The sequence below is a fragment of the Rhinoraja longicauda genome, chromosome 24, assembly GCF_053455715.1.
Source record: "Rhinoraja longicauda isolate Sanriku21f chromosome 24, sRhiLon1.1, whole genome shotgun sequence".
NCBI lineage: Eukaryota > Metazoa > Chordata > Chondrichthyes > Rajiformes > Arhynchobatidae > Rhinoraja > Rhinoraja longicauda.
Genome location: NC_135976.1, coordinates 20,670,009 through 20,807,647, shown reverse-complemented (window position 1 = coordinate 20,807,647; position 137,639 = coordinate 20,670,009). Strand labels below are relative to the sequence as shown.

At 46.1% G+C, this 137,639-nt stretch overlaps 9 protein-coding genes across 9 annotated transcripts in view; 5 read left to right on the top strand and 4 right to left on the bottom strand.

The window, feature by feature from the left end:
- Positions 1-974: 974 nt before the first annotated feature.
- pea15 (proliferation and apoptosis adaptor protein 15) lies at positions 975-23,136 on the bottom strand. Its single transcript, XM_078420764.1, has 4 exons — positions 22,989-23,136; positions 8,781-8,970; positions 2,661-2,816; positions 975-2,081 (listed from the first exon to the last, which is right to left on the bottom strand). Exons 2-4 carry the CDS (start codon positions 8,965-8,967, stop codon positions 2,017-2,019), a joined length of 408 nt encoding a protein of 135 aa, XP_078276890.1. The 5' UTR covers positions 8,968-8,970; positions 22,989-23,136; the 3' UTR covers positions 975-2,016.
- Positions 23,137-36,125: 12,989 nt separating this feature from the next.
- Positions 36,126-38,308, top strand: LOC144605218 (putative G-protein coupled receptor 139). The gene is made up of 2 exons (XM_078420317.1): positions 36,126-36,207; positions 37,380-38,308. The coding sequence occupies exons 1-2, from the start codon at positions 36,126-36,128 to the stop codon at positions 38,306-38,308; spliced, it is 1,011 nt and encodes a 336-aa protein (XP_078276443.1).
- A 9,928-nt stretch (positions 38,309-48,236) lies between these two features.
- LOC144605217 (putative G-protein coupled receptor 139) lies at positions 48,237-53,290 on the bottom strand. Its single transcript, XM_078420316.1, has 2 exons — positions 53,089-53,290; positions 48,237-49,138 (listed from the first exon to the last, which is right to left on the bottom strand). Exons 1-2 carry the CDS (start codon positions 53,288-53,290, stop codon positions 48,237-48,239), a joined length of 1,104 nt encoding a protein of 367 aa, XP_078276442.1.
- Positions 53,291-57,032: 3,742 nt separating this feature from the next.
- Positions 57,033-62,223, bottom strand: LOC144605216 (putative G-protein coupled receptor 139). Its single transcript, XM_078420315.1, has 2 exons — positions 62,022-62,223; positions 57,033-57,934 (listed from the first exon to the last, which is right to left on the bottom strand). Exons 1-2 carry the CDS (start codon positions 62,221-62,223, stop codon positions 57,033-57,035), a joined length of 1,104 nt encoding a protein of 367 aa, XP_078276441.1.
- Positions 62,224-74,997: 12,774 nt separating this feature from the next.
- Positions 74,998-80,110, bottom strand: LOC144605215 (putative G-protein coupled receptor 139). The gene is made up of 2 exons (XM_078420314.1): positions 79,909-80,110; positions 74,998-75,899 (listed from the first exon to the last, which is right to left on the bottom strand). The coding sequence occupies exons 1-2, from the start codon at positions 80,108-80,110 to the stop codon at positions 74,998-75,000; spliced, it is 1,104 nt and encodes a 367-aa protein (XP_078276440.1).
- A 10,659-nt stretch (positions 80,111-90,769) lies between these two features.
- LOC144605214 (putative G-protein coupled receptor 139) lies at positions 90,770-99,009 on the top strand. The gene is made up of 5 exons (XM_078420313.1): positions 90,770-91,031; positions 92,564-93,467; positions 96,204-96,235; positions 98,131-98,251; positions 98,856-99,009. The coding sequence occupies exons 1-5, from the start codon at positions 90,770-90,772 to the stop codon at positions 99,007-99,009; spliced, it is 1,473 nt and encodes a 490-aa protein (XP_078276439.1).
- A 337-nt stretch (positions 99,010-99,346) lies between these two features.
- Positions 99,347-104,331, top strand: LOC144605213 (putative G-protein coupled receptor 139). Its single transcript, XM_078420312.1, has 2 exons — positions 99,347-99,485; positions 103,424-104,331. Exons 1-2 carry the CDS (start codon positions 99,347-99,349, stop codon positions 104,329-104,331), a joined length of 1,047 nt encoding a protein of 348 aa, XP_078276438.1.
- Positions 104,332-117,789: 13,458 nt separating this feature from the next.
- Positions 117,790-121,639, top strand: LOC144605212 (uncharacterized). The gene is made up of 2 exons (XM_078420310.1): positions 117,790-118,054; positions 120,741-121,639. Exons 1-2 carry the CDS (start codon positions 117,790-117,792, stop codon positions 121,637-121,639), a joined length of 1,164 nt encoding a protein of 387 aa, XP_078276436.1.
- Positions 121,640-133,538: 11,899 nt separating this feature from the next.
- The window catches only part of LOC144605211 (putative G-protein coupled receptor 139), a 4,491-nt gene continuing 390 nt past the window's right edge, over positions 133,539-137,639 (top strand). Inside the window, exons 1-2 of the mRNA XM_078420309.1 lie at positions 133,539-133,791; positions 137,131-137,639. The exon at positions 137,131-137,639 is cut by the window's right edge and continues 390 nt beyond it. Of these exons, the coding sequence (XP_078276435.1) occupies positions 133,539-133,791; positions 137,131-137,639 (762 nt within the window). The remainder of the gene's footprint in view (positions 133,792-137,130) is intronic.

Genomic DNA, 137,639 nt, shown 5'->3' with positions numbered 1-137,639 from the left:
ATCCATTTTAAATCTTTCCACTCTCTCCTCAAATCTGGATCTTCTAGTTTTTAAATGACCTACCTTGTGGAAAAGACTGGCTATTTTCCTTCTCAATGTTCCTCATGATTTAAAATACCTTGTAAATTCACACCTCAGCCTCCTAAACTGCAGGGAATAAATACTCAAGCTTATTCAGCCTTGCCTTATAAGTCTAACCCTCCAGATCTTATAAGGTTTTTTTCTGCATCCTTTCCATTTCAATGACATCCTTCAACTGTATGTCCTACTAAAATGCAGCACATCACATTTATGTGAATTAAACTCCCTCTGGCATTCCTTAGTCTCCTGACCCAGTTGATCAAGAGCCTGTTGTAATTTTAGGTAACCTCCACCATACCGCCAATTTTAGTGTCACATGAAAACTTATTAACTATGCCCCGAACATTCTTATCCAAATTATTAATATAAATAATGAGCAACAGTGGACCAGAGGTCACCATCCTCAAATCTGAGTAACACCCCTTCATTACCACCCTCTGTGTCTTACTTTCAAGCCAATTCTCTATCCAATTAAAGACACAGTGCTGGAGTAACTCAGCGGACCAGGCAGCATCCCTGGAGAACATGGATAGGTGACGTTGCCAGTCGGGACCCTGCTGATATCTGACCCGAAACATCACCGATACATGTTCTCGGAGGCTGCCTGACCTTTTGAGTTACTCCAACACTTTGTGTGTTTTTTTTGTAAACCAGCACCGGCAGTTCCTTGTTTCTACTTTCTATCCCATTGGTTAGCACCAGACAAGTCTACCATACAGGACCTTGGCAAAGGCCTTGGTAAAATCCAGGTGGACAACATCTACTGTTGGTCACCTAAAAAAACTCAATCAAAATTTTCAGACATCCTGACCCCTCATTTCCCCATCAACATTCCGGTCTGTCACTTCACCCATCGACTCTGCCTCCTGCCTAAAGTCAGAGTCAAAGCCATATCTCGGTGCACGACGTGTTTAATGACACACTCCATTAATGTTTCAGCGATTCGTACACAGATGGCTGGTAAAGGCTGTTAATCGGCGGGTTAGCGGGAACGTGGTGCCGGGACCCTGCCCATCCCCACCCCGTCCTTCCAGCCTGGGCCCAGGACAGCCTACACTATGGCTGTCTTGCCTCTTTTGCCCTCGGGGAAGGGGCACAAGGGAAGGCATGAGGTCGTGGTTAAGGCTTTCCAGATTCATTGCCAAGTGGATGTAGGTTGGTGTAATGCTAGTGTGCTGTCTCACCTCCCTACCCACTTACTACTCAGGAGGCATTGACCAGCAAAGATTGCGGACTCTCCACCACCTCCTGCCAACCGGCAACCATTTTACTTCCCGTGCCCCATTGATCCCTAAAAGGCCTTTGCTTACTTTTAGATAGCGCACCAAATGTTTTGGACATCTACCCTAGCCCAGGTAAGCGGGGGGACCATCCTCCCCAGGGTCCTGACCTGCCCTCATCTCTCCTCTGGGTCCACTTCCCAAAGGAGACCAGACCTGAGCCCATGTCCACCCCCTTACCCGCTCGGTAACGGCCCTTAGTTTGGCTTTGAGCTTCCCGTGGCATGACCCCCGACCTCCGTCGGCCGGGCTGGTGGGGAAGGAGGGGGTTAGGGTGCTGCCTGGGGATGGGGTATAAGTAGACAGTGAGGTGTGGTTGAACCCCACATTGTGTCTCAGAATTTGCATAGAGTTCAGGAGGAGATGGACAGGGTTGGGAGGGGTAGTGAGGTTGTTGCAACCCTCCCCCCCCCCCCCCACTGAGGAGGCAGGGCACCAGGCTTCAGACGTACGGAAAGATCCCGGTAACACGACACAACATATCACGGTGTATGGTGGTGGGTGGGGGTTTTGCAAAAGTTACAGGTTAAATGTTACTGGGGGGGGTTTTGTTACAAACACTATCACTGGGCGCGGATTCTCTCCCCTCCCCACTGTCTCGCGCACACGCTCTCACTCCCCATTCGCTTGCTCCAGGGCCACTTCCAGCCAGGCCTCAGGCCTTCTTGGGTGGCAGCTTCAGTTTGATGATCTCATCTTCTGAAGGCTGCCGGAGAATGTCTGTAGGAGGGAACAGAAGAATTTGTCTCACCCCTGGTCCATGGATTGCAGAGGACGCCTCCCCTCCCTCTCAATCCCTGGAAAGTATTCCGCTCTGCTACATTCCATCCCAAACTGGACCCCAATTCCTTCCCTTCCCACCCAAGCCCCGGAGAACCCTCCTCTCCCTCCCAAACACTCGGGCCCAATTTATTCACCTTGCTCCCAAACCATGTGGCACCCTGCTCATCTCCATCCCTCTCCCTGGAACCCACATCCACCCCACATATCAATGGGGACCCCCTGCCCTCCCAATGACTAGGGTCCTCTTATCCCTAATTCCCAAAAACCAAGGAGATACCTACCAAGCACCTCAAATCTTCGGGGGCCCTCCCACTCTCCAAACACAAAAGCTTCCAACGTTACCATTGGGACTCCACACTGTCTGTACCCTGGGCCTAGGGTTGAACCCTGAACGTGCAGGACAACAGATTCCAGGGTGGGAGGAGGGTGTTGGTCGACTCGCAGAGATGGGACCAACCTACTGAAAAGGGTTGGGTTTTCCTAGATCATTATCTCCCCTCCACATTAGATTCTCACCTTTGTACTTGACAGCGCTGGGGATTCGGGTAAACTTGGAGTCCACTTCTTCGTCCTCTGAGATGTTCAGCACCTTGGTCCTGTAGTCGATCACCATGGTCAGGAGGTCTGGCCGCCTGGACATCTCAAATATGTGTTCGATGTATGAGAGGTTGTCTGCCATGCAAGCAGAAGCCTGTTACATCAATGTGTAGGTAAAGAGGGGGGGGGGGGTTGCTGAGAGGAGGGGGAAGCTGAAGATGAACCAAAGTGAAGTTGGAAGATGGGTCAACAAGGTTTTGGGAATGGTGGGATGTTGAGTTCAATGGAAACGTATCGGTATTGATAAGGTGCAGGGATGGTGAAAAGTCCCAGTAGTCTGGACCATGGTTGGAGGTTCCAAATCTTCAATCCTATATGGGTCTAAATATCTGCATTGGATTAACCAGTTGAACAGGGCCTGCTCCCGAGCAGCTGGCGCAGAGGATGGTGGGGTGGGGGTGATTAAATGGTGGCCTCGCCCTGTCCATAAAACTTAATGCAGAGCTTACATATAATTATTTTGTTGTTATTGGAAATTAGGTCAATGAGTTTTGTTTCAACTGTAATGCCAAGTAAGTGAAAACAAAAGGTTTTTCACTATATCTTGGTACATATAAGAATAATAAACCAAAACCATTAGTTAGGGACTGGGAAAAATCTCAGGCTTCTAAGCCCAGTCATGCCCACAGGCCTGTGTGAGTTGACCATGGAGTTGTGCCAATAACCAATGGAGAAATCAGGGAAGATGGTTGAGGGTTGTGAGGTGGTTCTGACTTTGGCTGGGGATAGGGGCAAATTGGGAGTATGATATCAAACCTATTACAGAAATGTGGCAGCTCAATATTGCAGGTTGTACACTGTTCCAAAACAACAGGCCAGAAGGGAATGAGCTGGGGTGGTGGTGTTAATCGAGGAAGGTATCACATCAGGACTGAGTTGCGATTGTGAAGGCTGTGGATAGTGATGTCGAATCAATTTGGTTGAGATCATGAATAGCAGGGGCGGGAAGCCATTAGTGGTGGTCTGAGTGGTGCAAGAATTTTTATTGTACTTGTACATCACCCTACTTGTGGATATGATGGTGAATTTGATTTGACTCAATTGGAATGGGCATAAATGGAAAAATATTAGGGGCGTGTTTGAACGTGACTGAAATTATCATGGGAGACTTTCATCTATGTATTGATTTAACAAACCAAAGTGGCAAGTAGAATAATTAGTGGAGTGCATTACGGTTTGCTTTTCAGATCGATTCAATGTGGAACTCACTAGGGGAGGGCTATTTCAGATTTGACTTTCTGTAAGGAGGGATTAATCTTGTGGTTAAAAATCCACTTGGCGGTAGTGACCACAACATATTAGAATTCTAAATGCAATTTGAAGATGAACACCATGGGACTATAACCAGCGTCTTTAATTTAAATAAAGACAATTATAAAGTCATGAGGGAAGTGTTGGGCTCAGGTGGACTGGGTAAACAAGCTTAGAGACAGCTCTGTGGAGGAACAACGACAGATCTTCAAGCAGCTGGTCCAAAATGCTCTGCAAGAACTTATCCCAGTCAAAAAGTGGGATTCCGTGATAACGAGGCACAATCCGCAGTTGGCAGAAATGTTGAATAATGTCTTGTCATCTGTCTGCACTGCAGAGGACGTTGCTAATATCTCAGATATCAGATGGACTAATTGACTATGGTATAAGGTACAAAAGTCCCAATAATGGGATAAAGTATTGGACAAACTCAGGCGGCTAAAGGTAGACGAGTTGGCAGAACCTAGTTGGCTTCATATTTGAAGTTGAGAAAGTAGTTGCATAAATAGTGGACCCATCAGATGAAAGTTTTCATCACTTGCTAAACTCCAGATGGCTGTCAGAAGATTGGGAAGCAGCCAATGTGAAAGGCAAAAGGCAGGGAACTTAACATCTATTATTGCTGTTGTCAATAATCAAAGTGGAAATAATCAATTTGGAAATCTGAATATAACGAAAACTGGCCAACATGGTTTTATAAAAGATACATATTGTATGACCAATGTGGTCCAATTCTTTCATGATGTGATAGGGAGAGTTGATAGAGGAGAACCTGCATCCCTGCATATTTATTTGCCGATTTTAAAGCCTCACAACGGCCGTGACTGTATCTGCTTCTATCATCACCTCTGCACTTCCCAGGCACCCACCACTATGTGTTATAAAACTGCCCTGCACATCTTTAAACATCCAATCTCTGACCTTGAAGCGATGGCCTTTTGTCTGTCGCATTTCTACTCTGGGAAGAATGTTCTGACTGTCGACCTGATCCATGCCTCTCGTAATTTTATAAATTTCCCACAATCTCTGATGCTCCAGAGTAAAAAAAAATCCAAGTTTCTCCAACCTCTACTCATATCCAATATGCCCTTAAGCCTTCATATCCTTCCTGTAATAGGGTGACAGAACTGTACACAAGATACCTGATGATCTGGCCCCCATCTGCCATGGCAGAGAGTTCCAGAGATTCACCACCCTCTGCAAGACAACATGTTTACACACCTCACTTCTACAGCCCATTATCTTGTAAGAAGTTTATTGTTCTCTATTCAGTACATATGACAATTAAACACTATACACTCTTGAATGCTCTCCTTGTTCTTGATTCTGCACCTGTAGAAACATCCCCACATCTACCCTTTCAAGCCCCCTTAGGCACTTATATTTTTCCTAACAAAAACTAACCAAACTTGCGCAAAAAAATCATACATTCTCAGCTTCTATACATTCATTAGTGTCATAGTTGCACGTATCTTTAAACAAAACACCCTTACCACTCATGTGGTTCCCTGGGGTGATATCTCTTCCCTTGTTTGAGGGGTGTCCTCACTGGATTCAGCCCCTCAATGTTCAGCAGTGGAAATACCCTAGACTGTGGTCCTCCCCCACTGAGCCTTGGCATTGGCTGCACCAAGTTTCAGTGCATCCCTCAGCACATACCCCAGCCAGTCAGCAACATTCCCTGTCGGACCTCGCTGTGCTGAGAGGTCAGCAAGTTTCCTGCTGATCAAAGAGCTTTTTTTCACCAAGTTGATGATCTTCCAGCAGCATTTGATGTCCTTCTCCAAATGTGTCCCTGGGAACAGCCCGTAAATCAGAGAATCCTCTGATACAGATCTGCTTGGGATGAACTGTGACAAAGACACACTTGCATCATTCTTTGGACCCTCTTTGCAAATCTACGCTCTGCGAAGAGGTGGGCAATTGTTTCCTCTCCATTTGTCGTAGGACTCTGGCGGTACGTGAAGAATCTGACTGGGAAGGCCTCTCACCACCAGCCAAGTGAGGTTTTCGAGCTTAGGAGCTTGTTTGTTTGGAATAAGGTCACCCCTCATTCTTGTAAATTCCAAGGAATACAAACCCGAACTGTCCTGCCTCTCAATATAGGACAACCCTCTCACCCCAGGGGCTAATCTGGTAAATGTCATTTTTTGTTGCCTCCAATATCAATATATCTTTGTTTTAGGTAAGGGGACCAACACTATGCATATATTCAGCTGTGGCCTTACCTTAAATGCAATAAACCCCCATTTTTCTTAAACTCCAATTTCTTTGCAATGAAGAACAAAATGCTGTTTATCTTCTTAAATGCCTTTAGTATCTTATCAAGGTGTATAGAATCATGAGAGGGATAGATGAGGTGAATGTACAGAATCTTTTAAACAGGGTAGGGAAATCAAGAACCAGAGATCACATGTTTATGGTGCGAGGGGAAAGATTGAATAGGAACTCGAGAGGAAAAATGTTTCATTCAGAGCAGGTTGGGTATATGTGATGAGCTGCAAAAGGAGGTAGTTGAGGTAAGTACTATTACAGTATTTAAAAGACACTTGGATAGATACATGGATAGGAAAGGTTCAGAGGGATATGGGCCAAATGGGACTAGTTTAGATGGGGCGTTTTGGCAGGCATGGATGAGTTGGGCTGAAGGGCCTGTTTCTGCGCTGTCTGACTCTGCTTGTTGAACTTGCCTGCATTTGCACTCCTCTGAACTTCAGGCACTTCTGTCTCTCTCTATTTAGACAAATAATGCACTTTTTGTTTCCTCTTACCAAAGTGCACAACATTACACTTCCCCCCTATTAAAGCACATTTGGCAGAATTTCACCCAATCACCAAATCAAAATCTCACAGAGGAATAACAACATCCTCAGTAACAACTTGGCCTTCCGCAAACTTTTGTATCATCAGCAAATTCGGAACGCTTACTTCCTCCAGGTCATTATTGTAAACTAGTGAACAATTGTGAACTGATCCTTGCAGTATTCCACCAGTTAACTCCTTCCAACCTGAAAAGGACTCATTTATCCCAATCTTCATTATCCATGACAGCCAGTTTTTAATCCATTTACTTCTATTTTTTTTTTAGTTTAGTTTAGAGATACAGTTTGGAAACAGGCCCTTCGGTCCACTGAGTTTGAGCCGATCAGCATTGCCCGCACGCTTACACTATCCTGCACACACTAGTGACAATTTACAATTATAGCAGGCCAATTAACCTACAAACCTGTACCTCTTTGGAATGTGGGAGGAAACCGGAGATCCCGGAGAAAACCCCACACAGGTCATGGGGAGAACATATAAACTCCATACAGACAAGATTGAATCGTGGTTTCTGACGCTGTAAGGCAGCAACTCTACTGCTTCGCCACCATGCTGCCCCATTTTAACACGCATCCTCCAACACCATAGGGTTTTAATTTATGCACCAACCTTCTTTGTGACATCTTCCCAACTGCCTTTTTGAAAACTAAATATGCATCATCTACATGTAGAGCAAGCAGGGAAAGAACTCAAACAGGGAATTGGAAGAGCCAGAAGGTGCCATGAAATGTCATTGGCAACTTGGATTCAAAAAAATCCCGAGGCTTTTATACATACATTATAAACAAAAGGGTAACTAGGGAGAAGATAGGATCACTCAAGGATAAAGGAGGGAATTCATTCTTGGAGTCAGAGGATGTAGGCGAGGTACTAAATTAGTACTTTTCATCTGTATTCACAAAGGAGGTAATGGAGAAAACTGAGATCAATGTGGGATATACCAATATACAGTGCATTTTCAGATAAAAAAAGGAAGTGGTGTTGACACTCTTGAGCATTAAGGAGGTTAAATCCTCAGGGCCTGATGGGATCCATCTCATGTTACTGAGAGATGCAAGAGAGGAACCTTGATGAAAGCATAGATATGGAATACAGGCAGAACCTTTTTTTCCCATGGGTGGAAATGTCAAATACTAGAGGGCATAGCATTCAGCTCAGAGACTGAAAAATGAAAGATGTGTGGGTCAAATTCTTTTTTACACATAATTGGTGGGTGCATGGAACACTGCCAGGAGAGGGAGTGGAAGCAGATACTGTATTGGCATTCAACAGGCTTTTCAATAGGCACATGGATGTGCATGGAATGGAGAAATATGGATTATGAGGCGATTATATTTAATTTGGCATTATATTCACACACATTGTGAGCTGATAGGTCAGTTTCAGTGTTGCACAGTTCGATGCTCCATAGTTAAAATGGAGGTCGATAAATATTTCATGGACAGAGGAGCAGAGGGGAATGGGGAACAGGTACAGTTGAGGCCAACTTACATCAACCATGGTCATGTTGAATGGCAAGGCAGAAACAAGGAACTGCAGATGCTAGTTTGCCAAGGAAAGACAAATTGCTGGAAGGGTCTTGACTCAAAATGTCACCTATCCATGTTCTCCAGGGATGCTGCCTGACCCGCTGTGGTATTCCACCAATTTGTGCCTTTTAATGGCAAGACTGGTCTGAGTGGATCGATTGGTCTAACAGACTGGAGGAACTGGGGGTTGGGGAAGATGTTGAGGCACAAGAGATAGTGTGGCATCAGTGAGAGGTGGGGACGAGGCTCCAGTGGGGAAATAAAAGGTCCAGGATAGGATCGCAGTCCTTGCCGCCTGGTTTAGCCAATGTACCGTGATGGTCTGGCGGAAGGGCTTTGTGCAAGGATTTGACGTGGGGAGGGTTGGAGGTTAATGGGGAAGGGGTGACATTGGTGAGGTATGGGGGAATGGGGCAGATCTGGGCAAGGCTCCTACCTTTGGAGAGCTTGTCGTGTTTCTCGAGGAAGCTGAACCACTCATTGCAGCCAGTCAGCTCCTCATTCTTGTCACTCGGGATGTCTTCCTTGCAGGCCAGCTTCAGCTGGGCCAGATCCTCCGACGTGATGTTGGCCGAGATCTCCTCCAGCAGTGTGGCAAACTGACCTGGGATGGTGTCAGTCATGGTCTGTAAATGGAGTGATAGGAGGAGGGAGGGATGGAGAGAGAGAGAGAGCATTAGAGAGGCAGGGAGAGAGAGGGGAGACCTAGGGAGTCAGACAATGGAGAGGGTAGACCAGTTTTGGGGTGATAGACTGGAGAGGGAAGGAGAAAGAGGGGAAGACTCAGGGGAGGGTAGACCTGAGGTGGGAGGGGAAGAGGGAGGTTGAGACTAGGAAGGAGAGAAAGAAAGAAATGCTAGACAAGGATAGAATAGAAGGGGGGAGTTAGAGAGATGGAGTGGGTTAAAGGAGGGTCGAGAAAGGGGGTAGGATGTGAGGAATATTATGGATGAAGGAGAGAAACAGAGAGGGATGAAAGAGAAATAGGAGGTGGGTGTAGTCTAGAGAGGAGGAGAGTGGGGAAGTGATGTTTTCAGTTGCAGAAGGAGGATTGGAGGAATATGGGAGAGGGATGGATGAGCAGGTTGGAGTGTTGGGGAAGTTGGGCAAGGAGGTCGAGTAGAATTGAATGAAGTAGGGAGAGCTGTGGAGAAGAGAGGGTGAAGCGAGAGGGTGAAGCACCCTCCACTCCCATTCAACATTCCTCCCCCTCCATTCCCCTACTCCACCTAATCCCATTCATCCTACCATCCTCCACCCTCCACTCTCACCTCCACCCCGTTCAACCTACTTCCCCCTCTATTCCCCTCCTCCTCCAAACAATCCCACTCCCACCTCATTACTCCATGCCTATTCTCCCCTCCCACATCCCTCTCCTCCTTTCTCCCCAATTCATCCTCCACCCACCCCTCCTTTCCTCCATCAAAGGCTGTAATAGCCCTGTTCCCACAGACCATTCCCCCACTCTCCGTCCCCAGCGCTCTCCACCCAGATGAGATGATCCCATCACTCCCCCACCCCCACAATACCAACCAATGATCCCACATCCAGCCTCCTGTTGCCTTGACAACAAGGCTTTCCTGTGGTGCTTGGGGACAGGTTGCTACAGTAACCATTTGGAGTCAGCCGATCTGGCCAACTGCATTCCAAGCCCGAGCACCTGACCGAATTTCTGAAAAGAAGTGATAGGAAAGAATGGATGTGTGGGTGGGAGGAGAGGGAAGCTGGAAAGCCAACCCATGAGAGGTACAGGCCAGTGGCAGAATGGATTTCTGGCCAAGAATGCAACCAAGCAGGGAGAGTATAGAGACTGGTTCCAGAGAGGTCTGGGGCCCTATTTCAGAGGGGAGAGGCATGGGGCCAGTTCCCAGAGAGAGAGGCTGGGTCCCAGGCCCTGTACTAGTCGAAGGGTAACCAAGCAGGGAAAGTACATGGACTGGTTACAAAGAGGTAGCTGGTCTGGGGCTCAGTTCAGATATGGGGAAGGTCTGGGGCTCTGTCCCAGAGAGGGAGATGCTTCAGGCTTGTGGCCCCATCCCAGAGTGGGGTGGCAAGGCCAGAGAATGGAGAGGCCTGGTGTCTGGTCGCAGAGAGAGGGGCCAGGAGCCATGTCCCAGGGAGCAGCCTGGGGCCCAGACCAAGAGAGAGAGAGGCCTGGGGTCCAGCCCTAATGACGGTAGCTGTGAGTGTGGAGGAGGGGTGTATTCGCTAAAGGGAGGCTGAAGCCAACCCGAGGTCTATATCCGTGCATTGGGAAGGACAAGGATTCCTCTCACCACTGAGTTCTCAGCCAGAATGGGTTAACCAGACTGGACCCTGGCGGAGCCTGCAGCAGATTCGCAGAGCTTGTTCACATTCTGAGAGTGTCCTGTCCCACAGCAAAACACCACTTACATTCAACCACGCTTGAAAGAAGCCTCTTGAACAGGCAAGCTTGACTGACAGCAGCACAGAGAGCAGTTCCAGCCTGTAACGTACTCCTGGCGATCTGTTATTCTTTGTACCAACCTCTGAACTCCTCCGTTAAATTCCAAATCCTAACTCCCCAGGATTGGTAAATCTATATATATAAACCCCTGAACCTCTCAATTAGATTTATGCCTGCGACAGGCTCATGGGGATCTTTTATTCTTTACATAAACAGCCAACCTGCTGCATCAGATCACAGCCTGTAATTCACTTCCAGGGATCTGTTATTCCTATGTATCAAACCCTTAATCCCAACATTAGAACCCAAGTTTAGGTTACATTAGGTTTCCTCCTACATTCCAAAGACGTACAGGGTTGTGGCTTAATTGGCTTACGTAAAATTGCGTAGGATAGTGCTAGTGTCTGGGGTGTTCGCTGGTCGGCGTGGACACAGTGGGCCAAAGGGGCTGTTTCCGGGCTGTAACTCTAAAGTCTGAAGCCCACACAGAGAGCTTGGGCCGAATGGAGTCACAGAGAATCTGTGCCAAATGAGTCACAGAGAGATACGGCATGGAAACAACCTTTCAGTCGAAAGGTCTAGAGTCCAAAGATCCCATCTGTAACTTTCCCAGATCTCCGAATTACAATTCCTATAGATAGGAATTGTAATTCAGAGATCTGGGAGAATCTATATATATATATAAACCCCCGAAACTCTCGAATAGATCGCAGCATGTAACACATTCCCGGGGATCTGTCGTCATGTCTGTTATCACTGTCCCAGGCCCGTTTCGCACCCATTCCACTTTCCTCCCCCCCCCCCCCCCCCCCCCCCCCCCTCAAGCTACGTTGCAGTCTGTTACTTGGCCGAGCTTTGCCAGCTGGTGCAGTGATTTCCGGCTGGATTTCAGCCGTTTCACCCATTGGATGTCGGAGAGCTGGCTGCAAATGAGATAATCCCGTGGCCATTGTTCGGGTTGTTTGGATGTCGGGCTGGAAGGATGGGGGTTGGGCGTGGGATGGTGAAAGGAGGAGGAGGGGGAGAAGAGGGAAGTGGTGCGTCGGAAGAGCAGTCGCTGGTCCCGTGGTTGGCGAGGAGACCAAGAGTTCCTGCTGAGACCACAGACAATGAGATCATTCAGCAGATCCGGGCCTGAGTCAGTGACAGGCTCAGCACACCAATCCCTCTCAGTCAAGTCACCCCTGCACCTGACTATTCCTCCACCCCCACTCCACCATTCGCCCTCTCTTGTTCCCCCCCTCTCTCCTCCTTCCATCCTCCCCTTTCTCCTTTTCTCTTCCCTTCATTCACCTCTCCTCTCTCACCACTTACTCCCCGTCCCCTTCGGTCTCTTTCTCCCTCTATCTCTCTCTCTCGCTCCTTCTGTCTCTGCCTCTCCCATCTCTACCGCCTCCTTTCTGTCACTCTCTCTCCTGTTTCCAAGTGCCTCTCTCTGTCCCTCTCTGTCTCTCCCCTCTCTGCCTCCCTCTCTCTGCCTCTCTCTCTCCCGCCCCCTCTCTCTCCCCCTCCCCATCTCTGTCTCTCTCCCTGTCCCTCTTTCTCTCTCTGTTTCTCTGTCTCAGTCTGTCTCTAGCTCTCTGTCGCTCTCTCTCTCTCTCTCTCCCTCTCTGTCTGTCTTTGCTGTAATTGTTTTTGCTGTACAGTCTGGGCTGGGGATGTGCCAGGAGAGGAAGTTCTCCGGATGGCGAAAGGAAGTGGATGGAACGTTCTGGAACTGCAAAGCCATTAAACAGTTGAACAAAGCCTGCACATTCAGAAATAAAGAAAAGGACATAAAATGGGAGTTAGTGCTTAGGATGGGGAGAATAGGTGGATAACAAGCAAGTGGGATACTGAGGTGAGCAGAGTGAGAAATGGGGCGAGAAAGATAAAGACTGCAAGAAAGTGGTGAGGGAGAGAGGGGTGAAAGTGAGGGAATGAGAGATATTGGGGTCAGAGACAGATTGGTTGGAGAGATAAAAAAGAGTGGATAGAAAGAGATGGGGAGTGAGAGGGAAAGGGGAGAGATAGAGAGAGACAGGGAGATAATGGGGAGGGAGAGAAGGAGAGATGGGGAAGAGAAGGGGAAAGGAGAGACAGGGAGGGAGAGGGGATGGAAAGAGACAAGGGGAGTGAAACAGAGAGATGTGGGAGAGGGAGACAGGTCGTAGACGGGGAAGGGTAAGAGAGACAAGAGAAAGATGAAAGGGAGAGACAAGGGTAGAATGAGATGGGGAGAGAAAGAGGCAGGGTGTAGAGAGAGTGAGAAGATTGGGAGTGAGACTGCAGGTTGAGAGACATTCAGGGGTTTAAGAGAGACATGGTGTGAGAGAGAATGAGATAGAGAAAGGGGCATGTGACAGAGAAAGAGATGGGGAGAGAGAATAGAGGAAGACGGTGACAGAGAGAAAGACATGGGGAGAGAGAGATGCATACGGGGGAGAGGGCGACAGGGTTGGGAGTCAGAGGGGGAGAGAGACGGGGTGAGGGAGAGAGATGGGACAGAAAGAGACAGGGAGGAATCGAGAGATGGGGAGGCAGAGATATGAGGGAAGACAGATGGGAAGAGAAAGAGGCAGGAGGGAGAGATATGGATGTGATGCAGGGAAAGATGGGTGGGAGAGAGCCCTGGGTTGAGAGCAGGGGGTGGGGAAATAGATGGGCAGAGAGAGTGGGGGGGGGGGGGGGGGGTAAGAGACAGGGGGGTGAGAAACGGGGAGGAGAGATGGGAGGATAGAGATGGGGTGGGAGGGAGAAATGGGCGAGATGCAGGAATGACAAGGGAGGGAGACAGGTAGACATGGTGAGAGCGATGGAGAGAGAGAAAGAGAGACTGGGTGGAGAGAGCGTCGGGGGTGAAAGACACAGGACAGTGCAAGAGACCCAGGCATGAGAAAGGGAGAGATGGGAATGGGAGTGATAAAAACAGGGTGAAAAGAGATGGAGGGGAGTGACAGAGAAAGAGAAGGGGAGAGAGACACTGAGGGAGAAAGAGAAAGAGAGGGGAGAATGCGATGGGGTGGGGAGCAGAAAGAGGGTGGAGGGAGAGAGGTTAGTTGGGTGTCATGGAGGGGAATGACTGGGTGAGAAGCGGAAGCAGTCAAACTGGAAGGGAGTTGGGGAGAGTATGTAAGAGAGTGAATGGGATGTGTGTGTTGTTGCTTTGGAAAGAGGGTATGGAGGAGAAGAGGGTGTGGGTGAGAGGGAGTATGTGGAGAAGAGGTTGTAAAGGAGATGGCTTGGAGAGATGGAGGGGGGTGGGAGCAAGAGTGGTGGAAGAAGATGGTGGGAGTGGTGTGGTGGGTTGGGGAGATGGGGAGGGAGAGGGTGTGAGGAAGAAGTAGTGTGGGTGTGTGAGTGAGAAGGGACAGGGGAGTAGAGATAGTTGGGAGAGTGGGTAGGTGAGAGAGGGGATAGTGTGCTCCAGTGTGAAGAGGAAGGCATGGGAAGGAAAGGGATGTGCAAGAGAGGATGGGTAGAGATGAGGAGGGAGTCTGGGCGGGAGAATTGGGAGAGGAGATGAGCTGAGATTTGGGAGAGAATCTCGAGGGAGAGAGAGGGGTGGTTTGGGTGGCTGCAAGAGTGGAGAGGTGTGAGGGTCTAGAGGTGCAAATGTAGGGGTGATAGGAGAAAGGGGTGAGAGAGAGGGGAGAGCAAGGACGTGGGAAAGAAAGTCTTGAATGGGCAATTGTAGAGAGGGGCGTGGGAGAGCAGGGAGAAAAATGTGGGATAGAAGGGAGTGTGGGGATGTGGTGTAGCAGAAAGGGGTTGTGTTTTAGAAGGATTGAGAAGAGATGGGGAGAGAAAAAGAGAGACTGGGTTGAGAGGGAGTCAGGGGTCTTGGACAGGACATTGCAAGGGACACGGGCATGAGAAAGGGAGAGATGGCATGGAAGTGATAAATACGGGGTGAGAGAGAAGGGTGCATGGGAAGGAAGTGGGTGAGGAAGATGGGACAGTATGAATAAGGGCAGGGAGAGAGGGGAAGGAGAGAGGAGATTGGTTGAAAAGAGGAGAGAGGGTGTGGTGGGTTAGGGTTAGGGGAACTTGTGAGCAAAGGTTGAGAACATTGAAAGTGGAAGGGAGCTGGGAAAAATGTGTAAGAGAGTGAAAGGCTGAAGAGTGAGGGTGTAAGGGAGTGGGATAGAAGGTGTTGTGGGATAGAAAGTGGAAGAAAGGGGCTAGGGAAGAGGGTGGTGGTTGAGGAGAGTGAGAAGGGGATGTGAGAGAGAGAGGCCTGGATGGTGTGGAAGAGAAACAGTATGGAAGATAAGGGCGTGTGAGAGGCAAAGGGGCCTCGGAGGAGAGCGGGTGTGGGATGAGCAGGTTTGGGAGGTGTTTTGGGAGAGAGGGGGTTTGAGGAGGCGGGGGCTTTTGAGAGAAGGGGTTGGAAGGGTCTGGGAGATGGGGTGAGAGAGATGGGGCTGGAGATAGGGGGGGAAGAGGGGAGAGAGAAAGGGATGGGAAACCGATAGGACTGGGGTGGAAGAGAAGGGTGTACAGGATAGACAGTGTGTGAGAGAGGGAATGTGTGGGAGAGAAGTAGTTTGGAAGAGTTGTGGCAGAGAAGAGGTGTTGAGAAAGGGTGTGGGGGAGATGGGTTGTGAGGGAGTGAAAGGAATATGGGAGGAAGGGGGCAGGGAGAGAATGGGCAGGAAGATAAAGTAGAGTTGGGAGAGAGAATAGGTAGGGTTAGAGAGAGTGGTGAACAGGCATGGAATGGGAAATGTGTTGAGAGCATTGAAAGTGGCAGTTGCAAGAGAGCGTAAGAAATTGAAAGGGGTGGGAGAATAGGGACTGGGAGAGAAGGTGGCAGGAGAGAGTGTGGTTGTAGAATGGGTGTAGGTGAGGAGGGTGCTGAGAGAGGGGGTTTGGATGGGAAAGTGGATTGGGTGGGAAGGCGGCTTGGGGGTGAAGGGGTTTTTGAGGGAAATGTTCTGGGAGAGTAGTGTGTGAGGACAAAGTGACTGAGCGATGGAAGGGTTGAAGCGAGGGGATTGAGAATGGTGTTGGGAGAGAGGGTTAAGAGAAGGGGTGCAGAGGGACATGGGTGAGGGGGCATGGGAGAGTGGCGAGGGATGAGCTGTGGAGAATTGGGAGTGCGGGGGTAGTTGGCAGAGCATGGGTATTCGAGAGTGTATGGGTAGTTGGGAGAGGGGATAGTTGGGGTGGAGATCAGGTGGAGTGGAAATGAGTGGGAGGGCAGTGCAGGGAGATTGGAGTGTGGGAGAGAGGGGGCAGGTAATTGCGAAGGTGATAATTGGGAGAGGGTGTGGGGAGGAGTTGGAGAAAAGGGATGAGAGCATTGAGTGTGAGAAGGAGCTGTGGAGAGTATGCAAGAGTGTGAAAGGGATGGGAGAATATGGGGTTGAGAGACAGGGGAATTGTGGAAAAAGGATGAGGTGGTGGATGAGAGGGCTATGGTGGAGGGGGAAAGATGTGGGAATGAAGGGATGAAAGCATTGACAGGGAAAGAGGGTCAAGGTGAGGGGGTCCGGAGATTGGGAGTGGGGGTTTGGAGAAGGGGTTGACAGAGGGGTTGGGAGCCAGAATTTGGAGTGGGGATTAGGAGTGGGAGTTTTGGAGAGGGTTAGCAGAAGGAGGAGAGCAGGGGTTTGGATCAGAGGGGAGAGGTGGAGTGATTGGGACAGGTAGTTGGGGAGCAGGATTAATGGTGGGGTAGTTGGGAGAAAGGTGATATTTTGGAGAAGGGAATATTTGGGAGAGGGGCGTGGGTGTGGAATGGTTTGGGTGAGGTGGTGGGAGTTGGAGTGAAGAGAGTGGGAGAGGGAGGTGTGGGAGGGAAGGTGGGAGAGGGGTGCGGGAGGGAGAATGAGTGAATGTGGGAAGGATCCCACATGGGAGAGAGGTGTGGGAGGATGGGACAGAGAGGGATTGGGATGGGGTGGGAGGGAGGGAGACGGAAGAGCAAATTGTGGGGGGGTGAGGGATGTGTGTGAGAGAGGGTAGGGAATTGTAGGGGGGAGTGGGAGAGAGTGGGTAGGGAATGTTAGAGTGGCAGAGTGAGGGTGAAGGAGGTTGGGAGGAAGTGTGTGGGGAGCAAAACGGGGCAGTGAGGGCAAGTGGGGGTGGGAGAGAAGGGAGAGGGGATGTGAAAGGGGATGAAGAGAGGCGGATGTGTGAGAGAGAGGGAAAAGGGGGTGGGGTGGGGATGTGTGAGATAGAGGGGTGTGCAAGAGAAGGGTTTGGGTGAGGCCAGGTAGAAGTGTGGAGACAGAAGGGTTAGGAGAGTGAGAAATGGGAGAGAGGGGAGTGGAAGGGACAGTGGGGAATGGTAGACAGGAGATGGGGAAGGGGAGGTAGATAGGGGAGGAAGAGGAGGACGAGAGACGGGAGGGTGTATATTGATGGGGTCAGTGGGAAGGGAGGAAGGGAGGAGAGGATAGGGAAGGGCAGGGGGTAGGGAGGGAGGGAGGGGAGATATGTGAGATTGGGGTAGGAGTAGACGGGGTGAGAGAGAGAAAGATAAGATGGGAAATGGTTTGAGGGGAGTGGGCAAGAAGGGATGGTAGAGAGGGATGAGGGACAGAGAGAGGAGAGAGAGGGAGAGAATGAGGGGGAGAGGTAGTAAAGAGAGAGGGGGTGGGAGAGAACATTTTGGGAGAAGTGAGAGGGGGTTGGGGAGAGCGGGTGTAAGATAGAAGGGGTGTAGGAGAGATGGTATGGGGAGAGGGAAATGGGAGGAAGGGGAGGGGTGGGGAAGAAAGAGGGTGCAGAATGGTAGAGGGGAGAGAAGAGAGGGATGGGAGAGAGGGGAGCAGGGAAAGAGCATGCAGAATGGCAGATGGGTGGAAGAGAAAGGGAAGGATGGCAAGGAGAGGAGATGGGGAGTGGGAGAGGGGAAAGGAAGAAATGCAGGAAGGTTTAGAGAGAAGGAGGATGTAGCAACGGTGAGGGGTTACAGACATAGGGAGTTGTAGAGGGGCATAAGGATGGGATTGGGGGTTATCGAGATAGAATGGTTAAATGGGCTGGAGAGACAAGGTTTCCAGCAGAGATGCCTGGCACCCTGGTGAGCTCAACATCTCACTTTTCACAGGCTTATCTGAGTCATTTTTGACTTAGGAAAACACCAAGCTGTGGTTCACACTTAAGAGAGCGAAGAGAGGTAGAGAACGGGAGAGGGTGGGGAGGGAGGAGGAGAGAAAGGAGATGGAGTGAGAACGGGACTGAGTGAGGGAGAGCTGCGGAGTGAGAGGAGGTAGTACGTGGAGAGGGGAGAGTGGATCCAAGAGAGGGGTGTGTGAGAGAGATGTGGAAGAGGGCGTGTGGGAAATATGGAGTAGGTAAGGGTGTGGGAGGGAGTGCGAATGGTAGTGTGTGAGGTATGTGGGAGTGAGGTGTGTGAGAGCAAGGGTAGGCGAGCAAGGAGTGGGATAGAGAGTGGGAAAGAGAAAGTGTGAGGAATGGTGAAGGTGAGTGGAAGAGAGTGGCGAGGGACAGGGAGAGGATGGAGTGAGGGGGTCAGAGGGAGGGAGAGAATGGCGAGGAAGAGCAGGTAGTGAGGGAGAGAGGGGCGAAGGGTGGGAGAGGTGGGCGAGGGACTGGGAAAATGGTAATATAGGGGTTTGGGTAGGCGCGTGAGAGAGGGGAATGGAAGAGAGGGGTGGGAGAAAGGGTAGTGGGGGAAATATGGTGCAGAATGGTAAATGACAGTGGGAGAGAGAGGAAGAGGGAGAGGTAGAGACAGTAAGGGAGAGAAATAGGATGTAGTCAGCGGGGGACAGTGAGGGAAGGCATGGAGAGTGTGAGAGTGTTGAGAGGGGAGAGTGGGTGTGAGTCAGGAGGTGTGAGAGATGGGTGTGAGAGACAGCAGGCATATGGGAAAGAGTGTGGGAGTGGATGGGAGTACGAGGGATGGAAGAGTGAGAGTTTGGTGCGTGAGATCGAGTTGTGTAAGAGGAGGGAGCAGGGGCAGGGGAGTGAGAAATTGAGTGGAGACAGGTACAGTGTGTGGTACAGAAGGGATGGGGCAGGGAGGGGATGGGGATGGAGGGAATGAGCGAGAGAGGGAAGTGGAGAATTGGGGGCAGAAGAGATGGGAGGGAGAGATGGGAAAGAAAGGAGTTAGGTGTTGGGAGGGGGAAAAGAGAGTAGATACAGAGGAATTGTAGAGGGTGTATGAGAGGGGGAGCTGGACAAAGGGTTCTCTGGATGCTTTTAAGAGAGAGCTAGATCGAGCTCTTAAAGATAGCGGAGTCAGGGGGTATGGGGAGAAGGCAGGAACGGGGTACTGATTGTGAATGAACACATTGAATGGCGGTGCTGGCTCGAAGGACGAATGGCCTACTGCACCTATTGTCTATTGTGTGGGAAAGAGGGTGTGGGAGGAAATGGGTAGGGGTGCGTAAGGTGGAAGAACGAGGGAGGGAGCACAAGATGTGTCAGAGGAGGGACTGGGAGAAGGGAGATTGGGAGAAAGTGGGGAAAGGTTAGAGGGGTGGTGCAGAAAGGAGAGGGGGAAGGAGAGAAGGAATGGGATGGAGAGTGAATGGCACAGTGGGGACAGTGGGGAGAGCATGGGAGGGGCTGATGGAGAGGTTGTGATGGAGGGAATGGTAGGGGGATGGGATCGAGGTATTGGGAAAGAGCAGGGACAGTAGGTCAGGAGGAGCGGTAGAGACAGAGAGGGATGGTTGGAATGCGGGTTGGGAGAGAGGAGTTTGGGGAGAGAGCGTTCAGGGAGGGGGGTTCAGGCAAAGGAGATTTGGAAGAGGAAGGGAGAGGCAGTCGGAAGAGAGGGGGTCAGGAGAGAGCATTGGGGGAGAGGTGTTTGGGGAGAGGTGTTTGGGATGGGAGAGAGAGAGGGGTTTCGTGAGAAGGCCATGAGATGGATGGAGTTTGAGAGAGTAGAGGCCAGGAGAGAGAGGGTAGTGGGCGAAAGGAGAATGGGAGAGATGGTGTATTTTTGAGAGACGATGCGGTGGTGCGGTAACAAATGGGAAATAGAAGATGAGCATTGAAATTGGGAGGGAGCTGGGAAGTTGTGTAGGAGAGTTAAAAATGTAATGACATGGTTTGACAGACGTGAAAATAGATGAAGGGCAATCCATGGACATGGATCCGAGGACTCCCCATAGTGAACTCTGCTCCTAACACAGATTGGTCCCTGGTCCTGATGACCAGGGTACAAGTTAACACTGTGGGGTGTGAAAGCAGGCCCAAGAGAGGGAAGTAGGTTTACTGAGGGCAATTTAGAGCTCAGGATGCAGGGAACTGCTGGCACAGTTGACAGCTGCAGAGAAATGCAGGGTGGTTTGCAGCGAGAAAGAAGATGTAGGAATGGTGGAGGGTTACAGGGTTAGGGGGGGGGGTCTATAGGGGGGAAGAAGGAGGGGGTTGTTATTGGGATAGAGGGGGGTTGTTATTAGGATAGAAAGGTTGTACGGGCTGGAGTGGCTTTCATGGATAGGGAGAGCTTTCATTTCTAAATGTTGGGGAGCGGGTGGGGGGTGGGAAGGATGGGTGGGAAAGAAAAAGGGTGCAGAATGGTAAAGGGAAGTGGGAGGGAAGGGAGAGAGGGTGGGAGAGAGGGAAGTGGGAGAAAGAGGGTGCTTATTGGTAGAGAGGAGTGGAAGAGAGGATAGAGAGAGTGGAAGGGAGAGCGGGCGAGGAGATGGGGAGAGGGGAAGGGAAGAAATGCAGGAGGGTTTACGGAAAGAAAGAGGATGCAGAAACTAGGGGGCTACAGATAGTGAGGGGTTTAAGGACAGGGTGACAGAAGGAAGAGATGGTTGTAGAGATAGAAAGGTTATATGGGCTGGAGAGGTTTACATGGACAGGGAGAACTGTCAGTTCTGAAGGTTGGGGGGGGGGGGTGGGGTATACTGTAGATGCAGGGAGGAATTCAGTTGGAGAGGGTGTGGTGTATTACTCTGGAGATATCAAGTAACCATGTGAGGTGCCCATGGGCGCAGATTCCACCAGGGATGCCTGGCACTCCGGTGAGCTCAACATCTCACTTTGCACAAGGTTATCTGAGTCATCCATGACATGAAAACATATAGCCTTGGCTCAAGCGCATAGGGCGAGGATGGGAATGGGAGAGGGTGGGGGGAGAGGAGAGGAAGAGAAAGGGGATGGAGTAACAGGGGACAGTGAGGGAGAGCATGGGGAACAAGAGGGGTTAGTACGGTGGCAAGGGGCCGAGTAGGTGCAAGAGGGGGGTGTGAGCGAGGGATGGGAGATAGGTGCTGGAGAGGAAGTGTGAAAGACACATGGAGTGTGTACAATGGTGTGGGAGGGAGTGGGTGGGAGCTTGAGGGATAGCGTGCATGGCGTGTGTGATCAATGGATGGGAGAGCAAGACAAAGGGTAGAATGGGAAAGAAAGGGTGGGGAAGTGGTGTGGGAGTGGAGGGCTGGGGAGAGAGTGGTGAGGGACAGAGAAGGGATGGAGTGAGGGGGTCAAAGGGGGGGGGAGAATGGGAGAGAGGAAGGTACTGAGGGAGATGGGCAAGGGAGTGGGAATGGTGAGAGAGGGAGAGCTGTCAGTTTAGAAGGCTGGGGAGTACACTGGGGCCTACTATATATGCAGGGAGGAGTTCATAGCTGGAGTGCAGTATTACACCGGGAGTGGAGATATCAAGAAACCATGTGTGGTGCCCAAAGACGCGGACTATCACTGGACTCTGCCTTTCAATCAAAAGAGCTGTGGATTGTTGGATGACATTACAGAGGACGGGAAGAACTTGGAGGGCTGGTGGTGGTGGGGGTTTAAAAGATGGGGAAGGTGTTGGGAACTGGAGGGCGTAATATTTTTGGAGAGGATGGAGGGGGCTGGAGAGATGAGGAAGGGTGTTAGGGCCTGAGACGAATATCAAGACACAAATGTCCCTATATGGATGGGAGGCAAGGAATTTTAAAGTCATTCTCTCGCTCTTCTCTTGTCCCCTCTTCCTTATTTCTGGAAGTGCGATGGAAGGACGGGTCCAGCTCATAAGGACCAGTTGTGGCTGCGATCATTCCTGGCGCTCGCGGAACAGAGAGATGGCCGTTCGACAGGAGGGGTATGTGGACACAACAGGTTAATCACTAGCAGTGAGATTGGGAGAGTGGATGGGGGGTGATGACAGAGATTACAGTGGCGGAGTGATAGACAGGGGAAGTGACCGGGTAACAAAGACGATGAGAAAGAGGGGAAGTGAGAGCGAGGGTTGAGGACAGAGCAACAGAAAGAGAAAGGTAGGACGAAGCAGGAAGGATGTCGGAGAGAGACAGACAACTGGGAGGTGATGAAATCGTGTCGCTCTTGCACAGAAGGACTGTGACTTTAAGAGTCTGCTGTAAACAAGTGTGAGCGGAGCGGCTGCGAAGGGTTGTGGGTGTGCGCAGGTACAGACAGCCGGCGTCTCATTACTGCCCAGCCCATCTCACACACACACACGCACTGCCTCACTGACTGAACGGTGCAGGCGCGTCAGATTGCAGGCACACGCACCTACTAACACACTGATTCTCACACAGACACATACTCAGACACTTGTGGTCTCTCTCTCTCTCTCTCTCTCTCTCTCTCTCTCTCTCTCTCTCTCTCTTTCCACTCACTCAGCCAGTCACTCACCCCACAGAGCAGCGCACACTCGCACGTACACACATTCAGACATTCTCATACAGACCCACACAAATAACGGCGCACACAATCAATCTGCAACGCTCTGGTTTGCCATCGTGTGAGAAATCAGTTCTTCTGCCTGTGTGGCTGTGTGTCTGTGCATTTATGCGTGCAGAGAGAGAGAAAGGCACGCCGTGATTTGTCAGTCGCTGACGCTCCGAAAGCTTTCTGTCTCGGGCCCAGGACCTTCTTCACCCGTCCCACGTCCTCCGCCCCAGGACACCGCCAGCTCACTCCCGCGTCAGCTTGTGCAGCGGAAAGGAATTTCATTCAAGGAAGCAGCCAGCTCCCTGCAGCACGCTGTATTGCACGGCCGAGTTATTTCCTCTGCCGTGAGGGAGATGGAGAGAAGGGTGGCGGGGGGCATCGCCCTTCGATGAGGGAGATATCGGGACAAGGGGAGACAACGGGAGATAAGGAGAGAAAGGGGTGGGGTAGAAGGAGGAAGGGACGGAGAAGGAGATATTGAGATTGTAGGGAGAGAGAGACAATCAGAAAGAGATGGGGCGGGGGGGGGGGGGGGGGGAGAGGGGCGGCGATGACAGAGATAAAGAATGCACACTGGAGATTGGAAAGACGAGATACGGCGCTCTCTCCTACCGGCAGCTGGTTCGATGATTCTGCAGACAGACGAATTCTGGGGCCGGAGTCAGGCACCTCCCGCTCTCCGATGGAAGCTGCTCGTTTCCTATTGCCCCAGAAGCAAGGATTCGAGAGAAGAGCAGCGGGCGAGAGGGCGGGGAAGAGGATGTAGCAGCCCACTCATTGGGCGCAGGCAGGCTGTGGCCAGCGTGGAGCAGCGCTGTAACAGGCTGCCGGCCTGGCAGGGTGACGTCAGGATGATAGGAAGGAGGTGGGGGTGCGGGCAGAAAGAGGGAGAGAGAAAGGGAAAGAGAGAGAGCTAGAGGGACCAAAGGAGGTAGGGAAGGAAGAAAGGGAGTGAAAGGGACGGACAGAAGAGACAGAGAGAGAGAGAGAGACAGGGGGAATGGGGGAGAGGGAGAGGAAGAGAGAGATGAAGTAATACAGAAGGAAGGAAGGTAAGAGAAATAAAAAAGATGGAAGACAGAGCAAGAGGAAGGGGAGGGATAGGATTGAGAGGAACAGCAAAAATGGATAGAAAAGGGGATTGAGAGATGGGTTGGGCAGAGAGGAAGGGTGGGGTTGGATGAGTGGGAGAGTGAAGCGATGAGAGAGGGAGTGAGCGAGGAGAGATAGTGAGGGATGGAAAGGGAAGGGAGGGAGAGGCTGGGAGTGAAGGGGTATGGGGAAGAAGGGACGATGTGAGCTACTGGGGTACAGAGTGGTAAGATGGGTGAGAGAACAGAGTAAAGGAAATGGCAGCGAGGGGCGGGGGGCGGAATGAGAGGAATGCAGGGATGGAGAGAGAGGAGAATTAGAGGAAATGAGGGACAGGGTAGGGCGAGCGAGCGAGGGAACGAAAAAGATAGAGCGAGAAAGAAAGGGGTCAAGGATAGAGATAGGGATAGGAAAGAACAGGGGGGATGGCGAGAGAAGATGGGAGTAAGAGAAAAACGGGGTAGAAAAAATAGGGGTTTTGATGGGGCGAATGAGGGGGATGTTTAGTGAGTGAAAGGAAAATAACAGCGGAAATAGAGATGGGATGGACAGGGCGAAAGGCCAGAGATCTGCCGGATACGAGTTTTCACAACGGCTCAATCCGGGGACACACGCGTGTCCCGGGGAGCCTCGCGTGCCCGATCTGCGCGCCCAAAAACCGCGCCGCCGACGACCGGAGCGACGACCGAACACCGGGACGTGCCCCGGCAGGCCCAACCCGCCCCACCGGCCTTCCAGCGGACTGCGGAGAAGCCGGGCGTCGAGGCCTGTCTGGGCCGAAGGAGCCTCGGCGGTGGCGGCGATGGGAGTCTCAGCGGTGGCGGCAGCGGGTGCCTCGGCGACAGCGGGGGACTCGGCGGCGGCGCGATCCTCGGCGGCAACGTGGGCCTCGGCGACAATGGGAGCCTCGGTGGTGGTGGGGCCTCGCGGTCGATGAGCGTGAGGGGGGAGGGAAATATATTAGGGACCGGGCGTGGGGGGACCGCTGTGAGGGACGGTGGGATAACAAAGGGGGACTCGGTGTGTGTGTGTGGGGGGGGAGGGTTCTAGTTTAGAGTCCTCTGCCCAGGGGATACGTTTGTGTTTGTTTGTTTGTTTGTTTGTTAATTTGTTCCGGTGAAGGCAGCCAGCCAACAGTCGCTTGTCTTTTTTTTGTTGTTTTCCCTTTTAATTTCAAGTTTTTGTGTACCTTGTATGTTGTGACTGTCAGCAGACCAATTTCCCTTGGGGGATGAATAAAGTTTTATCGTGTCGTATCAAATCGTATCGTAATGAAGTAACCATCTGTGCCGGCACAGGATTTGTGAAATTACCGGTGTTCAAGGATGGAACCGGACAGCCCATGAAAAATTATATTAATTTCAGATCTGAACTCAACGGGAAAGATCACGTGAACATGTTAAGGGGCACGTGCGACTGATGTCTCAGGAATAGAACATAGGATATAGAACAGTACAGTACAGGAACAGGCCCTTCGTCCCACAACGTCTGTGCCAAACATGATGCATTTAAACTAATTCCTGCCTGCACGTGATCCATATCCTTATGTTCCAACATATCCATGTATTCATTAGACGTTCCTGGTATATTTGGCTCTACGCCAATCCTGGGCAGCGCATTCCAGGCACCCACCCCTCTGAAAAAAAAACTTTCCCAGTGCATCTCCTTTCAACTTTGAAAGGCTCCAACTGTGTACCCTAACAATGCCTCATAATTTTATACAGTTCCACCGGACCATCTCCTAGCATCCGACATTCCAGTGCAAACAATCCAAGTTCGTTTAACCTCTCCTTTGAATCAAAAGGACAAAGAGCATGGTTCCCTTGCATCTTAATCTTCAGGATCACCCTACCATGAGGTCTTTATCAAAAGCCTTATCAAAACCCACGTAGACAGTATCCACTTTCCCACCCTTATTGGTCACATCCACCGCCTACTCAAAAAGAACTCAAACAAGTCTGCCCTGCCGCGGAGAAGCCTAATTAACAAGTACTGTTCGAAATGTTAATATATTTCACAACAGGTGATTCACGGGGTGTGTATCCCAGTCTTGCAATGTGATTTTTTTTCTCACAAGCTAACATATAGAACTGGAGAGAATAAATGGGGGACGTTTCGGGTCGAGACCCTTCTTCAGACTGAAGAACTGAAGAAGGGTCTCGACCCGAAACATAATCCATTCCCTCTCTCCAGTGATGCTGCCTGTCCCGTTGAGTTACACCAGCATCGTGTCTATCGTCGTTTTGAACCAGCATCTGCAGTTCCTTCCTATACATGTAGAATTGGACTCGATGTCAGTGTGCCATTGATAGCTTGGGTATGAAGTTGGCTGCATATTAGAAAATACAGGGTCACCCAGCGGAGGAAGGTTCCGCGGGATCCGTTTTGGAGGACCGTTGTCTTTTTTAAAAATCCATGTAAATAATCTGGACCAGGAGGTGCAAACCACAATTTCTCTTTTCTTTGTGAAAGACAAGGAAGTTGATGTTATTTTGTACTGCGAACTAGACTGTGATAAACTTCAGCAGGATTTTAACAGGCTAGTGATGCAAGTACTGACAAACGGCAGGTGGAGTTATATTGTGGCGCGGAATATGGGGTGACAGATTTTGGACGGAGGCAATGCAGAATAGAGGCTACTGTTCAAAAATGATCGAAGCGTAATAGAACTTCATTTAGGCTAATCCCATTTTCCCAGCATTTGGCCCATTACCTTCCATACCTTGCCTATTCAATTTCTTAACTGTTGAAAAATCATTCTTAGCTGTTGTAAGAGTACTTGCATTTACCATTCCTTTGGTAGTGCGTTCTGGATTCCAACCATCCTCTGCGTGAAAACAAAATCTTCCTTAGATCCCCTCCAAGCCTATTCATTTTAATCCCTGCTTCTGGTTTTAGATGTGGCCGATGCTGTAGGAGCAAAAACTACATAGCTATGTCTCTTATAATTTTGTTACCCTCAATCTGCACCTCCTCCGCCTCCTCTGCTCAAAGGAAAGCAAACGCAGACTATCCATTCCCTTGTCACGCCAACAATTTTCCATACCAGGCAACAGGCCGGTGTACCTGCTCTGCACCCTCTCCATTGCAACCTCGTGCTCCCTACAGTATGGTGACTAGAACTGCACGCAGTACTCCAGCTGTGACCAAACAAGAATACTAATCCCCCTTCCCTAAGTACTATCCAATGAAGGGAATTATCCTGCGTGGCTTTCTCATCACTCGCTGTACGTACTGCCACCTTCTGGGATGTTTGGACTTGTACAGCTGAATTCCTGAATGCTTGCCGTCATTGTCATCCTAATTTACCAGTTGATAATGTTTTATAGCCTCTTCGTTATTAACAACATCAACAATTTTCTCGTCATCTGCAAATTTAGTAATATCTCCTACATTCATAAGTAAATAATTAACGTATGTAACAGACGTTAAGAATCTGGCACCTGTTTCCTGTCTACACTGCTGGTCACGTTTCCATTCATAACACCATTACCCTGTCTGCCATTGCCAATCGAATTTTGCATCTAATTTGCCAATTTGCTTTAGATCCTCAATCAGATTAGTCAGACGGGATTTCCCACTAGCAAATCCAAGAAGACGAGGCACTGCATTTCCACGAATAGTTTAGTCTTGATCGTCGGAAATATTTCCCCCCAACAACATCTTATCATTGATGTTGGACTTGGCCTATAATTACCAGCCGTGTCACTTCTGGTCTTCTTGAATAAAACTACTGATTTGGTTTCCTCCTGTCAACAGACACTTTACGCGTGGAAAGTAGCGAATTAAATATCGTTGCCTGGGCTCCATCATTCTCTTCCCTTGCCTCATATGCCAGCCTGGCGTCACGTCAGATCCAACACACCGACCAGACTTCTCACCATTGACACCCTACCTCGGATAAACAGTCACCACAATATCAGACGCCATACCACGGTCATTTCTTTTTCTCCCTGTTCCCGCCCGCAGAAGATACAAAAGCTTATATTGTTCCATTGTTCGCACATTTTTTTGACATGTACTCCCATTCCCACATTCAAGCACACGGCACTGGAAATAATCCTGAGATTACAACACCAGAGGTTTCGTTTTGTAATTTGATGCTTAACTCCTGTAGATCAACCGTATTTATCTCTGTCAATATGACCTTCACCACATATCTTTTGCATGATACACATCCCCCCATGTAATCCAGTCCGGGATTTGAGTAGGACTGCAGCTACTGATAACAGCCTGCTCGTCTCTTAGTTTAGTAGTCTGTAAATTAATAGGAGGAATATATTGTTCATTCTGCGTGGGTTTTAATAAATGCTTTATGGTTCACCTAATACTTTGTAATGGATTGATTACAAAACATGGTGTCAGAAGCGGTGGACCACTTCTCTACTTGATTTGCCTGAATTTATTTTAGTTTGTGTTTTTGTACTATTTTCCTGCCATGGCTGGTGCCTTTCATAAACCTGGCCCGTCAGCGTTTGATGGGAACCTCGCTGAACGTTGGCGCATCTTTGAAGTAGAATAAGGAGTGTTCATCCACGTGGCTCACCATGGTACACCCGCTAATGTACAAGCTTCCATTATCCTCAACTTGGCGGGCACAGAAGCCACACTACGGGCACAGGATTTCCACTACGCACCAGCTGAGCTTGATGGCGCAGGTATCGTTGTGACCCCTGCCGAATCTATCCGAGACCCAGTGTGTCTCCTTAGAAAGTTCCAACAGCTATGCCAGCTGCGAACCAACTTGGTCATGGAGCACTACAGATTATTTTCACAGAACCAGAATGAAGACGAACCAGTCGAATCCTGCGCCAGTTCCCTGAAGAACATCGCTGGCAGATGCCAATTCGGTGATTTACGCGACAACCTCATCCATAGCAGTCTCGTGAACGGCATCCTGAATGACAAGGTGAGGGATGAGTTACTCCAGGACGAGGAGCTCACTCTACTTAAAGCCGAGCATGCCTGTCGGGTTGCCGAGCTAATCGACACCCTCTAGGACCCGGACCCCACTCCGCATACAGTACCAATACGTTTTACAGATTTCCGCGCCAGCCACCGGCGGCACTAGTAAAAGCTACTACCAAAATCATCAATAACTGCACCAATTGTGGTGGCTCACATACAGGGATCCGTGAAATGTGCCCCGCTTTCGGGAAAATCTGACACTATTGTAAAAGAAAAAAACTCTTTATTCGTTGATGCTGCTCTGGGAGAATAAAGTCGAGACAAAACAATCTCTCCACGTCCTTCAGCCCACATTTTCCCCACGAGGCCCCAGAGGAAATTCCTGCACCTGCAGAAGCAGAATTGCTTCTGCACTAGGCTGGCAGTCTCAACATACATTCCTTGTCAGATCCGTTATGCAAACACAAGGACCCTATAACGCTGCAGATCAACAATGCCAAGATTATTGCAAAAATCGACACAGGGGCTCGCTGTAATGTTTTGTCCTTATCGGATTTCCAGAGAGTTCGAAAATCCAAGGTTGTTAGAAAAACAAGGGCCAAGCTACGCCCATCAGCAGCAGCAGCAATCAGCAGCAGCAGCAATCAGCGGCAGCAGCAATCAGCGGCAGCAGCAATCAGCGGCAGCAGCAATCAGCGGCAGCAGCAATCAGCGGCAGCCGCAATCAGCGGCAGCCGCAATCAGCGGCAGCCGCAATCAGCAGCAGCCGCAATCAGCAGCAGCCGCAATCAGCAGCAGCCGCAATCAGCAGCAGCCGCAATCAGCAGCAGCCGCAATCAGCAGCAGCCGCAATCAGCAGCAGCAGCAATCAGCAGCAGCAGCAATCAGCAGCAGCAGCAATCAGCAGCAGCAGCAATCAGCAGCAGCAGCAATCAGCAGCAGCAGCAATCAGCAGCTTGGGAAGTATTGTGTGGAGATAGTAAGGAGTAAGACCTGTGTGATCTCCCGGACAAGTTTCGATCGCCTAGCTTGGGATTGGAGAGGAATTTCCCGAATTTAAAAAAAAAAAATCCAAATTGGCCTGGGTTTTTTATCCAGTTTTTCGCCTCTCCCAGGAGATCACTCAGTTATTTTGATTGGGCGGTTGGAGCGGGTGGAGCAGCGGCCGGGCGGTAGGTTTAGTAACCGAGCACGGGGCTTTGTTTGAAGAGTGCCAGGGCAGTTTATTGTTCTGGGTGTCGGATGTGGGGAATCTGGGAGTCTGATAGTCTTCCAGACATCCACATCTACGCCAGGTGCGATGAGATGGGGCTCCTAAGGGACCGTATTAGGAACCTGGAGCGGCAGATTGATGACCTACGTCTGGTTAGGGAGAGTGAGGAGGTTATAGAGAGGAGTTATAAAGAGGTGGTCACTCCAAGACCACGGGAGGTAGACAAGTGGGTCACGGTTAGGGGGGGCAAGGAGCAGAGGCAGGGACGAGAGAGTACCCCAGTGGATGTACCCCTTGGCAATAAATACTCCTGTTTAGGTGTTGTTGGTGAGTATAGCCTACCTGGGGGCAGCGACGGCGCCCGGGCCTCTGGCACGGAGTCCGGCCCTGTTGCTCAGAAGGGTAGGTAAAGGAAGAGGAGAGCGATAGTGATAGGGGACTCTATAGTGAGGGGGTCAGATAGGCGATTCTGTGGACGCAGTCGGGAGACCCGGATGGTGGTTTGCCTCCCTGGTGCCGGTGTCCAGGATGTGTCTGAGCGTGTCCAGGATATCCTGAAAGGGGAGGGAGAGGAGCCAGAGGTCGTGGTACTTATAGGTACCAACAATATAGGTAGGATAAGGGAAGAGGTCCTGAAAGGAGAATTTAGGGGGCTAGGAAAAGAGTTTAAAAAAGGACTAGGTAGAGGATTGAAGTGTAGGACATCTAAGGTTGTAATCTCTGGATTACTCCCTGTACCACGAGCTAGTGAGTATAGAAATAGGAGGATAGAGCAGTTTAATGTGTGGCTCAGGAGTTGGAGCAGGGGGGAGGGATTCGTTTTTCTGGATAATTGGGCCTGTTTCTGGGAAAGGTGGGAACTGTATAGGCCGGACGGTCTCCACCTTAACCAGAGGGGGACCAATATCCTGGCGGGGTGGTTTGCTAGCACTGTTGGGGAGGGTTTAAACTAATTTGGCAGGGGGTTGGGATACAGCATGGAGCTAGTATAGGGGGTGAGGAGAAGGAAAATATAGAGGAAAAAACTGGTCAGATTGGGAGGCAGAACAAGAATGCCCCAGCACAATGGGGGTAGGGCAAGTCTGAACGGCATTTATTTTAATGCAAGGAGTATTGGAAGCAAGGGGGATGAATTGAAGGTGTTACTGAACACATGGGAGTACGACATTGTTGCCATTACGGAAACATGGTTGAAGGAAGGGCAGGACTGGCAGCTCAATATTCCAGGATATAGAATCTTCAGGAGAGACAGAGAGCAGGGAAAAAAAGGGGAGGGGGTGTTGCAGTATTAATCAAAGCATCTATTTCTGCTGTAAGAAGGGATGACATATTAGCGGTTCCTCAAATGAGGCTATTTGGGTGGAATTGAGAAATAGAAAAGAGGCATGCACCTTACTGGGTGTATACTACAGACCCCCAAACAGTCAGAGGGAAATAGAAGAACATATTTGTAGGTAAATCTCGGGGGTGTGTGAAAACAACAGGGTAGTAATAGTAGGGGATTTCAACTTCCCGAATATTGATTGGGATAGCCAAAGTGTCAAGGGCCCTGAGGGTGCAGAGTTCCTAAGGGTCATCCAGGAGGGCTTTTTGAGCCAATATGTTGAAAGTCCAACAAGGGAGGGGCGGTATTGGACCTAATCTTGGGAAATGAGGCCGGACAGGTGGCTGAAGTGTCAGTGGCAGAGCATTTTGGTGACAGTGATCACAATTCAGTGATATTTAAGGTGGTAATGGAAAAGGATAAAGAGGGACCAGAGGAAAGAGGAAAATTTCTAAATTGGGGCAAGGCTGATAAGGCAGAAGTTGGTCCTGGTGGACTGGGATCAGCTTCTCGTGGGGAGGACCGCATCAGAACAGTGGGAGTCATTCAAAGGAATAATTAAAAAAGTACAGAGGAAGCATGTTCCCCTAAAGTTTAAGGGTGGGACAAACAAGTCCAAAGAACCTTGGATGTCGAACGATATAGTAGGATTGATTCGAAAAAAAGGGGGACTTTTGGAAGGCATAAAGTACTTAAGGCACAGACATCATTAGAGGAATACAGAAGGTGTAGGGCTGTTCTTAAAAAAGAAATTAGGAGAGCAAAAAGGGACCATGAGATAGCACTAGCGGGAAAAATAAAAGAAAATCCCAAAGTGTTCTATAAGTATATCAAGGGTAAGAGGATAACGAGGGAAAGAGTGGGGCCCATCAGGGACCATAGTGGAAAGCTGTGTGTGGAGCCAGAGGATGTAGGAGATGTTTTAAATGATTTTTTTGCATCTGTTTTTACGAGGGAGGAGGGCGATGCGGACTTTTACGAGGGAGGAGGGCGATGCGGTGATGCGGAAATGGAGCAGGAGGGTTGTGATGTTCTTGAGCATATTGCTATTGACAGGGAGGCGGTGCTGGAGGCTCTGGCAGGCTTAAAAGTGGATAAGTCTCCGGGCCCTGACGAGATGTATCCCAGGATGCTGAGGGAGGCAAGGGAGGAGATTGCGGGGGCTCTGACACAAATTTTCAGAGCCTCTCTTGCAACAGGGGATGTACCGGAGGACTGGAGGATAGCTAATGTGGTGCCATTATTTAAAAAGGGCAGTAGGGATAAACCTGGGAACTACAGGTCGGTGAGTCTGACATCGGTGGTGGGGAACCTGCTAGAAAAGATTCTGAGGGACAGAATCTGTCTTCACTTGGAGGATCGAGGGTTAATTAAGGATAGTCAACATGGCTTTGTTAAGGGAAGGTCGTGTCTGACTAACTTGATTGAATTTTTTGAAGGGGTGACCAAGGAGGTAGATGGGGGTAGTGCAGTGGATGTGGTATACATGGATTTCAGTAAGGCTTTTGACAAGGTCCCACACAGGAGACTAGTCAAGAAGGTAAGAGCCCATGGGATCCAGGGCACCTTGGCAAAATGGATAAAAAACTGGCTTAGTGACAGAAGGCAGAGGGTGATGGTAGAAGGGTGCTTCTGTGACTGGAGGCCGGTGTCCAGTGGGGTGCCGCAGGGATCGGTGTTGGGTCCCTTACTGTTTGTAATCTACATAAATGATCTGGATGTCAACGTACAGGGCATGATCAGCAAGTTTGCAGATGACACAAAGGTAGGGGGGGGGGGGTGAATAGCGAGGAAGGGATCTGCAAGCTGCAGGAAGATATAGACGAGATGGTCAGATGGGCGGAGCAGTGGCAGATGGAATTTAATCCTGAAAAGTGCGAGGTGATGCACTTTGGCAGAAATAACTTGGAGAGGGAGTACACCATGAATGGAAGGACCCTAGGGAAGACAGGGGTACAGAGGGACCTTGGAGTACAGGTACACAAGTCCTTGAAGGCAGCAGGACAGATGGACAGGGTGTCCAAAAGGCATGTGGGTTACTGGCCTTCATTAGCCGGGGCATCGAATATAAAAGTAGGGGGGTAATGATGGAATTGTACAGAACACTGGTGAGGCCACAGCTGGAGTATTGTGTACAGAGGCATTTGGATGGGCACTTGAAATGCTACAACATTCAGGGCTACGGTCCAAATGCGGGAAAATGGGATTAAAATTAGACTGTGTTTGGTAACGGGCGGCGCGGACACGATGGGCCGAGGGGCCTCTTTCTGTGCTGTAGGACTCTATGACTCTATGACTCTATGAGATCAACCACGTCGCTATTTGGAAGCTAGGGATTCGCCGACAGAGTTTGCGGCCCGCTGTAAAGCAGGTATCAGAGGCAGCAGAGCAAGGCTAATTGAGAAAAATTCTGAGCTAAGAAAAAAAACGGATGATTTACAGCAACCGTGACCTATTCTGATACCAGCAGAAGCACGTCCATATGTTCCGTTTGAGAGTGGATGTTTGCGGATTTGTACTACATATTTGAGAAGATTTTTTGTAATTCTCAGACATCATGCCTTTATGAAATATTTTATGGGTCGCGGTATATATTGTTGTACGGTTGCTCTGATGGCCCTGAGACATTTAGCATTGTCTTGTTTTATGATAATGACATGTAGGATTGTTTTAATGCGTTCCTTGTGCTTATTTGAATTGAAAATATTGAATTACGTTGAAGGTATTCTGCAGACTTTCGGTGCTTTGTAATTTTGAGATTTTTAGTTGGTTCGACCGGATTGCGCTTGGAGGGGCTGTGAGACATTTGATGTGATTATTGGGTCCAAGATTTTCTTATGGAGATGTGCCATTTTTTAGGTGTTTTATGGGTTTGATATATGATATGAGGTTGAGAAGATTTATCGAGGCACCTGTAGATTGTGACATTCTTGTTCGGGACAGACTGGTCTGTGGCATCCTTGATGACAAGGTGCGTGATGAACAACTACGTGATGCTGACCTCACCCTAGAGGTGGCTGAGTATCGTTGTCGAGTTGCTGAGCTAACTGCCTCACACACTAAATCCTTGGGGCCGGGACCCCACTCTGCGTTTGATGTGAATGTTGCCGGCACATATTACCGTGCTCAACGCCCACTTTCTGAAGTGCCCGGCAGATCCTGTGCCGGTCACATCAACAACTGTAGTAACTGTGGGGGCTCACACGCTGGGATTCGGGAGCAGTGCCCTGTATTTGGGAAAGTCTGTAATTACTGCAAACGCAGAAACCATTTTGTCCGCTGCTGTCGTTCGCGTGGGAACAGAGTCGGGACAAAACAGTCGGTACATCTGCTACAGCCAGAGCCGTCCCACGCAGCACCTGCACCACTCCCTGTGTTTAATGAGCATGACCTAGCTGCTATCGACGGACTGAATATCAATATACATTCCTTATCAGACCCATCTGCAAAACATCTCGAATCCCACTTCTGACACCACGTTGTGTATTCATGCCAATACACAAGTGTTGCAACTCATAGTTTTATTTGTACTTGAGCGGAGGTAACAATAAGTGCTATCGTCTTCACAGTCTGGTCGCGGTCTGCCTGGAAGGCAGGGACCGGCAGCGTACATAGTCAAGGTGGGAGTGAAGATCCGAACTGGATCGTGTGTGGAATGTGCAGCATGCATAGTGAATGTGATGCTATATATATATAGTGAAGGTGAACTAGCATGCACAATCTACATCCTTCCTCTCAAAATCCTACATCCTTTCCAGCACCGAAATAGTTTAATTATTTTGGACTCTTTTATAGGCCATCGTTGGTTGAAACCGATACCCAGATTGGTTTAAACTAATTCAATCGTTTGATATGCTGTCCAGCAGAGAGCATCGTTTCTCTGGCTCGATAAAGCAACGGTTGATTGTACAGGAAGGAACTGCATATGCTGGTTTAAACTGAAGATAAACACAAAATGCTGGAGTAACTGAGAAGGACAGGCAGCATCTCCGTAGAGAAGGAATGGGTGACATTTCGGGTCAAGACCAGACTAGTCAGAGGAAAGGAAAACGTGAGATATAGACAGTGACGTAGAGAGATATAGAACAAATGAATGAAAGTTATGCAAAAAAGTTAAGAAAATAAAGGAAATAGGCTTCATTGAAATCGGTGTTATATTTTTTTAAGTTATTCACATTTTAAAGTTTAAATCCATCTCCTAGGGGGGGAAGGAGGGAGGGAGGGGGAGGAGGGAGTGGGAGGAAGGTGGATAAGGGGTATTGAGGGAGATGGTGTGGGGGGAGGGGAAGGGAGGAGGGGACTGGGGAGGGGAGGGGAGGGCGAGGGGGATGGAGGTTTGGGGAGGAGGAGGAGAGGGGGAAGGCGGGGGGGAGGAGGGAGGGAGGGCGAGGAGGGAGGGGAGGGGAGGGGAGGAGGGAGGGGGAGTGGAATGGGGGAGGAGGGGGAGAGGGGAGGGAGGGGGATGGGGGGGAGGGAGGGGAGGGGAGGAGGGGAGGGGGGGAGGAGAGTGTGCTGCACCCTTGCAGGAGAGGTTTGGGCCCAACTGGTCCACTTGGTCTAGTAGGTAATAAAATGGGTGTGTTGTTGAGTTTGTCGGCATCAGGACCTCGCTAGCGTATTGTTGGCGAGAATCTCACACCATTCAACCAGCTGATGAATTCGAACCTTGCCACCCATCACAGGGTGTTGTCTTGATGGTTGGACATCAAAATATTCCGATAGTTCATGCTGTACTGTTTTATTCATAACAATTTGTCATTTAAGAAAATACAACTAACTATTTTGTAAAATAAATTAATACTGTGTTGATCTATGCTCCTTGGCTGATTTTTCCACCCATAAGACTTCATGTCAAACTTAAATAACAGATGGAAGAAAATGTTGCGAGAGGGAACGGGATGTGGTGTGGCTGAGTGTTGTTCTCCGACACCCTGGATTCAGCCGAACCGCCATCACATTTGCGGACTATTCCCTATCCCCATTATTACATTGTCACGTCATAAAATGGTTGACTCGACTTGTTTGTGCATTGAGTGTAATTAACGCCAGCCTCCATGGACTATAATGTTGTCACCAGATTTGCTCTAAATAAGGGCTCCTTTGAACGTGTTATCCCAGTTTCAGTGAGAGCAGCGCCTCATTGAGCTCCGCGGTTTCACAGAGGGGGAGCAGAGGGAGAAATCCGAAAGGGGTACTGTGTATTGCTGCAGGAATGGAGCGGAATTCGCAAACAGTAGAGTACAATGTTACAGAAATAGATCGGGATCTGGTATCAAAGGGATGGTACGGTACCGGTACAATTAGCAATTTTGGAACTGGAAAGTGGGATGTAAGAAGAACGGTCAGAAACATCTTCTGGATGTCCCAGCATATATTTGCAGATTACAATGGCCTGACATTAAACCTGCGCATCGCTTATGCACTCGCGACCATTAAACTAATTTACTACCCTATCCTTGCTATTGTTGCTGTTCCGGGTAGGTTTATGTCCAACTACTAATTCTGTGTATCGTGTTTAATTGCATTTTTGTTTGTTATTTATCCTCGCCTCCCCTCCATGTTGTTGTTTCTGGCATGTTTTTAATTCAAAGAGCCTTCGGAGATATATTAATTCTCTCCCCACTGCTATGGATGCCGTGGTGCGACTCGGTATTGAGAGTTTAGTACTGTAAATTATAAACTTTGCATTATGTCTGCTTGATTTCTATGTAAGTATTGGTAAATTGGTAGATTTTCGTCAATCCAGAAAACTGATTCTCTCCATCGCCTCCATCTTCTCCTGGAACACATCTGAGCGCGTAAATTAGACGGCTTCATCTCTGACCCTTAGACGAGCCCCAATCCGCATTCTAACTGTTATTTATCATTACCACTGCCACTGATACAATTTCCCCATGCATCGAGACGATAGTCTATTTCTTCGTAATCACTCAACCTGTCCAAACTCTCAACCACAAGGCTACATAAACAGGAGATCCCACTCGAATCTGCTTCCGTTTCTAGATATGAATTAACTATCGTTAATGTATTACACTGGTGTATACTGAGCTGTATAGCGGGAAAATACAAACCTCGTTAACATTTGTACAATTTTGAATCCTGAATTAACACGTGCCTTCACATGCCCCTTTCTCCTGCCTTTCTAAGCAATCCAGGAGATGTTTTTTTATCTCCTTGTACCGGACCAGGTAAAAAAAAAATGCTGTGATCAGTGACATTAACGATATATTAACTGCTTCTCGCGTGTTACTTGCTCCAATATTTAACAATATTTTTCATTCGCCTAATGATTTTTTTGAATGGTATTCACCGTCTCCAGCCGATCGACTGCCTGCTAGCTACACTAATTATTGTGTATCTCTCCATACAGGAACGTGTTTTCAAACTTTATTTCTTCCTGCAGTTAATCTGCCTATTTTCTTCCAAATCTCGTATGTAATTATCCGTTTCTTTCACTTCCTGACAGTGAATATAGTGACGATTGTGATCCTGTCCCGGGGAAAGTGTGGTCTTTCCAAAGGTATCAGTCGCTACCTGGTGGGCATGGCAGCGTCCGATCTACTGGTGGTTCTCTTCGATCTGATACTGAGGCAGATTCCGATTGCATATCGGGATTATTTCATGTTCCTGCGCTCCATCCGCATCTGTAATATCCACGCTATCGTTCTTCACACAGCTACTGATTGCTCTGTCTGGTTCACCGTCACGTTTACCTTTGATCGATTTGTGGCCATTTGTTGCCAGAAGCTGAAAACTAAATATTGCACCGAGAGAACGGCGGCTGTGGTTCTCGGGACAGTGAGTGTATTGAGCTCTTTAAAGAACATTACATGGTATTTTATGCTCACCGCCGAATATTCACTCGCCTATGCCCGCTGGTTTTGCATGCCAAGAGTCCAACTTGTGGAATCACAGGTTTGGGGAGCGATCGAACTCCTACATTACATCCTTACCCCGGTGATCCCATTTATACTAGTTCTGTCACTTAATGCTTTAACCATCAGGCATGTTTTAGTGGCCAGCAGAGCCCGCAAGAGACTCCGGGACACCAGCAGCCGGGAGAATCCCAGCGACCCAGAGATGGAGAGTCGCAGGAAATCCCTCATATTATTGCTTGTCATTTCAGGCAATTTCATCCTGTTGTGGGCGCTGTTTACAGTGTTCTATCTATGGAACCGACTGCGGGTGTTGAATTCTGTGCCTACGTTTCCTCCTAGGTCGATGCAAGAACTTTGTTTCATGCTGCAGCTCCTGAGCTGCTGCACAAACACTGCCCTTTACGCTGTGACCCAGACTATGTTTAGGGAACAACTGAAGGATGTGATCAGATATCCTTTTACCTTACTTAGAAAATGCACCAAGTGCTCAGAGAAACCGCAAAATCGCAGTTACTGACCCACCTGATCCACTTCCCTCTCATCAATTCCATAAATAGTGTGGTTCTGCCTCTCTGTGATCCATTCCCGTGCGAATCAGCCGGGTTTACTGACTCAGTTCACTCTCTCTAGCCACCTCCGTTTCCTTACGTCCTCGCCAACATTTTACGGCACCATCCCCACCGGGTAATCTGATAGTATCAGTAATTTTCTTTTGGATTAGGATGCTTGCCGTTACCTGGTCATTTTAGTTTTAGCCGTGGAAACTCCTCACGTATTTAAGAATGTATCGATCAATATCAATACGAATTTGAATACTCCCAAAGTAACGTTAACGGTCCTACAGAATCAATCTGTAGATTAGTTTTCCGACATTCCACTGTGTTAGTGTTTTTGCGAGGCTGGGTTAATTTGGATCAAAATAAAGCACTTTTGTAAATCTGGCCGACTGGACGGTTTCTTTAGTCTTCACTTCGTTACTTTTATTCCCTGGCGGTTTTTCACGTTGTAATTCTGTGACTTATCCGTTGTTTGTCATGTCGCGGTTGGACATCCTGCAACACTAACTCAACGGGTCAGGCAGCGTCTGTGGATGGAATGGATAGGCGATGTTTTGGTAGTGTCCCGTTTTCAGGTAGTGCTTCAGAAGGGTCCCGACCCCTAATGTCTTCTGTCGATTTCCTCCACAGATGTTGCCTGGCCCGCTGAGTTACTCCAGCACTTTGTGTTTTGCTCAAAATTCCTCCCGTCTTCGGTTTCTCGTCTCTCCGTTAAGTAAGACTTTTCCCTCAATTCCTTTCAATGCCGTTCTGATCAATATATCGCACATAAACCGATATATTCCTCACAGCTGCAGTGTTTCCTCATAATTTCCTCGAGTTTACCCCTTGATGCAGCTGCAACGCTAATCCATTGGGTTTGGCATTTCAGTCTCCCTTTCAGCATTTCTGTGGTCAAGTTTAACCCTCTCGGACTGACTCTGAAAGTGACTGTAATTCACGATGTGAATTTCACCGATTCCTTCCGATTTCAGGGCCCAGAAGCACTATTCATTTTTTGTGGCATCTGCTGTTGTGATGGATATTCACTATCTATGCCCCAAAAGCTTATTGCGGACTTGCTGTTCAGGCACAAAAGGCCTTTTGCTGACCTCAGTTTTCAAGCTCCGCCGTCGAAGCTGATAGCACAACAGCAGAGCCGAACTAGATCCAGAAGCGTATTGTTAATTCAGATACGTTTTCGACAAGTAAATTTTGCCCATCACCGTAATATTATCAAGAAAAACAGCTGGCTCATGACGTCCTTCTGCCTATGACGCTCTTGGTCTAGGAAATGATAAATGGGAACCTCGGGGGGTCCTGGGTCTTCGTATCAAGATTTTGATAAAGCCCACTTTGAGTTCGTTGGGTCAATCACTTGGCATTGTCACTGTAGATGCAAATCAGCACATACAGATTTCAATGACTAGAAAAAAACAATATAAATATGAGAACATCAAGTATGTTTTAGGGGTTATAGAGAGAAAAAACAAATGCGTTCTTCTAAAGTCCAATGATAATGTAAAGCAAACAAGATGGAATTGTTCCTGTAGCTACTCTAATCAAAATATCCAAAAAGAAGAATAGAATAAAGGCACACGTAGTCTTGCCTTTCCAAATGTCAAGGCGCGTATTTTTGTTCATATCCCACCCCGCCGTTTTGATTACTGCGGCTGGACATGAGTATCCCCTTTATTGGGCGCAGTTGCATCTTTTCTAGCTTTAGTTCCACCCACAAATCCAACAGAGGGCACGTGCAAACATTATTCAAGGCGATGAACTAGATGCACCCACAAGGAAAATTACAATTATAGGCAACATGGAAATGATGTAGAATGTTCAATTTGTAATGTGCCCATTCAGGTACACGAAATTAAACAGACGAATGCCGCAACTATAAAATCGCCAGAGGACATTCCCGCTGATAGTACGAAATAAGCACTTCTAATAGAAGTATCTGGTGCCTTCTGCTGGATTCGCCGGGATATTAAACCGTGAAATCATACAACTGCACCCAATGAACGAGACATACATCTTGAGGTTAATTTAGGTTTATTATTTTCACCGACCGTGGGGCAGCGAAACGCTTTGTTTTGCATGCTATCCAAACAGATCGGGCATATCCTACATAGACACAATCAGTTCAAACTCAAGTACAATACTGAGAGCAAATGGGGAGGATGCAGAATACAGTTATTAGCATTGGAGCCATTGTAGCGCATCAGTTCACTGGACAAAGTCAAATATCCTCAATGAGGTAGAGGTGAATCGAACAGTACCCTATCTTATTGGTGTGTGTGGTGGGCTCGGCGATATCCACAACTATCTGCAATTTAGTGCGGCATTGGGCAGAACTGTTTCCAAACGAAGCTGCGATGTAAACCCCAATATACTTTCTTGTGTGCACCTGTAAAAGTTTGTACGAGCCGGTGGAGATGTTCTAAATTTTCTCAGTCTCTTCACGACGTAGAGTCGTCGGTGTGCCTTCTTGCCTATCGCATCAATGGGGTTGGTCCTGGACAGATCATTGACAAGGAGCTTGAAGGTCTTAAGCATGTTCGCAGACGCAAGATATCTAGCAAAAGTCAGACTACCATCAGAATAAAACGACAATTGCAAAATAAAATATAAAATGTTTTATTAAAATGATATGATCACCTAAAACGCAGTGGGATGGTTGATATTGATGCAACTAAATTAGGATGCAACATATTCGCTCGTCAGAACCAGCGGTATATTCCTGAACATGGAGGAAATTAACCCTTTATAAAAAACGTAGATATTCTATATAAACAAGGAGTTTCTGCGAAAAGCCTTCTCGATTGCTCTCTTTAAAGAACGATCTTGAAAGTCAGCGAGGTTTTATGCTTGACGTGAAAGCCTGAAGGACGTCAGCTCATTAGTCAGGACACCACGAGGCCGAAAACTGTAGAACTATGTTTAATAAAGGTTAGCACAGTGGAAACAGTTCTGATCTGTATTTACTATCAGTACGTCAGAAATATAGTGGAAGGGAATCTCCACATCTGGTCTACCTTCGAGTTTTTAATGAATCTACATGAGTACAGGAGTTACACACCCCGCAACACACTGCATGCCAGTTAGCTACGGCAATAATTAGCGGATGAACAAATGTAAATAGGTAGTATAAGTTACTCCAGTACTCTAGTATAAGTTGCTCCAGATGTCAGCTTATTTACCTCGGCGAGACCAAACGCAGGCTCGGCGATCGCTTCGCCCAACACCTGCGTTTGGTCCGCGTTGACCAATCTGATCTCCCGGTGGCCGAGCACTTCAACTCCCCCTCCCATTCCCAGTCTGACCTTTCTGTCATGGGCCTCCTCCAGTGCCATAGTGAGGCCCACCGGAAATTGGAGGAACAGCACCTCATATTTCGTCTGGGCAGCTTGCAGCCCAGTGGTATGAACATTGACTTCTCTAACTTTAGATAGTTCCTCTGTCCCTCTCTTCCCCTCCCCTTCCCAGATCTCCCTCTATCTTCCTGTCTCCAGCTATATCCTTCCTTTGTCCCGCCCCCCTGACATCAGTCTGAAGAAGGGTCTCGACCCGAAACGTCGCCCATTCCTTCTCTCCCGAGATGCTGCCTGACCTGCTGAGTTACTCCAGCATTTTGTGAATAAATGTAAATAGGTATTCGTCGTGGACCTTGCCACGGTAATAGAGGCCAGGGTTATGAAGTAACTAAGCAACAGAAACAAAATAACGACACTACCACTAAAATAGCATCTACCTACCCCTTTGTCGTAAGTGGGCTAACAGATATGAACCCGGAATTCTTGCTGATTGCAAGATTGACCACGTCCATTTAAAGATTCACTCGGAAGGCATTGTGGCAGAAATGAACATAGAGATCTGGGAAGGCAAGAAATCTTTTGCAAAAATAATCAATGCCAACATAATAAAACTGAAAGAATCAAGCGCAGATGTTGAAGGAAAGCTAATAGAGGGGTCTCTTGAAATGGATCCTTTTGACTTGAAAAAAATACATAGACTGCTAATTAGTTGAATGGTCCAAGTCATGGAAATGTGACATTGACATCATTAGGTTATATAACTATGAGAATTTGTTTTTAACGAAGGCACCCCCACTTTAAACAGAATTTTTCTTACACTTCCCCATAGAAACATAGAAACATAGAAAATAGGTGCAGGAGTAGGCCATTCGGCCCTTCGAGCCTGCACCGCCATTCAATATGATCATGGCTGATCATCCAGCTCAGTAACCTGTATCTGCCTTCTCTCCATACCCCTTGATCCCTTTAGCCACAAGGGCCACATCTAACTCCCTCTTAAATATAGCCAATGAACTGGCCTTAACTGCCTTCTGTGGCAGTGAATTCCACAGACTCACCACTCTCTGTGTGAAGAAATGTTTCCTCATCTCGGTCCCAAAAGACTTCCCCCTTATCCTTAAGCTGTGACCCCTGGTTCTGGACTTCCCCAACATCGGGAACATTCTTCCCGCATCTAGCCTCTCCAACCTCTTAAGAATTTTACATGTTTCTATAAGATCCCCCCTCAGTCTTCTAAATTCCAGCGAGTATAAGCCTAGTCTATCCAGTCTTTCTTCACATGAAATCCTGCCATCCCAGGGATCAATCTGGTGAACCTTCTCTGTACTCCCTCTAAGGCTAGAATGTCTTTCCTCAGATTAGGAGACCAAAACTGTACACAATACTCCAGATGCGGTCTCACCAAGGCCCTGTACAACTGCAGCAGAACCTCCCTGTTCCTATACTCAAATCCTCTTGCTATGAATGCTAACATACCATTCGCTTTCTTCACTGCCTGCTGCACCTGCACGCTTGCTTTCAATGACTGGTGCACCATGACACCCAGGTCACGTTGCATCTCCCCTTTTCCTAATTGGCCACCATTCAGGTAATACTCTGCTTTCCTGTTCTTGCCGCCAAAGTGGATAACCTCACATTTATCCACATTATATTGCATCTGCCATGCATTTGCCCACTCATTTAATCTATCCAAGTCACTCTGCAGCCTCCTAGCATCCTCCTCGCAGCTAACACTGCCACCCAGCTTCGTGTCATCCGCAAACTTAGAGATATTGCATTCAATTCCCTCGTCCAAATCATATGATATATATGGTAAATAACTGGGGTCCCAGCACTGAGCCTTTCGGTACCCCACTAGTCACTGCCTGCCATTCCGAAAAGGACCTGTTTATTCCTACTCTTTGCTTCCTGTCCGCCAACCAATTCTCTATCCACCTCAACACTGAACCCCCAATACCGTGTGCTTTAAGTTTGTACCCCAACCTCCTATGTAGGATCTTGTCGAAGGCCTTCTGAAAGTCCAGATATAACACATCGACTGGTTCTCCCTTATCCACTCTACTAGTTACATCCTCGAAAAATTCTATAAGATTCGTCAGGCATGATTTGCCTTTCATAAATCCATGCTGACTTTGTCCGATGATTTCACCACTTTCCAAATATGATGCTATCACATCTTTAATAACTGACTCTAGCATTTTCCCCACTACCGATGTTAGGCTAACTGGTCTATAATTCCCCGTTTTCTCTCTCCCTCCCTTTTTAAAAAGTGGGGTTGTATTAGCTACCCTCCAATCCTCAGGAACTACTCCAGAATCTAAAGAGCTTTGAAAAATTATCACTAATGCATCCACTATTTCCGAGGCTAATTCCTTAAGCACTTTGGGATGCAGCCTATCTGGCCCTGGGGATTTATCGGCCTTTAATCCATTCAATTTACCTAACACCACTTCCCGACTAACCTGGATTTCCCTCAGTTCCTCCATCTCGTTAGACCCCCGGTCCCCTGCTATTTCCGGCAGATTGTTTATGTCTTCCCTAGTGAAGACAGAACCAAGTAGTTGTTCAATTGGTGTGCCATCTCCTTGTTCCCAATGATCAATTCACCTGTTTCCGACTGCAAGGGACCTACATTTGTCTTAACTAGTCTTTTTCTCTTCACATATCTATAAAAGCTTTTGCAGTCAGTTTTTATGTTCCCTGCCAGTTTTCTCTCATAATCTATTTTCCCTTTCCTAATTAAGCCCTTTGTCCTCCTCTGCTGGACTCTGAATTTCTCCCAGTCCTCTGGTATGATACTTTTTCTGGCTAATTTATATGCTTCATCTTTTGTTTTAATACTATCCTTGATTTCCATTGTTAGCCAAGGATGCACTACCTTTCCTGGTTTGTTCTTTTGCCAAACTGGGAAAACAATTGTTGTAGTTCATCCATGCAATCTTTAAATACCTTCCATTGCATGTCCACCGTCAACCCTTTAAGTATAAATTGCCAGTCTATCTTGGACAATTCACGTCTCATACCCTCAAAGTTACCTTTCTTTAAGTTCAGAACACTTGTTTCTGAATTGACTTTGTCACTCTCCATCCTAGTGAAGAACTCCACCATATTATGGTCGCTTTTGCCCAAGGGGCCTCGCACAACAAGACTGCAAACTAACCCTTCCTCATTACTCAATACCCAGTCTAGAATGGCCTGCTCTCTCGTTGGTTCCTCGACATGTTGGTTTAGAAAACCATCTCGCAAACATTCCAAGAAATCCTCTTCCTCAGCACCCCTGCCAATTTGGTTCACCCAATCTATATGTAGATTGAAGTCACCCATTATAACTGCTGTACCTTTAGTGCACGCATTTATAATTTCCTGTTTGATGCCATTCGGGTCACCGAGTACATGTCCATATTTACAAGTTGTTATGTATTTCAATTATTTTTTACAGTGAAAATTATTCAATGTCTTGTCACTTGTTAAAGGTAGCAGGGCGATTTTTTGTATGGCAGGATTATATTCTAACTGGGTCAGAAAAGCCCTTGACCCAATTTGTGCATGGGCAGATAAGATGTAAAGATGCACTGAAAAAGAAGGGAAGATTAATAGAATTTGTTTTCTTCGTGCTCCTCTCAAAATGAGAACCCTAATAAGATTTTATTTAGAGATTTTAGTCTCAGACATCATTGTATCTATCCGTACATTCGATTCGTTCTTAATCTGACAATCGCGCACAGTTCTTGCTCACGTGCCATAAAGCAAAGTAAGAAGACCAGATATGATCTTTCGGGACGAGATCCGTCACCTGAATTAAAAAAATTAGGGGAGATAGCCAGTATGAACCGGTGAAGGACGGGCGCAGGGGTAGCTGGCAAGTGATTTGTGGATCCATGGCAGGGGACGTTGAATGACAGATGAAGTCGAATTAGGGGGAAAAGGGTGGAGATAGCGACAGTGGTCGGGGAATGATAACTTGAGACAACAAAAAACTACTCATTATGGCATCTGATGCTAAAGGAAGAGTGGACACGTGAGGGATGGTGGGAAGGTAGGAAGAGTGGGAGATTGATAGGAAGCCTATTGGAAATTGTTCGTGGGTGTTCGGCGGGTGGGGCAAGCGGTGAAGGAAATGGTAAATGAGTGATAGGAGCTCGGATATATACTTGAAAGAAAGGGAGTAAGTGAGAGGACCTGCGAAGATTGCGCATTGTCTCCATTCGTGAATCTGTTATCGTTTTCTGCCTGACTCATTTTATGTCCAGCTCACGTCTCCCCTCTCGTTCTCTTTTAAAATTTAAAGTTCTCGCTCATAAGGTTTCCCTCACGTTTCTAGCGTTTGCATAACCATGTGTGCTAGAATACGTCTCGACCTGTACAGGTCCGTGGACGTCGTGAGAATAGAATCGGTGAAGGCGATAGTACGTCTGGCTACATTGGCGCGTTCATTTACGCACGCCAGCTCGTGTGTAAGTGTATGTGTGAGTATGTAGGCTGTGTTTGCGCCAGTGTGTGAATGTGTGTGGGTCCGCGAGCAGTAATACGCAGAACAGTTTTTGTATGATCCAAACTGAAAATGCTGGAAATATGAAGCAGGATAAGGAACATATATAGACAGTAAAACGGAGTTAGCGTTTCGGATGGAGGATCTTGCATTAGAACCTGAAACGTTCGAAATTCAACATGTTTAGCTATGTGGATAACGATGGTGGCGAGAACAAGGGACAGGCCTGTGCTATGGATGCATTTGAGTGCTTCTGTGCGTGGTGCCTGCATTTGTTTGTGTGTGTGTGAGAGGGATAGAGAGAGAGAGAGAGAGAGAGAGAGAGAGAGAGAGAGAGAGAGAGAGAGAGAGAGAGAGAGAGAGAGAGAGAGAGAGAGAGAGATAGATAAATAGATAGAGAGAGAGAGAGAGAGAGAGAGAGAGAGAGGACTGCAGCTGCATGCGTGAGCTTGAATTCACGTCTTTGCGTGCCATGTGTACAGCTTTATGTGTATCATCCAACAAGAGGCCATGTCATGTACATGCGTGCGTACGGGTGATTCTGTCTGAGCATACGTGTGTTTCTGTTTGTGCGAATTAATTTGGACAAAGTGTTTACACATATTTGTAAACCTACCTCAGTGATACATTTGTTTAAATCCATATTTGTGTTTGCACTGAGTCATGTGCGTGCATGAAAACGTTGTTATATTGTGTCCACCTTCGTTTGCGTGTGTGCGCACATGGTGCCTATATGTGATTTTGTGCGCACTCGGGTACGGATACCATATCTGTATTTGTTCGTGCTATTTGTTTTGTTGTCCAACCCATATGCTTGTGTGCGTGCATACATATGTGTGTCTGCTTATCTTTATGGATATGTATGTGTCTGACGTGAGTATCGACGTGTTTGTACTTCACCCACTTCTGTTTTTTAAACTTTTCGTCATTATGTAAGTTTGCGTGTGTGCTTGCATGTAAACCCGGACGCCTGTCGGTTTACGCTTGCATTGAATTGCACCCACGTAGATTGGTGACTGTTTTATGTCATAGCATTTTTTTGCATGTGCGTGTGCGTATTTTTGGAAATATATCCGTACGCGAGCGCTTTGTCTGTGAATGTGTGTGTAAGTATTATTGTGCGTTCAGTGCTTGTGTTGAGGGACACTGCGTGTGTTTCCACGCCTGCCCGTGGTCAAGATATCGATTTTGTTTGCTGTGTTCTGTATTTTCCACAGCGTATTGGTCAGTGAGCTCGCACTACTGATTTCCGTGGGTGTTTTCTACACTCTGCTTGGGCAAATGCATGGGATAGACCTGCATACTTGCGTTGTTATCTTCAGATATTCATAACTATATATATATGCGAGGTATGACTAACTGTAGATGCAGGAATCTTAAACAAAAGCAAAATACTACAGGGTGGGTCAGGCAGCATCTATGAAGGGAAATAGACAGACATTGTCTCGGGTCGGGATATTTCCTAATACTGATTGGAATATGGCGGAGAAAGCGGGGGAAAGAGGTGGGCAATGACAAAGCCTGAAAACATGATAGATGGATACAGATGATGGAGGGAGGTTATTAGCAGATGGGTGGAGTAAATAACAAAGACTTGAGGTAACAAGGAGAGAAAGGATGTTAGATAAGGAAAGAAAAGGAAGAATGAAATGTATCTGAGATGGGATTTAAACAGCAGAGGCCCTGAATGCGGCAAACTGTGGGAGTTCAGCCGGTGACGCCACATGCTACTAGTACCTTAATAGATACATGCGTCCTCAGTAAGACGTAATGAAGATGTTAAACTGGTGAACACACATAGGTGTGTGTGTTTGTGTGTGTGCGTTTGTGTGTGTGTGTGTGTGTGTGTGTGTGTGTGTGTGTGTGTGTGTGTGTGTGTGTGTGTGTGTGTGTGTGTGTGTGGGTGTGTGTGTTTGTGTGTTGGGGGGTGAGCACGAGGAACGTGTGAAACTTCAGTGGAACAGGTGAAGGAAATCGTCGGATCCGAGGACACCAGTACTCCCTTTTGCCACGGTGCAGAACACGCTTAGGATAAACACAATTTATGGGAGAAAGAAACAGCAAGGCGAGACAAGTGGGACACCACCGCATATTGTGCATTTGATCTTAGGACTGAAAGCATTTTATAGTTAAAATCCGTGGAAATGACATCACATCTCTTAGTTGTTCCCTAAATTTAGCCTGAGTCACGACGTAAAGAGCTGTGTTGGTGCAGCAGCTCAGGAGCTGCAGCATGAAGCAGAGTTGTCGCATAGCTGCTGGTGGAATTGCAACCACCAGCCCCAAAAATCGCAGTCGGTTCCACACGTAATACACCGTGAATAGAGCCCATAACAGGATAAAATTTCCCGAGATAACCAGCAGTAAAATGAGGGATTTCCGACGGTTCTCCATCTCTGGGTCTCTCGCACTATCCCCATGATTGGGTGCCCGAAGTCTCTTGCGGGATCGGCTGGCCACTAAAACGTACCTGATGGTTAAAGCATTGAGAAGCAGAACCAGAGCAAATGGGATGATAGGGGTGAAAAGGTAGTGAAGGAGTTCGATTCCTGCCCAGACCGGTGATTTCACGAGGCGGGCTCTTGGCATACAAAACCAAACAGCATACGCAAGAGAATATTCGGATGTGAGCATAAAATGCCAGGTGATGTTCTTTAAGAAGTTCAGTACAGTCACTGTTCCGAGAACCAGAGCCGCTGTTCTCTCCTGACAATATTTATTTTTCAGTTTCTGGCAACAAATGGCCACAAATCGATCAAAGGTGAACATGACGGTGAACCAAACGGAGCAATCTGTGGCTGTATAAAGCAGAATGGCGTGAATATTGCATACCGGGATAGATCGCAAGAAAGTGAAATGATCCCGATAAGCAATTGGAATCTTCCTCATAATCACATCGAAGACAACGACGAGTAGATCTGCTGCTGCCATAGCCACGAGGTAGCGAGTGACACACTTGGAGAGACCGCTCTTTCCCCTGGATAGTATTACAATCGTCACCAAGTTAACTGCGTGCACGGGAAATAAACAGGAGAATTGCATATTAAGCGAAGAGGAAAGTTAGCAATTCCACTTAGATACTGAAGAAATTAGTAAATGTATATATCAGATTCACGCATTTCCCGAGGATCTTAGGGATTTTGTAGAATGGCAATGATGATAGAATGATGCAGCAGAAGAGGCTATTCATCCCCTTCAGTTTGAACCTATTAAATGGCCCATTCCACAGTTCTTTACCCACATCCTGTTTAACTCGTCCCTTTAAGAGGATCGTATAGATTTGTTTAAACCCTCCTTTTACCCAGCACTTTCCACATGCTTAAAGAAACCCAAAGTGCTATGATAATTCACGGGCCAGGCACCATTTCTGAAGATCCGCTGAGTTACTCCTTCTAATACTTTACTACAAGGGGAACAATCCTCATCCGCAATAAAACATTTTCACTGTATCTTTACTACAAGGGGAACAGTCCTCGTCCGCAATAAAACCTTTTCACTGTATCTCGGTATATGTGGCAATAAACTAACCTGAACTGAATCGAGTTCGTTAGTTCATCTTAATATTTCCGGATGACTTGGTCCATTGCAATAAATTAAATCGGCACCCTCGCCAAAAGTTCGAATTTCCGGGTATTGTGGCCAAAGTTAGGTAAAGACTAACCTTTTTTTCTCTCTCTCGTTTATTATATTGTTTACAGTGTACTATGCTTACATATTCCGTTGTGCTGCTGCAAGTACGAATTTCATTGTTCTATCTGGAACACATGACAATAAAACACTCTTGCCTCTTGAGAGTGCCAGTTGGTTGCTAACAAGTTTTATCTGGCTAGATTTTAAATTTTTGTCGGTTTACCTCTATCCTTCCATCTATAAAGCACACGCTATAACAAACATTTTTCTGTCAGTGGTTTATTGAGCTGTTCCGTACCTGGGAAATGTTTAGGCAATCATTCTTAACGTTATCTTATCACACAGTTTCAAAATCGCAGACATCCCCCTTCTGCCCCAGCACGGTTTGCAACATCAGCAAATATTAAACTTTAACACTTTCGGAGCATAATTGATCTCAATTGAAATCCTTGATCGTATTTTGTAGAACCCGCTCCTTTGCGTAAACTCTTGGTCAGTTCCAGCTCGTTGCATGTCAGAGCGAAACTTTACTCGATTCCGTTCCATTCAATATTGTGGCATGTTATGTTTGCGTAGAGATGAAGATTGTTAATGTTGTCAATGTTGACGCCAATAAGATCACTGTCTCAGCTATATATGTTTTGGAAGCTGGTGTCCCTGGTCCGTTTCAGTAAATCAAGATCCACGATTAGAGATAATGAATAAGATCTGGAAATTATCATTCTTCCCTCATATTAACCAATGGTTACTGGATAATTATTGGAGCGGAAACCTGGGCTGACTCATTATAATCCACTATGCCTACTATATAATAAACGAGCAATCATCCAGATTTCTTGACTGAAATTCATAAAGAATTGTATATCATCAGCTACCTTTAATAGTCCTCACAATCTGGTGCTTTCTGACGGCAATTTGAATATTGAAAACAATAGGAATCTGCTTTACAGCAATTTTATAGCACGGTTTTGCTGCCTCCAATAGATATCTCGTTCCTAAATTCAATGATTTCCTCATATATCTGATAAACGCATATATTAGGCGGGCGGAGGTGCTTTTAATTAAAAGATAAGTCATTTGGAGACTGACTAAAAGACAGACAGCAAAACAAACGTGCGTCAGTTCATTGAACAAAGTGGAAATTTTTCCGATGTGTCGCAAGGAGCACAGATACTCTGACACATAGTATATTCAGTAATCCCGTAACGGACAGCAAGCCAGGTGTTCAGGACATCATTTGACACGATGAATGGATCGACAGTAAGCAGAAATGCTCAGAAACGCTGACGAACCAGACATGGAGAGCAACATACACCGTGAAATCAGGACTTAATTGGTGTAATCACAAACTCAGGAAGGTGCAGTTTATTGCAATGTGCATACAGAATGTACGCAGTAGGCGCAGAGCAAAATTAAACGAACTAATACAATCTTAAATTGGGCGCAGGCTAACAGTCTCCTAGGTGGTGATGGAAAGGTGCCAGGTATTATGGTACTAAAATGGATCATCGATGGTGAACAAGACATTTGAGAAGGAATATTAATATCAGCTGTTATTTACAAATTAAAGCTGAATATCCATTACGTGATATTGCATCTCCGTTTAAGTAGAGGGGAAAAGCGAAGGTTAGGTTATAGTTTCGTGAACACCTCTGTTATGAACATAAACATGATACTGAATCTCATTTACCACGCGGCCGTAGTTTCGGTCACACGCTGACTTCCGTCCACGGCTTCCAACACCGTTCTAACAAAATTCACCATTACTTCGAGGAATAATACCTCACCTTTGAAATAGTATGTAATAACTTTCAGAACTAAACAACTTAACACAAGTTATTTTTCTGTTCCAACATATATTACTTCTAAACTAACCTTTTGGTTTCATACATTCCCTTGCCATTTGGGTTTGGCCTTCCATCATCGTTACTATATCGTTTAGTCAATTAGTTTTTACGGAACTTCGCTTTCTGCTCTCCTCTATCACTGGCCAAGTGTCTTTTTAGATGTCATATTTAATTCAGATGGAGACCTATCAATCTCTCCGAATAACCATCCATCTGTCTTCCCTCTGCCTAACCCGTCGACCAAATCAGCATTTCCAGATTAACTTCATATTTCCAATTTCCTCCCTTTTGGTCTAGTAATTAACGAGTTAGTTTTAAACACAGCGGCACAGTTAGGGAGCAGGCATTATATTTACGAACGTCTGTCCGAGTCTAAGCCAGAGGACTATGTCAATTTCGTAGTAGAAAACATTTGGCAAAGATAGTAGTTTAGTTTAGTGATACGGCGTGGTAACAGGCCCTTCAACCCACCGAGTCCGCACCGACCAGCGATCTCCGCACGTTAATACCATCCGACACACCCTAAGGACAAATTTCATTTATGCCAAAACAATTAACGTACAAACCTGTACGTCTTCGGAGTGTTGGTGGAAACCGAAATTCTCGGAGAAAACCCACGCAGATCACGGGGAGAACGTGTAAACTCCGCACAGACAGCACCCGGAGTCAGGTTGGACGCTCAAAAGGCATAGCATTTGCGGAGCAGAATGTGAACAATAGGAAAATGGATAAAATATTTTATTCTTGTTTGAGTGAAGGGTATGCTTTTCATTAATTATTTGCTGGATTATAATTTATTCATATTTCATGGGAAGTTCTGAACCATCAGCTATTTCCAAATTTATATAGCTTCATCCTTTTAGCATGGCATAATTTGCAGAGCAAAAGATTTTGGAAAAATAGCATGGAAGAATCCAGATGATGTGGACATTTTTTCCAGAAGCTCAGATAAGTAATAACATTTGTGTATTTCTGCGTGTGCGTGCGTGCGTGCGTGTGTGCGAGTGTACGCGTGTGCGCATGTGCGCGCGCGCGCATTGTGTGTGTTTGTGTGTGTATGTGTATGAAAGAGAGAGCGAGAGAGGGAGAGAGAGAGAGAGTGTGTGTGAAGAAAACAGCCAAGGATCAATGTGAGTCAACGATCGTTTCCAGAGGTCGATGGAGCTGGAAAAAAGGAACTGCAGTTTGTAGATTGGAGGCAATCTCGCAATTCTGCAATTGAGAAACGTTAATCCAGTAAACTGTTGGTATCGATTTCTGATAGATAGAAATTAAGAATTACTAGAGATAGACACAATAACGTTTAGGAGTATGTGACTTCCTAATGACTGAATAAAATCAGCAGTAGTTTCCGAAATTTATACCCGGAGTAAGTGAAATGCCGAGAGCGACAGGACAGCGGGGATCGGTGAGGATACTGGAAAGACTTTCGTATTGAAAAACATATGATTTACACAATGTGACGATGGAAAGAGACTTACCAGGAACAGCAATAATGGCGAGAAGAGGATAATAAATTAGTTTAATGGTAATGAGTGCATAAGCAATCCGCAGGTTCAAAGTCAGACCGTCAAAATTTGCAAAGATATATTGGGACATCCAGAAGATATTCCTCTCCATTCCTCTTTTAGTCCATTCTCTTGTTCCCAGATTCGTGTCCATTGTTGAAACACCAGGCTCCATTATTGCTTGACCCTCTTTTACCCTTCCTTCTTGTGTTGGAGGGCCTGCTGTCAACGGCACTCTGTTTACTTATTGAAATGTATGCCAATGAATAGGAAAAGGATACTCCTTCGTGACCCAATTACAGTCCATAGAGAACGAAATTAATTGCAGCCAACGAGCAAATACATACGTGATTTGAAGAGATTGTGTAACAAAGACAGGGAGCCACAAATGGCGCTAAGGCTTACAAGGTAGCAAAGAATTGTTTTAGCAGTTTATGAAATCACACAAACGGACACAGATAAAGTAACTATAAAATGCAAACACTAAAACGTTACGACATAAGATGATAAGATGTTCCACAAAATCATGGGTGTGGTATAGAACAATACCATAATCACTGGCAACGGGGTACTGATTGTGATGATCAGCCATGATCACGCTCAATGGCGGTGCTGGCTCGAATGGCCGAATGGCCTACTCCTGCACCTATTGTCTATTGTCTAGGTTATGTACATTAAACATTTTTACTCGTTCACTACAATCTCTCTCTCTCTCTCTCTCTCTCTCTCTCTCTCTCTCTCTCTCTCTCTCTCTCTCTCTCTCTCTCTCTCTCTCTCTCTCTCTCTCTCTCTCTCTCTCTCTCTCTCTCTCTCTCTCTCTCTCTCTCTCTCTTTCTCTCTCTCTCTCTCTCCCCCTCCCTCTCCCTCTCCCTCCCTCTCCCCCCCCTCTCCCTCCTTCTGTCTCGGAGATCAGTATAATATCAAACACGTTGTCGGGTGCATTTGGAATATGATAGTGCTCACGACGTGGGGTACAATAGTCTGTAGGATACACAGAACCAGTTCTCTGCGGAAAGCAATAAAGGGTCGAACGCGAGAACGACAGTGAATAGTCATCTTAAGCCAATGTTCCAAAATTGGATCTAAGGAGGTCGGATTGCCTGAAATCGCGTGACGGACTATCGGGTTCAAAACAGAGAATGACTGGCGACTTCAGAACACATTCATATTTCGCATATGAATAGGTGAATCGGACTGTTGGAGAAAGCCCCTGTTATTAGCGCAGTGAAATCGTGCATATTGGACATATTATAAATCCTGAGGCCAGTTGGTAATGCGTCTGCTATTTTGATATAGAGATTACATTTTTCCAGGATCCTTCATGGGTGATAGGAGCTCGGAGATATACTTGAAAGGAAGGGAGTAAGTGAGAGGACCTGCGTAGATTGCGCGTTGTCTCCATTCGTGAATCTGTTATCGTTTTCTGCCTGACTCATTTTGTGTCCAGCTCACGTCTCCCCTCCCGTTCTCTTTTCAAATTTAAAGTTCTCGTTCATATGGCTTCCCTCACGTTTCTAGCGTTTGCATAACCATGTGTGCTAGAATACGTCTCGACCTGTACAGGTCCGTGGATGTCGTGAGAATAGAATCGGTGAAGGCGATAGCACGTCTGGCCACATTGGCACGTTCATTTACGCACGCCAGCTCGGGTGTAAGTATATGTGTGAGTATGTAGGCTGTGTGTGCGCCAGTGTGTGAGTGTGTGTGGGCCCGCGTGCAGTAATACGCAGAACAGGTTTTGTATGATCCAAACTGAAAATGGTGGAAATATGAAGCAGGATAAGGAACATTTATAGAGAGTAAAACGGAGTTAGCGTTTCGGATGGAGGATCTCGCATTAGAACCTGAAACGATCGAAATTCAACATGTTTAGCCATGTGGATAACGATGGTGGCGAGAACAAGGGACAGGCCTGTGCTATGGGTGTATTTGAGTGCTTCTGTGCGTGGTGCCTGCATTTGTTTGCTCGATATCTGTGTGTACGTGAGTGTGCGCGGAAGTGTGTGTGTGTGCGTGTGTGTGAGAGAGAGATAGAGATAGATAGATAGATAGAGATAGATAGAGAGAGAGATAGATAGATAGATAGAGAGAGAGAGAGAGAGAGAGAGAGAGAGAGAGAGAGAGAGGGAGAGAGAGAGAGGGAGAGAGAGGGAGAGAGAGGGGGAGAGAGAGGGAGAGAGAGAGAGAGAGAGAGAGAGAGAGAGAGAGAGAGAGAGAGAGAGAGAGAGAGAGAGAGAGAGAGAGAGAGAGAGAGAGAGAGGGGACTGCAGCTGGATGCGTGAGCTTGAGTTCACGTCCTTGCGTGCCATGTGTACAGCTTTATGTGTGTCATCTAACATCAGGCCGTGTCGTGTACATGCGTGCGTACGGGTGATTCTGTCTGAGCATACGTGTGTATCTGTTTGTGCGAATTAATTTGGACAAAGTGTTTACACATATTTGTAAACCTACCTCAGTGATACCTTTGTTTAAATCCATATTTGTGTTTGCACTGAGTCATGTGCGTGCATGAAAACTTTGTTATATTGTGTCCACCTTCGTTTGCGTGTGTGCGCACATGGTGCCTGTCTCTGTGCGTACCTATATGTGATTTTCTGCGCACTCGGGTACGGATACCATATCTGTATTTGTTCGTGCTATTTGTTTCGTTGTCTGATCTTGTGTTGTCCAACCCATATGCTTGTGTGCGTGCATACATATGTGTGTCTGCTTATCTTTATGGATATGGATGTGTCTGACGTGAGTATCGACGTGTTAGTACTTCACCCACTTCTGTTTTTAACGTTTTCGTCATTATGTAAGTTTTTGCGTGTGTGTATTGCATGTAAACCCGGACGTCTGTCGGTTTACGCTTGCATTGAATTGCACCCACGTAGATTGGTGACTGTTTTATGTCATAGCATTTTTTTGCATGTGCGTGTGCGTATTTTTGGAAATGTATCTGTACGCGAGCGCCTTGTCTGTGAATGTGTGTGTAAGCATTATTATGCCTTCAGTGCTTGTGTTGAGGGACACTGCGTGTGTTTCCACGTCTGCCCGTGGTCAAGATATCGATTTTGTTTGCTGCGTTCTGTATTTTCCACAGCGTATTGGGTCAGTGAGCTCGCACTACTGATTTCCGTGGGTGTTTTCTGCACTCTGCTTGGGCAAATGCATGGGAATATACCTGCATACTTGCGTTGTTATCTTCAGATATTCATAACTATATATATATGCGAGGTATGACTAACTGTAGATGCAGGAATCTTAAACAAAAGCAAAATACTACAGGGTGGGCCAGGCAGCATCTATGAAGGGAAATAGACAGACATTGTCTCGGGTCGGGATATTTCCTAATACTGATTGGAATATGGCGGAGAAAGCGGGGGAAAGAGGTGGGCAATGACAAAGCCTGAAAACATGATAGATGGATACAGATGATGGAGGGAGGTTATTTGCAGATGGGTGGAGTAAATAACAAAGACTTGAGGTAACAAGGAGAGAAAGTATGTTAGATAAGGAAAGAAAAGGAAGAATGAAATGTATCTGAGATGGGATTTAAACAGCAGAGGCCCTGAATGCGGCAAACTGTGGGAGTTCAGCCGGTGACGCCACATGCTACTAGTACCTTAATAGATACATGCGTCCTCAGTAAGACGTAATGAAGATGTTAAACTGGTGAACACACATAGGTGTGTGTGTGTGTGTGTGTGTGTGTGTGTGTGTGTGTGTGTGTGGGTGTGTGTGGGTGTGTGTGTTTGTGTGTTGGGGGTGAGCACGAGGAACGTGTGAAACTTCAGTGGAACAGGTGAAGGAAATCGTGGAATCCGAGGACACCAGTACTCCCTTTTGCCACGCTTAGGATAAACAGAATTTATGGGAGAAAGAAACAGCAAGGCGAGACAAGTGGGACACCACCGCATATTGTGCATTTGATCTTAGGACTGAAAGCATTTTATAGTTAAAATCCGTGGAAATGACATCACATCTCTTAGTTGTTCCCTAAATTTAGCCTGAGTCACGACGTAAAGAGCTGTGTTGGTGCAGCAGCTCAGGAGCTGCAGCATGAAGCAGAGTTGTCGCATAGCTGCTGGTGGAATTGCAACCACCAGCCCCAAAAATCGCAGTCGGTTCCACACGTGATACACCGTAAATAGAGCCCATAACAGGATAAAATTTCCCGAGATAACCAGCAGTAAAATGAGGGATTTCCGACGGTTCTCCATCTCTGGGTCTCTCGCACTATCCCCATGATTGGGTGCCCGAAGTCTCTTGCGGGATCGGCTGGCCACTAAAACGTACCTGATGGTTAAAGCATTGAGAAGCAGAACCAGAGCAAATGGGATGACAGGGGTGAAAAGGTAGTGAAGGAATTCGATTCCTGCCCAGACCGGTGATTTCACGAGGCGGGCTCTTGGCATACAAAACCAAACAGCATACGCAAGAGAATATTCGGATGTGAGCATAAAATGCCAGGTGATGTTCTTTAAGAAACTCAGTACAGTCACTGTTCCGAGAACCAGAGCCGCTGTTCTCTCCTGACAATATTTATTTTTCAGTTTCTGGCAACAAATGGCCACAAATCGATCAAAGGTGAACATGACGGTGAACCAAACGGAGCAATCTGTGGCTGTATAAAGCAGAATGGCGTGAATATCGCATACCGGGATAGATCGCACGAAAGTGAAATGATCCCGATAAGCAATTGGAATCTGCCTCAAAATCACGTCGAAGACAACGACGAGTAGATCTGCTGCTGCCATAGCCACGAGGTAGCGAGTGACACACTTGGAGAGACCGCTCTTTCCCCGGAATAGTATTACAATCGTCACCAAGTTAACTGCGTGCACGGGAAATAAACAGGAGAATTGCATATTAAGCGAAGAGGAAAGTTAGCAATTCCACTTAGATACTAAAGAGATTAGTAAATGTATATATCAGATTCACGCGTTTCCCGAGGATCTTAGGGATTTTGTAGAATGGCAATGATGATAGAATGATGCAGCAGAAGAGGCTATTCATCCCCTTCAGTTTGAACCTATTAAATGGCCCATTCCACAGTTCTTTCCCCACATCCTGTTTATCTCATCCCTTTAAGAGGATCGTATAGATTTGTTTAAACCCTCCTTTTACCCAGCACTTTCCACATGCTTAAAAAGCCCCAGTGCTAGGATAATTCACGGGCCAGGCACCATTTCTGAAGATCCGCTGAGTTACTCCTTCTAGTTCTTTACTACAAAGGGAACAATCCTCGTCCGCAATAAAACCTTTTCACTGTATCTCGGTATACGTGACAATAAACTAACCTGAACTGAATCGAGTTCGTTAGTTCATTTTAATATTTCCGGATGACTTGGCCCATTGCAATAAATTAAATCGGCACCCTCGCCAAAAGTTCGAATTTCCCGGTATTGTGGCCAACGTTAGGTAAAGTCTGAACTTTTTTTCTCTCTCTCGTTTATTATATTGTTTACAGTGTACTCTGCTTACATATTCCGTTGTGCTGCTGCAAGTACGAATGTCATTGTTCTATCAGGAACACATGACAATAAAATACTCTTGCCTCTTGAGAGTGCCAGTTGGTTGCTAACAAGTTTTATCTGGTTAGTTTTAAAATCTTTTTCGGTTTACCTCTATCCTTCCATCTATAAAGCACGCGCTATAACAAACATTTTTCTGTTAGTGGTTTATTGAGCTGTTCCGTACCTGGGAAATGTTTAGGCAATCATTCTTAACGTTATCTTATCACACAGTTTCAAAATCGCAGACATCCCCCTTCTGCCCCAGCACGGTTTGCAACATCAGCAAATATTAAACTTTAACACTTTCGTAGCATAATTGATCTCAATTGAAATCCTTTATCGTATTTTGTAGAACCCGCTCCTTTGCGTAAACTCTTGGTCAGGTCCAGCTCGTTGCATGTCAGAGCGAAACTTTACTCGATTCCGTTCCATTCAATATTGTGGCACGTTATGTTTGTGTAGAGATGAATAGACAATAGACAATAGACAATAGGTGCAGGAGTAGGCCATTCAGCCCTTCGAGCCAGCACCGCCATTCAATGCGATCATGGCTGATCACTAACAATGAAGATTGTTAATGTTGTCAATGTTGACGCCAATAAAGTTCACTGTCTCAGCTATATATTTTTTGGAAGCTGATGTCCCTGGTCCGTTTCAGTAAATCCAGATCCACGATTAGAGATAATGAATAGGAGCTGGAAATTATCATTCTTCCCTCATACTAACCAATAGTAACTGGATAATGATTGGAGCGGAAACCTGGGCTGACTCCTTATAATGCACTACGCCCACTATATAATAAACGAGCAATCATCCAGATTTATTGACTGAAATTCATAAAGAATTGTATATCATTAGCTACCTTTAATAGTCCTCCCAATCTGGTGCTTCCTGACCGCAATTTGAATATTGAAAACAATAGAAATCTGCTTTACAGCAATTTTAAAGCACGGTTTTGCTGCCTCTAGTAGATATCTCATTCCTAAATTGAACGAGGTCCTCATATATCTGATAAACGCATTTTAATAGACGGGCGGAGGTGCTTTTAATTAAAAGATAAGTCATTTGGAGACTGGCTAATAGACAGACAGCAAAACAAACGTGCGTCAGTTCATTGAACAAAGTGGAAATGTTTCCGATGTGTCGCAAGGAGCACAGATACTCTGACACATAGTATATTCAGTAATCCCGTAACGGACAGCAAGCCAGATGTTCAGGACATCATTTGACACGATGAATGGATGGACAGTAAGCAGAAATGCTCAGAAACGCTGACGAACCGGACATGGAGAGCAACATACACCGTGAAATCAGGACTTAATTGGTGAAATCACAAACTCAGGAAGGTGCAGTTTATTGCAATGTGCAGACAGAATGTACGCAGTAGGCGCAGAGAAAAATTAAACGAACTAATACAATCTTAAATTGGGCGCAGGCCAACAGTCTCCTAGGTGGTGATGGTAAGATGCCAGGTATTATGGTACTAAAATGGATCATCGATGGTCAACAAGACATTTGAGAAGGAATATTAATATCAGCTGTTATTTACAAATTAAAGCTGAATATCCATTACGTGATATTGCATCCCCGTTTAAGTAGAGGGGAAAAGGTTAGGTTATAGTTTCGTGAACACCTCTGTTATGAACATAAACATGATACTGAATCTCATTTACCACGCGGCCGTAATTTCGGTCACACGCTGACTTCCGTCCACGGCTACCAACACGTTCTAACCAAATTCACCATTACTTCGAGGAATAATACCTCACCATTGAAATAGTATGTAATAACTTTCAGAACTAAACAACTTAACACAAGTTACTTTTCTGTTCCAACATATATTACTTCTAAACTTCTAAACTCACCTTTTGGTTTCATACATTCCCTTGCCATTTGGGTTTGGCCTTCCATCATCGTTACTATATCGTTTAGTCAATTAGTTTTTACGGAACTTCGCTTTCTGCTCTCCTCTATCACTGGCCCAGTGTCCTTTTAGATGTAATATTTAATTCAGATGGAGACCTATCAATCTCTCCGAATAACCATCTCTCTGTCTTCCCTCTGCCTAACCCGTCGACCAAATCAGCATTTCCAGATTTATTTCATATTTCCAAATTCCTCCCTTTTGGTCTAGTAATTAACGAGTTAGTTTTAAACACAGCGGCACAGTTAGGGAACAGCCATTATATTTACGAACGTCTGTCCGAGTCTAAACTATGTCAATTTCGTAGTAGAAAACATTTGGCAAAGATAGTAGTTTAGTTTAGTGATACGGCGTGGTTACAGGCCCTTCAACCCACCGAGTCCGCACCGACCAGCGATCTCCGCACGTTAATACCATCCGACACACCCTAAGGACAAATTTCATTTATACCAAACCAATTAACCTCCAAACATGTACGTCTTCGGAGTGTTGGAGGAAACCGAAAATCTCGGAGAAAACCCACGCAGATCACGGGGAGAACGTGTAAACTCCGCACAGACAGCACCCGGAGTCAGGTTGGGCGCTCATAAGGCATAGCATTTGCGGAGCAGAATGTGAACAATAGGAAAATGGATAAAATATGTTATTCTTGTTTGAGTGAAGGGCATGCTTTTCATTAATTATTTGCTGGATTATAATTTATTCATATTTCATGGGAAGTTCTGCACCATCAGCTATTTCCAAATATGTATAGCTTCATCCTTTTAGCATGGCATAATTTGCAGAGCAAAAGATTTTGGAAAAATAGCATGGAAGAATCCAGATGATGTGGCCATTTTTTTCCAGAAGCTCAGATAAGTAATAACATATGTATATTTCTGCGTGTGCGTGCGTGCGTGCATGTGTGCGTGTGTGCGCGTGTGCGCTTGTGCGCGCGCGCGCGTGTGTGTGTTTGTGTGTGTATGTGTATGAAAGAGAGAGCAAGAGAGGGAGAGAGAGAGAGAGTGTGTGTGAAGAAAACAGCCAAGGATCAATCTGAGTCAACGATCGTTTCCAGAGGTCGATGGAGCTGGAAAAAAGGAACTGCAGTTTGTGGATTGGAGGCAATCTCGCAATTCTGCAATTGAGAAACGTGATTCCAGTAAACTGTTGGTATCGATTTCTGATTGATAGAAATTAAGAATTACTAGAGGTAGACACAATAACGTTTAGGAGTGTGTGACTTCCTAATGACTGAATAAAATCAGCAGTAGTTTCCGAAATTTATACCCGAAGTAAGTGAAATGCCGAGAGCAACAGGACAGCGGGGATCGGTGAGGATACTGGAAAGACTTTCGTATTGAAAAACAATATATATATATATATATATATATATATATATATATATATATATATATATATATATATATATATATATATATATATATATATAGATATATATATATATGATCTACACAATGTGACGATGGAAAGAAACTTACCAGGAACAGCAATAATGGCGAGAAGAGGATAATAAATTAGTTTAATGGTGATGAGTGCATAAGCAATCCGCAGGTTCAAAGTCAGACCGTCAAAATTTGCAAAGATATATTGGGACATCCAGAAGATATTCCTCTCCATTCCTCTTTTAGTCCATTCTCTTGTTCCCAGATTCGGGTCCATTGTTGAAACACCAGGCTCCATTGTTGCTTGACCCTCTTTTACCCTTCCTTCTTGTGTTGGAGGGCCTGCTGTCAACGGCACTCTGTTTATTTATTGAAATGTATGCCAATGAATAGGAAAAGGATACTCCTTCGTGACTCAATTACAGTCCATAGAGAACGAAATTAATTGCAGCCAACGAACAAATACATATGTGATTTGAAGAGATTGTGTAACCAGGACAGGGAGCCACAAATAGCGCTAAGGCTTACAAGGTAGCAAAGAATTGTTTTAGCAGTTTATGAAAACACACAAACGGACACAGATAATATCTCTCTCTCTCTTTTTCTCTCTTTCTCTCTCTTTCTCTCTCTCTCTCTCTCTCTCTCTCTCTCTCTCTCTCTCTCTCTCTCTCTCTCTCTCTCTCTCTCTCTCTCTCTCTCTCTCTCTCTCTCCCCTCTCTCTCTCCCTCTCCATATTTTATTTTTATTTTTTTCATATTACAGATACAGCACGGAAACAGGCCTTTTCAGCCCACCAAGTCCGCGCCGGCCAGCGACCCTCGCACATTAACACTATCCTACACACACTGGGGACAATTTTTACATTTACCCAGTCAATTAACCTACATACCTGTACGTCTTTGGAGTGTGGGAGGAAACCGAAGATCTCGGAGAAAACCCACGCAGGTCACGGGGAGAACGTACAAACTCCTTATAGTACAGCACCCGTAGTCAGGCTCGAACCTGAGTCTCCGGCGCTGCATTCGCTGTAAAGCAGCAACTCTACCATTGCGCCACCGTGCCGCTCTCTCTCTCCCTCTCTCCCTCTCTCTCCCCCTCGCCCTCCTTCTGTCTCGGAGATCAGTATAATATCAAACACGTTGTCGGGTGCATTTGGAATATGATAGTGCCCACGACGTGGTATTGAACAATACCATATTCACTGGCAACGGGGTGCTGATTGTGCATGATCAGCCGTGATCACGCAGAATGGCGGTGCTGGCTCGAATGGCCGAATGGCCTGCTCCTGCACCTATTGTCTATTGTCTAGGTTATGTACATTAAACATTTTTACCGGTTCACTACAATCTCTCCCTCTCTCTCTCTCTTTTTTTTTTCTTCCTTTTTTTTTTTTTCCTTCAATGACTTTATTCAGCACAAACACATGATACATCACATCAAAACCACAATCAGAGGTTACAAAACATCAAGTAATCATTATAATACAACGTTGCCTTCATTACTTACAATGCTCTCAAACCCCCGCGGTGACCAGCGTTCATGGAAGGCCTCCAGAGTCCCCGTGGACACCGCGTGTTCTCTCTCTAGGGACACACGCGCACGGACGTAGGCCCGGAAGAGGGGGAGGCAGCCCACTCTGGCAAGACCATCGACCGCCCGCTGCCTGGACCCACGAATGGCCATCTTGGCCAGGCCCAAGAGCAAACCGACAGGGAAATCCCACCCTCCTGACCGGCCCTCCCCACTCCCAGCCCCGAGCCCAAACACCAGGATCGTAGGACTGAAATGCAGCCAAAACTTGAGGAGCAACCCCTTTAGATACTCATACAGGGGCAGCAACCTCACACATTCCATGTACATGTGGAACACGGACTCTTCCTCGCCGCAGAAAATACAGGCGGCCGGCGAGTCCTTGAACCGGCTCAAAAATGTATTACACACAACGGCTCTGTGCAACACTCTCCACCCCAGGTCCCCGATGTAAAGGGGGAGGACTCCCTTGTAGAGAGACCTCCACTGGGGACCACCCCCGCCATCAGGTGGCAACACGGATCGCCAAGGCGTATCCGGATGGAAGACGAAGGCGAGGAGGTGCAGAGTGTGCAGGAGCATCCTATACAGTAAACGTCTGCCTGCATCACGGAACGGCACGCTGGGTATCTGGGAGAGGCAGCTCAAGTTGTGTGGGGCCGGCTCCCGGGAAATATTCCGGAGCCTGGTCCCGATGAGCAGTACCGGCGGAGCGGGGGTAAGCTCGGGCGGAATCACTCCAAGCACACGCCGCTCCCGAACACCCACCGCGACAGCGTGAGGACCGCCCCCCCCCACAGCCACATCACCCCCTCCCCCTCAGGAGCAACGCGCTGACTGAAGATGATCAAATTCCTCACTCTCAACACATCGCGGTAAAAGCTTGGCATGTCCCGTGTGGCGGGTCGACTGATGCCCGCCACCAGGATCCGCCAAACCCCCCTTAGGCACTGGCCCTGGTGGAAAAAATACGTGGCCAGAGCGTGCCACCTGGGAGGGTGCTCCGCATACACGTACCTCCGCAGAGTCCTGAGACGGAGAGCCGCCACCTGGGTACGCACGCATACCAAGGACTGGCCACCATCCTCTAGCGGGAGACTCAGGACTGCTGCTGAGACCCAGTGTTTCCTCCCTCCCCAAAAGAAATCCACTAACCTCTTCTGTACAGCATTTACAAAGGTAGAGGGCGGGACAAGAGTGGCCAGCCGGTACCATAACATTGAGGCCACCAGCTGGTTTATGACCAGCACCCTACCCTGGAAAGAAATAACCCTAAGCAAGCCTGACCAGCGTCCCACCCGGGTGACGACTTTCGTCTCTAGCTCCTGCCAGTTCGCCGGCCAAGCATCTTCAGTGGGACTCAGGTAGATCCCCAGGTAGAGGAGGTGCGTGGGGCTCCACGCATAATCCTTCATCTCCTCCGGCAGGGAGTCCACCTGCCACTGGCCCACTAGAAGTCCAGAGCACTTACTCCAGTTGATCCTAGCGGACGAAGCAGCTGAGAACACCTGCTGGCATTCGTGCATCCTCCGCAGGTCAACAGGATCAGTAAACGTATGAAGAACGTCATCGGCATAGGCCGAGAGAACCACCTCCACCCCCGGTCCTGGTAGACCAGGCCAGCCAATCGCCTCCTAAGAAGACACAGGAATGGCTCCACACAGACCGAGTACAACTGCCCAGACATGGGGAACCCCTGGCGTACCAGACTCCCAAAGCGAATGGGAGCCAACAATGCACCGTTAATCTTCACGAGACACTCTGCTGCGGTGTACACAAGCCGGACCCGGGCCACAAAATGCGGTCCAAAACCGAACGCTTGCAGTGTCCCGAAGAGGTAATCATGGTCCACCCTGTCAAAAGCTTTCTCCTGATCCAGGGATAGAAAAGCAGCTGACTGACCAGTGCCCTGGGCCAGATGGATCAGGTCCCTAACCAAATGGATGTTATCTTGGATGGACCGACCAGGGACTGTATAGGACTGGTCAGGGTGGATCATTTGGGATAGTACGGAGCCCAGGCGATTTGCCATCGCCAGTGCAAAAACTTTATACTCTGTACAGAGGAGAGAGACCGGGCGCCAGTTCTTCAACAGGCGTAGTTCGCCCTTCTTGGGTAGCAGGACAACGACTGCCCTGCGCCACGAGAGGGGCATCTCCCCGGTCGCCAGGCTCTCCCCCAGAACCTTCATGTAGTCACCCCCCAGGACATCCCAGAAGGCTCTAACAAACTCAACCGTCAGCCCATCCAGCCCAGGGGACTTACCCTTCCTGAGCTGGTGCAGGGCACCAGTCAACTCCTCCAATGATAAGGGGTCATCAAGCTGTTCAAACACCCCTCTATCTATAGTCGGTAGCCCCTCCCACAGAACCCGCTGAGCCTCTCAGCTGAACCCTTCCGCGGAGAACAGCGTTCCATAAAAGGACCGAACTAACGCACTAATCCCCTCTGGGTCTGTGACCGAGGAGCCATCGTCCGCGAGCAGCTCGACGAGCTGTTTGCGGGCTTCTCGCCCTTTCTCCAGAGAGAGAAAGAAAGGTGAAGCCCAGTCCAGATCGTGCAGCATCTGGACTCGCGACCTCACGTAAGCACCTCGGAACCGCTCAAGCTGCAGGTCCCTCAGCGCTTTCTTCCTCTCCTGAAACTCTCCCCACTCACAGGAGTCCTCACCGTCCCGACCCAAGCGAGACTCTGCGTCGAGTAACTCCTTCTCTAGTCGCTCGACCGCCGCGTCCCGCCTTCTGGTCGACCCTCCCGTGTAGTCCTGGCAGAAAAGACGGATGTCAGCTTTCCCCACATCCCACCACTGCTTAAGGGAAGGGAAGCCCCTCTGCCTCTCTCTCCACTTCACCCAGAACCGCCCGAAAGACTCCTGGAATCGGCGATCCTCCAGCAGCTGGTTATTAAAGTGCCAGTACGCGGATCCAGCCCGTGTGCGCGCTGGGATAAATTCCACTCGCACCAGGCAGTGGTCCGAACACGGCACCGTCCGCATAGAGGCCGCCGAGACCCGGGAGACGTACGCTCTGGAGATGTACACACGGTCGATACGGGAACCACCCCCCTCAGACCTCCGCGAAAACGCGTTTGAATCAGGGTGGAGATTCCGCCACGCATCAACCAGCTCGAAAGATTCAATCACACCTCTCAACTTCTTCGCCACTGCAGGGGCACACTGAATACCAGAGCGATCTCGCGCCTCAAGGGTACAATTGAAATCCCCCCCAAGGAAGACACACTCTCCGCAATCAATGGTGCTCAGCAGAGCAGTCACCTCCTGAAGTAACCGTGCCTGCATCGTGCCGGTGCTGGGGGCATACACGTTAATGAAATGTAATGGCACGCCATTCCAGGACCACGGCCAGATAGAGCAAACGGCCTGGCACAACTTCCTGCACCTTCACAATCTCTGGCTGGAAAGTCGGGGCCAACAGGAAAGCCACCCCACTTGACTTTGTACTGAGGTGGCTCATGTAGACCCCCCCTCCCACCCAAGGACCCAGGTGGGCTCATCACTAACAACAGTGTGCGTCTCTTGCAGAAAGCTCACTGCATACTTCCCCTCTCTGAGGACCGATAGATGGTGAAATCTACGAAGGTCCCCCCTTCCGCTGTTAATATTTAGGCTAACTACTGTGAACTTGAAGGCACACTAGGCTTATTCCTCCCGCTCCTTGTGGGAGTGAGGCCCCTCTCTTTTAGGAGCTTCAAAAACTCCCCGAATTGGCGCTTATCACAAGCACCTAGAGCATTATCCTTACTGTTAAGGATAGCACGAAGTGTCCGGATAGTTCCCCCAGGTCTGGCCGCCATTCGGCAGCTAGCCGGACTTTGCTCCTACTGCGATGATGTTCATTCAAAAACTCTCGAATCTCAAAGATGCCGGCCGCTCGACCCACAGCACTGGAGTCCTGGCATTCTGCCAACCAACTGACACCTGAAGCAACGTCTTCCCCCTCCCTGCACTCAAGGTCATGGCCCAGATTTGGCAGACTGCCGCTGGCTGCCAGCTCGCTCTCTTCACTGTGTAAGCTTGCTCCAACACCTTCCCCCCCCTCCGGCTTGATCCCATCCCCGGGATCAATGTCGAGGGAGAGTCCTGACGCCTCCAACAGCAGTGAGCCGGCCAGTGTATGGCGAGGCTCCTGCACACTCTCCCCGCCCTCTAAAACTGGGCCTGTGGAAGAACAAAAACAGGGGGCCCACAGGGCTCGCGGTCCACCTTTACCCCCGGAATCTGACTGAGAGACACGACCCGCAACAGCCCCGTCCCCCTCCGCATCCAGGGAACCCACTCCCCCAGCATCACCCAGAGAGTCTCCATCCTCCACCACCAGGGGAGTACCCTCACCGGGGCCCACTGGAGGAGCCAGTGTTTCTGGAGTCTCCCCTACTTCCTCAGCCTGTGGGGCAGCACACCCCTCAGTCACTCTCGTAGCTGGGAAACCACCCCTACAGCCGAGACCCCCCCCCCTTCGGGTTGTCCCTGCTCGTCCTCCATCCTAGGGGACACATTCCCAGGGCAGCCAACCCCAACATCTGGTGAGATATCACCCTCAGAAGGCCCCTGGGACGAAAGGGCAACCTCCGGCCCAGAGGACACTAGTCGTGGATCACAATCCTCGACCGGAGTGGAGGGTCTCGAGGTAGGCAGCCCCCTGGCCTTATGCCCAGGGCCGTCCTCTTCCTCACCAGACGTATGCCTCCTCTTTACCCCCACGTTGTGCGGTGGTACGGTGACCTCCATAAAGGAGGAGTCCTCCACCTCCACACTGCCAGCTTCCTCTCTTTCATCCCTTTGTTCGGCCACCGCAGATCCCAACAGGAACTCCCCCGCCCCCTCCCGTACCTCCTCACCTCCTTGCTGAGCCCCGCCAGGTGCCCCCTGGACCTCTCCGGGCCCAACAGGCACCCTTTGGGTGGGCTCAGGTGTGGGCGTGGGCCCATCCGTTTGCGATTGTCTCGCTTTAACATTGTTCATTTTCCTCGTGGACTTCTTCCCCCTCTGCACCTGCCATCCCCCCCCCTCCTCCCCGCCCTCCCCCTGCACCTCTCCACCAAGCTCCGCCGCAGGTGCAGGACATGGGGGCCGGGGTGGCAGTGCTGCCCTGGGCCGCCAAGGTGGAACCGGCAGCCCCGGGTGGGCCAGCAGTGTCTCCCCGGGTCACCGAGGTGGAACCGTCAGCCCTGGGTGGGCCAGCAGTGTTTTCCTGGGCTGCAGCATTGGGATTTCTCGCAGCACCCCGGCCATTGGGACAATCCCTGCGGAAGTGCCCGAACTCTTTACACGCATGACACCGTGCTCCCCCCCAACTCCAATACACGCGGTATTGGAGCCCCGCATTCTTGACGACAGAGCTTCCCTCCGCGCCCAACCCCAATCCTACTTCCATGTACACCCGCCTCTTAAAAGTATAGCTCCTTAGGAGACGAGTGCTGCTGCTCCAGGACTGCTTAAGCCTAGTCAGCCTGGACCACACCTCCCCAATCTCTGCCAGGTGTGGGCTAAGGAGCGCATCCCGGATGAAAGTGGGAACGTTGCGCAGGAGAACCGGACGCACGGTGGACATCCATGGTTCCACCGGTACAAAGGTCCCCCCCACTCTAAGCCCATTCTGCAAAGCTAGGGCCACATCCCGCTGTTCCTTTAGGATGAACTGACATTTACCCCCATCCAACCTCAGCAGAGGCAATCTCGTCCTTCTGGAAGAGATCAAACAGACTCTCCGCTAATTCCTCCTTGGACCACCGGTCCCCGGTTTGGAACGTGATCCCGTACTCGAGCCCCCCCATGTTGACATAGGGCTCCTCCTCGAGTGGCTCCGGAGCCGCAGCCGAAGCCACAGCTGCGTAGTTCCGTGCCCGAGTCCGAGCATTCGCCATCCTGACAGGGGTACAGAACAACACCCGAAACAACAGCAGTCTTCACTCAAGAATCTCAGAGTCAGTCTCAGTCTAAAGAGCAGCAGAAGCAGTTCTCTCCAGTCGAGCAACGGAACACGCCCACGCCTATCCTCACTGCCGAGTGCAGCTTTTGGAGCTTTCTGAGGCCTTTCGAGCCCCTCCGGAATCTGCCAGATTTTGAAAAGTACGTTCTCTTTGTTGAACCCGAAGTCCCAGTCCGAGCACAATGGTATGGAAGCTGGATTGTGGAGCTAGAATCGACACAAACACCACATCTTCCCAACTCCCAGTCTCCAGGTACGATTGGCAATCCGCCAGCCACTGCCGCTCCCACAGCACTGTAGACAAGCGCTGGAGTTCCTCACTGAATGGAGAAATCCTTCGACAAAGGAAAGTTTCCGAAGTCCAACGTTCAGTCAAACTTCGAACTCCCACTGCCTCTGTCCCTCTTCCTTCGACACAATCTTCAAAGGTTGCTTCACTCCTCTCAGCCACCGGAGCAGAGAGCAACACAACCTCTCTCTCTCTCTCTCTCTCTCTCTCTCTCTCTCTCTCTCTCTCTCTCTCTCTCTCTCTCTCTCTCTCTCTCTCTCTCTCTCTCTCTCTCTCTCTCTCTCTCTCTCTCTCTCTCTCTCTCTCTCTCTCTCTCTCTCTCTCTCTCTCTCTCTCTCAGACCATCTGAATCATTCTATCTGAAAGGAACACGTTACGGTAATCAGAGTATGCGCCCAAACTGCCGAAGTGATGAAAAAGGTCAACGATCTTGAAACAGAAATCCCAGTGTCTATCGAAAATGTTCCTCCTAGTCGTATTCAAGATGGGAAAGGCCGTAAACGTTTGACAGGGTGGGAATCGAAAGGACCAAAAATGAAATGGTAACACTTTTGATAAAAACAACTAGCTAATGGCAAATGTGCTCATGAAATTCTACATTAAATTTGGGGCAAACGACATCTCCGCTGCGAAAGGATTAGGTCATAATTCAAACCCCTCATTGTCAGAAATGGACGATCTTCGTGAGGAATCGTAATGCAAATGTGATCAATTGTTTAGAAATGTCTCCTAACTGTTGCAATTCAATGAACGGGCTGGATGTCCTGCTGAACCATCTCCCCCTAGAGGCCGAGGACTAATTTTAGAATCACAGTTTGAATCCCTTCTCACCAGTGACACAGTGGGCATGTTCCTCACAATTCCAATAGCAATGTAAAGAAGAGAATTGGTCATTCCAGAGAGATTTTCCAAATCACAAATGCCGCTGACTCCGTTAGTCTGGAGGTTCAGATTAGTTAACTGGTATGTAAGTCAGTGTGCAATGAAACTCCTTGCTCGCGCAAAGCCAATAGAGTGCACAGTATAATGATAACGATAGATGTAGCAAAACGATGAACTCAAAACAGCAGAATTTGCAAAGATTGTGGTGTAACCTGAAGTAGTGCAAACAATACACAAGCATAATACAGAATAACAAAATAGCAGAGAGTTAAAAATACGCGGCAGCACCCCGGAAAGCGTGTGAAACGATGATTAGTTCAGGAGTGTTATAGTAGTGGGGTGGGTTGTCTTAATTCTGATCGTCCGATCCTTTAAAAGCTTCTTAATCTTCACCGAAGGTAGAAGGGAGAAAAGAGAATGGCCATGGTGGCAGGAACTTCTCAGAGTTCCTGATGCAATGAACCATGAAAATGGACTGGGTAGATTACACTTTCCCAATCTATCCAAGTCCTTCTGCACAGTCCCTGCTTTTGCTGCATTACCTGCCCCTCCACCCATTTCCGTATCTTCCACAAATTTGGCCAGAAAGCCTTCAATCCCCTCATTTAAATCGTTAATATACAACGTGGAGTAGCGGCCCCAGCACCGACCCCCTGTGGAACTCCGCTAGTCACTTGCAGCCAACCAGAAAATGCCCCCTTTATTACCACTCTTTCCCTTCTGTTATTCAGCCAACCTGCTATCCATGCTAGTATCTGCGCTATGATACCATGGGCTCTCATCTTCCTTAGTAGCCTCGCGTGTGGCTTTCTGAAACTCTAGGTAAACAACATCCACTGACACTCCTTTGTCTGTCCTCTGATTTATTTCTTAAAGAATTCCAGCAGATTCGTCAAGCAAGATCTGCCCTTCACAAAACTATGCTGACTTCGGCCTATTTTATCATGAATTTACGAAGTACTCCGTAACCTCATCCTTTACAATGTACTCTAAAATCTTACCAACCACCGAAGTCAGACTAGCCGACCTATAATTCTCACTATTCTGCTTTTCTCCCTTATTGAACAGCGGGGTAATATTGACAATTTCCCAATCGTCTGGAACCACTCCTGACTCTAGTGATTCTTGAAATATCTCTATTATTGCCTCCACAATCTCTAAAGCCACCTCTTTCAAAACACTAGGATGCAGTCCATCCGGTCCAGCTGACCTATCCATCTTCAGCCCTTTCAATTTCCCACGCACTTTCTCCACCAACTTTCACCCGCTGACTCGTGAATTTCAGGCACATTACTGGTGTCTTCCACCGTGAAGGCTGATGCAAAAAAAGTTATCCAACTCCTCTGCAATTTCCTTGTTCCACATTATCACTTCTCCTGCATCATTTTCCAGTGGTCCAACGTCGAATTGCCTCTTTCTTTTGATATCTCTTGATATAGAGATTACATTTTTCCAGGATCCTTCATAGGTGATAAGAGCTCGGAGATATACTTAAAAGAAAGGGAGTAAGTGAGAGGACCTGCGTAGATTGCGCGTTGTCTCCATTCGTGAATCTGTTATCGTTTTCTGCCTGACTCATTTTGTGTCCAGCTCACGTCTCCCCTCCCGTTCTCTTTTCAAATTTAAAGTTCTCGTTCATATGGCTTCCCTCGCGTTTCTAGCGATTGCATAACCATGTGTGCTGGAATACGTCTCGACCTGTACAGGTCCGTGGATGTCGTGAGAATAGAATCGGTGAAGGCGATAGAACGTCTGGCCACATTGGCAAGTTCATTTACGCACGCCAGCTCGGGTGTAAGTGTATGTGTGAGTATGTAGGCTGTGTGTGCGCCAGTGTGTGAGTGTGTGTGGGTCCGCGAGCAGTAATACGCAGAACAGTTTTTGTATGATCCAAACTGAAAATGGTGGAAATATGAAGCAGGATAAAGAACATATATAGAGAGTAAAACGGAGTTAGCGTTTCGGATGGAGGATCTCGCATTAGAACCTGGAACGATCGAAATTCAACACGTTTAGCTATGTGGATAACGATGGTGGCGAGAACAAGGGGCAGGCCTGTGCTATGGATGTATTTGAGTGCTTCTGTGCGTGGTGCCTGCAGTTGTTTGCTCGATATCTGTGTGTACGTGAGTGTGCGCGGAAGTGTGTGTGTTCGTGTGTGCGTGTGTGTGTGTGTGTCTGTGAGAGAGAGATAGAGATAGATAGATAGATAGAGAGAGAGAGAGAGAGAGAGAGAGAGAGAGAGAGAGAGAGAGAGAGAGAGAGAGAGAGAGAGAGAGAGAGAGAGAGAGAGAGAGAGAGAGGGGACTGCAGCTGCATGCGTGAGCTTGAGTTCACGTCTTTGCGTGCCATGTGTACAGCTTTATGTGTATCATCCAACATCAGGCCGTGTCGTGCACATGCGTGCGTACGGGTGATTCTGTCTGAGCATACGTGTGTTTCTGTTTGTGCGAATTAATTTGGACAAAGTGTTTACACATATTTGTAAACCTACCTCAGTGATACATTTGTTTAAATCCATATTTGTGTTTGCACTGAGTCATGTGCGTGAATGAAAACGTTGTTATATTGTGTCCACCTTCGTTTGCGTGTGTGCGCACATGGTGCCTGTCTCTGTGCGTGCCTATATGTGATTTTGTGCGCACTCGGGTACGGATACCATATCTGTATTTGTTCGTGCTATTTGTTTCGTTGTCTGATCTTGTGTTGTCCAACCCATATGCTTGTGTGCGTGCATACATATGTGTGTCTGCTTATCTTTATGGATATGTATGTGTCTGACGTGAGTATCGACGTGTTAGTACTTCACCCACTTCTGTTTTTTTAACCTTTTCGTCATTATGTAAGTTTGCGTGTGTGCTTGCATGTAAACCCGGACGCCTGTCGGTTTACGCTTGCATTGAATTGCACCCACGTAGATTGGTGACTGTTTTATGTCATAACATTTTTTTGCATGTACGTGTGCGTATTTTTGGAAATATATCCGTACGCGAGCGCCTTGTCTGTGAATGTGTGTGTAAGTATTATTGTGCATTCAGTGCTTGTGTTGAGGGACACTGCGTGTGTTTCCACGTCTGCCCGTGGTCAAGATATCGATTTTGTTTGCTGTGTTCTGTATTTTCCACAGCGTATTGGGTCAGTGAGCTCGCACTACTGATTTCCGTGGGTGTTTTCTACACTCTGCTTGGGCAAATGCATGGGATAGACTTGCGTTGTTATCTTCAGATATTCATAACTGTATATATATGCGAGGTATGACTAACTGTAGATGCAGGAATCTTAAACAAAAGCGAGATACTACAGGGTGGGTCAGGCAGCATCTATGAAGGGAAATAGACAGACATTGTCTCGGGTCGGGATATTTCCTAATACTGATTGGAATATGGCGGAGAAAGCGGGGGAATGAGGTGGGTAATGCCAAAGCCTGCAGAGATGATAGATGGATACAGATGATGGAGGGAGGTGATTTGCAGATGGGTGGAGTAAATAACAAAGAATTGAGGTAACAAGGACAGGAAGGATGTTAGATAAGGAAAGAAAAGGAAAAATGAAATGTATTAATTTAAGAGGAGGGACTGCATAGATTGGTTTTATTTTCGGAGCAGCGAAAGGTGTTGAAGTTGATACCTAATTTAATATGCACAATTCTAGCATTGATAGTCTGAGTGGTATAATATTATTTTCCACAGCAGAGGTATCTAAATCTGAAAGGAATAGCTTGAGCGTAAACAGTAAAATATTTAGTGTCTATACGAGGAAGAACAATGTGACGTTTGTGGCTATTGAATTTTGGAAAACATAGCCTGAGCGGGAAGGGGAGGCAGAAACTCGCACAAGAATGACCAGATATGTGGAATAATATTTGAATCACCAAAGTAAGGAAGGCTATCAACCAATTGTTGATAAATTGATGGTAGTAATATAGAAAATTATTTGCTGGACGGCATATGGTTGGTGGGCCGAATTGGTCTGTTTCCATGTTGCATGGCATTGTGGCTATTATTTGGATACTGTGTAGATAGATATATCTGAGATGGGATTTAAACAGCAGAGGCCCTGAATGCGGCAAACTGTGGGAGTTCAGCCGGTGACGCCACATGCTACTAGTACCTTAATAGATACATGCGTCCTCAGTAAGACGTAATGAAGATGTTAAACTGGTGAACACACACAGGTGTGTGTGTGTGTGTGTGTGTGTGTGTGTGTGTGTGTGTGTGTGTGTGTGTTTGTTTGTGTGTTGGGGGGTGAGCACGAGGAACGTGTGAAACTTCAGTGGAACAGGTGAAGGAAATCGTGGCATCCGAGGACACCAGTACTCCCTTTTGCCACGGTGCAGAACACGCTTAGGATGAACACAATTTATGGGAGAAAGAAACAGCAAGGCGAGACAAGTGGGACACCACCGCATATTGTGCATTTGATCTTAGGACTGAAAGCATTTTATAGTTAAAATCCGTGGAAATGACATCACATCTCTTAGTTGTTCCCTAAATTTAGCCTGGGTCACGACGTAAAGAGCTGTGTTGGTGCAGCAGCTCAGGAGCTGCAGCATGAAGCAGAGTTGTCGCATAGCTGCTGGTGGAATTGCAACAACCAGCCCCAAAAATCGCAGTCGGTTCCACACGTGATACACCGTGAATAGAGCCCAGAACAGGATAAAATTTCCCGAGATAACCAGCAGTAAAATGAGGGATTTCCGACGGTTCTCCATCTCTGGGTCTCTCGCACTTTCCCCATGATTGGGTGCCCGAAGTCTCTTGCGGGATCGGCTGGCCACTAAAACGTACCTGATGGTTAAAGCATTGAGAAGCAGAACCAGAGCAAATGGGATGATAGGGGTGAAAAGGTAGTGAAGGAGTTCGATTCCTGCCCAGACCGGTGATTTCACGAGGCGGGCTCTTGGCATACAAAACCAAACAGCATACGCAAGAGAATATTCGGATGTGAGCATAAAATGCCAGGTGATGTTCTTCAAGAAGCTCAGTACAGTCACTGTTCTGAGAACCAGAGCCGCTGTTCTCTCCTGGCAATATTTATTTTTCAGTTTCTGGCAACAAATGGCCACAAATCGATCAAAGGTGAACATGACGGTGAACCAAACGGAGCAATCTGTGGCTGTATAAAGCAGAATGGCGTGAATATCGCATACCGGGATAGATCGCACGAAAGTGAAATGATCCCGATAAGCAATTGGAATCTGCCTCAAAATCACGTCGAAGACAACGACGAGTAGATCTGCTGCTGCCATAGCCACGAGGTAGCGAGTGACACACTTGGAGAGACCGCTCTTTCCCCGGGATAGTATTACAATCGTCACCAAGTTAACTGCGTGCACGGGAAATAAACAGGAGAATTGCATATTAAACGAAGAGGAAAGTTAGCAATTCCACTTAGATACTAAAGAGATTAGTAAATGTATATATCAGATTCGCGCATTTCCCGAGAATCTTAGGGATTTTGTAGAATGGCAATGATGATAGAATGATGCAGCAGAAGAGGCTATTCATCCCCTTCAGTTTGAACCTATTAAATGGCCCATTCCATAGTTCTTTCCCCACATCCTATTTATCTCATCCCTTTAAGAGGATCGTATAGATTTGTTTAAACCTTCCTTTTACCCAGCACTTTCCACATGCTTAAAAAATCCCCAAAGTGCTAGGATAATTCACGGGCCAGGCAACATTTCTGAAGATCCGCTGAGTTACTCCTTCTAGTTCTTTACTACAAGGGGAACAATCCTCGTCCGCAATAAAACCTTTTCACTGTATCTCGGTATACGTGCCAACAAACTAACCTGAACTGAATCGAGTTCGTTAGTTCATTTTAATATTTCCGGATGACTTGGCCCATTGCAATAAATTAAATCGGCACCCTCGCCAAAAGTTCGAATTTCCCGGTATTGTGGCCAAAGTTAGGTAAAGTCTGAACTTTTTTCTCTCTCTCGTTTATTATATTGTTTACAGTGTACTCTGCTTACATATTCCGTTGTGCTGCTGCAAGTACGAATTTCATTGTTCTATCTGGAACACATGACAATAAAACACTCTTGCCTCTTGAGAGTGCCAGTTGGTTGCTAACAAGTTTTATCTGGCTAGTTTTAACATCTTTGTCGGGTTACCTCTATCCTTCCATCTATAAAGCACGCGCTATAACAAACATTTTTCTGTTAGTGGTCTATTGAGCTGTTCCGTACCTAGGAAATGTTTAGACAATCATTCTTAACGTTATCTTATCACACAGTTTCAAAATCGCAGACATCCCCCTTCTGCCCCAGCACGGTTTGCAACATCAGCAAATATTAAACTTTAACACTTTCGGAGCATAATTGATCTCAATTGAAATCCTTGATCGTATTTTGTAGAACCCGCTCCTTTGCGTAAACTCTTGGTCAGTTCCAGCTCGTTGCATGTCAGAGCGAAACTTTACTCGATTCCGTTCCATTCAATATTGTGGCACGTTATGTTTGTGTAGAGATGAAGATTGTTAATGTTGTAAATGTTGACGCCAATAAAGGTCACTGTCTCAGCTATATATTTTTTGGAAGCTGATATCCCTGGTCCGTTTCAGTAAATCCAGATCCACGATTAGAGATAATGAATAGGAGCTGGAAATTATTATTCTTCCCTCATATTAACCAATAGTTACTGGATAATGATTAGAGCGGAAACCTGGGCTGACTCCTTATAATGCACTACGCCCACTATATAATAAACGAGCAATCATCCAGATTTCTTGACTGAAATTAATAAAGAATTGTATATCATCAGCTACCTTTAATAGTCCTCCCAATCTGGTGCTTCCTGACCGCAATTTGAATATTGAAAACAATAGGAATCTGCTTTACAGCAATTTTAAAGCACGGTTTTGCTGCCTCTAGTAGATATCTCATTCCTAAATTCAACGATTTCCTCATATATCTGATAAACGCATTTTAATAGACGGGCGGAGGTGCTTTTAATTAAAAGATAAGTCATTTTGGAGACTGGCTAAAAGACAGACAGCAAAACAAACGTGCGTCAGTTCATTGAACAAAGTGGAAATGTTTCCGATGTGTCGCAAGGAGCACAGATACTCTGACACATAGTATATTCAGTAATGCCGTAACGGACAGCAAGCCAGGTGTTCAGGACATCATTTGACACGATGAATGGATGGACAGTAAGCAGAAATGCTCAGAAACGCTGACGAACCGGACATGGAGAGCAACATACACCGTGAAATCAGGACTTAATTGGTGAAATCACAAACTCAGGAAGGTGCAGTTTATTGCAATGTGCAGACAGAATGTACGCAGTAGGCGCAGAGCAAAATTAAACGAACTAATACAATCTTAAATTGGGCGCAGGTTAACAGTCTCCTAGGTGGTGATGGAAAGATGCCAGGTATTATGGTACTAAAATGGATCATCGATGGTCAACAAGACATTTGAGAAGGAATATTAATATCAGCTGTTATTTACAAATTAAAGCTGAATATCCATTACGGGATATTGCATCTCCGTTTAAGTAGAGGGGGAAAGCGAAGGTTAGGTTATAGTTTCGTGAACACCTCTGTTATGAACATAAACATGATACTGAATCTCATTTACCACGCGGCCGTAGTTTCGGTCACACGCTGACTTCCGTCCACGGCTACCAACACCGTTCTAACCAAATTCACCATTACTTCGAGGAATAATACCTCACCATTGAAATAGTATGTAATAACTTTCAGAACTAAACAACTTAACACAAGTTATTTTTCTGTTCCAACATATATTACTTCTAAACTTCTAAACTCACCTTTTGGTTTCATACATTCCCTTGCCATTTGGGTTTGGCCTTCCATCATCGTTACTATATCGTTTAGTCAATTCGTTTTTACGGAACTTCGCTTTCTGCTCTCCTCTATCACTGGCCCAATGTCTTTTTAGATGTCATATTTAATTCAGATGGAGACCTATCAATCTCTCCGAATAACCATCCCTCTGTCTTCCCTCTGCCTAACCCGTCGACCAAATCAGCATTTCCAGATTTATTTCATATTTCCAAATTCCTCCCTTTTGGTCTAGTAATTAACGAGTTAGTTTTAAACACAGCGGCACAGTTAGGGAACAGCCATTATATTTACGAACGTCTGTCCGAGTCTAAACTACGTCAATTTCGTAGTAGAAAACATTTGGCAAAGATAGTAGTTTAGTTTAGTGATACGGCGTGGTTACAGGCCCTTCAACCCACCGAGTCCGCACCGACCAGCGATCTCCGCATGTTAATACCATCCGACACACCCTAAGGACAAATTTCATTTATACCAAACCAATTAACCTCCAAACATGTACGTCTTCGGAGTGTTGGAGGAAACCGAAAATCTCGGAGAAAACCCACGCAGATCACGGGGAGAACGTGTAAACTCCGCACAGACAGCACCCGGAGTCAGGTTGGGCGCTCATAAGGCATAGCATTTGCGGAGCAGAATGTGAACAATAGGAAAATGGATAAAATATGTTATTCTTGTTTGAGTGTAGGGCATGCTTTTCATTAATTATTTGCTGGATTATAATTTATTCATATTTCATGGGGAGTTCTGAACCATCAGCTATTTCCAAGTGTATATAGCTTCATCCTTTTAGCATGGCATAATTTGCAGAGCAAAAGATTTTGGAAAAATAGCATGGAAGAATCCAGATGATGTGGCCATTTTTTTCCCGAAGCTCAGATAAGTAATAACATATGTGTATTTCTGCGTGTGCGTGCGTGCGTGTGTGCGTGTGTGCGCGTGTGCGCATGTGCGCGCGCGCGCGTGCGTGTGTATGTGTGTGTTTGTGTGTGTATGTGTATGAAAGAGAGAGCGAGAGAGGGAGAGAGAGAGAGAGAGTGTGTGTGTGAAGAAAACAGCCAAGGATCAATCTGAGTCAACGATCGTTTCCAGAGGTCGATGGAGCTGGAAAAAAGGAACTGCAGTTTGTGGATTGGAGGCAATCTCGCAATTCTGCAATTGAGAAACGTTATTGCAGTAAACTGTTGGTATCGATTTCTGATTGATAGAAATTAAGAATTACTAGAGGTAGACACAATAACGTTTAGGAGTGTGTGACTTCCTAATGACTGAATAAAATCAGCAGTAGTTTCCGAAATTTATACCCGAAGTAAGTGAAATGCCGAGAGCACCAGGACAGCGGGGATCGGTGAGGATACTGGAAAGCCTTTCGTATTGAAAAACAATATATATATATATATATACATATAATATACATATATATTGTTTTTCAATACGAATGTCTTTCCAGTATCCTCACCGATCCCCGCTGTCCCCGCTATATATGATCTACACAATGTGACGATGGAAAGAGACTTACCAGGAACAGCAATAATGGCGAGCAGAGGATAATAAATTAGTTTAATGGTAATGAGTGCATAAGCAATCCGCAGGTTCAAAGTCAGACCGTCAAAATTTGCAAAGATATATTGGGAAATCCAGAAGATATTCCTCTCCATTCCTCTTTTAGTCCATTCTCTTGTTCCCAGATTCTGGTCCATTGTTGAAACACCAGGCTCCATTGTTGCTTGACCCTATTTTACCCTTCCTTCTTGTGTTGGAGGGCCTGCTGTCAACGGCACTCTGTTTATTTATTGAAATATATGCAAATGAATAGGAAAAGGATACTCCTTCGTGACCCAATTACAGTCCATAGAGAACGAAATTAATTGCAGCCAACGAACAAATACATATGTGATTTGAAGAGATTGTGTAACCAGGACAGGGAGCCACAAATAGCGCTAAGGCTTACAAGGTAGCAAAGAATTATTTTAGCAGTTTATGAAAACACACAAACGGACACAGATAAAATCTCTCTCTCTCTCTCTCTCTCTCTCTTCTCATCTCTCTCTCTCTCTCTCTCTCTCTCTCTCTCTCTCTCTCTCTCTCTCTCTCTCTCTCTCTCTCTCTCTCTCTCTCTCTCTCTCTCTCTCTCTCTCTCTCTCTCTGTCTCCCTCCCTCCCTCCCTCTTCTCTCTCTCTCTCTCTCTCTCTCTCTCTCTCTCTCTCTCTCTCTCTCTCCTCTCTCTCTCTCTCTCGTCTCTCTCTCTCTCTCTCTCTCTCTCTCTCTCTCTCTCTCTCTCTCCTATCTCACTCTCTCTCTCTCTCCCTCTCTCTCCCCCTCTCTCTCCCTCTCTCTCCCCCTCTCTCTCCTTCTGTCTCGGAGATCAGTATAATATCAAACACGTTGTCGGGTGCATTTGGAATATGATAGTGCCCACGACGTGGGGTACAATAGTCTGTAGGATGCACAGAACCAGTTCTCTGCGTAAAGCAATTAAGAGTCGAAAGCGAGAACGACGGTGAATAATCATCTTAAGCGAATGTTCGCAAATTTGATCTAAGGACGTGGGATTGCCTGAAATCGCGTGACGGACTATCGCGTTCAAAACAGAGAATGACAGGCGACTTCAGAACGCATTCATATTTCGCATATGAATCGATGAATCGGACTGCTGCAGAAAGTCTCTGTTATGAGCGCAGTGAAATCGTGAATATTGGACATATTATAAATCCTGAGGCCAGTTGGTAATGCGTCTGCTATTTTGATATAGAGATTACATTTTCCAGGATCCTTCAAGTCGTTTGCAGAATATACTTTGCAAAGAGGATCGTTGTAAATCCTAACATGATTCAGTTGGCAAAGGTAGGCAGAGGCTCAGACATAAATTACTACTCCGTGTTTTTGATAACCAGACGCATACATGTATGGATTATGACAATGCGAGAGATATAATGTTAATATCTGGACATGATGCGGTTGATGTATCGCGTACGTAGGGTAAGTAGGCGCAAGGGACGCCATTGAATACTGGATCGGATTTTGTTTTTAAGGGGAAAGATTCAAATAATGGCGTGAAAATTATTGAAAGGACTTCATATACATTTTTGGTTTCATTGCTCTACTTTAAATGAAAGATAGGTGATATCAAAGAAGATACCTAACAGCGCCCTTAACAAACTGTACAATGTTGGCAGTACCTACCAATGTGTTACGGCCACTAACCATGCAGTATTAAACGCTTGCCACTGGATTGCCCTCTGAAGTTCACGTGATAGCCCCATAACCTTGAAAGGAATCCACGCACAGGAAACTTTATTTCCACATTGTACATTTGCAGACTGGAATTTCAGCCCTGTAATTGGTAATCTCAATGGCCATAGACTTTCAATCATTCAATAACATTGCCGTTCAGAGTGAGACTCTATGGCCATGCCACGGACAATTTGAAGATAAATATAATGGATCCACATTGTTTGTGAGGAGAAACCACGAGAGCGATGTTTCTTCGCAAAGTCGTATATTAACCTCGACAGTACAGCCTAATACGTAGAGCTGTAATCTCAAAAATACAGTGAAATATCCCGTTGTCCTCGGTACTGTCTATATTGATTTTTGCAGTTCTCGTTGGTTTACTCTGGGTGGTCCGGGGTTACTTTCACAACTAAAGACTTGCCGTTCTAGGATAATTTCCCTCTATAACGTTCTCTTAATGTATGGTGGTCGGTGGCGGGTGTGGAGTTAATTGGAAAGTGAATTAAAATGGGATAAATGTAGTTTGGTGCAACTCTTTGTCTGATATTTGGAGCGAACTCGATCGCTGAAAGTCCTGTTACCAACAAGCTAAGCAAGATTCTTGGCGGTTTTTCCTTTAGGATTATTCAACACTTTCAGACCATCTGAATAATATAATAATAATAATAATAATATTCATTTATTGTCATTGCAACGAGTACAACGAAATTAAAAAAATAGCCAATCCTGACGGTGCGTACAAACATATATGCAATAAATGCAAAAACAAATAAATACATAAATACAATTAAATACAATTATATTAAGTACAAGATTTTTTAACGGTGTTGCCTAGTGCACAGGTAGTGTTCAGTTCTCGTATGGCCCTGGGGTAAAAACTGTTCTTAAGTCTGTTTGTTCGGGATTTGATCGACCTGAAACGTCGACCAGAGGGCAGATGAACAAACAGACGGTGGCCGGGGTGGGATGGATCTTTTATTATTTTGCCTGCTCTACTGAGGCAGCGTAGGCTGAACAGGTGCTCCAGGGAGGGCAGTGAGCAGCCGATGATCTTCTGGGCCGTCGTGATGACCCTCTGAAGGGCCTTCCTGTCCTTTTCTGAGCAGCTGGCATACCATGTGGTTATACAGTATGCCAGCACACTCTCAATGGAGCAGCGATAGAAGGACAACATGAGCTTCTCCTGCAGGTTGGTTTTCCTGAGGATCCTCAGGAAGTGGAGTCTCTGCTGTGCCTTCTTTACTGTGGTGATGGTGTTGGTAGACCAGGTAAGATCCTCTGCGATGTGCGTACCCAGGAACCTGAAAGCTGGTACCCTTTCCACACAGATCCCATTGATGTAGAGTGGGTCGTAATCTCCACTGGTTTTTCTAAAGTCAATTATAAGTTCCTTTGTTTTGGAGGAGTTCAGGACCAGATTGTTCACTGAACACCATGCTGCCAGCCTTTGGATTTCATCCCTATAGGCTGTCTCATCTCCTTCTGAGATGAGTCCAACCACAGTCGTGTCATGCGCGAACTTGATGATGGTGTTGGTGGGATGGGTGGGGGCGCAGTCGTGAGTGTAGAGGGAGTAAAGGATGGGGCTCAACACACAGCCCTGTGGTGAGCCGGTGCTCAGTGTAATGGTGGAGGAGAGGTGAGGGCCTATTTTGACGGTCTGGGGGCGGTTGGTCAGGAAGTCCTTGATCCATTGGCAGATGGTTTGGGAAAATCCAAGGTCGGAAAGTTTGGTGACCAGTCTGCTCGGGATGACCGTGTTAAAGGCAGAGCTGAAGTCGAGGAAGAGCATCCTCACATAGCTCCCCTGGTGTTCAAGGTGGGTCAGTGCAGTGTGAAGAGCAGTGTCGATGGCATCCCCTGTAGAATCATTCTATCTGAAAGGAACACGTTACGGTAATCAGAGTATGCGCCCAAATTGCCGAAGTGATGAAAAAGGTCAACGATCTTGAAACAGAAATCCCAGTGTCTATCGAAAATGTTCCTCCTAGTCGTATTCAAGATGGGAAAGGCCGTAAACGTTTGACAGGGTGGGAATCGAAAGGACCAAAAATGAAATGGTAACACTTTTGATAAAAATAACTAGATAATGGCAAACGTGCTCATGAAATTCTACATTAAATTTGGGGCAAACGACATCTCCGCTGAAATACTAAGGTACGTTGGCGAAAGAATTAGGTCATAATTCAAACCCCTCATTGTCAGAAATGGACGATCTTCGTGAGGAATCGTAATGCAAATGTGACCAATTGGTTAGAAATGTCTCCTAACTGTTGCAATTTAATGAACGGGCTGGATGTCCTGCTGAACCATCTCCCCTTAAAGGCCGAGGACTAATTTTAGAATCACGGTGTAAATCCCTTCTCACCAGTGTCACAGTGGGCATGTTCCTCACAATTCCAATAGCAATGTAAAGAAGAGAATTGGTCATTCCAGAGAGATTTTCCAAATCACAAATGCCGCTGACTCCGTTAGTCTGGAGGTTCAGATTAGTTAACTGGTATGTAAGTCAATGTGCAATGAAACTCCTTGCTCGCGCAAAGCCAATAGAGTGCACAGTATAATGATAACGATAGATGTAGCAAAACGATGAACTCAAAACAGTAGAATTTGCAAAGATTGTGGTGTAACCTGAAGTAGTGCAAACAATACTCAAGCATAATACAGAATAACAAAATAGCAGAGAGTTAAAAATACGCGGCAGCACCCCGGAAAGCGTGTGAAACGATGATTAGTTCAGGAGTGTTATAGTAGTGGGGTGGGTTGTCTTAATTCTGATCGTCCGATCCTTTAAAAGCTTCTTAATCTGCACCGAAGGTAGAAGGGAGAAAAGAGAATGGCCATGGTGGCAGGAACCTCTCAGAGTTCCTGATGCAATGAACCATGAAAATGGACTGGGTAGATTCCACTTTCCCAATCTATCCAAGTCCTTCTGCACAGTCCCTGCTTTTGCTGCATTACCTGCCCCTCCACCTATTTCCGTATCTTCCACAATTTGGCCAGAAAGCCTTCAATCCCCTCATCTAAATCGTTAATATACAACGTGGAGTAACGGCCCCAGCACCGACCCCCTGTGGAACTCCGCTAGTCACTTGCAGCCAACCAGAAAATGCCCCCTTTATTGCCACTCTTTTCCTTCTGTTATTCAGCCAACCAGCTATCCATGCTAGTATCTGCGCTATGATACCATGGGCTCTCATCTTCCTTAGTAGCCTCGCGTGTGGCTTTCTGAAACTCTAGGTAAACAACATCCACTGACACTCCTTTGTCTGTCCTCTGATTTATTTCCTCAAAGAATTCCAGCAGATTCGTCAAGCAAGATCTCCCCTTCACAAAACTATGCTGACTTCGGCCTATTTTATCATGAATTTACGAAGTACTCCGTAACCTCATCCTTTACAATGTACTGTAAAATCTTACCAACCACCGAAGTCAGACTAACCGACCTATAATTCTCACTATTCTGCTTTTCTCCCTTATTGTTGAACAGCGGGGTAATATTGACAATTTTCCAATCGTCTGGAACTACTCCTGACTCTAGTGATTCTTGAAATATCTCTATTATTGCCTCCACAATCTCTAAAGCCAACCTCATTCAAAACACTAGGATGCAGTCCATCCGGTCCAGCTGACCTATCCATCTTCAGCCCTTTCAATTTCCACGCACTTTCTCCACCAACTTTCACCCGCTGACTCGTGAATTTCAGGCACATTACTGGTGTCTTCCACCGTGAAGGCTGATGCAAAAAAAGTTATCCAACTACTCTGCAATTTCCCTGTTCCACATTATCACTTCTCCTGCATCATTTTCCAGTGTTCCAACGTCGACTTGCCTCTTTCTTTCTGTTTATATAACATAAGAAACTCTTGCTATCCTATTTTATATTATTGGTCAGATTACCTTCGTATTTCATCTTTTCTCCCTGTATTGCAATTTTAGTTACCTTCTGTAGTTCCTTAAAGCTTCCCAATCCTCCGGCGTCCCATTATTTTGCAATGTTATTTGTCTTCTCTTTCAGTTTTATACTGCGTTGACTTCCCTTGTCAGCCACGGTCACCCCGTTGCCCCCTTGAATCTTTCTTCCACTTTGAAATGAAAATATCCTGCATCTTCCGAATTAATCCCAGAATTCTTCCCATTGCTGTTCCAGCGTCCCTTCCTGCTAGGGTCCCTTTCCAGTCACATTGGCCAGCTCTCCCCTCATGCCTCTGTAGTCCCCTTTGCTCTACTGTATACCGACACATCCGATTTCACCACCCTCTCAAATTTCAGGTTAACTCTTATCATATTGTGGTCGCTATCTCCTGGTGGTTCCTTCACCTTGAGTTCCCTTATCAAATCCGGGTTATTACATAATACTAAATTCCAGATTGCCTTTCACCTGGTAGGCTCCAGTAAAAGCTGCTCTAATAAACCATCCCGGAAGCATTCTACAAATTCCTTTCTTCGGGTCCAGTACCAACCTGATTTTTCCTGTCTATCTGCATGTTGAAATCTCCCATGACTACTGTAGCATTACCTTTCTTACATGCCGATTGCATTTCCTGATGTAACTTGTAACTGAGGTTACAGTTTGGGGGCCTGCAAATAACTCCCATTCGAGTCTTTTTACCCTTGCAATTTCTCAACTCAACCCACAATGACTACATCTTTAGATCCTACGTTACGTCTCACTAAGGACCGAATTTAATTATTTACCAATCATGATACCCCACCCCTCTGCCCACCTGTATGTCTTTCCGATAGGACGTATAACCTTGAAAATTCTGCTCCACCTCCGATCCTCTTGCAGCCATGTATCTGTGATTCCCACAACATCAAACCTACCAACTTCTAACGGTGCTACAAGCTCATCCATTTGTTTCTTATTCTACGTGCATTCAAATACAACACCTTTAATTCACCATTCACCACCGCTCCTCTCTCAGCAGTCCCGATTTGACCAACGTTACTTTCTTATCCCTTCTTACACTTTCTGTCCGCTGAAGACTTATTTTCCTGCACTCTCTTCCCTTTAACCACCATTACACTTCCAATTTGTTGACCCCCCCGCTCCCCCCGCTCCCCCCACCCCCTCACTGTTTAGTTTCAATCTCTCTCTAACCGCCCTGGTTATATGGTTTGGCAAGCGTCTGGTCCCAGCCCGGTTCAAGTGGAGTCCGTCCCGTCGGAACAGTTCCCTCCTTACCGTGTCGTCGTCTGCAACCCTACTAACCAAGCCATCGACAATTACGCCCAAGTCTTTATTATATCATAGAACAAAATAGGACCCAGCACAGATCCTTACGGAACACTGGTCACAGGTCTTGAGGCTGAATATAGTCATTTAACCACAACCCTCTGTCATGTAGCAGTAAGCCATTTATGAATCTACATGGCCAAATCACTTTTAATCCCATGCATGTTAATGTTCTAGATCAGACCACCATGGGGGACATTTTCAACCCCCTGGCTAAAATCCATTGGGACCACATCTATCACCTTACCCTCATCCTTACGTTCCAGAGAAAATAACAAAAGCTTTTCAAACTTCTTATGGGTAACACCTTCTAATCCAGGCAGCATTCGGGAAAATATCGTCTGCACCCGGTCCAAGGCCTCCACGTCCTTTTAAAATAAAAAATAAAAACATAGTTACTCGGTTACTGGAAACGTATTGCTACAAAGTACAAATTTGAATATAATGAAATCTCTCAGCATTAAACACCTGTTTGATGTAGCACAGGAACACATAAAAAGCTGGAGTTGCATGAAGAAGGGTCTCGACCCGAAACTTCACCCATTCCTTCTCTCCAGCGATGCTGCCTGTCCCTCTGCATTACGCCAGCTTTAAGTGTCAATCAACAGGGAAACGTAATTATCTTCAATTTTCGCTATTCCTGACAACTCGTTCGGTGAGCTTTATGCCTGCGAAGACCTTTCACCCAGCATTCCTATTCAAAATCGTACTGAATTTGGTACCATCCGAAAGCATGGAAATGTCGCATATGGACCATAACCAAATTGTTATATTAGATCGCGATTACCCGGCATACGAGCATTGATCTAAGTGGCAAACTACTGATGACAACTCCAAACATGCAAAGTACCAAATTATTCTCAATCTATGCTGTGTCTGATGATGAATTCTCAATCCCCGATAGCAGTTTAACCTCGATTAATTGCCTTCGTATCTTGTTTGCACAGCTCCTTTGCGGAACATTGTTGGAAAAATATCTGAGGTTCTAAATTTTACATCCTCTGAAAATGAGCCAGTTTGGTATATTTCCATTAATCCATTCAAAATCTATCAATACCTTTAAGATTCTCTCTTACTGTCCTTTTAATTATAGATTTCAGTACTTACCCTTCTTCTGACGTTAGGCTAACAGATACATTTTTTCCATATTTTTCTGTGCTTCACTTCGAAATATTGACATCTTATTTGCTACGTTGTTTTTTGGTCTGGATCATGCAGCTTCTCTACGCTAGCTGTATGTATCTGGCGTTGAAATGTAATCTGAAATCAGCAGCATCGTTAACCTCAGTTGAACTGCATGCACATATTTTCATAGCACTGTGTTCCCTTGTTCTATTTCCTAACATATTGCTTCGGCATTCTCACGGGCATTTATTTCCTTAAATATCTTAAATCTTAAATATTCGATATCAACTCTGATTTGTTCCTTTTATCACTTCTCCCTACTTCGTCACCAACTTCACGTGTTCGGGTATTCTCTGCACAGGAACATTTCTGAACTTGCTTATGTTGCAATAGGCAATTCTCGGAATGCATCCCCATATTCTGAAGTTCTATATAGTCACACATCAGATTACAGTCATGTATATAATCACAGTATGCTCATCCATATGAATTTATTGAAATGTTTCTTCTGATAGATTATTTTTCGTTGTGAGAACTACTTGAAAAGAAGCATATACGGCATTGTTTTGCTATTACACCTAGGTATGCGCTCTTGTGGGCGTATTTGCTTACTGTCCAAGTGCACAGAGCCAGCCATTGTATTATGTGTATAAGCAACATCACCTTCATTGCCATCAGCATTCTCAACATAACCTATCTGATATTATCAGATCTCTTCCAGTCATGGATCCATGAATGGAAGTGCATGAAACCATGGTTGAAAGTGGACAGTTTCAGTTAGTATTTGGCCACAATAGGACTCACAATAATGCTTTGACTGAACCCAATAAAGCGACAATCTCGAGAGATTCGAGAAATATGAAAAATATGAAAAATATTCCACCTTTGGGCCCGTGAAAATTAAAGACCTACTGCATTGGCATCAACCAACGAAAAAACCCCACTCTACCATAAGCTCTCATTTCACATCCCGAGGTTGAGATCCGAAAACAAAACATCGCACTCTCTATAATATTACGGCATCGGGGCATATTCAATTATATAATGGAAAAAAGATTTTAAATAGTCTTCTGAAATTACTCACAACTTAGCTTTGGCAATTACGAAGCACTTTGGAAACGTTGTGAAATTTCACTCACTTATCCAGCATAGAGAAGAAGATTCCACGAGTGATATTTACACGGTTCGAAACCATTGGAATCATAATTTACAACATCAATTCTTGTTCGGAAATTTCAATGGACACTTTGAGCCCCGAGAGTTATAGTTGGGGCCAACATCGAGAATCGCTTTCACGTGCGAAGTAGACAATTCGGGACCTGAAACACTGACATACGCCTGTGATCCTTTGAAATCTCTGGCTCATATTCACGGATTATCTTCAAGTAGCATCATTCATCCGTCTTCCGCTGCAATATTTGACAGACTAACATGGACTTTGTGAGCAGGGGTATTTCCCAGTAACGTATTTAAATGCGAAGCCGTGGAGTCTGTCTAAACAGTGATATTCGTTAGGCATCTTTGGAACTGAAAACGTACATGCAATTCACATTAAACACGGCCCATAATCATTGACTCTGAGAATTTCCTGATACTTTCGAAGAACGCCCTTTAAACCCTGACATCACCTCCCAAGTATCATCCTCCTTGGCACACGCATGCATTATCTTTCCATTTATGTTTGAGGCTCCGAATTCCTGTGCATATATGTATTTGAGACGTCTAAAACTGTCTTTCAAAACAACAATCAAGAGCCTCTGAAATTACAATTTACGTCGGCGAACTCTAAACGGTGGTATGTCTCTTCGTCATTGCGAAACGTCGAAAACGCTGTTGCGTGGGAGCTCCTGCGAGCATTAAGACAAAATCTGCGGTGATTTAAAGGAATGTCCAATTTAGGGTGTAAGCTGGAAAATGAAATTTGGGAGTATTTACTCGTACGAACACAAACTTTTATTTTGCATCAATGTTCTGTAATCGTAGCAAGGGTGCTACACCTCATTGCCTTGATAAGTTGATAGCAAAGATGTAGCGGCGTCTGTCCACCAGTCCTTGGAACTGATTGCTGATAAACTTAACAAATCATTTCCATCAAAGGATCATTCTATAATAATAAATGAACGTTAAAGAAACCAATAACATGTATATGATTGGTCGTAAAACATGCAAATGGTAGAGATGATACAAACAGAAGGACGGGTTCTATAGTTTGTTAATTGTGGTATTTGGTCGGTTAAAATCTTTTTTTAATAAATTGTATATTTTGGCACTCCGCAAGCATTATCTATTTCTCCCAGCCAGTTCATGACGAACCGTTTGGTGGTTTAGGAGAAACTATTGACATAGTATTTAAATGTCGACATCATTAGCCATATTAATAGCTTCGTATCCATGTTGTTCCATCCTTCTGCACATGCACGACTTACATCTATTTGTTCGTAAAGTGCAATTAATGTCAGCCCCCCTGGAGCCTGATTATGTCATCAAATGAACGGCTACTACTATTAAAGGTAAGTTATTTATTACAGTCAGAAAGAGCAGCCCTTGATACTTCGGATCAGTGGCTCAACGGAAAGATAGGTGGAGAGGGAGAGAGAAAGAGAGAGGAGGGAGAGAGAAAGAGAGAGAGAGAGAGAGAGAGAGAGAGAGAGAGAGAGAGAGAGAGAGAGAGAGAGAGAGAGAGAGAGAGAGAGAGAGAGAGAGAGAGAGAGAGAGAGAGAGAGAGAGAGAGAGAGAGAGAGAGATTGGAATTTTTGGACCGTAGAAAGGGGCGTTGCAGCAATGGATCGGAATCTTGCAAAAGAAAGCCCTGTCACAACAATTGAAGACAAGGTGAGAATAGAAGAATGGAATGTTACAGGAATTGATCGGGATTTGAGACCGTTGGAGTTGGATGTTATGGGGTGGGGGAGGAATAGCTTCGAGTGGTCTAACTATATTCTTGGAAATGATGACTGGTTGACGATAGATCTTCGGATCTATTACGCACTCCTGACCATCGAGCTAGTTTACTATCCCATCCTCGCTATCGTTGCAGTGCCTGGTAAGTATCTTTGTTTAAACTGTAACCACGTCATTCGTGGGCATCCATATTTCGTAAATTGTTATTATCCACTCCGTATCCTCGATCTTGTTATTCGTGATCTGGCATTAACTCCAGATTTACTCGGTAAATCTTTGTTAGCAATGCTGTAGTTCTAATAACTCACTCCATAACCATGTTAGGGGTGCCTCATGAAAATCTCTAGATCTATTTTATAACAGTGGAAACTATATTTTTGTTTTGCCTTTTCACTTGTGCGTTTATTATTGGCCAATTTGTAGATATGTTCAATTCTTAACCTCACTTTCCAGCCTACCAGTTCACCCTCCTACGTGGATCAGACCTATGTCCAATAAGGTTGCTTTGTCGTCTTGTTGCTGTTTTCTTACATGGCACTGAATCTACTACTTCATTAGCTTTGGATGTGGCGCATTGTTGCGGACATATAGTAAGAGGTTGTTGTCTTGACACAATACTATTAATCTCTCACTCTCTCCTTGTACTCCATCTCTCCCTTGTTTGGAATCCAGCATGCTACTGCGATGTCATCGGCAAAATGTTGCTGAAGTTAGAGCAGAATTTGGCCGTACAGGTGTGAGTGTATTGGAAGGATCGTAAGGCACAGTGTTGAGAATTATCGTGGTTGACGTTTTATTGCCTATCCTTGCAGATTGTAAGATCTAAGTCATACATCCCGTTTTCGGAACTCCACCAAGATTCTAATACCAGATGCGAAACTCGTTGACCTGTCAAGCCTGTGCTCCCTGATCCAGATTGACCCTTTCCTGCCAATGTTGGCATGTCGTAAACTGAAGAAGGCTGAGAGGTGTTCAGCAGGATTTAGATCACCTACGGAAATTGATATGGAAAGCGGCCCAGATTAAGTTTTATCCGGGCAAGTGTGAGGTGTTGCACTTTGTGAGTAAGTTAATGACAAGTCCCAACAGAATATGACTTGCAGAATATGACTTGCACAATATTCTGCAAATCACAATTTGGTCCGATTCCGAATATCCTCACAGAGACAACTGTTCAACTGTATGAACTGATTACTGTATTAGCTAAGATCATCTTTCAAATTCGCTGCATTTTTCAGCAGTTTTTTTAAAACTGAAGCACACAAATTGTCCGATGATCATCGTGCATTCACTGCCAGCTTCTCGTGTGGTATTTACGCCGTTGTGTAATTGTTTTCCCATTTGCTGGTTAGCTTACTTAATTGACAGACACTGACGACCTAGATAGAGCTCTTAAGGATAGCGGAGTGAGGGGGTATGGGGAGAAGGCAGGAACGGGGTACTGATTGAGAATGATCAGCCATGATCACATTGAATGGCGGTGCTGGCTCGAAGGGCCGAATTGCCTCCTCCTGCACCCATTGTCTATTGTCTATTGTCTATTATCTCCAGCAGAGACACGCTGTCTCGGGTAAAATACTTTTCGTCCTTCTTAGAAATCGGGAAAAACCGTTTGCAAAATCTCACTGTGCGGGCTTGGTTTCCATTTTGACATATTCTTTCATCTTCATACAGTAAACATTATAACGATTATCATCCTGTCCCGCGGCAAGTGTGGTCTCTCCAGAAGTGTCACTCGCTACCTGGTGGCCATGGCTGCGGCGGATCTACTTGGCGTTTTCCTCGATCTGATATTCAGACAGATTCCGATCGTTTATCGGGAACAATTTACTTTCCTAATGGCCATCCCTGTGTGTAATACCCACGCCGTCCTACTTTACGCAGCCACGGACTGTTCTGTCTGGTTCACCGTTACGTTTACATTTGATCGATTTGTCGCAATTTCTTGCCAGAAGCTGAAAGCGAAATATTGTACCGAGAGAACAGGAGCTGTAGTTCTGGGAACGGTGACTGTGGTCAGCTGCTCAAAAAACATTATTTGGTATTTTATGCTCACAGGTGACTACATCCTCCTTAATAACCCCTGGTTTTGTTGGGAACGACATGGTGTTCGATTTTCCTCAGAGTGGGCTGTAATCGAACTCCTTCATTACCTTTTCACTCCTTTGGTCCCATTTGTCCTTATTCTGTTACTCAACGCTTTGACCATCAGACACATTTTAGTCGCCAGCAGAGCCCGTAGAAGACTCCGGGGTCCCTGCAACGGCGAAACGACTAGGGACCCAGAAATGGAAAACCGCCGAAAGTCGCTCATTTTACTGCTGGTTATCTCGGGCAATTTCATCGCCTTATGGACATTCTTCACAGTGAATTTTGTGTGGGCACGACTTTGGTTTTTCCTGTCTTTGCCGCTATCAATGCTTCCACCATGGTCTGTTCAAGAATTAGGCTTCATGCTTCAGCTTCTGAGCTGCTGCACTAACACTGCTCTCTACGCCGTTACGCAAACTAAGTTCAGGGAACAGGTGAAGGATATGGTGAAATCTCCCTTCAGTACAATAATGAAATGCACACCAAGGTGACAGAATCTAAGGACTCCGTGGCACTCCTCGTCCGAAGCCCTTTTAGCAACTCCACAAGCTCTGTGCACATCCTCTGTCCTACTGAGCATTTTTTCCTTCCCAGTTTCTCAAGGGCTCTGTCCTCAAATATCAGATGTGTAAGAAGGAACTGCAGATGCTGGTTTAAACCGAAGATAGATACAAAAAGCTGGAGCACCTCAGCGGGACCGCCGGCATATATGGAGAGAAGAATGGCCCAAATACCAGATGACGGTTTGATGGAGCACCTGTGGTCACCTGCAGCAGCCACTTTCCTTTTTCCGGTTGCATGCGGTATTAACTCTTCTTCCCACTCCCACGCTGACGTGTATGCCCTCGGCCTTCTCCATTAATTTCAGTTGATCAATTTATTTATCTCACGTGTGCAGACGTACAGTGAAAAGCTTTTGTTTGCGTGATTTCCAGTCACGAAAAGATTACACCACGTTTCGTCTTTTGATGACTGGATAGCACGCGAACAAAAGCTTTTCGCTCTATCTTAGTACACGCGACAACAAACTGAATTAAACCCGGTGTTCTTCAGCCACACGCACGCAAATATTCTTCCATCTTCGTTCGATTTTCCTATCCCGTTCCCATCAAGTGTTTCCACATGTTCATCGACCTCTCCCATCTGCTTCCACCGATAACCTCCTTCCGACCCCTCCACACCAGGTCGCATCTGCACATCCTCCCCTTCCCATTAATCAATCAATCACTTAGTGGCCTCCAGCTCAGCCTCTTGTACTGACAATCCTTCTTCCCACTCAGTCCTCTGGACCCGAAACATCAGCTGACACAATTTGGCTGTACAGATGCTGCTTTGCCTGATGAATTCCTCCGGCGTTGTATTTTTTGTTGCATACTCAGCTTCATTACGTTCAACTATTGATGTCCTGTGCTTTTGCATTGTCTCCCGTGCACCGCCCAGGCCCCTCACTCTGGCTCAACAACCCCCCTGCGTGATTCCGATGCATGACCGTAAGCATGCTCGGTGTTTCATCTTCCAACTTAGACTCGCGATGTCCTAATTAAACCACATAGATGCACAAAACAAGCAGCGGTAGAGTTGCACAAGTGGCGCATCGGTAGAGCTGATGCTTTACAGCGAATGCAGCGCCGGAGATTCAGATTCGATCCTGACTACGGGCGCGGTCTGTACGGAGTTTGTACGTTCTCCCCGTGACCTGCGTGGGTTTTCTCCGAGATCTTCAGTTCCCCCCCACACTCCAAAGACGTACAGGTATGTAGGTTAATTGGCTCAGCAAATGTTTAAAAAAGTGTCCCTAGTGGGTATAGGATAGTGTTAATGTGCGGGGATCGCTGGGCGGCGCGGACCCGAGGGGCCCTGTTTGCGTGCTGTATCTCTTAATCGAAAAAAAAAATCTAAATTCAAAGTTACAGTTCCTCGTTTCCACATTTTAATCGTTCTGGTACGGCATAACGATCAAATAAAGCACTTTGAAACACCGGAACGTCTCAGAATAACAAGATACTTATTCATCGTGAAAGACGACGTTGAACGTAAATTAAACAAATATGCATCCCAGAGCCTTGTATTAATCACATCTCACAGTCATTAATACAGATTCATAGGTCCACACAGCGGGTCGCAGCAATACAGCAACACGGACACCGAAAATCTCAAAATAATCGAGAATTTCAAATGTATAAAACATTTGACGTGCGGAATCAATCTTACAATCAACTTAACGGTAATACCACAATCCTAGCCTAGATTTCAGTAATCAAAAACAAAAACGAAACGACCTGGAAGAATTCATCAGTTCGCAACGCACAACTGGGGGAAATATAGAATCGATGCTTCGAATCAGTTCATCATAATTGCAAATGTGAAAAAAATTAATGAGCGGGGAGGGAGAGATGGCAAGTACACAGGGAATGTTGTTGTAGAGTACGGACATGTCATTATCAGAAAAACTTGAAGAAATGCAACGAGTGGACAGCAGAATAAAATAAAGCATTGTAAAATAAGAACAATTATATGGTCACGTATCTGTTGACAACATACTGTTAAACCACTGTTAAATAAGAGAGGTAGCAGTTAGTTTTGTGGTAGGGATATAGGTGGAATAGCTGGCGAATTGAAGCTGGATGTCGCTCGAGCTGACCTACAAAGTGATCTCTAAATAATGTTGTTTTTCTAAACCACGAAACTCCTCAAAATTTAAAAAGAAACACAAGACCGTTTGCATCTCACAAACATTGTAAACTACTCTCCACAAAATAATGCTGCACCTGAGACCAAAAAGCCATCTCACTGAAACACAGCGTATGAGAAACAGAGAGCGCCTCAGCATTATATGGAAACTGACACGTAAAATATCTCAGTGTCTGAAAATTTAATTCATACAAAAAGCCTTACACCAATTAGGTTTCTCAAGAAGACAGACAAACGGCTCAGAATTGAAATAAATATGTACCTCGCCAGCGCCATGAAGCCATTTGAGGAAATAAATAGCAAACAAGACGTTCTCTTCACATAAATCCTCACCTCCTGCTACCCCATCTCCACCCTCTTCCCCCAGCAACCACAACCCTCCAGCCCCTCCTAGCAACGTTACTTCTTCCAATCGCAATGAATTGAAACATATTATTTCGCTGACAATCTAGAACATGCTTTCACTTTCACGCTGGGTATCCCTGGTGTTTTGGTGTTTCCTCCAATTTCTGGATCTCTATTTCTTTTTTAGGAGGCAGGACACTCCAAACGCTTTCACTACTGGTACAGAGTCTACCACGGCTACCTTGATTATAGTCCCTCCTCCTTGGCTCGTAGATAGATGTTATTCGATGCCCAAATCATTTCGACAACGCACTATCTGCCTCGATGGCGAGACATTACAGGTGCCTTTGATTTTCTTCTTCTGGAACTGTAATTTCCACAGCGTCAAGGTGCAAACAGTATTTCAAACAATGTCTGCGAAAACTTACTCTACATACCCTCTTCTAATACCCCTTATTCCAGGCATTATTCCACATAAACCCTCTTCTGCACCCGCTCTAATGGTTCCACGTCGTTCCCGCAATGGGTCGATCAGAACTCTACACAATAATCCAAACTTGACCTAACCAAAGCCGCTGCAACATGACTTCCTTATTCCCATGCCTTCCCACGGTTTTCGTGCCCCAACCGGTGAGCAAGCGTTCCATAAACCTTCTTTAACACTCCATCTACGTGTACTGCCACCCCCAGGGAGCTATTGATTGAGACCCGACGATCCCACTACAGATTAATGCTTAGAGATACAGCTCGGGAAAAAATGCCCACCGAGTTCACGCTGATCATCGATGCAGTCTGTTCACAGCTGTTCCATGTTATATCATTTTCGCATTCACTCCATACAGGCGTGGGACAATTGACAGAGGTACAGAGTTTACAAAATTAACTTAGAAACCCGCACGTCTTCGGGATATGGGATGAAACCGGAGCACCCGCATGAAAGCAACACATTCACAAACCGAATGTGCAAACCCACATCGAGGTCAAAATGGAACAAGGGTCACTGGTGCTGTGGGACAGCGGTTCTATCAACTGCGCCACTGTGCCGTTCAGCACAGCACTGGTTAAGGGTCTTGGCATCTATATACTAAAGCTCGTTTGTTTGTTTGTTTGTTCATGAACTACAGCCAAAACGGTAAACGATAGCGCGACAGGGGGGGGGAGGAGGAGGGGGAGGTGGAGGTGAGGGGAAGAGGAGGGGGGATGGAGGGAGGGGGAGGGGAGGGGGGAGGAGGGGCGGTGGGGAGAGGGGAGGGGAAGGGGGAGAGGGGAGGGGGAGAGGGAGGGGGAGAGGTGGGAGGGGGATAGGGGAGGGGGATGGGAAGGGGTGAGAGGGGAGGGGGGGATAGAGAGGGTGCTGCACCATTGCAGCAGAAGGTTTGGGTCCAACGGGCCACTTGGTCTACTTAGCTATATTGCTTCCCCTAACGTTCAAACTCCCTCAGTGCAACACCACGTTTGTTTGGATTAAACATCATGTGACATTTCTCAGCCTATTTCTATGACTGATCTGTATACCCTGCACACTTTGGCAAACTTTCTCAGTCCGAAATTCCGCCAATTTTGGTGTAATCGGCAGAACTACGACGCAACCGATCTATGTTTACATGCACATTATTTATGAACATGCATCACCAATAACAGGGGTTACTGCACAGATTCCTACGGAAGAACATTGGTCACAGACGTTCAGCCAGAGTAACACCCCCTTCCAGTACAACCCTCTAAGCCAAGCCGGTTCTGAGCCAAATGCACTCTCCTTCATTGCACGATGGCAAAATTCGCGCCAATTTCTCCCCTCCACTTCCACCGGTGGCGCCAGCAATGGCTGCCTCGCCGACAATCTGTCTGTCCCTTCCTTCTTTGTTGTTTAGCAGTATGTGTTAAATGTATGTTTTAGTGTTCTTTAGCTTGTTTTATGTGTTGGGGGGGGGGGGGGGGGTAAGGGGAAATTGTTATTTAATCTCGTCGGTTATGCGATATTTTCTGTCTGGTATCTCCGTCCGCACTGCGGCCTAACATCGTGGAGCTGGCGGCCTCTGCTGGAGACCGACATCTGGAGCACCAACCGCGGGAGATTGCGGGCTTACCATCATGGAGCTTGCGGTCTCTGTTAGAGACCGATTTCAGGAGCTCCAAGCCGCCGGACTTTCGGCCGCCCGGACGCGGGAGCTTGGACCGCCGCGACGCGGGCGGTTTGATCGCCGCGACGCGGGACATTCGACCGCCCGACGGATGGTTCGACTGCCCCAACTGTGGGAGAATAAAGAGGGAAGAAGTTTGGACTTTATTGCCTTACATCACAGTGAGGAATGAGGGGAGTCTGCTGTGGTGGATGTTTATGTTAACTTTTATGTAGTTGTGTGTCTTGTTGCTTTTTTTTAATGTGGCTGTATGGTTATAGGCAATATCACTATATCTTAATTGGTACATGTGACAATAAAAGACATTTGAAACCTTTCAAACCCTTCCACCGGCTGCACAATTTGTAACGTGTCTAACCCTATTCTCCACAATTAACAAGTCGTTATCCTTTTGATCTCACGTTATTTCATCCTTCGTCTTTGTTTAATAATCTGCTTGGCCTGCTAATTTACTCCAGTATTTTGACTCTTTGTTTGGTAAACGCTCCAGAGAGGGTGGAAATGCAAATTTATGGTGAAACCTTTGCACGGGGTTTAGAGTGCTGTTTGTTGTGAGTTATATCAAGAGAACACGTCAAAAATGTCAGCTGCCTTATGGGCCAGGTCCTGAACGTCACTTCATATCTTTTATGTTTGCACGATGTTACACACATTTGCATATGAGTCGAATATTTGAATTTATATTGTGTTATTTATAGTCTGAAGTCGTTTTTCGAGGTCGACGTTACTGTCGAGACCCAATATCGGAAATGGAACGATGGAGGAGTAGTAGCACTGGATATGAATGCCGTCCTCCCTTCGCCATGTTACCCGTTCAGTGTCATGCTTCTGGATAACAAGGAGTTAACCTAAAGTTTTTGTTCAAGAAGTGCAATTAAGCTCTATTTCCATGGAGTCCGATTGTGTAACGGATTGAATTCCCCATTCTATAAATAAGGCGGACTTGCAACGATTTTCCACAGAGTTGGAAAGAACGGTCCCTTCGGTATTAACAGAGATGAACGTCTCCGTTGAGAGAGAGAATGCTCGCAATTTAAAAACGTTAGACGAGAATGTTACAGCATTAGATTGGAATTTGTTGTCAGCAGAGTGGGCTGTTACAGCAATAGTGGAGTCCATCAGAACGGGAGAGTTGAATGTGCCAAGAATGGATCGGGATTTGAAACAAGTGGAGTGGGATGTTACAAGAATGGGTAGGGACGTCTTCGTATGGGCTTACTACATTTTTGCTAATTATAGCTGGTTAACATTAGACCTTCGGATCTATTATGCACTCCGGATAATTGAACTAATTTATTATCCAGTCCTCGCTATTGTTGCAATTCCCGGTAAGTACCACTATCCATTTTTTAAATTATATTAATCAATTGTTTGACTACATTTAATTATTAATGGTTAATATCTGCATGTTATCACACGCTTCTTCATGCCATGTCCCGAATTCCAGGTATTAATTAGGAAAAAAAACAAAGCGGTGGAGGACCTCAGACAGTATCAGCGGAGGAAATGGACACCTGACATTTCTTTCGTGGCTTTTCTTCAGACTCGGCCCCGAACATCGCCTGCCCATTCCCTCCCACATCCGCTGAGCTCCTCCACCACTGTGTTTTCCTCAAGATTCCAACATCTGCGGTTTCTTGTGTCTCTAATAATTGGAAACCCCGCTGCTAACTGCAAGCAGTTCCGTTGGTTCAGTCGCTCACCGCGATGTTGCCGATGTCTCACGTGAGTGTCTGTATCGAAATCTAAAAACGGTAAACTATTATTTGTGCATTGCTCTGATTGGAAATTTCGTGGATCATGGGGGTGGGGGGGCGGATGTATGGGTTCGTAATCCAAGCGACGGACAATGTAGATCCGGGATCACATGGGTGACATGGGTTTCATGGATCGATTTGCTTCCTGTTCTTGGATTCCGTCCTTCTATATTTACTATAGCTCTGGCTGAAACATTTGGATTCATGTCAAATGTTTAATTCAATTTGATACTCAGCCGATTATTAATTCACGTTCTCTCAATTACAATCATTCTAGCGGCTATAGCAAACGCCCCACTCTTTACCACGGTAGCAGCCAAGCTTCTCCTGAAATGTGCATCCGTAGCTTTGATTCCTCCATACGTGTTAATTTCGTCGTCCCCCCCCGGCCATTCTCATCGTAACTGTGCTCCTCAGCCAGTAAATACTGATGGATTCTGTTGCCGGATTGCACTCGATCCTGTCACCTATGTGATCCCGGATCTACATTGTCACTCGTTTGGGTTACGAACCCATACACCCGTCCCGCCCCCCCCCCCCCCCCCCCCCCCACGTATGCCCATTCACTTAGACGCTGTGAAAGATTTCACCCTCGTGTGCTTCTCAATTTATTTGCTCTCTTTCCCTCTCGTGTTAACTCTCTTTTGCTCCCAGACAGCCACATACAATGCCCACACAAGACCACTTAACCCATTCCTATTGGTTGAAACAGTCACTACATTGTGAGCATTGCCGCCTTGTCATAAGTATTCAATGGTCAGCACACAGCTATCACTCGAAACGGATTATCCTGTATGAATATATCAAGACCTTTTATGAATGCTGTGCATTCAATTCCATTAAAAGGGGAATGAAAGAAGTGCTCATTCCTTAAAGATGAGACCTAACAATACATAACCGCGCAGCGTAACTGGCGATCATACTCTAGAAATCTGTCTCTGCTACTTGTCAATGCCCTTGGTGTGACGAGATAGGTTCGTGCTTGTATTTGCATTAAATACAGCAAATGGGACAAACCGTCATTCAGAAACGCTAAGTGACTCTTCCTGATTGTTCGTACTCCATACCACTGTCAGAACAGGATGAGTAGAGAGGGTTGACTAACATAAAGACGCAGGGAAATCAGGACAATAGATAATAGACAATAGACAATAGGTGCAGGAAGAGGCCATTGGGCCATTCAATGTGATCATAGCTGATCATTCTCAATCAGAACCCCGTTCCTGCCTTCTCCCTATACACCCTGACTCCGCTATCCTTAAGAGCTCTATCTCGCTCTCTCTTGAATGCATTCAGAGAATTGGCCTCCACTGCCTTCTGAGGTAGAGAATTCCACAGATTCACAACTCTCTGACTGAAAATGTTTTTACTCATCTCAGTTCTAAATGGCCTACCGCTTATTCTTAAACTGTGGCCCCTTGTTCTGGAGTCCCCCAACATTGGGAACATGTTTCCTGCCTCTAACGTGTCCAACCCCTTAATAATCTTACACGTTTCGATAAGATCTCCTCTCACCCTTCTAAATTCCAGTGTATACAAGCCTAGTCGCTCCAGTCTTTCAATATATGACAGTCCCGCCATTCCGGGAATTAACCTAGTAAACCTACGCTGCACGCCCTCAATAGCAAGAATATCCTTCCTCAAATTTGGAGACCAAAACTGCACACAGAACTCCAGGTGAGGTCTCACCAGCGCCCTGCATAACTGCAGAAGGACTTATTTGCTCCTATACTCAACTCCTCTTGTTATGAAGGCCAACATTCCATTGGCTTTCTTCACTGCCTGCTGTACCTGCATGCTTCCTTTCAGTGACTGATGCACTAGGACACCCAGATCTCTTTGTACGTCCCCTTTTCTCAACTTGACGCCATTCAGATAATACTCTGCCTTCCTATTCTTACCACCAAAATGGATAACCTCACACTTATCCACATTAAACTGCATCTGTCATGCATCCGCCCACTCACACAACCTGTCCAAGTCACTCTGCAACCTCATAGCATCTTCCTCACAGTTGACACTACCACCCAGCTTTGTATCATCTGCAAATTTGTTAATGGACGACGGAGAAAGAAAGATTGTAGAATGCAATGAGCAAGAGAGAGTATTCTGGGAGAAATGTTATTGTTAAGCCCGGACTGACCTGTGGGGGTCGTTTAAAGGTCAGTTGATCAGAACAGGCAAGCTCCGTGAAGGAGAATGGACAAAGTAAAGGAACCTTGGATGATCAAAGAGGTAGTACATTTTGCCAAAAGGAAAACATGCATATGTAAGGCTTGGGATGTTCCCTGTGATGCCCATCAGTGTAAGGGTTACTAATAAGCAAGGGCAGCGAGACCAGGAATGAGGTTGTGTTCTCTTGAAGGGCATTAGGGTGGATAAATCCCGAGGGCCAGACGGATCAATCCCAATTTAGTAAGGGAAGCAAGAGAGAAAATTGCATGGACCCCCATGAACATATTTGCAACTTCTCTTGCACAGAAGTTGCAAATATCTTCATCAAGGCCCCTGCAGTGATAATGTTTAGGAACTGATACCTAGATTTACTCAATCAAATTCAGCAAGGCTCGAATTGCCGATCGGCAATGAATAGATTACACCGGTCTGTCTAAAATCACTCGGCAAAGATTAGGAGCAGAAACGTTCACCAATTACTAAGTACAACAATAAACCAATGCTACTAAGTAACGATCACAACTATGGACGTGGACCTCTTCTATCCATCCAGGGGTTACGACATAATAATGAAAGATGGACTTTGGGCCAGTGTCCGAAACTTACGAAGGATTAGTCGGCATCAATAAGGAAAAGAGACCTTGTTAAAAGACTTCCACATTCATATCAAGACAAGACGAGTAAACAGCAAGAGCGATATATGGCCTTTAACATAACTTCTAGTCATTGGCTGTCCATTAGGCAAAGTAACTCGGGCAGAAGCTAAGATACCTATCTTGAACCATTTGAAATGATCAGCGGCAAGGAACTGATTTTGCCACGTGTGCTCTGAGTTCACCACCTTTCGCGAAAAAAATCCAGCTAGAACCCATCTGAATGAAAATAAAGGAATACTGGCTCATTACACCACGCTAACTGTGATCCGATCGATAATAATCAGTTACATGAATCTGGTTCAATTGCTCCAAATAACCAAGGATCAGAGAATGACTAAGCAACTCCAAACTTGAATCGTTGACAATGATAAAGTTGGGCTGAATTCCCCACACTAACATATGATTAAGGTGATCCATGTTATGAACCAAATCTCAGCTACATCTGACCCATTTTAAGCGGCAAAATGTCGGTACATTTGACCCTGAAGTAATGTTTGTGATGCACCTAGGTCTTGAATGCCAATTCGGCATGCTTTCAGCCAGTCCCTCTGCTACAGAAGAATATGTACCTTCCACTTATGGAATAAAGAAAACAAAAATCAAATCTCACAGTTCTCAGTGAATCTGCAATTTGTGTTCCTGGCAATTTCTTAAAATATGCTATTTTCCTCCATATAGTAAACATAGTGACGATTGTCATCCTCTCTCGTGGGAAATGTGGTCTCTCTGGAGGTGTCACTCGCTACTTGGTGGCCATGGCAGCGGCTGATCTCCTGAGCGTTTTCCTCGATCTGATATTGAGGCAAATTCCAATTGCTTATGTGGAAAAATTTATTTTCGTACTGTATATCCCCGTGTGTAACATCCATGCCACCCTGCTCTACGCAGCTACGGACTGTTCTGTCTGGTTCACTGTCACTTTTACCTTTGATCGATTTGTCGCAATTTCTTGCCAGAAGATGAAAATTAGATATTGTACCGAAAGAACGGCGGCTGTGGTTCTGGCGACCGTGACAGTGGTGAGCTGTTTAAAGAATATTTTCTGGTACTTTATGCTCTCACGTGACTATGTGCTGCTCAATAACCCTTGGTTTTGTTGGGAACGAAATGGTGTTCGTTACTCGTTTGAGTGGGCCGTAATCGAACTTCTTCATTACATTGTCACTCCTCTGATCCCATTTATACTGATTCTGCTGCTCAATGCTTTAACAATTAAACACGTTTTAGTGGCCAACAGAGCACGCAGACGACTCCTGGGACCAAACAGTGGGAATAGTTCCACGGACGCGGAAATGGTGAACCGCAGGAAATCGCTCATTTTATTGTTGGCCATCTCGGGCAATTTCATCGTATTGTGGGCGTTGTTCACAATCAACTTTGTATGGGCACGTCTGTGTTTTCTGCCTATTTTCGTTCGGGTTGTATTTCCTCCTTGGTCTGTCCAAGAACTGGGCTTCATGCTGCAGCTACTGAGCTGCTGCACTAACACTGCCCTTTACGCCGTGACTCAGACCAAGTTCAGGGAGCAGCTAAAGAATATGCTGAAACCTGTCCTCGCTCGAACAATAAAATGCAATCGTAGCTAAGAGAAGTGTGCAGAAAATTAATATCTGGTTCACTCGTTGCACTGAAGTTGTATTTCACCCGAATTAATTAAACCATTTAGACGCACAAAATAACTTAAAACAGTGCAGCCCTTCCATTACCCACTGATCAGTGTGACAATGTGACCACTGGGTGCGCCAACAGTTTGTTCCTTCCTTCTTGTGTTGTTTGTTAAATGTATGTGTTAAATGTATGATTTTAGAGTTCTTAGCTTGTTGGAGAACTCCAGCATTTTCTCGGGATTTTAGCTGGGTGTCTTATTTATTTGCCTGTATTTGGTGACATCCATATTTTGGCCGAATCATATGTGCGTCATTATACCGGTGTATGTCTGGATTTCGAGGTAAATGCATATGTACCCACGCCACACCCACCTGGGCGCCTGCCTGCGTTACATATCTAATGAACAGTGGTCAAAGTCCAACGTCTTTTATGGTTTGAATTTCGGTCATGTATTTCATTATGCCTAATTTGGTCAAGATTTATGTTTACTCGGACGTGTCAGGATATCGTAATCATGTCTGGGTGAATTTGGTTGCAATAAATCTCCTTAAGTCTTATTCGAATCATTTTGCAGCACAACAAACTTTATTGCTATCAAATATTCATCGGATGGCACCATCAATTCCATGTTGATCTTTCTTGTGAATCCTGGATTATAACATTGTGACCAGGTAGAGCACAATTCCGGCCATTCTTTTTATACAATTTAGCAGATGTAGCGATAGAATATTTCTGTGCGATATAACAACGCTCACAGGCATAATTCTTTGCATATCATATCATATCATATATCTACAGCCGGAAACAGGCCTTTTCGGCCCTCCAAGTCCGTGCCGCCCAGTGATCCCCGTACATTAACACTATCCTACACCCACTAGGGACAATTTTTACATTTACCCAGCCAATTAACCTACATACCTGTACGTCTTTGGAGTGTGGGAGGAAACCGAAGATCTCGGAGAAAACCCACGCAGGTCACGGGGAGAACGTACAAACTCCTTACAGTGCAGCACCCGTAGTCAGGATCGAACCTGTGTCTCCGGCGCTGCATTCGCTGTAAAGCAGCAACTCTACCGCTGCGCTACCGTGCCGCATAAGGATATGTCTGTGGACCAGCTTCATGTGCTAAAACATTTATAATCCACAAGCACGCTCGAATAAATCTACCACTGCCACAATTCATGTGGGATAGAACCAGACGCTCCAAAATCTGGGATCGAAACAAGCACCTACTCAAACGCGAGTTCCAGATCCACCAGAAATAAATGTGACATGTAAGCACATTCCAGACCAAACACTACACACGAACAAATGTTGCACCCGGGCACACATCGTAATAAATGTTGGAACAGACCGACACCGTCAAAAATCAAGGTCACAGGCCGAGACCAGAATATGTCTGATTTTTTTCTCAAGCGTATCTTGTGCCTCCTTACAACAATAAAGATAGGTCAGATGAAGATGGGTCATTGAGGTAGTGGCTGCGAAATTTAAATGGCAGGCAAAAGGAAACTCAGGTTTCCCGCGTAAATGTGAAGACCTCCATACCACCACCATAATCCCGACCCGAAACGTCCCTTATTCTTTTTTTCCAGAGATGCTGTCAGACCTGCTGTGTTAATCAATTTTTTTGTGTCTATCTTATCCTCTCTCTTCCTCAATTCCTCTCTTCCTCTCGCTCTCTCTCTCTCTCTCTCTCTCTCTCTCTCTCTCTCTCTCTCTCTCTCTCTCTCTCTCTCTCTCTCTCTCTCTCTCTCTCTCTCTCTCTCTCTCTCCTTAAATGTATGCATTTACAATCTGTCCCATACTGACCTTTCTGTCCAGGGCCTCCTCCATTGTCAGACTGAGGCAAATTGGAAGATCGCACCTCATTATTTTGCTTGGGCAGCTTACAGAATGAATCAGTATGAATATTGATTTCTCGAACCAAGTCAACCTTGCATCCCCTTTCGAGAGAGGATGCTTCCATTGGTGGGAGAGTCTAGGACTAGAGGTTATCGTCTCAGAAATAAAGGACATTCCTTTAGGAAGATGAGCAGGAATTTCGTTAGTCAGATGGTGGTGAATCTGTGGAATTCTGCCACAGAAGGTTGTGGAGGTCGTCAATTGATATCTACAATAAACCCACTGACTCCCGCAATTATCTGGACTACGCCTCCTCCCGCTTGGAAACACGTCATTGCCTACTCTCAATTTCTCCGTTTCTACCATATCTACTCCCAAGATGGGGATTTCCACTCCCCCCTGGCGGTGTGGATGGATCCTTCAGCTGCTCTCTCTCTCTGTTCTGCAGTCCTGCTCTCGCTTCAAGGCACAAGGATTAAATGACGCTGATCCTTACCACACAGCCCACCGGCCACCGCATTCACAGCATAATTTCCCCACATTTTCATAATTTGCAACGTTATCCCACCAATGGTTTTATTTCCCCCCTCCACACTTCTTTCTACTCTTTGGAGAGACCACTCCCATTGTAAGTTCTTGGTACTCTCATCCATTCCCACCCAAACCGTCCACTCCCAGGTTCATACCCCTGCACCAGCCTTCGATGTAAAACCGCCACGAATCTACGTAAGCGTTCGACGCCCGATTCCAGCACATACAGTACTTACGATAGGATACAATAGAATACGATATAACTTTAGTTATCACAGAAGGGAAATTGTTCTGCCAAAAATCATAAAACACAAAATACATGAAACATGAAATTAAAGAGACGAGTGGAAAACATTGGGAATGTGCAAAGATTGGGGGGGGTCAGTCGACCCCATGACAGAAGGGGGAGGAGTTGAACAGTTTGATAGTCACGGGGAAAAAGGATCACCTGTTAGCATTCTGTACTGCATCTTGGTGGAACCAGTCTGTTGCTAAAGGTACTCCTCAGGTTGACCAGTGTGTCATGGAGGGGGTGAACTGTATTGTGCAGAATGCTCCGCAGTTTGTGGAGCATCCTCTCCTTCAAGACTACCACCCATGAATGCAACTCCGCCCCCAGGAAGGAGTCAGCCTTCTTGGTGAATTTGTTAAACCTATTGGCTTCGCCTTGCTGCCCAAGCACACGACAGCGAAGAAGATGGGACTAGCTACCACCGATTTGTAGAACATCTGCAGCATCTTACTGCAGACGTTGAAGGAGTGGAGCCTTCTCAAAAAGTACAGCCGTCTCTGTCCCTTCTTGTACAGGGCCTCGTCGTTCCTGGACCAGTCCAGTTTACTGTCCAGGTACACTCCAAGGTATTTGTAATTCCTGGCAAACTGCACATCCACACCATCGGTGGAGACAGGGGCCCCTGTGTGGCTCACTACCATGCCGGAAACATAGTTCCGTAGTCTGACATATTGTGGTCACCCAGTCAGGTAGTTCGTGATCTAGGACACCAATGGGGCATGTACCCGCATCTTCGTCATTTGCTCCCTAGCAGTGCAGGCTGGATGGTGTTAAAAGCACCGGAGAAGACAAAAAGCATGACTCTCGCAGTGTTCCCGGCTTATCCAGGTGAGCATAGGAAGGATGGAGCAGTTGGATAATGGCGTCCTCAACCCCCATCTTTGTTTGATAAGCGAACTGTAGGGGGTCCAGATCCGGTTTAACCAGGGGTCGCAGGTAAGTGAGCACCAGCCTCTCCAGGGACTTCATGATGTGTGAAGTCAACTCCCACTGGTCTGCAGTCGTTGGAGGAACTGGGGCACGTCCTCTTTGGTACACGAACCAGGCAGGATGTCTTTCACATGACAGGAACCCTGCTCAGGCTCAAGCTCAGGTTGAAGATACGCTGGAGTAATCCACACAACTGGCTGGCACACACCTTGAGTACCGTCGGGCTGCCACCATCGGGACCCGTGGCTTTGCCTTTGCTCAGCTCTTTCCTCACCCGCTCAACCTTGATGGTCAGGTTCGACAAAGGGCAGAGGAAGTGGACCAGGGGGATTGAGGGGGAGAGACTGTCGGGCAGAAGGGGGAAGGGTGTGCAGAGGCCCCACCATCAAATCTATTTAAAAAAAGGTTTAGTTCGTTGGCCCAGTCCTGATGCTTTCTCTCCCCAAGCCATAGACCTTCTTATAGCCTGTAATGCTCTTACTACCGCGTCACACATCCTTCATGTTGTTCTGCTGATGTTTCAGCTCAAGCTTCCTTCTGTAGTCGTCCTTGCCCTGCCGCTGTCTCGCCTTCAAGTCTTTCTGCACCACTTTCACATCCTCCCTGTCACCATTCATGAAGGCCTTCTTCTTCTGGTTGAGATGGGTCGTTATGTCACTGGTGACCCAGGGCTTGTTATTGGGGAAACGGTGTATAGTGTACAGGGACAAAGTTATCCACACAGAACGATGTAGCTGGTAAGACAGTCCGTGAGCCCATCAATGTCCTCTCCATGGGTACTACAGAGTGCATCCCAAACTGTGACCTCAAATCAGCCCTGTAGAGCGTCACAGGCCTCCTCCTCATCACTTGCGGTCACAGGCAGCCTCTGGACAATTGACTTATAACTGTGTAGGATGTGAACCTCCAGGATCGTCCCAATGATGAGAGGCCATGGAGCTGCACGCCTCTTTAACATTGGCATAGAGTTGGAGTAAATTTCGGGACCAGAGACGATGTCAGGATACTTTACTATGCGGACACTGCCAAATGCCTACTGAACATTATCATTGCTGGCTAAATGCCTCAGTGGATAATTGTGCATAGCTAAGTGAATAGGCGAAATGCTGAGCCCCTGCAATCGCCAAAATATAGACACGGTTCAACCACAAGGACTGAAATGTAGATTAATATGAGGTTATCCACTTTGGCAGCAAAAACAAGGATGCAGACTATTGTCTCAATGGTGTCAGATTAAGAAAAAGGGAAGCGCAACTAGACATGGGTGTCCTGTACACCAGTCACTGAAAGTAAACATGCAGGTTCAGCAGGCAGTGACGGAAGCTGATAGCATGTTGGACTTCATATCGAGAGGATTTGAGCCGAGCAGCAAAGAGGTGCTGAAGTTGTACAGGGCCCTGGTGAGACCACATCTGGCGTATTGTGTGCCATTTTGCTCTCCTAATTTGAGGAAGCTTATTGCTATTGAGGCAGTGCAGCGTAGGTTCGCGTGGTTAATCCCCGGGATGAAGGGACTGGCATATGAGGAAAGATTGGAAAGACTGGGCTTGTATTCACTGGAATTTGGAAGGATGACAGGGAATCTTATAGAAACGTAATAAATTATAAAATGACTGGACAAGCTAGATGCAGGAAACATGTCCCCAATGTTGGGGGAGTCCAGAACCAAGGGCAACAGTCTAAGAATAAAGGGGAGGCCATTTAAAACTGAGATGGGAAAAAACTTTTTCACCCAGAGTTGTGAATTTGTGAAATTCTCAGCCACAGAAGGCAGTAGAGGCCAATTCATTGGATGAATTTAAAAGAGGGTTAGATAGAGCTCTAAGGGCTAGTGGAATCAAGAGATATGGGGAGAAGGCACGGGTTACTGATTGTGGTTGATAGCCATGATCACAATAAATGGCAGTGCTAGCTCGAATGACTAAATGTCCTCCTCCTGCACCCATTTTGTATGTTTCTATATTTTCTATGTTAAAAACATAACTATATTACGAAGGAGTTGCTAAGAATTCCGACTGCCAGAAATTAGAGTTACTGAGGCGAGGCGACCAATCGGCCAAGCGTTATTCGAGGAATTGGACAAGGAGTAGACTCGCAACTTTACAAACTTTAAGATTAATGTTGAAATGTGAAATTGACGCTGCTCGATTACCCATGCTGAGCCTGAATTAAGAGGGCAACTACGCCCCACCTGACGGCCAGTGTTGGATGGGAATCCGAGGCGGCATTAAATGTTTGTTGAATCGAGACACCGTCACAGACTGAGACTCTTACCTCGAAAGAGGTGAATGACGAGTAAGGCTTCTGAAGACAGTGGCCTGGGAGGAACTGTTTAGCGGTTAACAGGTGACAAGGTACAAACATGACGGCTAAAGGCTACGAGGGCCTGTGTTGGAGCCAGGCCAAGCCCCTGGGTTCTATTTTTGTGAAGAACGAAATGATTTAGTTACGATAATGCGTATAGAAGGGTGGGACCCGAAAGCGCCTCTCACGACACTACGAAAATGGTGGGATGGACAGAAAAAGGACACCATAAAGAAGGCAGGAGACATTCTAGTCCATCGGTTCGTAGAACCAAGAGGATCAATTCAGAAATTACAGTCGGAATTGGAAGGAGAGGATAAACAATTAGATCAACATTGGCGAATCCCCAACTCCGTTTATCCAAATGTTTACGGACGGACTGTCCCCAGCACACCAAGCCATCCTTAAAAAGGGAGTTGTGGCTACACCTACCCATGACGCTACGGTTCAGTGGGCGAGTCAGGTAGGTGTGAAGGAAACTGCAAACGCCGATGGGAGGGGACAGGTTCACGTGAAGAAGGAAAGGGTTGCAACTGCGGGCGTTAACAGTAAACGAAACCAGGGTAATTGTTAGTATTGTGGAAAGATAATATGTTCCCTCTACGGTACCTATTTTATCTGCGGCCACTCGGCATATCCATGGCTGCATGTGAACTGGACTGGGCCGTGCTACTAGGGGTATGTGGTACCGTACGTGCGTCATACCGCCTCTCTGCCTAGGTCTGGAATCACACGCCGCCTTGAGCGAGCCATAACGGAGACCAAACGATTATTTGCCAACCTATTTCCCTCATATGACACTGCCGGGTTGGGTAAAGAGTTTAAGGCAATGGCCAAAATATTAGAACAAGTGGCAAACGACACAGCCGAAGCGCTGTATGAGATTAATGGCGAAATGGTGGCCATGAGGACAGTGACTTACAGAATCGAATGCCTCCAGACTGCCTTTAGGTGAGCTAAGGTGCATGATCGGCTCTGAGTGCTGCACTTATATCTCTGACAGCACGAAAAACACCACCAACCTTGCGGATCATATTCGCACTGAGGTTAAGAAGCTGCAACATATATCGGGAGGTGGGTGGTTAGATTGGTTACTGGGAGGATCTTGGGAAGCATACTTGGCACATGGGCTAATCATAATTATTGTAATATTTATGGCATGTTTTTTTGGTCATTAGGTGCTTTAACGTGCTGTAAAGTCATGATGGCTCGGATGATGCCCGTGGCGAATGCTGTGGCCGAAAGAGAATCACTGCTAGAGTAAAAGGACGATTCCGAAGACGGAAAGGACGTGGAAATGCTGGTGTGAGGGGCAGCCAGCGAGCGGCAGACCAGGTGCACGTACGTGAAAGAAGACGAATGCCCCAAAGACCATTATCCTTTACCCCGGGCTACGTCTTACCAATGTGGTTACTTGAAATGCTTTCGCATCTAGGACCAAAAGGAGGGTCTGTTGGAGTAAATGTCGGAACCAGAGAGAATGTTGGGATACTTGAATATGTGGACAATGCTAAATGGTTACTGAACAGTAACTTTGTTGGCTAAATGATAATGTAAACACCTGTCATTGTTTGTATAATAATATATCTCTACCAGCTGTAAGGGTCAGTCGGGGAGGAAGTGCTCACAGACCGCGGGATCTTGACTCTTCTTCCAGAGCTCTGTCAACAATAAAGTTGCTGCTTTTCTCTGTCTCAGGTCTCAGTGAATATTTTCACCAACACAGCAGGTCCAATGTTTTCATATCCCTAGTGGGACAGTCAACAAATTGAGTGAAAGTGGGTAGTTTAGCGTTCAAAGTCACGTGGTTCAAATCCCCCGAGATATCAAGGAAAACACTCGGGTGTTGTGTCTGGTTTCGCGTTGACTGTGTGGATGACGTCACTCGCGCGCAGCGGGTTGGCGGATGAAGGAATGTAAACGGCCACCGCAATGGCATATGAGAATTCCCCGGACAAAGAGTATGGACGGAGAACCCAGCCATCAGTTGAATGTCCGGGCTACACTCAGGCTCCTTAACCGTGATGTCACCAGGGTTGCACCATTTGTTGTTAACGAGAATAGCGAGTCCCCCGCCTTTACTCTCTCTGCAGTCCCTGTCCACCGAACAGTCTGAAAGCCTTCCACACTCGCGTTGGACTCAGGGATGCCCTCGTGGAGCCATGTCTCCGTGAAATACACCACACTGCTCTTCGCTGTACACTAGATTCTCACTGGTGCAGCTAACTCGTCCATCTTGTTAGCCAGCGATCTCACGTTCCCCATTGTGATGAAAGGTTAGTATGGCTTGTACCTCTGAGGTCTGCACCTCCAAATTCCACCTGCTCCTTGTTTGTCCCCTTGTTATTTTCTGTAATTTGTGATTCCCATAACTGAATTGTGAATCTCAAATCCCAGAACTGACAAATCCGAGTGCAGTTTTAATATATGTTTGCCGTTCACTGTTTCGCCACTCAAATGGGAATCCCAATGTTCATCGGATAATCCCACCATTGCTCCAAGTATTTCGTGATGTCACTGGTCACAAAACGCACGGGAATATATCATCTAACATTTTCTGCATTTAGTTTACTACGTAAATCAACCATCTGAATATTCTCCTCTCAATCAACACGGGTTACAATCATGCACCTATGCAGGTAGGTAGTGTACATTTACAGTAAGATAAGAATTCTAGACTGCTATCACCGCCTGAGGGAACACATTGCTCCTCTCCCCTTGCACCAGTTAGATTAAATCTATCCCTTCTTCATGTTCTCATCCTACTAAGGGAAAGAGGACATTCCTGTGTTCCATCCACTCTCCTCAAAATCTCATATACTTCAGATAATGTCACATTGCGAATCTAATTCGACCACCTACAACTTTATGCAGTCTAAATCGTTTTTCTTTATTGCCATCGGTTTGGCTAGATGTATCGTTTACAAAGTTCTTTATCAAGCGTCCTGTATTTAAGTCAAAAACATCAAGAAGGCTACGAAGCAGAAGCCCACACTAGGTAAATGGTTCAAATTACCGGAAATATTTAAATTAATACTAAATGTACTGGAAAATTGTACAATACTGCTCGAAAGGGCCAAAGGATTTAGAGGATTACACAATTCATCCAACCATGACCGAAACATGGAAAAAGAAAAATGAAAAATGAGTATGATGGTGAACTTGCAGGGGACATTTAAAAAAGACAATTATACGAGCTTCTATATTCACGAAAAAAAGAGAAAGGCTAATGAGGACAAATGAGGGACCCTTACACATAGAGGCACGTAAAAGTGAAATATTAATAAGGAAGTGTCAGTGGAATTAAGTAATTGAGAAATGTTAGATCACTTTACTGTTTTGAACATTTCCATTTATTACCGCGTCCAGATTGCTCGGGATTTCTGTTAATATGAAGGTCGTTTTACGTTTCAGTATTCTCATTAGTCGAGGGGTCTACATTAGTTTGAGAGTTCTATTAATTTACGGTCTATATTGATTTAAGTATCTTCATTCGTTTGTTGTTTTTTTTTGTATTTTGAGTCTATATTCGTTGGCGATCTATTCCGATTAGTTTGCCTCCATTAGTTTGCCATAATAATTCGTTTGCAGATCTTTACTACTTTACTGATCTCTATCCGCTTAGGTGGCAATATGTACTAGCATCACCATAGGTTTGTCGGTCTGTATTACTTTGTTGGTCTCCATTGTGTGTTTGTATAAATTTGGGAATTTCTGTTACTTTGAGGTTCTCGTGTTAGTCTGTGTTTTTTTCTAGCGTTAAAACTGAAATGAGTGCGTGGATGTTCGAATGTGGGCTCTATTTAGTTTGATGATCCTTTACAGTTTCACGATCTATAGGAAACCTGGAATCTCAGTAAGTTTACGGTTGTTATTATTAACTAAAGAGATTATTAGTTTATATGTCTCTAATTGTTTGACACAGCTATTATTTTGAAAGTACTTGCTGGCTTTAGTCTGTTGTGGTATGTATCTATTTGGAGGTTTCGTTTGTTTAGTGATCTCTAATACTTCGGTGGCTTCACCATTTTCAAGTTCTCTATTGGTTTAAAGCTATAATTTTGGAATCTCAATTAAATTGGAGGTCACTAATAATTTGGGCGATTTTAGCATTTGTGGTTTCTATTAGTTGCATGGTCCCTTTGGCTTCAGGTTCTCCTTCAGTTTCAGAGCCTGTCAGTTTCAGGAATCTATTAAGTTGGGTTTCCTGATAGTTGAAAGTATCTATTGGTTTAAGGATCACCACTGGTTTGGCATCATTAATACTTTGAGTGTCTCAATCCAATGGTTTATCATCACTCAGTTTTCTGTGTCTCTATTTGGCTGGGTATCTCTTTAGTTTGGGTGAAACTATCCGTAGGATTTCTCTCTAAGTTTACCATGTCCCCCAGTTTGAGAGTTCCATTAGTATTACCTCACTATTACTTTGAGCATCTTTGAGATGTGGCGGTAATGGCGGCGCGCAAGGGCGCAGCAGCTTTTGGCTCTCTGATATGGCGTTGTTTGATTGTGTGTATAGTGAATGTACTGTGTGTAAGAACCTGTTACCAAGCAAGATACGCCTACGTCTACAGTCAGGCGGTCTTGCTAAACATTGGACTGCGGTGCCAGGCCAATGTTACGAGCACTTTCCACCGAGCTCATGACATCCCGCAGGACATAGCGAGGCTACCGGGATCTACCTGGATTGCGGCCGCACCAGGGAGACTGCGCAGGCGGCGTAGTGAGCGCAGGAGGAAGCGTGGTTGTCGATCGGGCCTGCTAGCTCGTCTGAGGAAACAGCCACACAAGCCACCGGTACCGAGCATCTTCCCTTCCAACGCTAGATCCATCGTCCACAAAACAGATGAGTTGAAGCTGCTAATCGCTGGTAACGCCAACATCCGCGACTGTTGTGTGCCGATTATAACGGACACATGGCTACACCCACTAATCCCGGACGCAGTAGTCTAAATGACCACAGACCAATAGCCCTTACATCGGTTGTTATGAAATGTTTTGAGAAACTTGTGGCACAACACATCAACGCCATCCTTCCTCCCAGCTTTGACCCTCATCAGTTTGCCTATCGAGCAAACAGATCTACAGAAGACGCCATCAATACAGCCCTCTACACTGCACCGAGCCACCTAGAGAGCCCGGGGACCTATGTAAGAATGCTTTTCATAGATTACAGCTCGGCATTCAATGCGATCATCCCAGGCATACTAGTGGACAAGCTGTATAATAACCTAGGTTTCCCCCCATCCATCTACGCCTGGATAAGAGACTTCCTCACAAACCGCCCACAATCTGTCAAGTTCGGCCCCCACAGCTCCTCCACCATTACGATCAGCACTGGCTCCCCGCACGGCTGTGTGCTGAGCCCCCTCCTCTATGCTCTGTATACACACGACTGCACTCCTATTCACCCCTCCAATTCAATCATCAAATTTGCAGACGACACAACTGTGGTCGGTCTGATCACTGGAGGAGATGAGTCTGCATACAGGGACGAGGTCTGTGCTCTGTCCAAATGGTGCGAGGCAAACAACCTAGCACTGAATACCAGTAAGACAAAAGAAATGGTACTGGACTTTAGGAGACACAGAACAGTTCCTACCCCACTTCTTATAAATGGGGAGGAAGTGGAGAGGGTTTCCACCTTCAAGTTCCTGGGGACCACCATCTCACAGGACTCTCCTGGACTGCAAATACTACAGAGGTAGTTAAAAAGTCACAGCAGAGACTGCACTTTTTAAGACTGCTCCGGAAAAATAAACTGAAGGAGAATCTGCTGGTGACCTTCTACCGCTCCACCATTGAGAGCATACTGGAATACTGCACCATAGTGTGGTATGCTGGCTGCTCGGCTGCAGACCAGAAGGCCCTCCAGAAGGTTATTAAGACAGCAGAGAAAATTATCGGCTGTGCACTCTGAAGGACATCTCCAGCTCGCGTTGTCTAAACAGGGCCAGAAATATAATTAAGGACAGCACACACCCAGGATATGAACTGTTTGCTCTCCTGCCCTCTGGGAGGCGCTACAGGAGCCTAAGGGCCAGAACAAACCGACTTAAAAACAGTTTCTTTCCCTGGGCCATAAGAACTGTGAATGGAAATACTTGATTTGATGTGCCTCTCACTTTCGTCGCACTTTTAAAAATATTTTCAACATTTTAGGTGTAAAACTCATTTATTATTTATTAGGTTTTATATTGGTTTTTATTGATATTGGTACTTGTTGTGTTGGTTCCTATGTTTGTGCGATTGTCTTTGAAAGATTTGCACTGTCGCACTGTTTCAGATGTAGCACTTCTAATTTCGTTGTACTGTTCGTACAATGCCAATAAAGGCATATTATTATTATTATTATTATTATTATTATTATTATTATTATTATTATTATTATTATTATTATTATTATTATTATTATTATTATTATTATTATTATTATTATTATTATTATTATTATTATTATTATTATTATTATTATTATTATTATTATTATTATTATTATTATTATTATTATTATTATTATTATTATTATTATTATTATTATTATTATTATTATTATTATTATTATTATTATTATTATTATTATTATTATTATTATTATTATTATTATTATTATTATTTTCGTTAGCTTCGCATGAATATTAGTTTGGGGTCTCATTTAGATTCAGTTGCCTTTTTTAGTTTAAGGGGGCTCTTTACATTTGAGTGTTCCTATCAACCTGGGTTTCCATTTGGTCGGGTTACTATTAGTTTTCGTATGTACAGTTTTTGGATCATCTCCACTCATTTGTCGTCGCTATTTATTGAAGATCTGAGTCAGAGGGGGCCTTAGTTTTAGAGTTTTGAGTTTTGAGAGTCTGTCTCAATTGAGGGTCTCTGCTCAGCTTTGGATCTCCAATAGCTTGCGGGTCTCTATTGCTGCGAGGGCTTCTACGAGAATGAAAGTCGCTTCTTGGTTGTCATCTATACGTGGGTTTCTATTGCTTTGTTGTCTTCACAAGTCTAAGAGCATCCATTTGTTTAATGATCACTATTATATTGGGTCGTTAGTTTTTCGAGGGCTTCCATGCATTTGATGGACTCCACCAGTTGGCAGGGTTCCATTAGTTTGAAGGTCTATTCATTTTTGGGTCTTATAATTTGAGGCCTTAATTTGAGGATCGCAAATAGGTCTGTATAGTGTTGATGTTTTTATTAATTTGGGCGACTCTGTTAGAGGGGGACCTGTGCGTTAATTCAGAGTCACTTATTAGTTTGGAGATTCCATCAGTTTGAGGGTCTGTATTAGGTTAAGTGTCTATGTTGGATTAGGATTCCCATTTGTTTGAAGCTCCCTAATATTTTTGTCTCTATTTTGAGGATATTGTAATTAACCCACTCTCCGGGGACTATTTCCGTCATGGGAGAGTTTGCTGCTTCTAATAAAGGGTGCTTCTCTCTCCCAGATATTCATCTTGTCAGTGAACGCATAGTGTTCCCGGCATATGACGGGAGGTGGGACCGCTCTATGGGAACACCGATGTGGAATGTTACATCAATGGGTCGCGATCTGGGAACTGTAATCGTGAATGCTACTTCGACGGGTCGGGCCCGAGGAGTGGTCGACCGGAATGCTCCATCAATCGGTCGGGATGCGGGACCGCTAGTCGCCAATATTTCAACATTGGGAACCAATGTCTTCTGGGCATTTGAGTATCTTTTTACCAATTATGATGTGCTCACCTTGGAAGAACGGATCGTGTTGGCTCTCAGGGGTATTCAACCCATTTATTTCCCCCTACTTGCCATTTTTACTGTGCCTGGTAAGTAAATCTCTCCCATTTCTGTGCAGACCTCATTAAACCGTATTTACAGATCACTCTTCTAGTCTACAGGTCGTTTATTTCCAATACAACTACTTGCCGAGACCGTGTCACTGCAGGCTAATTGTTAGAAACCAACCATGAAACTCTTCATTGGGAACGACTCAGAGGAAATAATGATCGATTTTTGTTTTACGGGAGGTCGGTGAAGATGGTGGGTTTGATGGGTTATATATGTATTTCGGTGAGGCAGTAAGACAAGGTCCTACGTGGCAAGCTGGTGAAGAAAGTAAAAGCCCATGGGACCAGAGCCAGAACAGCAAATTGGATCGAAATTGGGCTCCGTGAAAGGATGTAGAGGGGAACGGTAAAGGGGTGTTTTTGTTACTGGAACAATTACCAATGGGGCTCCACGCGGTCACTCCCGCTATCTATCGTTGATAGCAGTGAATTACAGCTAATTGTGTGGAGGGAGGAGAGGAGGAGGATGATAAATAAGTTTGTAACCGGGTACAGAAATTTCCCGAGTGCTTCCAGTGAGGAGTCTGAGAGGACATGGAGACGCAGACATGAGCGATTAAGTAGCAAATGGAGTTTAATCCAACGATGCGTAAATTAATAAAAGATGCAACAAGCCAGTGAATAGACGATACATTAGAAGGTGTACGAAAGAACTGCAGATGTCGGTTTAAATCGAAGGCAGACACAAAAATGCTGGAGTAACTCAACGGACAGACAGCATCTCTGGAGAGAAGGAATGGATGATGTTTCGGGTCGAGAAACTTCTTCAGAAGGGTCTGGACCCGAAACGTCACCCATTCCTTTTCTCCAGAGATACTGCCTGTCCCGCTACATTAGAAGGTGTTGGGTGACGTTGGGGACCGTGTTCGACCACAATTTGACTACTGGTTGCCGTTCTGGTCCCGCTCCCAGAAATTATGTTACTACAGTGCAGACTTGTGGGGTATGCTAAGGTGAGCAATCTGTATTTGCGATAAGGTGGCCATAGGCTGGGACGCATAATAAAACTGTAGGCAGTAGAAATTTAAAACTAAAGTCACAGAACAGACATATCGGGAGCAAGGATAGGGAGCGCAGTCCCTCAAACCAGCTGTGTCACTAAGGTCTAATGTTGATCTCATCTGTACACTCCCAACCAGCGCAATAGACGTTTGGTCTCATTAACTCTGCCTGAAATATATTTAAAGACTCTCCCACCACTATTCTTTGTAGAAGAAAGCTCGAAAGAATCGTATCTCTGAGAAATCTTTATTATTCAATTCTGGCTTAAATAGGTGAACCACTAGTTTTAAACGGTGAAAAATAAATAGATTTAGGGACATACGATCCAATACCTTCTCCAATCCCCCCTCACACGAACCATTAGAATATTGAACGACTCCACCCTTTCTTTCATCCGAGCTCTCATGGATATAATCCGAGTTTATCCAGCATTTCCTCCTGGTAACCCACCATTCCAGGAAATCAGTCTGGTGCAATGCATTTAACGTCCAATACGGTGCACATTACTCCAGATGTAGTCCTACCAATGCCATCTGGAACTGGAGCAGAACCTCCGTAATATTGTATCTTAATTACTCGCTTTTCCCATACACCATGAAGCAGCACTATGACTCCCAGTTCCCTCTGCATCTCAGACTTCTGAAGTCTCCCTATACCAAGATATTTTCAGTCTTTCGTTGTTTCTTTTCTTTCCTGACATATTTTCCCAAATGTATACAACTTTCCAAATCTTTGTCCACTCAATTAATCCACTCGTTTGTCGCCTCCATATCTTTCTAATGGCATCTAGTCTGTCCATCCTTCCGCCATCGGCAAATTTATTACACATCATACAATCAAAGAGATTTCCTTCGAAAAGTTTAGGCTCCTGCACCCATCCATTTGTACATCTAGTTAACGCGAAGCCTTTTGAAGTCTTTGACCCGGCATGGTGGCGCAACTGGTAGAGTTGCTGTTTCAATCTGGCGATCCGGGTTCAATCTTGACCTCCGGTGCTGTCTGTGTGGACTCTCTGTGTGCTTGTGTGTTCCCCACACAAACCTTTGTTTCCTACCCTCATCTCAACACATGCGCTCTGGTGCCCCGTCTGGTAGAAAGTCCGCAGAGTTGATGGGATTGTGTGATAATAAAATGAGGTTAATTTCTGCGAGTAGTAGCTCGACTCAATAAACAGAAATCTGTGGTCTCGTTTTGCTCTGGTTTATTTCACTCGCAGGTTTAAACCGTAATGTTGTGTTCTTAATGCTTTATGTTTTATGCTTTATTCTTAATTGTTTACTGTGTGTTCGTGTTGTTACTTGCGAGCGGAGCACCAAGGCACGTTCATTGTATGTGTACATACTTGGCCTTTAAATGTATTCATTCATTCATTCATTCATTCATTCATTCATTCATTCATTCATTCATTCATTCATTCATTCATTCATTCATTCATTCGTTCGTTCGTTCGTTCATTCATTCATTCATTCATTCATTCATTCATTCATTCATTCATTCTTTCGTTCGTTCATTCAAATTGTGTTGCTATATCGCCAAGCAATGAAAGACATTGGTAAATCATAGAACATATGGAAGTTGTACTAACTCAATTATCGGTAAAACTGCCAACTCTGCTTCTCGACCGCTGTGTAACGCCCTGTTTATTCCCCCACCCCCTTCACAGTGAATTCAGTGGCAATTGTCATCCTCTCGCGGGGCAAGTGCGGTCTCTCCAAGTGTGTCACTCGCTACCTGGTTGCCATGGCGGCCGCAGATCTGGTCGTCGTTCTGCTCGACCTGATATGGAGGCACATCCCAATGACTTATCGGGATCAGTTCAGTTTCCTATGGAGCGTTCCCGTGTGTAATTTCCACGCCGTCCTGCTTTACGCAGACGCGGACTGTTCCGTTTGGTTCACCGTCGCGTTCACCTTCGACCGAACTGTGGCAATTTGTAGCCAGAAGCTGAAATTGAAATATTGCACAGAGAGAATCGCGGCCGTTGTTCTGTGGACAGTGGCCCTAGTGAGCTGTTTAAAGAACATCTTCTGGTACTTCATGCTCACCGGCGAGTATAATTTCCACAATGACCCCTTTATCTGCTGGGAAAGGCCCGGTATCCTGGAATCGCCAATCTGGGCAGCAATTGAGTTGATTCACTATCTCATCACCCCGGTGGCTCCATTCTTTCTGGTTATGCTGTTCAATGTCTTCACCATCCGGCACATCGTTATAGCCAACAGAGCCCGTCGAAGGCTCCGGGGTCCCAACAATGGAGAGACCCCCAAAGATCCTGGGATGGATAGCCGCAGAAAATCCATCATCCTATTGCTTGTCGTCTCGGGCAATTTCATTTTGCTATGGCTCGTCTTCATGGTGCATTCCATATGGAACCGGATGTACTGGTTAGGCTATCGGATCAAGGTCCCACCTGAGATCGTGCAGAGGACGGGCTTCGTCCTGCAACACCTCAGCTGCTGTACAAATACCGGCGTTTACGCCTTGGCGCAGACAAAATTCCGAGAGCAGCTTGGGATGGCGCTGATCTACCCCTTCACTCGCCTCGCACGCTTCTTCAAATAACGATGCACAACGAATCAGCGGCGGTCTCTCCCCTGACCTATTCCCCCACCCCAATCTCCCTTCCTCTACCTTTAAAACCTGCAAGCCTTGGGTTAATAATGGGCGATTGATGCTGGGCTGCGCAACGACCCCGCAATCGTAAAGATTTTACAAACAATAATCGCGGTCTCTCTCTCAGCCAGGATTAGATTTACCCCTTAAAGGAAGATGTGATCAATATTACATTGAAAGATAAGAAACAAAATGTTCATATATTAAACAATTATCGTGCAACTCATAGTGTGGTTAGCATTGATTTCGATTGACACTCTCCAGCACCTCGGTTGAGCATGATGTAGGCAGAAAACTGACTGCCATCGCGGTCGTCTCTCCCCCTCTGTTCGATCACCCGGCCGGCCTCTCCACTCCCTCGCACCTTCTTTGCAGACTCGCTCCCTACGTTTTATCCTCTGGGAAGGGAGAGGAATGTTCATGAACGCTTACAGTTGCATCATAGAAAAACGCCCCCCCCCCCCCCCCCCCTTCGCACCCGTGTCTCCGCTGACGTTCTTGTCCGTCTATACTAATCCTACTGGGATTACTTCCATGTCCCGCTGTGGCCTGCACATTCGGAGAAACATCACGCGTTCACCGGGAGAACGTGCAAACTCCGTACAGACAGCATCCGTAGTCAGGATCGAACCCGGGTTTCTGGTACTTATCCAGATGCCTCTTGAAGGTTGTTTAGACCTAATATAGGGCGGCACAGTAGCGCAGCGTACAGTTGCTACCTTGCAGCACCAGAGACTCGGATTCGATACGGGTGCTGTCTGTTCTCCCTGTGACTTCGTGGGATTGCTCCGGGCGCTCAAGTCCTCCCACATTTCCAAGAAGTGCGGGTTTCTAGGTCAATTGGCATTTGTTTAATTGTCCCTTGCGTGTAGTGTATGAGTGATAATTGTTCACCGCTCATTCGTTGGGCCGAAGGGCCTGTTTCCACGCTGTATCTCTGAACTAAACTAAACTAAACGAAACTAAACCAAACCTCTTCTGGGAACTCATTTCAGATCACATCTACATTATGCGTGGATGAGTTCAAGGGAGTCAAGAGTCAAGAGTGTTTTATTATCCTATGGCCTACGTGATCCCATCACTGGTTTTATTTTCCCCTCCCCACTTCTTTCTACTATTTGTAGAGACCACTCCCATTGTAAGTTCTTGGTATTCTCATCCATTCCCACCCAAACCGCCCACTCCCAAGAACATTTCCCTACACCAGCCGTAGATGTAAGACTGTCACGAATCTACGCAAGCGTTCTACGACTGATTCCAGCAAATGCAGTACTTACGATAGGATACGATAAAATACGATATAACTTTAATTATCCCAGGAGGGAAATTGTTCTGCCAACAGTCATAAAACACAAAATACATGAAACATGAAATTAAAGTGACGAGTGGAAAGGTTTGGGAATGTGCAAAGATGGGGGAGGTGTGGGGGGGGGGGGGGGGGGGGGGGGTCAGTCTACCCCACAGAAGTGGGAGGAGTTGTACTGTTTGATAGTCACAGGCAAGAAGGATCTCCTGGAGCGTTCTGTACTGCATCTTGGTTGAACCAATCTGTTGCTAAACGTACTCCTCAGTTTGACCAGTTTGTCGAGGAGGGGTTGAGCTGTATTGTTCAAGATGTTCCGCAGTTTGGGGAGCATCCTCTCCTCCAAGACCACCTCCCATGAATCCAACTCCGCCCCCAGGAGGGAGTCAGCCTTCTTGGTTAATTTGTTAATTCTATTGGCTTCGTCTTGCTGCCCCAGCACACGACAACGAAGAAGATGACACTAGCTACCACCGATTGGTTGAATATCTGCAGCATCTTACTGCAGACTTGAAGGAGTGGAGCCTTCTCAAAAAGTACAGTCGTCTCTGTCCCTTCATATACAGGGCCTCATCGTTCCTGGACCAGTCCAGATTACTGTCCAGCTACACTCCAAGGTATTTGTAATTCCTGGAAAACTGCACATCCACACCATCGATGGAGACAGGGGACAGGGATGTTCTTCTCCTTCCAAAGTCCACCACTAAGTCTTGTTGGTGTTGAGCTGCAGTTGATTCAGCTCACACCACTCAACAAAGTCGTTGAACACACCTTTGTATTCAGCTTCCCTCCCCTCACAGATGCAGCTCATAATTGTAGTCATCTGAAACCTTCTGCAGGTGGCAGGAGTCCGAGTTTTATCTGAAGTCCGAGGTGTAGACGATGAACAGGTAGGAAGCGTGGACCGTCCACTCTGGGGCCCATGTGTCGCTTATTACCATGTCCGAGCCATAGTTCTGTAGCCTGACATATTGTGGCCACCCAGTCAGGTCATTAGTGATCGAGGACACCAATGGGGGCATCTACCGCATCTTCGTCATTTGTTCCCTAGCAGTGCAGGCTGCTTGGTGTTAAAAGCACTGGAGAAGACAAAAAGCATGACTCTCGCAGTGTTCCCGGCTTATCCAGGTGAGCATATGAAGGATGGAGCAAGTGGACGATGGCGTCCTCAACCCCCATCTTTGTTTGGTAAGCGAACTGTAGGGGGTCGAGATCGGGTTTAACCAGGGGTCGCAGGTGAGTGAGCACCAGCCTCTCCAGGGACTTCATGATGTGTAAAGTCAACTCCCACGGGTCTGCAGTCATTGGAGGAGCTGGGATACGTCCTCTTTGGTACACCAGGCAGGATGTCTTTCACATGACAGGAACCCTCTGCATGCTCAGGCTCAGGTTGAAGATATGCTGGAGTACTCGACACAACTGGCTTGCACACGCCTTGAGTACCGTCGGGCTGCCACCATCGGGACCCGTGGCTTTGCCTTTGTGGAGTCTGCTCAGCTCTTTCCTCACCCGCTCATCCTTGATGGTCAGGTTCGACAAAGAAAGGGCAGAGGAAGTGGCCCAGGGGGATTGAGGGGGGGGGGAGGGGGGAGACTGTCGGACAGCATGGCGGAGAGTGGGCAGAGGCCCCACCTTCAAATCTATTTAAAAAACAGGTTTAGCTCGTTGGCCCAGTCCTTATGCTTTCCCTCCCCAAGCCATAGACCTTCTTATAGCCAGGAATGCTCTTCCTACCGCGTCACACATCCTTCATGTTGTTCTTCTGACGTTTCAGCTCAAGCTTCCTTCTGTAGTCGTCCTTGCCCTGCCGCTGTCTCGCCTTCAAGTCTTTCTGCACCACTTTCACATCCTCCCTGTCACCATTCACGAAGGCCTTCTTCTTCTGGTTGAGAAGGTTCTTTATGTCACTGGTGACCCAGGGCTTGTTGTTGGGGAAACAGTGTATAATGTACAGGGACAAAGTTATCCACACAGTACTATGTAGCTGGTAACACAGTCCGTCAGCCCATCAATGTCCTCTCTATGGGTACTACAGAGTGCGTCCCAGACTGTGACCTCAAAACAGCCCTGTAGAACGTCACAGGCCTCCTGCCCATCACTTGCGGTCACAGGCAGCCTCTGGACAATTCACTTATAGCTGGGTAGGATGTGAACCTCCCAGGATCTTCCCAATGGTGAAAGGGCTATGGACCTGCACGCCTCTTTAACATTGGCATAGAGTTGGAGTAAATTTCGGAACCAGAGACGATGTCAGGATACTTGACTATGCGGACACTGCCAAATGCTTACTGAACATTAACATTGCTGGCTAAATGCCTCAGTGGATAATTGTGCATAGCTAAGTGAATAGGCGAGATGCCGAGCCCCTGCAATCGCCAAAATATAGACACGGTTCAACCACAAGGACTGAAATGTAGATGAATATGAGGTTATCCACTTTGGCAGCAAAAACAAGGAGGTAGATTATTATCTCAATGGTTTCAGATTAAGAAAAAGGGAAGTGCAACTAGACATGGGTGTCCTGTACACCAGTCACTGAAAGTAAACATTTAGGTACAGCAGGCAGTGAAGAAAGCTGATAGCATGTTGGCCTTCATATCGAGAGGATCTGAGCCTAGCAGCAAAGAGGTGCTGCAGTTGTACAGGGCCCCGGTGAGACCACATCTGGCGTATTGTGTGCCATTTTGGTCTCCTAATTTGAGGAAGGACATTATTGCTATTGAGGCAGTGCAGCGTAGGTTCGCGAGGTTAATCCCCGGGATGAAGGGACTGGCATATGAGGAAAGATTGGAAAGACTGGGCTTGTATTCACTGGAATTTGGAAAGATGGCAGGGAATCTTATAGAAACGTATAAAACTATAAAATGACTGGACCAGCTAGATGCAGGAAACATGTTCCCAATGTTGGGGGAGTCCAGAACCAAGGGCAACAGTCTAAGAATAAATGGGAGGCCGATTAAAACTCAGATGGGAAAAAACTTTTCCACCCAGAGAGTTGTGAATTTGTGAAATTCTCTGCCACAGAAGGCAGTAGAGGCCAATTCATTGGATGAATTTAAAAGAGGGTTAGATAGAGCTCTAGGGGCTAGTGGAATCAAGGGGTATGGGGAGAAGGCAGGCACGGGTTACTGATTGTGGATGATCAGCCATGATCACAATGAATGGCAGTGCTCGAATGGCCAAATGTCCTCCTCCTGCACCCATTTTGTATGTTTCTATATTTTCTATGTTAAAAACATGACTATATTACGAAGGAGTTGCTAAGAGTTGACTGGCCAAGACGTCAAGGGATTGAATGGCGAGGGAGTTGCAAAGTGTTTGACTGGCCCCTCACCCAGATAATGTAAACACCTGCCATTGTTTGTAAAACTTATATGTACAAACCAGCTGTAAGGATCACTCAGGGAGAAGGTGCTCACAGACTCTTCTCTTAGAGCTCTGGCAACAATAAAGTTGCTGTTTTTCTCTTACTCAGGTCTCAGTGAACATTTTCACCAACAATTTGGCGTAGTCGGCAGGATACTACGGGGCCGAGCGACTATCCGAGCCAGTGAACCAGGCGGGTAGTCGAATTCCGACCGCCAGAAATTAGAGTCACTGAGGCGAGGCGACCAATCGGCCAAGCGGTATTCAAGGTATTGGACAAGGAGTAGAGTCGCAACATTACAAACTTTAAGGTTAATGTTGAAATGTGAAATTGACGCTGCTCGATGACCCATGCTGAGCCTGAATTAAGAGGGCAACTACGCCCCACCTGACGGCCAGTGTTGGTTGGGAATCCGAGGCGCATTAAACGTTTGTTACCGATCGAGCGATTAGATGAATCAGACACCGTCACAGACTGAGACTCTTACCTCGATAGAGGTGAATGACGAGTAACGTTTTTGAAGACAGTGGCCTGGGAGGAACTGTTTTGCGGTTAACAGGTGACAAGGGTACACACATGACGGCTAAAGGCCACGAGGGCCCGTGTTGGAGCCAAGCCAAGCCCCTGAGTTCTATTTTTGGTGAAGAACGAAAGGATTTAGTTAAGAGAATGCGTAAGGAAGGGTGGGACCCGAAATCGCCTCTCACGGCACAACGAAAATGGTGGGATGGACAGAAAAAGGACACCACAAAGAAGGCAGGAGACATTCTAGTCCATCTGTTCGTAGAACGTATCGGATCAAGTCAGAAATTGCAATCGGAATTGGAAGAAAAGGATAAACAATTAGATCAACAAGCCAATCGGATTGACGAATTCGCAAAGTTAGATCGTAGGGGAGTCCATCCTTTGACGCCCCTCCACTGTACTCGTCTGTCCCGGGTGCGCAAGCGAAGGACGACACGTCACTAGCACAACGTGCCTCCGTCACCAGGCGGGTCAACCCTAGATATAAAGCTTTCACCCCCTTTGAGAAACAAGCTATCCTAAAGGACCTAGGCACCTTGGCGCCCCGTCGTAAAAATACCAAGTCCTGGAAGGTGTTGAAGGATTTGTGGGACATACGGAAGCACTTATCAAATAGTCCGGGCTAAATGTCCGGCTGACAAGTGGAGAAACATACAGGGTCATGGACAACCCGTGGTGGAAGTCCAGAATGGAGACTATGCCAGTGCGGTACAGACAGGAGCCACTAGACAGTTCCAACACGCAGCTTATTACCAATTTAAAACTGCTGTCTGTGATGCCCGAGGTGCCGCTACCATTAACTGCGGAAAGATTCAGGCGGCCAAACAACAGAAAGGGGAATCCAGTAATGACTATGGGGAGAGATTATTTAATGTTTATGGCAAATCATCAGGACAGGCGAATCCCCAACTTCGTTTATCCAAATGTTTAAGGACGGACTGTCCCCAGCACACCAAGCCATCCTTAAAAAGGGAGTTGTGGCTACACCCACCCGTGACGCTACCATTCAGTGGGCGAGTCAGGTAGATGTGAATGAAACTGCAAACGCCGATGGGAGGGGACAGGTTCAGGTGAAGAAGGAAAGGGTTGCAACTGCTGACGTTAACAGTAAACGAATCCAGGGTAATTGTTACTATTGTGGGAAGACAATATAAGTCCCCTCCACGGTACCTATTTTATCTGCGGCCACTCGGCATATCCATGGCTGCCTGTGAACTGGACTGGGCCGTGCTACTAGGGGTATGTGGTACCGTACGTGCGTCATACCGCCTCTCTGCCTAGATCTGGAATCACACGCCGCCTTGAGCGAGCCATAACGGAGACCAAACGATTATTTGCCAACCTATTTCCCTCATATGACACTGCCGGGTTGGGTAAAGAGTTTACGGCAATGGCCAAAATATTAGAACAAGTGGCAAATGACACAGCCGAATCGCTGTATGGGATTAATGCCGAAATGGTGGCCATCAGGACAGTGACCTTACAGAATCGAATGCCTCCAGACTGCTTTTAGGTGAGCAGAGGTGAGACTTGTGCCATGATCGGCTCGGAGTGCTGCACTTATATCTCTGATAGCACGAAAAACACCACCAACATTTCGGATCATATTCGCACTGAGGGTAAGAAGGTGCAACATACATCGGGAGGTGGGTGGTTAGATTGGTTACTGGGAACATCTTAGGGAGCATACTTGGCACATGGGCTAATCATAATTATTTGTGGCTTTTTTGGTTATTATGTGCTTTAGCACCTGCTGTAAAGTCATGATGGCTCGGATAATGCCGGTGGCGAGTGCTGTGGCCGAAAGAGAATCACTGCTGGAGTAAAAGGACGATACCGAAGACGGAAAGGACGTGGGAATGCTGGTGTGAGGGGCAGCCAACGAGCGGCAGACCAGGTGAACGTACGGAACATGAGAGAAGACGAATGCCCCAAAGACCATTATCGTTTACACCGGGCTACCTCTTACCAATGTGGTTATCTGAAGTGCTGGACGCATCCAGGCCCAAAAGGAGTAAATTTCAGAACCAGAGAGGAGTTGGAGTAAATTTCGGAACCAGAGAGGATGTTGGGATACTTGACTATGTGGACACTGCTAAATGCTTACTGAACATTAACTTTGTTGGCTCAATGATAATGTAAACACCTGTCATTGTTTGTATAATAATATATCTCTACCAGCTGTAAGGGTCAGTCGGGGAGGAAGTGCTCACAGACCGCGGAATCTTGACTCTTCTTCCAGAGCTCTGTCAACAATAAAGTTGCTGCTTTTCTCTGACTCAGGTCTCAGTGAATATTTTCACCAACACAGCAGGTCCAATGTTTACATATCCCTAGTGGGACAGTCAACAAATTGAGTGAAATTGGGAAGTGTAGCGTCCAAAGTCACGTGGTTCAAATCCCCCGAGATATCAAGGAAAACACTCGGGTGTTGTGTCTGGTTTCGCGTTGACTGTGTGGATGACGTCATTCGCGCGCAGCGGGTTGGCGGATGGAGGGGACGGCCACCGCAATGGCATATGATAATTCCCTGGACAAAGAGTATGGACGGAGAACCCAGCCATCAGTTCAATGTCCGGGCTACACACAGGCTCCTTAACTATACTGGAATGTCCCTATCCGGCTATCTAGCAAGCTAAACAATTGATCCAATAAAGACCAGTAGAGACGAGCTGTCGTTTGATGCTTTACTGAATTCAAATGTGAATCTATAACGTTTAGGCACAAAAAGAAATAACATAGGGTTTAGTTACATTATGCGTTTAGTATAGGAACATATAAAGATGATGTCACTAAACATAATTACTTACAGACATTGCGTCTTCACAAACTCTGTGAGGAAGGATGGCAGCAGATTACACACAGGTGAATTACACTGTCTACACCATGAAGTCATCCTTTTCAGGAAGCTGCACTTCCTGTTTATGACAACTTCCTGTCTATTGGGGAATGAAACTTAAAGCTGCTGTTCCAGAACTTCCAGCAGGTAACAATAATGCATTTAAAGAAAATACAGTCCAGTACATTAACCGTGGTGTCACCAGGGTTGCACCATTTGTTGTTAACGAGAATAGCACGTCCCCTGCCTTTACTCTCTCTGCAGTCCCTGTCCACCGAACAGTCTGAAAGCCTTCCACACTCGCGTTGGACGCAGGGATGTCCTCGTGGAGCCATGTCTCCGTGAAATACATCACACTGCTCTCACGGTACTCTGGGTTTTCACTAGTACAGCTAACTCGTCCATCTTGTTAGCCAGCGATCTCACATTCCCCATTGTGATGGAAGGCTATAATGGCTTGTACCTCTGAGGTCTGCACCTCCAAATTCCACCTGCGCCTTGTTTGTCCCCTTGTTATTTTCTGTCATTTGTGATTCTCATAACTGAATTGTGAATCTCAAATCCCAGAACTGACAAATCCGAGTGCAGTTTTAATATATGTTTGCCATTCACTGTTTCGCCACTCAAAGGGGAATCCATTCATCGGATAATCCCACCATTGGTCCAAATATTTCGTGATGTCACTGGTCACAAAACGGACGGGAATATCTCATCTAACATTTTCTGCATTTAGTTTGTTACGTAAATCAACCTTCTGAATATCCTCCTCTCAATCAACACGGGTTACAATCATGCACCTATGCGGGTAGGTAGTGTACATTTACAGTAAGATAAGAATTCTAGATCGCTATCACCACCTGAGGGAGCACAATGCTCCTCTCCCCTTGCATCTTCGCACCATAGATTAAATCTACCCCTTCTTCATGTTCTCATCCTACTAAGGGAAAGAGGACATTCCTATGTGTTCTATCCCCTCCCCTCACAATCTCATATACTTCAGATAATGTCACATTGTCAATCTAATTCGACCACCTACAACTTTATGCAGTCTAAATAGTTTTTCTTTATTGCCATCGGTTTGGTTAAATGTATCGTTTACAAAGTTCTTTATCAAACGTCCTGTATTTAAGTCAAAACCATCAAGAAAGCTACGAAACACAAGCCCACACCAGGTAAATGGTTCCAATTACCGGAAACATTTAAATTAGTACTAAACGTATTGGAAAATGATACAATACTGCTCGAAAGGGCCAAAGGATTTAGAGGATTACACAATTCATGCAACCATGACCGAAACATGGAAAAAAAAAAGAAAATTGAGTATGATGGCGAACTTACAGGGGACATTTTAAAAAACAATTATTCGAGCTTCTATATTCATGAAAAAAGAGAAAGACTAATGAGGACAAATGAGGGACCCTGACACACAGAGGCACGTTAAAGTGTAATGTGAATAAGGAAGTGTCAGTGGAATTAAGTAATTGAGAAATCTTAGATCACTTTACTGTTTTGAACATTTCCATTTATCACAGCATCCATATTAGTTTCACATTAGTAATTGATCTGGATTGCTCGGGGTTTCTGTTAATTTGAAGGTCGTTTTACGTTTCAGTATTCTCATTAGTCGCGGGGTCTATATTAGTTTGAGAGTTCTATTAATTTACGGTCTATATTGATTTGAGTATCTTCATTCGTTTGTTGTTTTTTTGTATCTGGAGTCTATATTAGTTTGCGATTAGTTTGCCTCCATTAGTGTGCCATAATAATTCGTTTGCAGATCTCTATTACTTTACTGATCTCTATCCGTTTAGGTGGCAATATGTACTAGCATCACCATACGTTTGTCGGTCTGTATTACTTTGTTGGTCTCCATTGTGTGTTTGTATTAATTTGGGAGTTTCTGTTACTTTGAGGGTCTCTTGTTAGTCTGTTTTTTTCTAACGTTAAAACTGAAATGAGCGCGTGGTTGTTCGAATGTGGTCTCTATTTAGTTTGATGATTCTTTATAGTTTCACGGTCTCTAGGAAACCTGGAATCTCAGTAAGTTTAGGGTCTTTATTAGCTAAAGAGATTATTAGTTTATATGTCTCTAATAGTTTGATACAGCTATTATTTTGAAAGTACTTGCTGGCTTTGGTCTGTTGTGGTGTGTATCTATTTGGACGTCTCGTTTGTTTAGTGATCTCTAATACTTCGGTGTCCTCACCATTTTCAAGTTCTCTATTGGTTTATGCTATAAACTTTGGAATTTCCATTAAATTGGAGGTCACTAATAATTTGGGCGATTTTAGCAGATGTGGCTTCTATTAGTTGCAGGGTCCCTTTGGCTTCAGGTTCTCCTTCAGTTTCAGAGCCTGTCAGTTTCAGGAATCTATTAAGGTGGGTTTCCTGATAGCTGGAAGTATCTATTCGATTGAGGATCACCACTGGTTTGGCATCATTAATACTTTGAGAGTCTCAGTTCCAATGGTTTATCATCACTAATGATTTTCTGTGTCTCTATTTGGCTGGGTATCTCTTTAGTTTGGGTGAAGCTATGCGTAGGATTTATCTATTGGTTTACCATGTCCCTTAGTTTGAGGGTTCCATTGGTATTACCTCACTATTAATTTGAGCATCTTCGTTAGTTTCGCATGAATATTAGTTTGGGGTCTCATTTAAATTGAGTTGCCTCTTTTAGTTTAAGGAGGCTCTTTTTATTTGAGTGTTCCTTTCAACCTGGGTCTCCATTTAGTCGAGTTACTATTAGTTTTCGTATGTACATTTTTTGGAGCCTCTCTACTCGTTTGTCATCGCTATTTATTGAAGATCTGAGTCTGAGAGGGTCTTAGTTTTGGAGTTTTGAGTTTTGAGAGTCTGTCTCAATTGAGGGTCTCTGCTCAGCTTTGGATCTCCAATAGCTTGCGGGTCTCTATTGCTGCGATGGCTTCTACGAAGGTCTCTTCTAGGTTGTCATCTATACTGTGGGTTTCTATTAGTTTGTTGTCTTCACAAGCCTAAGGGCATCCACTAGTTTGGGTCTTTAATTTTTCGAGGGCTTCCATTTATTTGATGGACTCCACCAATTGGCAGGATTCCATTAGTTTGAAGGTCTGTTCATTTTGGGTCTTATAATCTGTGGCCTTAATTTGAGTATCGCAAATAGGTCTGTATAGTGTTGGTGTTTTTATTAATTTGGACGACTCTGTTCGTTAATTCAGTCACATATTAGTTTGGAGATTCCACCCGTTTGAGGGTCTCTATTAGCTTGAGTGTCTCTGCTAGATTGGGATTCCCATTCGTTTGAAGTTCCCTAATAGTTTTGTCTCTATTTTGAGGATTTTGTTTTAGGTTTGAGGGTCGCTATCAGTTTGGCGCCTCTTAATCTGAGAGTCTGAGATCTCTGCTGGTTTACTGTCTCCGTTTATTTTGAATCTTTTAGTTTGAGATCTCTTCGTCTGACGGTTCTGTTAGTTTGGATATTATGTAGGCCTGCAGGTTCCTATGCATCTGAGGTTTTTACCAATTTCTACCTGCACCATCTTTCCACCGTTCTTCCTCTTTGGTAACCTTTACACGTCCAATGCTATTAATGTCCAACTTCAGACAAGCGTCAAGCTCAAAAGAGTTAAATGAATTTGTTTGTTCGACGATTGTAATTAGCCCACTCTCCGGGGACTGTTTCTGTCATGGGAGAGTTTGCTGCTTTTCCTAATAAAGGGTGATTCTCTCTCCCAGATATTCAAATTGCCAGTAAACGCATAGTGTGCGGCGCCGGCATATGAGGGAGAGGCGGGACCACTCTATGGGAACACCGATGTGGAATGTTACCACAATGGGTCGCGATCTGGGAACTGCTACTTCGACTGGTCGGAAGGTGGGAGTGGTCGACCGAAATGCTACATCAATCGGTCGGGATGCGGGACCGCTAGTCGCCAATATTTCAACATTGGAAACCAATGTCTTCTGGGCATTTGAGTATCTTTTTACCAATTATGATGTGCTCACCTTGGAAGAACGGGTCGTTTTGGCTCTCAGGGGTATTCAACCCATTTATTTCCCCCTCCTTGCCATTTTTACTGTGCCTGGTAAGTAAATCTCCCATTTCTCAGCAGACCTCATAAACACGGTTTTACATATCACTACTCTAGTCGACAAGTTGTTTTTTGCCAATACAAAGGCGGCACGGTAGCGCAGCGGTAGAGTTGCTGCTTTACAGCGAATGCAGCGCCGGAGACTCAGGTTCGATCCTGACTACGGGTGCTGTACTGTAAGGAGTTTGTACGTTCTCCCCGTGACCTGCGTGGGTTTTCTCCGAGATCTTCGGTTTCCTCCCACACTCCAAAGACGTACGGGTATGTAGGTTAATTTGACTGGGTAAATGTAAAAAAATAATTGTCCCTAGTGTTTGTAGGATAGTGTTAATGTGCGGGGATCGCTGGGCGGCGCGGACTTGGTGGGCCGAAAGGGCCTGTTTCCGCGCTGTATATATATGATATGATATGATATGAACTACTTGCCGAGACCGTGTTACTGCGGGCTAATTGTTGGAAACAATCAATGAAACTCTTCATTGGGAACGACTCAGAGGAAATAATGATCGATTTTTGTTTTCGTGAGGACGGTGAAGATGGTAGGTTTGATGGCGTTATATATGAATTTCGGTGAGACAGTAAGACAAGGTCCTACGTGGCAGGTTTGTGAAGAAAGTAAAAACCCAATGGGACCAGAGCCAGAGCAGCAAATCGGACCCAAATTGGGCTCCGTGAAAGGATGTAGAGGGGAACGGTAAAGGGGTGTTTTTCTTTCTGGGACTGTTACCAATGGGGTTCCGCGCGGTCAGTCTCTCGCTATTTATTGTTGCTAGCAGTGAATTACAGTTATGTGTTTGGGGGGGGGGGGAGAGGAGGGGGGTGATACATAAGTTTGTAACCGGGTACAGAAATTTCCAGAGTGGTTCCAGTGAGGAGACTGAGGGGACATGGAGACAGAGACATGAGCGATAAAGTAACAAATGGCGTTTAATCCAGCGATGCGTAAATTAACGAAAGGTGCAACAAGCCAGTGAATAGACAATGCATTAGAAGCAGTATGAAAGAACTGCAGGTGTTGGTTTAAATCGAAGGTAGACACAAAATGCTGGAGTAACTCGTCTTCAGAAGAGTCTCGACCCGAAAGGTCACCCATTCCTTTTCTCCAGAGATGCTGCCTGTCCCAATAGACAATGGACAATAGGTGCAGGAGGAGGTCATTCGGCCCTTCGAGCCAGCACCGCCATTCAATGTGATCATGGCTGATCATTCTCAATCAGTACCCAGTTCCTGCCTTCTCCCCATGCCCCCTGACACCGCTATCCTTTAGAGCTCTATCCAGCTCTCTCTTGAATGCATTCAGATAATTGGCCTCCACTGCCTTCTGAGGCAGAGAATTCCACAGATTCACAACTCTCTGACTGAAAATGTTTTTCCTTTTCTTAGCACTAAATGGCCTTCCTCTTATTCTTAAACTGTGGCCCTTGTTCTGGACTCCACCAACATTGGGAACATGTTTCCTGCCTCTAACGTGTCCAACCCCTTAATAATCTTATACGTTTCGATAAGATCCCCTCTCATCCTTCTAAATTCCAGTGTATACAAGCCTATACATTATAGCGTCCCGCTACATTAGAAGGTGTTGGGTGGCGCGTGAGAATAAATCATCACGGAGTGTAAGTCTGTAGACCCTTAAAGGTCATTTCTATGTTGGGATTAAAAGGGCAGACGGGACGCTTTTTCTTTTTTCTGAAATAGAGTATACGAGCAGGACTGTAATGTTGGACCGTGTTAGACCACAATTTGACTACTGGTTGCCGTTCTGGCTCCGCTCTCAGAAATGATATTACTACAGTGCAGACTTGTGGGGTATGCTAAGGTGAGCAATCTGTATTTGCGATAAGGTGGCCATAGGCTGGGAAGCAGAATAAAACTCGAGGCAGTGTAAATTTGAATTAAAGTCGCAGAACAGACATATCGGGAGCAAGGATAGGGAACGCAGTCCCTCAAACCAGCTTTGTCATTAAGATCTAATGTTAATCTCCTCTGTACACTCCCAACCAGCGCAATAGACGTTTGCTCTGATCAACTCTGCTTGAAATATATTTAAGGACTCCCCCACCACTACTCTTTGTAGAAGAAAGCTCGAAAGAATCGTATCTCTGAGAAATCTTTATTTTTCAGTTCTGGCTTAAATAGGTGAACCACTAGTTTTAAACGGTGAAAAACAAAATAGAATTAGGGACATACGACCCAGATCTTCTCCAATCCTCCCTCCCTCGAACCATTAGAATATTGAACGTCCCCACCCTTTCTTTCATCCAAGTTCTAGTGGATACAATCCGAGTTTATCCAGCATTTCCTCCTGGCAATTTGCCATTCCAAAAAAACAGTCTGGTGAACCTTCTCTAAACTGTTTGCAATGGATTTAACGTCCTTTCTTAAAGAAGGAAAATAATACGGTGTACAATACTCCAGATGTAGTCCGGCCAATGCCCTCCGTAACTGGAGCAGAACCTCCCTAACACTGTATCTTAAATAATGGCTTTTCCTGTACACCATGAACCAGCACTATGACTCCCAGTTCCCTCTGCACCTCAGGCTTCTGAAGTCTCCCTATACCAAGATATTTTGCGTCTTTCGTTGTTTCTTTTCTTCCCTGACATATTAGACACATTTCCCCAAATGTATACAACTTTCCAGATCTTTGTCCACTCAATTAATCCACTCGTTTGTCGCCTCCATATCTTTCTAATGACATCTAGTCTGTCCATCTTTCCGCCATCGGCGAATGTACTACACATCCTACAATCAAAGTGATTTCCTTCGAAAAGGCGACTGGAAGGCGACTCCGGACTGTCAAAGCAGCAACAGCCAAACATTAAAACAGGTTTTTTTCCGCGAGTAGTAGCTCTACTCAATAACCAGAAGTCAGTGGTCTCTTTTTGCTCCGGTTTATTTCACTCACATGTTTAAACCGCACTGTTGCATTCTTAATGTTTTACTGTTTTATGCTTTATTCCTAATTGTTTACTGTCTCTTCGTGTTGTTACTTGCGAGCGGAGCCAAGGCACGTTCATTGAATGTGTAGATACTTGGCCAATCAACTTATTCATTCATTCATTCATTCATCCATTCATTCATTCATTCATTCATTTATTCATCCATTCATTCATTTATTCATTTATTCATTCATTCATTCATCCATTCATTCATTCATTCATTCATTCATTCATTCATTCATTCTTATTGTGTTGCTACATCTCTAAACAATGAAAGACATTGGTAAATCATACAATATATAGACGTTGTACTAACTCAATTATCGGTAAAACTGCTAACTCTGCTCCTCGACCGCTGTGTAACACCCTGTTTATTCCCCCACCCCCTTCACAGTGAATTCAGTGGCAATTGTCATCCTCTCGCGGGGCAAGTGCGGTCTCTCCAAGTGTGTCACTCGCTACCTGGTGGCCATGGCGGCCGCAGATTTGGTCATCATTATGCTCGACCTGGTGTGGAGGCACATCCCAATGACTTATCGGGATCAGTTCAGTTTCCTATGGAGCGTTCCCGTGTGTAATTTCCACGCCGTCCTGCTTTTCGCAAACGCGGACTGTTCCGTTTGGTTCACCGTCGCGTTCACCTTCGACCGAACTGTAGCAATTTGTAGCCAGAAGCTGAAATTGAAATATTGCACCGAGAGAATCGCGGCCGTCGTTCTGTTGACAGTGGTCCTAGTGAGCTGTTTAAAGAACATCTTCTGGTTCTTCATGCTCACCGGCGAGTATAATTTCCACAATGACCCCTTTATCTGCAGGGAGAGGCCCGGTGTCCTGGAATCATCAATCTGGGCAGCAGTTGAGTTCATTCACTATCTGATTACCCCGGTGGCTCCATTTTTTCTG

Bases quoted from the DNA above. Each gene is read 5' to 3' on its own strand.
- LOC144605218 (XM_078420317.1), top strand. From the start codon at position 36,126: ATGGAGCGGAATTCGCAAACAGTAGAGTACAATGTTACAGAAATAGAT. The intron at 36,208-37,379 runs GTACAATTAGCA...ACTTCCTGACAG, and splicing joins AAAGGGATGGTACGGTACCG to TGAATATAGTGACGATTGTG.
- LOC144605213 (XM_078420312.1), top strand. From the start codon at position 99,347: ATGGGTAGGGACGTCTTCGTATGGGCTTACTACATTTTTGCTAATTAT. The intron at 99,486-103,423 runs GTAAGTACCACT...TCCTCCATATAG, and splicing joins CGCTATTGTTGCAATTCCCG to TAAACATAGTGACGATTGTC.
- LOC144605217 (XM_078420316.1), bottom strand. From the start codon at position 53,290: ATGGAGCCTGGTGTTTCAACAATGGACACGAATCTGGGAACAAGAGAA. The intron at 49,139-53,088 runs GTAAGTCTCTTT...CCGTGCACGCAG, and splicing joins CGCCATTATTGCTGTTCCTG to TTAACTTGGTGACGATTGTA.
- LOC144605215 (XM_078420314.1), bottom strand. From the start codon at position 80,110: ATGGAGCCTGGTGTTTCAACAATGGACCAGAATCTGGGAACAAGAGAA. The intron at 75,900-79,908 runs GTAAGTCTCTTT...CCGTGCACGCAG, and splicing joins CGCCATTATTGCTGTTCCTG to TTAACTTGGTGACGATTGTA.
- LOC144605212 (XM_078420310.1), top strand. From the start codon at position 117,790: ATGGGTCGCGATCTGGGAACTGTAATCGTGAATGCTACTTCGACGGGT. The intron at 118,055-120,740 runs GTAAGTAAATCT...CCCCCTTCACAG, and splicing joins TGCCATTTTTACTGTGCCTG to TGAATTCAGTGGCAATTGTC.
- LOC144605214 (XM_078420313.1), top strand. From the start codon at position 90,770: ATGGATCGGAATCTTGCAAAAGAAAGCCCTGTCACAACAATTGAAGAC. The intron at 96,236-98,130 runs GTACAGAGTCTA...GGTCTCTGTTAG, and splicing joins TCCAAACGCTTTCACTACTG to AGACCGATTTCAGGAGCTCC. The intron at 98,252-98,855 runs GTTCGACTGCCC...TGTTATTTATAG, and splicing joins ATTCGACCGCCCGACGGATG to TCTGAAGTCGTTTTTCGAGG.
- pea15 (XM_078420764.1), bottom strand. From the start codon at position 8,967: ATGACTGACACCATCCCAGGTCAGTTTGCCACACTGCTGGAGGAGATC. The intron at 2,817-8,780 runs GTAGGAGCCTTG...CTTGCATGGCAG, and splicing joins ACACGACAAGCTCTCCAAAG to ACAACCTCTCATACATCGAA. The intron at 2,082-2,660 runs GTGAGAATCTAA...TCCCTCCTACAG, and splicing joins CAGCGCTGTCAAGTACAAAG to ACATTCTCCGGCAGCCTTCA.
- LOC144605216 (XM_078420315.1), bottom strand. From the start codon at position 62,223: ATGGAGCCTGGTGTTTCAACAATGGACCCGAATCTGGGAACAAGAGAA. The intron at 57,935-62,021 runs GTAAGTTTCTTT...CCGTGCACGCAG, and splicing joins CGCCATTATTGCTGTTCCTG to TTAACTTGGTGACGATTGTA.